We start from the raw sequence: 144,179 nt of genomic DNA, 5'->3' as shown, positions 1-144,179 counted from the left end.
ACTTACTTAAAAAAGGTGAATGAATTAAAATTACAATAATTTTAAAGTAATGTGACAGGTACAAGAATGTAGAAAAAATCATAAAGGTTGCATGCAAATTACTGAAGTTTAAGAAACATTGTACTTATTACATCTTGTTGCATCTCTCCAAGATAAAGGACTTTGACAAATTAAGCTGCTGTTTAGTCTGAAAATGCCGATGAATAGTTGGAGATATGTACATTTAGCAGAAACAGGTAAAAAGCCGTTAGGAGAGCTGATTTTATACACTCTTGGATTAGCAAAGGATCAGGTAGAAATCCTGTAACCTAGTTTCCTGTAATTGAATGTGAGTATTTATTAGAAGAGCTAGGTTCAAATCCTGCTCCTGCCATTTCCCAGCTTGTGCTCTGCCAAGTTCATTAACCTCTTTGAATTTATATAAGAGCTGTGTTGTGGCCCTGGCCGGTTTGGCTCAGCAGTTAGAGCATTGGCCTGTGGATCAAAGAGTCACAGGTTTGATTTCGATTCCGGTCAAGGGCACATATCTCGGTTGCGGTTCAGTCCCTGGCCTGGGTCGGGGTCATGCAGGAGGCAGCCAGTCGATGTGTCTCTCTCACATCGAGGTTTCTCTGTCTCTCTCCCTCCTTCCCACTCTATCTGAAGATAAATGAAAAAAATATATCCTCGGGTGAGGATTAAGAAAATAAATAAAATAAATAAATAAAAGCTGAGTTGTGAAAAATAACTATGAGAATGTAAAAATGACTTGAGGGGGGAATGAGAAAAAGACTGAAAGAGAGAGGAAGAAAAAGAGAAGAATGATGAAAGAGAGGAAGCTAGTTTGGAGGGACTGTAGGAAGAATGGGAACTGGTGAAATTATCTCAGACTGCATGTGCTGAAATAGTCATCCTTGTCACAAGCTGCTAGATTTTCTTCTTATATAAACATTTCTAAGGTGGCAGATGAATATATTTTTAAAAGTTTTCCTGAAACATAACACTCCAATGGAATGTGTTAGAAAAATGCCAAGAAAAGAAGGCAGAAGGAGGTAATGCCCTTGGATGAAGAGAGAAATAAAGTGATTTATGGAAAAAGTCTTACTTCCTCCAGGAAGCCTTCCTGACCTCCTGAGTGAAACTGACTGTCTTGACTCCCCCTTTACTTACACACCTTTAATTAGGGTTGATGCAATGGTTTAGGAGCTTCTGTTTGTCAGTCTTTCCCATTAGATAATAAACCCCTTGAGTGTCGGGACTGTATCTTATTCACCTTCTGCATTCCTCGTTATTCCCACAGAACCTGGCACATATGACATGCTTGGTTACTGTTTGTTGAATAAATAAGCCTAGATCAAGGGATTTGAAGCCATGTCATTTGAGGGATTAATGGCAGTCCATAGGACATTTAGCCTGGAGAAGAGATAACTCTGGGAAGATATACTCACTATTTCCTAATATTTGAAGAACTATCTTGGGGAAGTGTATTTGAAATGGCCTCTATGGTCCCCATGGCACAGCTAAGGCTAAGAAAGCAAGACTTGATTCACTATAAGGAATTCTAACTATCGGAACTGGCCAACATAGTGGCCTATCTCAAGCGGGGCAAGGGCTCATTTCAGCAGAGACCAGATACCACTTTTCAGTGTTTCACATACTGGATTAAATGATCTCTGTAGCCTGCCTGTCTTCTAGTCTTCATATGAGTCTCTTCTCCTTTGCTTGTTAGATTTCTGGCTGATTTTAAAACATCTCCCCACTGGGCACCTCTAACCATTCTTGGAACCACAGACCTCAGAGTTGAAAGGAACCTCAGAATTCATTTGGTCCAATCTCTTCTTTGTACCACTCTACAAATAAGAAATCCAAAACCCGCCCTGGCCAGTTTTGCTCAGCGGTTAGAGCATCAGCCTGCGGTCCAGAGAGACCCGAGTTTGGTTCCTGCTAAGGGCGCGTACCTTGGTTGCAGTTTGTCCCTGGCCCTGGTTGGGTTGTGCGGTTGGCAGCCACTCAATGTGTCCCTTTCACGTCGATGTTTCTCTCTCTCTATCTCTCTTCCTCCCACTCTATCTGAACAGCAACAACAAAAAAGAAATCCAAAACCCAAGTCAAGTAGCTAGGTTATGATGAAAGATAGCCTTAGAACTCAGATTTCCAAGGTTCTCTTCATTGCTGACCAAGATATGGTGTCACTGTGTCTGAGCAGCAGGACTCTCTTCTCTTTTCTTGTTTCTGAGTCTTTTTTTTTTTTTTATCCTCACCCGAGGACATTTTTTGATATTTTGTTCAGATAGAGTGGGAGGGAGGGAGAGAGAGAGAGGGAGAAACATCGACATGAAAGGGACACATCGAGTGGTTGCCACCCACACGACCCAACCAAGGCTGGGGACAAACTGCAACCAAGGTACATGCCCTTAGCGGGAACTGAACCCCGGTCCCTCTGGACCGCAGGCCGACGCTCTAACCATTGAACTAAAGTGGCCAGGCCTTGTTTCTGAGTCTTACAGTATCTCAGCAGGTACTGAATCTCTATTCCCCACTCTTTCTCTTCGGAATAAAAATTGAAAAAGAATTTGCAGAATTACTACATACTCATCATAATGGCAATAACATCATATTTTTGATAAGCCATATTGCACATTGGTTAAGGGCCATGAGCTTGGACAGAATGCACAACCAATGAACAGCAGAATGGACCCCCACGTCCATGAGTCCAGGTGCAGGACTTCATGTGCCCAGAGGCAGAGGCACCTGTTTTTGTTGTTGTTTTTTAAAAGATTTTTTCTTTATTGATTTTTGAGAGAGAGGAAGGGAGAGGGAGAGGGAGAGATAGAAACATCAATAAGAGAGAACATCGATTGGCTGCCTCCTTCATGCCTCCCACTGGGGATTGGGCCCACAACCTGGGCATGTGCCCTGACCAGGAACTGAAATGGCGACCTCTAGGTGCATGGGTCAATGCTCAACCACTGAGCCACACTGGCCAGGCGAGGCACCTGTTTTTAATTTATATAGGTGACATACGGGATTAACACTTGAGGATCAGAGAGACCTGGTTCTAGGTATTCCACTTTTCTAGCTATGTAACATTGGGCAAGTTAATTAGCCCTCTGACCCCAAGTTTCCCCATTTCTAATATTAGAATAACCATACCTCCCTCCCAGGGGGTGGTAAGGCTTATGTAAAAAAGCAAATAAAAACTCTGAGCACAGTACCATAATAAGCCCTCAATATTTTTATTTTAAAAGCCAGCCCTAGTCTTTTTGTTTTTCTTCCCTGTCTCTTCTCAGATATAAAAAAAAGATAATTGAATAAATCTTCTCCTCAACATTCCAGCCTCTTTTCTTTCTATGGGAAACAATCCTGCTCAATCCCAGCATCTGTCTCCATGAAAACTTCCCCTGCATTCTAACTAGATGACATTGTATAGTCACTTCCCTCTGTGAGTGTGTTTCTCCATCTGTAAATGAAGGCAGGAGAGGAAGGAATGTCTACTTTCTATTTATAGAACTCCGTTACCACAAGTATGTCTTAATTTTGTAATGTAAAGAAATACAGGATTTTTAAAAAATGGACAAGAATGCTAAGGTCTCTCCCTGCTCTGACATTATTTGAGCCTAAGTATATAGACCCCTCCTTTCTCCCCCCACTCCCATTCTCTTCCTTCATCCCTACCCTCTCTCTGGCCTTAGAACACAGCACTCAGCCCTGGCCGGTTTGGCTCAGCGGTTAGAGCGTCGGCCTGCGGTCCAGAGAGACCCGGGTTCGGTTCCCGCTAAGGGCATGTACCTCGGTTGCTGTTTGTCCCCGGCCCTGGTTGGTCATGCGGGTGGCAGCCACTCGATGTGTCCCTTCACATCGATGTTTCTCTCTCTCTCTCTCCCTTCCTTTCTCTCCCTCCCACTCTATCTGTACAAAAAATGGAAAAATATCCTCGGGTGAGGATAAAAATAAAAAAAAATAAAAATAAAAAAAAAAAAAAGAACACAGCACTCAGCAAGAGTGTGCCATGCAGGTGGAAGGATTGTAAGAAATGGACTTCTCCTCTGGACCCCCCACAGGGACCAGCCTCAGAAATCACTACAGCCGGAAATGTAGAGAAGCCCAGAACAGATCTGGATGTCTCACTTGGCTGGAGCATAGCCTGTCTTTTAAATTAGAGCACCTTTCTTTATGATTTCACTGTGTCATTCCATCCAATACCCACTTTAGGGAAATACAGCAGTTGAGTTAGACAAATATAGATCTCAAAGTGTACAACTAATAAAGAAACCAAGATTCTACAAAAATCCTGCAAAAACCCTGTCCTCATTCTAGTCTCTCCCCCCCTCCCCCTCATGAACCAAGTGACTTAAGCTTTTTTGACCAAATGACATTAATTTTATCTTTTTCTTTGGCCTATTTCAGTGGAGAGAGAGGCCACAAGCTAGTGACCTTAAAGATTTATACTTAACACTTTTCAAAGAGAACATGAAATTTAAAAATTAGATATCTATGGAAAGGCATTTCTGACTTCTCTGGGAAAAATTACAGAAGGTCCAGTAACAATGAGGACACATTTCCTTAGGGTAAAAATTGGCCAGGACTAAGTAGCAGCTGTCTTCTTGGGGCATGGACTCTCCAGCTGACCAGTTTCTATTCCTCCCATATATCACCTGACCCCCATGGTCAGTATCAACTTGATACTGTTAATTACATTCTCTTCATCAGAGCCTGATCCCTACAGTAAAATGAGTTTATAATTTCAGGAATAGATTTTAAATACAATTGTCTATGAATCAACACTCATATGAAATTATGTGCAATCAGAAAAAATTTTAAAGCAATGAATGAGTTTATAAAAATAGTCTGGACTTAGCATGTTATAGGGACTCAGTAAAGAGTAGTTGCTATTAGTAGTAGTAGTGGTGGTGATAAAATTATTACCTAACTGGAATGTATCTTGTCACTTTGAGGACAAAACTAGTTCAAAGGTGCATCTAAGAAAAACACAAATGGAACCCTAAAAAACCATTGAAAAGCAGTATACATCTTTACTGAATGCCCTTGAAAACAGAGGGGAATTATATCACAAAACATACACTTATTTCATGAAAATGCTCATTACCAAGCTCTGGGGAACTCTGTCCCCAGAGTTCTACTTTTCAGATGACAGCATACTTGATTGCCTGCCTCTCTTCCCATCTCAAGCCTCCACTGATTTCTCTCCTCCTCCTTCATGCTCCCTTCTTTCTCCTGGAAAGTGGGCTGGCCTACACTCAGCTTCTGTTATTCTCCCGGTGAGAGGGTAAAAAGAGCAAGCAGAAGTATTTGTAAATACTTACACTTATGTTCTCTTCTTTTATCCTTATCTCTAATATTTATAGGATAGTTCCTAAAAAAAACTACAGAAATTATTTGTTCATTGTCAAATATCCCAGAGAAGAGTTTATATAATTTAGACTAGAGTGGGTTAAAACCCATAATAGAGGCCTACATAAATTACATTAAGAATATAGAGTTTTGGGCACAAGTGGATGTAAACTGGTGAAATCAAGACAATGCCCTTCTCCTTTCCACCACTCTGCTCCCCCAGTACATCACTCCCCAACATTTGTAATGAGCTCAGCAAAAGTGAGTGGAAATTTCAGGCTTGGAGCACTCATCCCTACCTTAGCTTCTAAGAGGAGGGACAGGCCCAAATTACCTTCAGCAAAATTCTGAAATCCAGGAGCTTGCCTGGATGTGCAGCCACTGGGGTTTAAACGAATAAACATGATGGGTAAAGAGGATCCATATGTGTACTAGATGGAAGTGTATGTATTTAAGTCAAGTGTGTGCAACATATGAATGAGCAGAAACAGTAAACACAAACTTTAGGAAAAGATAACAGGCAAGTGCAAACAAAAAGAAAGTAAAATCTATTTAGATATTTACCAAAGGGAGAGTACTACACAACATGTTCATGGGAATGGGCCAAATCTCTACTTACAAGAAGATTAACAACCTTAAACTTCCTTATTATAGAAATCAGAATGAAAATGCCTGAACTGAGCAGTCAAATGAAGAAACATGACAAAGAGAAGGGAGCAAACAGAATAAGAAAGGTGTTTGGCTGCAGTCCGGGTCATGGGTACTGGACAGGATGAGGAAGAAGGGCCTCTCAATTGCACAAATCATGTGGCCAGAGAGGTTCAAAGACAACCAAAAGGGCTCCATCACAGAAGCAGGGGAAACAAAGTTTTAATGAAGTAATAAGTTGTAGAAAGGAGAGAATAATCAACAACATCAAATGCAAAACAGAGATCCAATACAAAAATTACTTGAATTTCTGCAGAATTTGGCAATCACCATTAAGAAGTCACTAGAATTTCTTCTGAGGTTTCTACAGAAAGAAAATACTTTTGCAGAATTAAAAGAACATTGAGGTGGTGGTTATTTCTTGTGCCTTCTAGCATCTCCTTAGCCTTCTTATTTTGCTATTAAGTGCACTCTAATTTTGCTATGAAAGAGACATCCCATCTTACTGTCAGTCATGTGGTTCAGCTCAAGCAGGCGCATTTCCATGCCCAGCGGTTGATGTGACAGGCTGTGGGTTGAATAACCTAACACCATTCCCAGCCCTCTTCTCCCTTTCCTGCCTCACTCACTTTCCCAATCACCTCAAAGCAAGCAGTGGCTTTGTGAGGTATGGCACAAAAGAGGCATAATGTCTAGACAGACATGATGATGGGAACTAGGGTATCTATTTGGTGAGAAAAAGTACAAATATCAGGAGAATTACAGATCTACAAGCCCCGAAACCTTGAACCACTGGATGGACACAAGTAGCTATGGACTCAAGACTTTCTGTGATGTAAGAAATATAAGCTTCACTCTTCGGTGGGAGGAATATCAGTCATATTGCAGAAGAGCATGTACAATGGGATACATATATTGATCCAAAGGCATCTTTGGAAAATACCATCTTCTACAGACTCTTTTGGTTTCATGTTACAGAAAACACAAGACTAACTGGCTTAAACAAAGAGGAAATTTATTGACTCACATATGTGAAAACTCCAGGGGTAGGGCTGAATTAATCTGTTGCTGAAGACTCATGATTTATGGTGATGTTGTCCCAGCTTCAAAGGTGGATATGTGACTCAAGCCTAAGTCAATTCACTTAGAACATTTCCTTGATGACAGCAAATTGTTTGAGAATGGGCACAAGAGCCAAGTAAGGACAATTAGAGCCAAAGAAACTCAATTTCCAGGATGTTTGTGTGAAATAGCAAAGAAACAAATTTCTCTTTTCCTGAAGTAATTGAGCAAGAAGATATGTAGATGAAGCTATTCTGCGAGGGGAGAATCTGAGACTCAAGCCATCACAGAAGCTGAGCTCAGAGATGAAGAAAGAGAAACTGCCATCTGGTGACATAGCTTAAGGTTTATTCAAGCCTTCTCTGAAGTTAGCCCTATCCCTGGAGTTTTCACGTGTGTGAGTCAATAAATTTCTTCTTTGTTTAAGCCAGCTAGTCTTGGTTTTTTTGTAACATGAAACCAAAAGAGTCTATGCAGAGTGTATTTTCCAAAGATGACTTTGGATCAATATACTTACTTATCCCATTGCACATGCTCTTCTGCAATGTGACTGAGGGGCAGAGTCTGTGTTCCCACCACTCGAGTCTGGGTGGGGCTTGTGACTGCCCTACTCAGTGGAGTATGCTATGGTGATGCTATGTGAAATCTGAGGCTAAGGTATAAAAAGAGATTCTCGCTCTATCCCTCCCTGCCTCCCTCTCTCCCACTCTCTCCTTGCCTTTGTAATCTACCACTACATTGTGAGGAAACATAATGCCACATGGGCATTCTAACCAGCAATCCCAGCTAAGGTCTCAGCTGACACCCAGAATTAATCACTAGATGTGGGTGAATGAGCATTCACATGATTCCAGCCTCCAGTCTTCAAGTCTTTCAGCTGACATCTAGGACATCAAAGAGCAGAAATACGCCATTCTGGTGGTGCCCTGTTTGATACCCTGACTACAAAAAAATATGAAAGCTAATAAGGCCCTGGCCGGATAGCTCAGTTAGTTAGAGCCTTGTCCCAATAAACCAAGGTTGTAGGTTTGATCTCCAGTCAGGGCACGTACAAGAAGCAAACAATGAATGCATAAATAAGAGGAACAACAAATTGATATTTCTCTGTCTTTCCTTGCCCCTCTTTCTCTGCCTCCCCCTTTCTTTTGCTCTAAAAATTAATCAATTAAAAAGATAATAAATGATTACCATTGTTTTAATGTAACTAAGTTTTGGGGTAACTTGTTCACAGTGGTGGATAAACTAACACAGAATCTTAATTAATAGAGTTGGAGTTCTATGTGAGAGTGTTTAAGAATAGTGGAATGGGAAATAACATTGCAGAGTGTGAGGAATGAATTGGAGGTGAGAAAAATAAAACCAGAAAGTGAGCTTCTCTGGAAATTTTGGATGGAAGAATCTCCCTGGTATTAGGAAGAGATAAAACAAGTTTGAATCCAAAGCAAACAGTAGCCTCCATGATTCTGCTCATCATCAGAGGACTAAGATTATGAATCTGACAGAATCCAGGAGGAGAAAATACAGCTAATAGTTTTCATTAATTCCTCTGAATTCTAAAAGGCATTAAGAAGGAATCGAAGGCGAATCAGTGAAACCCTCAAGAGGAAGACATATATCTGAGAAGCAGTCTCTGCTCACAACCTCCAGCAGATTCCGTTGCCTTTGGTAAGAATCAAGCCCTTGGGCCTGGCATGTAAGGGTTTCCTTGGTATTTCCATTTCCCAATCTACCCTTTACATACCCCATACTCCCGTAGAACTGCAGTGCTGAAGAACAGTACTATCTGATGTTTTCCCAAGTCTTCACTTTGTCAACTTTGGGGAGGAAGCTCTGGAACACCAGCTCTGGTCAGAGTGCTCTTCAGAGCCGGTATCCATTCTCACCTCAGCCAAGATCAAGAAGCCTCCTGGAGAGAGGGGTCAATGATGTGTGGTCTGAGAGCCTCCAGCCTTCTTCTTACATGATTTTTAAATTAAGGTATAACTAACATACAATAGAATGCATAGCTCTTAAGTGCACAGTTCTATTAATTTTGACAATTTTATTCAACTGGGTAACTACCAGTCTAATGATGCTTTAGAATATTTGTTCACTCCAAAAAATTTTGTCTTTCCCCTACCCCTTTCCAATCAATCCTTGTGTACCTTTCCTCCCCCATCTCCAGAAAACTGCTCTGATTTCTATACTATAGATTAGTTTTGCCTCTCTCTGAACCTCATATAAATGGAGACATTGAGTGGTTGCCTCCCGCAGGACCTCGACCAGGGCTGGGGACTGAACCTCAACTGAGGTACATGCTCTTGACTGGAATCAAACCTGTGACTCTTTGGTCCATGGGCTGACACTTTGACTCCTGAGCCAAACTGCCCAATGAACATTCTTAAACATTACTAGTGGACATTTGTTTTTATTTCCTAGGGGTGGAATTGCTGGGTTTGGATAAGTGAGTTTAACTTGATAAAAAAACACTCAACAGTTTATCTAAGTAGTGGTGCCATTTTATGCTCTCATCAGCACTGTATGTGTTGAGTTGCTGTCTCTTTGCCAATAGTTGGTATTGTTAATCTTTTGGTATTGTCAGTAGGTATGAAATTGTATCCCATTATGACTTTTATATACATTTCCCTGATGACTAAAGATGTTGAGAACCTTTTCATGTGCCTATTTACATATCTTCTGTGAAGTGTCTGTTCAAGTCTTTTGCTATTTTTTAAATTGATATGCACCTGCAGCATTCTTTGTTGCCAAGGTTACAAACATGGGATTCAAGAGCTCACCTGGATTTCACCTGGTCCTGACACATAGGTTCAAGGCACAAAGGAAGACCAGGTGTCTATTATCAAAGGATCTGAATCTACTTAAGAGTTCGGCTACAAGGGTTATGCAAGTGTTGCAAATTGTCTTTTGACATTAGACATGACACACTGCACGTGGACAAGGAGCAGACCGTCTGAATATTATACTACAGTAGTGGTTCTCAACCTTGGATATAAAGTAGAATTATCTAAGGACTTCTCATCCTCAGAGATTCTGATACCTGGTGGAGGTTTGGCCTAGACATTTGGAGTTGTAAAAGTTTTCCAAGTGATTCCAATATACAGCCAAGGTTGAGAATCATTTTTCCTTTCTTTTTTTATTCTCACCTGAGGACATATTTCCACTTTTTTTTCAGATAGAGTGGGAGGGAGAGAGAGGAAGAGAGAGAGACGGAGAAACATCGATGTGAAAGGGACACATCAAGTGGCTGCCACCCACACGACCAACCAGGGCCAGGGACAAACTGCAACCAAGGTATGTGCCCTTAGGGGGAACCAAACCCTGATCTCTCTGGACTGCAGGCCGACGTTCTAACTGCTGAGCCAAACCGACCAGGGCAAGAATCACTTTTCAAAAAGGAGAGACCTTCACTCATTACTGAGCATTTGCTATGCTAATTTACTAAAGCGTCAAGCTAATTTAAACAGAATATGAGGACCCGGCTGGTGTGGCTTGGTGGTTGAGTGTCGATCCATACACCAAGAGGTTGCAGGTTGGATTCCATGTCAGGTTGTGGGCCAAATCCTCAGTGGCGGGGGAATGCTGGACACGGCCAATTGATGTTCTCTCTCATTGATGTTTCTCTCTTTCTCTCCCTCTCCCTTCCTCTCTCTCTAAAAATCAATAAAGAAAAAAAAACAAACAGAATATTAGATGTCTTTTTCACATAGGTAAGTTGTTTAGAGAAGCTGGACATTTTTATTTATTCATCATTATCAAGTATCAAACTGCAGAATGTGGACCATGATCAGTTTTATTTCCTGGCTTCATAATTCCCTCAAGACCTCATATAATCTATAAAAATCATGTTTGAAATAAAGTGAGGCTTTAGCCCTCATAGTTCTAGACACAGTTATCCAGCATTTTAATGAGATGTAAGAGTCATCTTTATTTCTTGTCTTAGGCTGGTGTGGGGACATCCCATGAATTTGTAACTTACTTCCATCCCCCCGAAAAGCCAGATTTCAAATTTGAAAAAAAGTTGTGCAGAAGCTACGATCTAGGGCAAGGGTCAGCAACCTTTGGACAACAGGCAACATCCTTCCTGTGGGCTAAATCCAGTCCATTGCCTGATTTTTTTTTTTTCAGTTTTTATTAATTGATTTTTGTTACAGATGTTTCTCCTTTTTACTCCCCTAGACACCCTTCTCCCCATCCTGCAACCCCACTCTCCAGCACTGTCATCCATGTCCATTGGTTGCGCAAACATGGATATACAGTGATACCTCGGTTCTCGAACATAATTCGTTCCAGGAGGACGGTTGAGAACCGAATTGTTCGAGAACCGAAGCAATGAAACCAATAGGAAAGCGTGACTCCACAAAGCGTGACTCTCTCTCTGCACTCACACTGATGACGCAAGCAAGGCGCACTGGGCCGAATGAACGCCATTCGGCTCAACTCGGCTCATCTCGGAAGTTCAAGTTCCAAATATTTGTTCGGATTCCGAGACAAAAGTTTCTCGAATCTCCATTTGGTCGAAAACCGAGGCGTTCGAGAACCGAGGTATCACTGTAAGTTCTTTGGTTTATCTTATCCATCACCCCTGTCCCCCTCCTCGGAGGTCTGTCAGTCTGAACCGTACTTTTTGTAATGTCTCTGGGTCAATTTTGTTCATCAGCTTATTTTGTTCATTATATTCCACAAATAAGTGAGATCATGTGGTATTTGTCTTTCTCTGATTGGCTTATTTCGCTTAGCATAATACTCTCCAGGTCCCTCCATGTCATCTCAAAGGATAAGAGATCTTTCTTTGTTTTTTTTTTTTTTTTATCCTCACCCGAGGACATCCCTCCTTTTTTTTTGTTCAGGTAGAGTGGGAGGGAGAGACAGGAACAAAGAGAGAGAGAGAGAGAGAGAAACACCGATGCGAAAGGGACACATCAAGTGGCTGCCACCCGCACGACCAACCAGGGCCGGGGACAAACTGCAACTGAGGTACGCGCCCTTAGCGGGAACCGAACCCGGGCCTCTCGGGACCGCAGGTCGGCGCTCTAACCGCTGAGCCAAACTGGCCAGGGCTAGATCTTTCTTTCTTACAGCTGCATAGTATTCCATTGTGTATTCCAGCTTTTTTATTCACTCATCTACTGATGGACATTTGGGCTATTTCCAGATCTTAGCAATTGTAAATATGGCTGCTATCAACATAGGGGTACATATATTCTTTTTGATTGGTATTTCAGGCTTCTTAGTATATATTCTTAGAAGTGGGATCACTGGGTCAAATGGCATGTCGATTTTTAATTTTTTGAGGGAACACCATACTGTTTTCCACAGTGGCTGCAGCAGTCTGCATTCCCACCAGCAATGTACTAGAGTCCCCTTTTCTCCACACCCTTGCCAGCACTTGTTGGATGATTTGTTGATGGCAGCCATTCTGACACGTGTGAAGTGATACCTCATCGTTGTTTTAATTTGCATCTCTCTGATTATTAGTGACATTGAGCATTTTTTCATATGTCTCTTGGCCATTTGTATGTCCTTTTTGGAGAAGTGTCTATTTAGGTCCTCTGCCCATTTTTTAATTGGGTTCTTTGTCATTCTTTTGCTGAGTTGTATGAGTACTCAATATATTTTGGAAATTAACCCCTTATCTGATGTATTGTTGGCAGTTATGCTCTCCCATATAATGGGTTCCCTTTCCATTTTCTTTTTGTATCTTCACCCGAGGACATTTTCCCATTTTTTGTTCAGATAGAGTGAGAAGGAAAGAGAGGAAGAGAGAGAGAGAGAGAGAGAGAGAGAGAGAGAAACATCGACACGAAAGGGACATATTGAGGAGCTGCCACCTGCATGACCAACCAGGGCCGGGGACAAACTGCAACCAAGGTACGTGCCCTTAGCAGGAACTGAACCTGGGTCTCTCTGGACCGCAGACCGACAGTCTAACCACTGAGCCAAACCGGCCAGGGCTCCCTTTCCATTTTGATGGTTGGTTTTTTGTTTGTTTGTTTCGGTTTGTTTTTTTGCTGTGCAGACGATGTTTAGTTTGATGTAGTCCCATGTGTTCATTTTTTCCTTTGTTTCTCTTGCCTTAGGCGTTGTATCAGTAAAAATTCTGCTGCATATGATGTCTGAAATTTTGTTGCCTACATTTTCTTCTGGGACTTTTATGGATTCATGAGTCACATTTAAGTCTTTTATCCATTTTGAGTTTATTCTAGTGTATGGTATAAGTTGATGGTCCAGCTTCATTTGTTTGCATGTAGCTGTCCAATTTTCCCAACACCATTTATTGAAGACGCTGTCTTTACTCCATTGTATGCTCTTGCCACCTTTGTCAAATATTAATTGAGCATAATGTCTTGAGTCAATTTCTGGGTTCTCTGTTCTGTTCCATTGTTCTATATGCCTGTTCTTGTACCAGGCTGTTTTGATTACAGTGGATTTGTAGTATAACATGATATCTGGTATTGTGATCCCTCTTACTTTGTCCTTCTTTTTCAAGATTGCTGTGGCTATTTGGGGTCTTTTTGGTTCCATATGAACTTCTGAAGTATTTGTTCTAGTTCTGTGAAGTGTGTCATTGATATTTTGATGGGGATTGCATTGAATCTATAGATGGCTTTGGGTAGTATGGACCTTTTAATAATGTTAATTCTTCCAATCCATGAACAAAGCATGTACTTCCACTTTTTTATATCTTCCTCTATTTCTTTTTTCAATGTCCTGTAGTTTTCTGCAAATAGTTCCTTTACTTCTTTGGTTAAGTTTATTCCTAGGTATCTTAATTTATTTCCTACAATGGTAAATGGGATTGTTTTTTAATTTTCTCTTTCTGTGACTTCATTATTGGTGTATAAGAATGCTGTCGATTTCTTGATGTTAATATTGTATCCTGCTACCTTGCCAAATTTGTTTATTAAATCTAGTAGATTTTTGATGGAGTCTTTATGGTTTTCTATGTATAATATTATGTCATCTGCGAATAATGACAATTTCACTTCCTCCTTTCCAATTTGGATCCTTTTTATTTTTTCTTCATGTGTGATTGCTGTGGCTAAGACTTCCAATACTATGTTAAAAAAGAGTGGCAAGAGCCCTGGTCAGTTTGGCTCAGCGGTTAGAGTGTTGGCCTGCGGTCTGGAGAGACCTAGGTTTGGTTTCCGCTAAGGGCATGTACCTCAGTTGCAGTTTGTCCCCGGCCCTGGTTGGTCGTGCGGGTGGCAGCCACTCGATGTGTCCCTTTCACATCGATGTTTCTCTCTCTCTCTCTCTTCCTCTCTCTCCCTCCCACTCTATCTGTACAAAAAAAAAAAAAGGAAAAATGTCCTCGGGTGAGGATTAAAAAAAAAAAGAGTGGCAAGAGTGGGCATCCCTGTCTTGTTCCTGTTCTTAAGGGAAATGCTTTTAGTTTCTGCCCACTGAATATGATGTTGAATCTAGGTTTTTCATATATGGCCTTTAAAAAAATTTTTTTCTTTATTGATATATTAGAGAGACAGAGAAAGGGAGAGGGAGAGAGAGATGGAAATATGGATGAGAGAGAACATCAACTGGCCACCTCCTGCATGCCCCACACTGGAGATCAGGCCCACAACCTGGGCATGTGACCTGATTGGGAATCAAACCAGCAATCTCTTAGTGCATAGGTCGATGTACAACCACTGAACCACACCAGCCGGGCTCATATATGGCCTTTATTATGTTGAGATATGATCCCTCTATTTCCACATTGCTGAGCATTTTTATCAGAAATTAGTGCTGGATTTTGTCGAATGGTTTTTCAGCATCTATTGATATGATCATATGGTTTTTATCTTTCATTTTGTTTATGTAGTCTATCACATTTATTGATTTGCGAATATTGTACTAGCCTTGCATCCCAGGGATGAATCCCACTTGGTCATGGTGAATAATTTTTTAATGTATTGCTGGATCTGATTTGCTAGTGTTTGTTTAGGATTTTAGCATCTATGTTCATCAGGGATATTGGCCTGTAATTTTCTTTCTTTGTAGTGTCTTTTTCTGGTTTTGGAATTAGAACTATGCTGGCCTCATAAAATGAGTTTGGAATTCTTCCTTCTTCTTGAATTTTTTGGAATAGTTTGAGGAGAATGGGTGTTAGTTTTTCTTTGAATGTTTGGTAAGCCATCCAGGCCTGGGCTTTTGTTTGCTGGGAGTTTATTGATTACATCTTAAATTTCCTTAGTTGTTATTGGTCTGTTCAAGTTTTCTCTCTTCCTGGTTCAGTTTTGGGAAACTATGTGTTTCTAGAAATTTGTCAGTTTCACCTAGATTGTCCAATTTTTTGCCATATAATTGTTCATAGTATTTGTTAATGATCCTTTGTATTTCTGTGGTGTCAGTTGTTACTTCTCTTCCTTCATTTCTGATTTCGTGTATTTGGGTTCTCTCTATTTGTTTCTTGGTGAGTTTAGCTAAGGGTCCATCACTCTTGTTTATCTTTTCAAATAACCAGCTCTTTGTTTCATTGATCTTTTGAATTGGTTGTTTTTTTTTTTGTTTTTTTTTTTGTCTCAATGTCATTTACTTATGCTCTGATCTTTACTATTTTATTTCCTTTTACTTGCTCTGGTGTTTTCTTTTTGTTTGCTTTCTAATTCTTTAAGTTATGAGGTTAGATAGTCGATAGAAATTTTTCTTGTTTCTTGAGGTAGGCCTGTAGTGCTATCCCATAAATTTTCTGTTGTTGTGTGTTCATTTTTATTGGTTTCAAGGAAGTTTTTAGTTTCTTTCTTGATCTCCTTGGTAACTCATTCAATGTTTAATAACATGCTATTTAGCCTCCATGTGTTCAAATATCTTTGCATGTTTTTGTTGTAACTGATTTCTAGTTTCATGCCATTGTGATCTGAGAAGATGCTTGATATGATTTCAATCTTCTTGAACTTATAGAGACTTAGTTTGTGTTCTAACGTGTGGTCTATCTTTGAGAATGTCCTGTGTGCACTTGAGAAGAATGTGAATTCTCCAGTTTTGGGGTGTAATTCTCTGTAGATATCTATTAAATCCATTTGATGTAGTGCATCATTTAGAGTCTCTGTTTCCTTGTTAATTTTTTTTTTTTTTATCCTCACCCGAAGATATTTTCCATTTTTTGTACAGATAGAATGGGAGGGAGAGAGAGGAAGGGAGAGAGAGTGAGAAACATCGACGTGAAGGGACACATCGAGTGGCTGCCACCCGCACGACCAACCAGGGCCGGGGACAAACTGCAACCGAAGTACGTGCCCTTAGCGGGAACCAAACCCGGGTCTCTCCGGACCGCAGGCCGACGCTCTAACCTCTGAGCCAAACTGGCCAGGGCTCCTTGTTAATTTTTTGTCTAGAGCAGCGGTTCTCAACCTTCCTAATGCCGTGACCCTTTAATACAGTTCCTCATATTGTGGTGACCCCAACCATAAAATTATTTTTGTTGCTACTTCATAACTGTAATTTTGCTACTGTTATGTCTTAGGTGACCCCTGTGAAAGGGTCATTTGACCCCCAAAGGGGTCATGACCCACACCTTGAGAACCTCTGGTCTAGAGGATCTATTCAGTGATGTCAACGAGGTATTAAAGTCTCCTGCTATGATTGTATTGCTGTCTATTTCTTCTTTGAAATCCTCCAGAAAATTATTAATATATTTTGGTGCTCCTATATTGGGTGCATATATGTTTACCAAGGTTATTTTTTCCTGTTGGATAGATCCTTTCAATATTATGTAGTGGCCTTCTTTGTCTCTAGTTATGGCCTTCATTTTGAAATGTATTTTATCAGATATGAGTATTGCTACCCCAGATTTTTTTCCTTTGTGTTTGCTTGAAAGATTTTTTTCCCATTCCTTCACTTTCAACCTATATGAGTCTTTTGTTTTGAGGTGAGTCTCATGTAAACAACACATATATGAGTCATGCTTTCTTATCCAATCGGCTACTCTGTGTCTTTTGATGGGAGCATTCAATCCATTTACATTTAAGGTTGTTATTAATATATACTTATTTATTGCCATTTTTCTTTATTGTAATTATAGTTTTCTTCATATTTATTCTACTAGTTACAACAGTCCTTTTAACATTTCTTGCAGTGCTCGTTTGGTACTAATATATTCCCTTAGCCTTTTTTTTTTTTTGTCTTGGATTCAGATCCTTGTTTTTCATTACCTTGATTACTTCATGCCATTACCTTCTGGCCTGTAGTGTTTCTGTTGAGAAGTCAGCTGATAGCCTTATATGGGGGTTCCTTTGTAGGTAACCTGTTGCTTTTCTCTTGCTGCCTTTAGGATTGTCTCTTTGTCTTTAATTATTGGCATTTTAATTATTATGTGTCTTGGTGTGGGCCTATTGGATTCTTCTTACTTGGGGCTCTCTGTGCTTCTTGAACTTGAATGCTTTTTTCCTTCACCAAGTTAGGGACGTTTTCTGTCACTATTTCTTCAATATATTATCTAACCCTTGCTCATTTTCTTCTTCTTCTTCTGGAACTCCTATGAGGCAAATGTTGTTCCATTTCCAGTTGTCCCACAGTTCTCTTAAGCTGTATTCCTGTTTTTTAATTGTTTTTTTTTTTTTCTGATTGTGTAATTTTCCTACCCTGTCTTCTAATTCACTAATCTGGTCCTCAGCTTCTTCTACTCTGCTGGTTATTCCTTCCAATGTGTTCATTATTTCTGCTATGTCATTCTTCTCTTCCAATTGGTTGGTGTTCAATGTTTTTATATCTTTATTCATGGTGTTGTGCTCTTTACTCATGCTGTTGAGCTTCCTCATTATCATTGCTCTGAACTCTACCTCTGATAACTTGCTTAACTGTATTTCATTTATCTCATCTTCAGTTGAGTTCTCTTGTTCTTTCATTTGGGATTTGTTTCTTTGTTTCACCATTTTGGCTATCTCAGTGGGTTTTGGAGCCTGCCAAATTTTCCCTGTGGGTGTAGGTGATCCGCTCTTTGTGGCTCCCTCTACTGGGTTTGGATGAGTGTGGGAGGACCCATGTTTATTTAACACCACTGTCAAGTCTTACTTTCATGGGTAGATTTGCAAGTCCAGGAAATGTTCAGGTATCCTCTAGCTTTCTGCCTAGAGGCTATTAGTCTCAGTTACTTGATGAGCCTTGGGTTGTAGCCCTGAACTGAATAAAAAACTCCCTCAGTTGTTCAGGGTAAGAGGATTTCCAGAGGGTGGGACAGATGCCAAGTGGCAATGAGCCTCAATTTGCATTTCTCTGGTCCAGCTGGGTGCTGTTAAATTTCTGAGGGAGGGGCTGTTGATTCTCCCCAGGGCTCTGGGAAGGGGCTCTTTGAATAAGATGTCTACTGTCCTGTGAGGGAGTGATTCAGCAAAAAACTCCTAGTGCCCTCCAAATCCTGAGTCTCTCCATACAGTTCCAAACCAGTCTACCCTCCCTCTGCCAGAGCCCAAGGTGAGTGGCTGTAGCTAATTTAGTGCTCTGTCTCAGCCCTCTGTGCTGTGGAGCCAGCTTGGGATTTTATCCCCAAGGGAGCTACTCACAGCTAAAACAGTTGCTGTCTGTGGGCTCCCAGCCTCAGCAGATCCTACCAGGGTTGATTCAGTGTCCTTTTTTCCTGTCCCTGGTTATATGGGTCCTCTCCAGCTGCTTTTCTGTTGCATTTTCCCAACAGTTTGTTTTTATTTTAGTTGTAATTCCAGTTTGGTTCTGGGAGATGGTCTGTGTAGCTTCCATTCACTCTGCCACCATTTTGGAATCCAACTTTCAGTGTTTTTAACAACTAGTTCAAAGTTCTGGTAATTAAAAATGTAAACAAGGCTAAGATAATTAAAGAAAAATATGTAAAAGTAAATCTTTAAATGCTCCAGATTCTCCTCCTAGAGGGCCAGAGCTATAGTGTCTGTGCTCAAGCTGCAGAAGCTGCAATAAGGCCCCCCTCTCTGTAAAGGCAAGAATGGGACACTTTTTATCCAAGCAGCTGGAGGCCTGGGAACTACTGTGGTGGCAGGAATAGCCATTGCCTGATTTTTTTGAAACCTGTGAGCTAAGAATGGTGTTTACATTTTTAAATGGTCGGAAAAAAGTCAAAATGAGAATAATAATAAGACATATAAAAATCAAATTTCAAGGTCCATAAAGTTTTATTGAAACACAACCATTAATTTACATGTTGTTTATGGCTGCTTCTGCACTTCGATGCCATAATTGAGTAGTGGCACCAGAAACTATATAGCCCACAAAGTCTAAAATCCTACAGATGGAAAGAGATTAAGGTACATTGTAACCAATTGCAAAATATAGATCTTATTTGAATCCCGATTTGAACAAACTAGAAAAAAAAATGAGACAATTGAGGAAATGTGTGCTTTGGATATTTGATTATATTAAAGAGATTTTTCTAAAGTTTCTTTCTTTCTTTTTTTTTTTATCCTCACCCAAGGATATTTTTCCATTTTTTGTACAGATAGAGTGGGAGGGAGAGAGAGGAAGGGAGAGAGAGTGAGAAACATCGACGCGAAGGGACACATCGAGTGGCTGCCACCCGCACGACCAACCAGGGCTGGGGACAAACTGCAACCGAAGTAGGTGCCCTTAGCGGGAACCGAACCCAGGTCTCTCCGGACCGCAGGCCAATGCTCTAACCACTGAGCAAAACTGGCCAGGGCTAAAGTTTCTTTTTATATATTTTTTTCCTTTATTAATTTTAGAGATAGAAGAAGTGAGAGGAAGAAAGAGAGAGAAACATCGATGAGAGAGAACATCAATTGGCCGCTTCCTGCTTGCCCCGCACTGGGAAGTGGGCCCACGACCCGGGCATGTGCTGTGACCAGGAATTCAACTGGCAACCTCTTGGTGAATGGGTCTATGCTCAACCATTGAGCCATACTGACTGGGCATGATTATATTAAAGAGATTTTTTACATGTGAGAATGGCATTGTGGTTATGTTTTAAAAATAATTCTTATTTATTAGACATGCATTCTAAACTATTTATATGAAAAAATATAATATCCAGGGATTGCTTCCAAATAATATGAGCAGGAGGGTAGCAGGCAGGGGTATAGATAAAACCAGATGAACCATGAGTTGATAAGTGTTATAGCTTGGTGATGAGTCTGTGGTTCATTATACTATTTTGTCCACTGTTGTATATGTTTCGGGTTTTCCAATAAAAAAAGTCTTGTTTTTTTAAAAAGGCTTTTATTTTTATTTATTTATTTTTTGTTTTTGTTTTTTTTTAATCTTCACCCAAGGATATTTTTACATTTATCTTCAGATAGAGAGAGAGGGAGAGGGGGAGGAAGAGAGAGAGAGAGAAACATTGATGTGAGAGAGACACATCCATTGGTTGCCACCCACTCAACCCCAACCAGGGCCGGGGATAAACCGCAATTGAGGTATGAGCCCTCGGCCAGAATCAAACCTGGGACTCTTTGCCTCGCAGGCCGATGCTCTACTGCTAAGCCATAACAGCCAGGGCTAAAAAAGGCTTTTAAAAAGAGTAACAATATGTATTTGAAAGAAGTCAGTTATTTGTCTAATAAAATATTTAGAATCCTTATCAAAGCATGACAGTATTTGTGCAGGTGAGTAAAAAATTAAAGATATTTTTGATAATTGAAATTTTGCCTGCATGATATTTCCCAGTGTTTCATTATGGAGTGGCTGCTTTACTCATTATAGTCTCCCTTTTTTGGAATAGACAAATCCACATATTCACACCTATGTGTTCACTGGGTCATAATATCCTTTCTAGAGGTAATTGTTGTTATCATCACTATATGATGGAGAAGGTGAGTGGAGGTAAGGAAGATCTTCCTGGTAGGCAATAGCAAACCACCATGGCAAGCAAGGTAAAGACTATAAGGAATGTTAAAGACAGGATTTGCTCTGGAGGTTTCCTGGTTCACAGAGTTAATCCTGCATATCCATATAGTTCTCCAAGAATATTTCACTATGGGCATCTCTTAGTTATAGATGCCACTTTTCTCTCTGCAGGCGAAAGCCACTACAGAACAGTGAAAATGTAGGGGTTCCCTTTCAAGCTTGTGGTTCTAAATGGTACTGGTGATTTGCAAAGGACTCAGCGTTGCTTAGTTTTTAATGCTTTTGATGTGGCTGTGGCTTGCCTTCAGTCTCCAGGCAGGCTTGCAATGAGATGTGTGTATCCACATGGGTGGTCCAAAGTACATTCATGGGAGTGACCAAAAGAATTTCACAAGGCTGAACAAATAGGCTTGGCTGGACTTTCTCCTGAATTCCTCCTTTTGAACCCAGTTCCCCCAGCTGGAATGGGTGTGTTGATATGGAGTCCAATCTTGGCCTGGGAACCTGCTGAGGCTCATGGTCTTTTAAATTACAGTTTGCATGTACATCATGATAATTGAAAATGGCTGAGCTATTTAAGGCTGTCTTGTTATAAAGTCTACTCGGTCCTTACTTTGCAGTCTATTTGCCAGAGTTTTGGGGGTGATACAGTTATGTGGTTGTAATTTGACATTTAAGTTTTCATATACACGTTTGAAAACTTGTCCTGTAAAATGAAAACTTTGCTCTGAGTCTATATTAAGAGAAATTTCCCAGGGAGGAATTATAATCTTTTTAATAAAAAGTAATAGTATTTGCCTTGAACCATCCGGACAATAGTTGTCTCTTGCTGCCTAAAAAAACTACCCCATGCCCTGGCCGGTTTGGCTCAGCAGTTAGAGCGTCCGCCTGCGGTCCTGAGAGACCCGGGTTCGGTTCCCGCTAAGGGCATGTACCTCGGTTACGGTTTGTCCCCGGCCCTGGTTGTGTCGTGCGGGTGGCAGCCACTCGATGTGTCCTTTACATGTTGATGTTTCTCTCTCTCTCTCTCTCTCCCCCTCCCTCCCACTCTATTTGAACAAAAAATGAAAAAATGTCCTAGGGTGAGGATTAAAAAAAAAAAAAAAACTACCCCAAAACTCAGTGGCTTAAAACAACGATACCTTTTTCTCATGAATCTGTGGGTCAGGAATTAAGTCCAGACTCAGCTGGGTGGTGCTTTTGTTCCATGTGACAATGGCTGGGTCACTCAAGTGCATTCAGCTGGCAGCTGGGCAGCCTCAGGTGCCTCGGTGCTCCTCCACATGGTCTTTTTCTCCACAGGGCTACCCTAAGGCTTCCTCACAGTGGTCTCAGGTTAGTTTCACTGTTACATAGTGGCTGGCTTATAAAGGGGCATCCAACCAGTCTTTTAAAAGATAGGTAGGCCTAGTACTGACCCAGGGACACTTCTGGCATGTTCTTCTGGCCAAAACAAATCCCAAGGCTAGCCCAAATTCAAGGGATGGGGAAGTAGATTTTATCTCTTTTTAAAATCATCTTTCTTGCCCTGGCCGGTCTGGCTCAGCAGTTAGAGAGTCGGCCTGTGGTCCAGAGAGACCCAGGTTTGGTTCCTGCTAAGGGCACGTACCTCGGTTGCAGTTTGTCCCCGGCCCTGGTTGGATCGTGCGGGTGGCAGCCACTCGATGTGTCCCCTTCACGTCGATGTTTCTCTCCCTCTCTCGCTCCCTCCCACTCTATCTGAACAAAATATGGAAAAACGTCCTCAGGTGAAGATTAAATAAATAAATAAAAAAAATCATCTTTCTCATTATGATTTTTTTATTTTATTTTATTTATTTAATCCTCATCCAAGGATATTTTTCCCTCTATCTTCAGATAGAGCGGGAGGGAGAGAAGGAGGAAGAGAGAGAGAGAGAGAGAGAGAGAGAGAGAGAGAGAGAGACATCGATGTGAGAGACACATTGATTGGTTGCCACCCACATGACCCAACCAGGGCCAGGGATGAACCACAACTAAGGTATGTGCCCTTGGCCGAAATTGAACCCAGGACTCTTTGGTCCCTGGGCCAACGCTCTAACCACAGAGCCAAACCGGCCAGGGCTCATAATGACTTTTTAAAAAATATGTTTTTATTGATTTTAGAGAGAGAGGAAGGGAGAGAGAGAAAAAAACAGTGATTAGCTGCCTCCTGCATGCCCCCTACTGGGGATCAAGTCCCAAACCTGGGCAAGTGTCCTGACATTTTAGTGCATGGGATGGGGTTCAACTAACTGAGCCACACCAGTCAGAGATAGATTTTATCTCTTGATAGAGGAATGGCTTGGGTGTAGAGGGAGGGAAGAAACTGATGAAAGCCATGTTTGAAGACAATCTACCACAGTCATTCCCCTGGCCACAGTTCACATCTCTCCCACACGTAAAATACCCTCACACCCTTATCCAAAAATCTCATTCCATTAAGGCACTGGTTTGAGGTCTAGGATCTTATTATGTAAATTGGGTCTAGCTGTGAAGGAGGCTCCTCAGGTATAGCTCTTCAGGTGTAGAGGGCAGTGAACAAGAGGAACAAGTTATCTTTCCTCCACACATTTAACATACAGGGGTGAAGCAGGAATAAGAGAACAACATTAGACACTGTCCTTTGCAGAGCCAAGGGACAGCACACTGCAGTTACTGAGTCATGGAATCCTAAAATCCAGCTGGGCACATGTCTCTAGTTTCCCTTCTAATGTATAAAATATATATCTGTATATCTGTACATCTATACTTACATTTAGAGAAATATATATGTGTGTGTATATATATATCAAGAGAGAGAGAAAGAGGGAGAGGGGCAGCTGGACAGACAGAAAGAGATTTATTGTAAGAAACCGGCTCATGCATTTATGGTGGCTGAGAAGTCCCACAATCTGCGTTCTGCAAACTGGAGACAGGAAAGCCAGTGGTGTAATTCAGTCAGAATCCCCAAGCCTGAGGAAAAGGGGAGCTGATGGTGTAAATCCTAGTCCAGGGGCAGCAGATGAGAGAAGAGGTCCCAGCAGCACAAGAAGTGAGGCAGGGAAAAAGGGGTCAATCCTTCTTCCCTTGGCCTTTTGTTCTGTTCATGCCTCAGTGAATCGATTGGATGATGCTCACTCACACTGGGGAGGGTAATCTACTCTGAGCCCTCCAATTCAAATGTCAATCTCTTTCAGATACACCCAGATATAACATAATTTTCACACCTGTGGTTACTCAGGTTGACACATAAAATTAAGCATCAATGTGGTATAGATGTACCATAGTTTATTTAACCATTCATCTCTTTATAGACAGGTGGTATGTATACTTGAAACTAATATAATATTATATGTCAACTGAAATTGAAAAAAATTTTTTTAAGTAAAGTAAATTCAAGAAGTTAGAAAAGAAAAAGACATGTGGTAGTTTCCAGCTTTTGGCTATTGTGAATGAACATGTTTCTGTGTGAAAAATATATTGTTATTTCTCTGGGATAAGTGCCCAAAAGTGACTGCTGGGTCATATGTTAAGTCCATTTTTGGTTTTAAAAGGAACTGCCCAACTATTTTCAGAGCAGCTGAACCACTTTACATTCTCACTGGCAATGCATGAGTGATCCGGTTTCTCTGCATCCTTACCAGCACTAGGTGTTATTGCTATTTATTTTATTTTAGCCATTCTTAATATTTTGACAAACAACCCCCTACAAATGTCCAAAATGTTCCCTAGGTGGTAGCACTGTTTCCATTGAGAACTGCTAGATGTTTGGTTCTCAAACTAGACTGTACATTGGAATTGCCTGGGGAACCCATGCTTGGGTTCTTCCCTCATAGATTCTAGTTTAATTGGTCTGGGATATGACCTGACCATCAGGAATTTTTAGAGTACCCAAAGTGATTTCACCCTACAAACAAATTCATGAAACACTGATGCCTTTCTCATGACTCAATCATTTCAATCCTACAGTTTCAAGATCCTATGAATGAGATAAATTCAAGGGTTGAGATAATTTTCTCTTGAGTGATATAAGATTTAAAAGTCAGAGCTGCACTATTTTCCTATCAGAATGTCAGTAGAGCTCAAAGGAGGAAGTAAAAGTAACTATGGAAGAACAAGCTGTGTTTTGAGTAACATTTTGAATAGACACATAAAAGACTAAAACCCAATTCAAATTATATAAAAACAAACCACTGATGCCTGGGACACATTTCAATTCCTAGAATTATGCTGTGATGGTAGAAAGAGAATGGGTTCTGGAGTTGGAAGTTCCAGTTTAGAGTTCTGGTTTTTCCACTTAAAAGTTATGGAATCTTAGATGAGTCATTTGGCCTCTCTAAACTGTAGTTTACTCATTCCTGAAATCTGTAACAATGGTTACAACAGAGGCTTTTTGCAAAGATTAAATATGTTGACAGGGGCTGTATTTTAATCATAACACTGTAATCACGATTTAATTATTATTGATAAGAAAAATAGAAATATTTGCTATCTGGGCAACATCCAACTCACCCCAACCGATATATAATGAACTTTTAAAATGTAATATTTGCTATACATTATCAATTTTAATTTTATAATTTCTTAGTTTGTATACTTTTATGGTGGAAATTTCAAACATACACAAAAGTAGAAAGAATAACATAATTTGGTACTACTCAAGCTTTAGGGTTCTTATGATTCACCTGGGGAGCTTGCTAAACTGCAGATTCTGACTCAGTAGGTCCAGGGTGGGGCCTGAGACTCTAAATTTCTAATAAATTTCCCTGTGACACTTATGCTGCTGGTCTGCTGACCAAAAATACCACATACAGGAGTTGGCAAAAGTAGGTTTACAGTTGTGAGTACATGAAAGTTTATTTTTGTATTATTATTTATGAATGATTGTATTATTTTCCATATGAGCAATTGTAAACCTACTTTTGTCCACCCCTGTATTTGTGTTGCTATAACAAAATACCATAGACAGGGTGGCTTAAGCAACAGACATTTATTTCATTAACTCTCATAGTTCTGGAGGCTGGGAAGTCTGAGGTCAGGGTGCCAGCATGGATGTTTTGTTGACGGCCCTCTTCTTGGTTTGCAGATGGCTGTCTTATTTTTGTATTCTCAAATGGCAGAGAGCAACTCTGGTGTTTCTTCCTGTTCTAAGGGCACTAATCCCATCATGGGGACTCCCCCTTAGGATCTCATCTAAACCTAATTACCTCCCCAAAGTTCCACCTCCTAATACCATCACCCTGGGTTTAGGGTTTTAACATAAGAATGTTGGGGAGACACAAATATACAGTCCACAACAAAAGGGCATAATGAACGTACAAGTACTATTACTCAACTTCAACATCTATTAACTCATGGCCAATTTTGTTTCTACCTTCACCTCATCCATCTTCACCTAACCTCCCCAACCCTGATTATTTTGAAGTAAATCTCAGACATCCTATCATTACGCCTATATTTCTATATGTATTGCTTTTACACTTGATCTTTGCCGAAAGGCTGAGAATCAATCAATATGTATCTCTTTTAAAAGAAAATCAAGCCCTGGCCGATTTGGCTCAGCAGTTAGAGCATCAGCCTGTGGTCTGGAGAGACCCTGGTTCAGTTCCCGCTAAGGGCACGTACCTCTGTTGCAGTTTGTCCCCGGCCCTGGTTGGGTCGTGCAGGTGGCAACCACTTGATGTGTCCCCTTCATATCGATGTTTCTCTCTCTCTCTCCCTCCCACTCTATCTGAACAAAAAATATCGAAAAATGTCCTCAAGTGAGGATTAAAAAATAAATTAATTAATTAAAAAGGAAAATCAAGCCCTGGCCGGTTGCTCAGTGGTTACAGCGCCAGCCCGCGGTCCAGAGAGGCCCTGGTTCGGTTCCCGCTAAGGACACATACCTCAGTTGCAATTTGTCCCCGGCCCCGGTTGGGGTTATGCGGGAGGCAGCCACTTGATGTATCCCTTTCACGTCCATGTTTTTTTCTCTCTTTCTCTTCCTTTCTCTCCCTCCAAGTCTATCTGAATAAAAATGGAAAAATGTCCTCAGGTGAGGATAAAAAAAAAAGGAAAATCAAGCCCTGGCTGGTTTGGCTCAGCAGTTAGAGCATCATCCTGTGGACCAGAGAGTCTTGGGTTTGATTCTGGTCAAGGGCATGTACCTCAATTGTGGTTCCATTCCATTCCAGGCCCAGGTTGGGATCATGTAGGAGGCAATCAGTTGGTTTATCTCTCTCACATTGATGTTTCTCTCTCTCTCTCTGTCCCCTCTCTTTCCCTTCCTCGCACTCTATCTAAAAATCAATGGAAAAATATCCTTGGGGAGGATTAAAAAAAAAGAGAGCTTTGGTCGATTTGGCTCAGCAGTTGGAGTGTCGGCCTGTGGACCAGAGTCCCAGGTTCGGTTCCGCTAGGGGCTGTACCGAGAGAGAGAGAGAGAGAGAGAGAATCAAAGTACTTCTTCTGAAAAACTATAGTCACAAGACCAATATCAGCCCCCAACAATGTAACAGTGATTCCTTGATAGCATTCAATATTTAGTCAGCATTCACATTTCCCTGAATGCTTTTTTATTGTGGTATTAATCTTTCAGCTTTTTTCTCTTTTTATTTTTTTTAAAGAAACTAAAGTGTTTGTCCTATAGAGATTTCCATACTCTGATTATGTTGCTTATATCTTCACAAGGTTGTTTAACATGCCTCTTTTTTTCCTGTATTTCCTGTAAATTGGTAGTTGGGTCCAGAGCCTTAACTGGATTAAGGATGGATTTCTTTTTTGGCACGGCTACTTCAAAGGTGGTGCTATGCACTTCAGCAGGAGGTACATGAGGTCTGGTTGTCTTTCTGTTCATAACTTTTTTGTTAACTTTATTGTTGAAAGTATTACAGATGTTCCTCTTTTTTCTCCCATTGATCCCCTCCACCCTGCTCCCCACCCCTCCATACCTACGCTAAACTATTGTCTGTGTCCATGGGTTATACATATATGCTTATACATTCTTTGGTTAATCTCTTCCCATCCCTTCTCCCCCTTTCCCTCTAAGATTCATGAGTCTGTCTATAAACTTTTGAAGAGTCCCCTGCCAAACAATGAAACCCATGATTGGGGTATGCTGCCACCAGGTGGTGACAGCACACATAGCCACAAGTTCCAAGAGAAACTTTCCTGACATCCCAGAAAGTGGGATTTGTTTTCTTCATTGAACTTACATTAAATTATAATAATTCGTAAACATCAAGTCTACTTCTAAGAAAACTCATGCTGTTTTTGTAATATGTTTACAGTACATAATAATAGCTATAGAATTAAATGTCATCTCATTTAATTTTCAAAACACCCAGGAAATTAAATTGTGTCCATGGTAAAACAGTGGTGAGTCTGGGGTATGATGTCTATATGTTCTCTTAACCATTTCTGTGCCTCGCTACCTTCCCTTTGGTCTATGTGAGAGTTGTCTGTACTTACTGTCCTCTCCCTTCCCCAGCTTAAGGTTGTGCTGATTTTTTCCTGCTCCTCTCCATTCTCCGGTCCACTCTCCTCCCATCCCTCCCCTGGGAAGCTGGTTTCTGTGGATTCTAGCTCCAGGCTGCCTTACATGCTGGCTTCCAGCTGAATTTAGCCTAATTTATTTTTCATGCTTCTTCCCTACTTTGCTGTGATTCTGAGTGCTTCTTCCCTCAACTACAACTTCTGTTCCAGGTGGCTCCTTTCTGTGGTTTTTCACCCAACTTCAGTTAATTCAACTTCTCTTGCTCCTCAGACCTTAGGGTTTTAATAATTTTCTTCTGTTCTATTCCCAGGAAGTCTCAACTTTCCCTTTAATTTTCTACCCCACCGACCTCAGTGACTAGTATCTTCATTAAGATGGTTCTTATAAAATGCCAGCTGATGGTTTCTGACTGGGATTCTCTTGGATTCTTCACTCCTTCAGCTTTCATTTTCTCTACAGTCCACTTCCGTGAGGCATGCACCCTAGCACTTCAATGAAAGGTTCCCACGGTCTCCACCTTTCTTAGCCAATGGATCGTTCTCAGTTCTCATCCTACTTGCTTTTCATTTACCAGCAGCTTTTGATGCACTCCTTGAAGCACTTCCTACCAGGCTTCCCAGTCACCTGCGGTTGTCTTTGTACGTCTAACCCATTCCTTCTCTTCCTGACCATGTCATGGTGGCATGTCCCGGTGTTCAATTCACAAACCTCTTTTCCATCTCTACTCTTTTCCTATTCATCTCACCTGATCCTGGAGCTAAAATACCACTTCTACATGGATGGCTCCCCAGTCTGTCTCTAGTCTCAACCTATCTCTAGAATTCCAGAATCACACATCTATCTGCCTACTTGCCATTGCAAAATTAATAAGCTTTGAATAGAATATTTTATTCCAGACCTCTTCACACCTCCACTCCTATATACAACCATCTCAGTTATTGGCATAACCATTCACCCAGCTGCTCAGCTCAAAAACCTTGGCGTTATCCTCGACTTCTCTCTTTTCCTCACACCCCCCCAAGATCCAATCCATCAGCAAGTCTTGTGGGTTCTTCCTTCAAAATACATCTAGCACCCTGGCCACTTTGGCTCAGCAGTTGGAGCATCAACCTGCGGACTAGAGAGTCCTGGGTTCGGTTCCTGATAGAGGCATGTACCCCCCCCCCAAAAAAAACATCTAGCATCCCAACAACTATTCACCATCCACTACTATCACCCAAATCCAAATCACCGTCAGCCACAGCAATAGCTTTCCCGACTGGTCTTACTGCTTACACCCTTCCCTTTTCCAGTCAGTTTTCCACATAACTGCCTTCTGGTCTTTTAAAAATGTAAATCAGGTCATGTCATTCCCCAAGTGTGACTTTACATCACACCTACAATGAAATTTGCAGGAGCACTTACATGAGCGTCAGGCTCTGTACAAGTCCACGGCTCCCACCTCTCTGCCTAATGGCAGCTCACTGCTCTCGCTCCCTTCACTCCAGCCGCCACAGGCCTTTGAACATGCTGAGCTCGACTTTCTCAGAGTCTGACTCTTTTTTCCCGGGCTCTCTACTTTTCACCCTTCACTCCTCTGCTCTCTTGTTACCTCCTCAGACGGGGTCTTTCCAGACCACCTTATCTTAAATAGCAGCTCTCTCCCCATGTAACTTCCTACCCCCGTCCATGGCTTAGTTTTCTTAGTAAGTGTCAAGGTCTGAAATGAAATCCCTTATTTGTGTACGTGTTTGTTCTCTGTCTTGCCCACTAGAAGGTAAGCTTTGTGAGAACAGGAATTTGTTGGTGCCCAGTAAATATTTCTTGGTGTGTTAATGAGTGAGTGGTATCACTTTCATGTCGGTCTCTACACACAGACAACACTTGGTAAAAGTATGCTGAGTGGAGAGTCTTAGAATCCAAACCCTGATTCTGAAATTCCAGGCCTGCTACAGGCCCCTCCAGGCCTTGGGAGGTGGGAGTGGGGAAGGTGTGTGAACTCACTGGGATTCCTTGAGGGCTCTGCGTGCCTCTGTCAAGAGCATAGTGATACCATAGCTATGGGGTTGGAGCTTTAAAGGACTGTCAATAAGCCTTCTTACTGTTGCCATGGCCACCTCTTCAGACGAGCCCTCCTCTTTGTCCTCCAGCTCAGTTCTACACACATTCCAGAGTCCTCTGCCAGCTCTGCTATGCAGGAGGCAGAGTCAAGGAAGCTTTGCTGTGATGAACTCATGGCAAGAATGGGTCCACAACAGCTGTCACAGGAGGCAAGAGGACTGAGTACAAAATAGAGGCCAAGTACCCAGAGGTACCCGATCAGCAGCCCACCTGGTCCCAGTGTACTGGCCTGAAGTTTTCTGACCTTGCCTTAATCTAGAAATGTTCTTCAGAGTGAACAGGTTGGGCCTTCCATGTTCCAACCCAGCTTCAGGGATTCTGGGAATCTTGGCTGGCATGGATAGCTTCTGAACTAAGTTAAAGCTGTTTCAAGATTTGTTTGTACCCAAGGAGGGTGGACTGTGGGCTCTGGTCACTGTAGAAGATGACCCTACAGAGGACCTTTTCTTCTGATGGTCATGGCTCTCAGGCACACACTGTATTGCAGCTGAGTTGGAGCTGGGAGACAATGTAGGATCACTTTTTTCCTTGGCAAATGTGGATGGTCATTCACCTCACATGCTGTTAAAAATGCATTGAATTGTTATGTGTGATGGAATACAGTTTTTTCAAATGTTTAACAATATTCCTTTGTCCATGTAGTTTACCACTCTTCCTTCAACTCACCCTTTCACCCCCTTCTTCATTCAAGTTGCTGCCTTTTTTGTTGTCTATGTTTCCCAGGGAAGGGGTATGATAGAGATATAAGAAAAATCAAAGGAGGTTTTATAAGAAAAATCAAAGGAGGCTTTCTTGCCTTGGTATCCAAAATCTGTGCCCTTCCATAATTAGAGAAGACTCTAAGAATAGATAAAATCTCTATTAGAGAGAGAGACAGAGACAGAGACTGGGGCTTCCCAAATCTCACCCTCCACCCTCAAACAAAGAAGGTTTCCCTGCGGCTGGGAGAAAGAAAAGACAAAGGGGGAAATAATGAGAATAGAGCCCCAAGAGGCTAAGCTGAAGCTTGGGGATTTCTTTACTCCAAGGAAGGAGCAGCCTGATTTCCACACTTTTAGGTGTGGAACAGAGGGGAAGAGTGCTTCCAGGCTGGAAGGGTCCTGGCTGTCAGGAATGAGAGAAATAGTGGTGGCAACTGGCATGGGCTGATGACCAAAGGCCAGATGCCCACCTCCATCATCTTAATGGGCTGGGGGTGGAAATTGTGGGGTAGACTCCAAAAGACTGAGATCAAGTTTCTGCTCCTTTTGAAGAATGGGAATTCAAACTCAAAATTAAGCCGAGTTTTCACACACACACACACACGCATTATATTTCAAAAAGAAAGTTTTTGAGTTCCTACTGTGTACCAGGCTAGGATCGGCTACACAGGCACCATGGTCTCTGGCCAGGTCTGAGACACTCCTATGCTGAACAGAGTAGCTTTTTGGGCTTTCTCTGAAATACATCTGTTCATCTCCTTTTCCCAGTCGGCACCCCTCTTAACTCCAGCCTGGCATATAAGGCCCTTCACAATGGGTCAATGGATCCCCTGCTTACTTGCTTTTTTTTCTTGCCACACTGGAAGTCTTTTGTACTCCACCCCAAAATGCCTTTCTCCTAGGAGACTTGTGTTTTCTTGCCTCTGTGCTTCTGTCCACATAGCTTCCCCTGTCTGGGGAATTTTTTTTTTAAAGGCCTAACACCAGTACAAAATACTTCAATCCCCTGGGCAGAAATAATTGCTCCTCTCTTGGAGCTCTAACAGCATGGCTGCATGCACTTTTATTTAGTACTTCTGTTTGGTCCTTTATTAGAGATAGTTGTTTATGGATCTGCCTCCTCTTGTTGTGGAGCGACAGAGTCAAAGAAAGACCACTAGATAATTCAAGTCCAAATAAGAGCCGTTTATTAGCCGGCTGGCATCTGATTTCTGAAAACTCCTGTGACAGAGTCTTTAGAGATCAGCCTCGATATGCTTTATTACATGCCTTTTATACCTTACAGCAAAAGTTTAATGATTCAAAAAAATAAGACCTTCTTGATATAATGCCCAGGGCTACAACAATGCTGTAGAATTAGTTTGCCTTTGGGATAACAGGAACTCCCAGGCCCACCCAGTCTATTATCTCAGGTATTTCAAGGTACATTGGGTCACACTTAGCCCCAAGCTGCACAAACACAATGCAAGCCTAATTCCTTGAGATTGTGGGGGAAGTCCAGTCTCTGATTCAAACCTCCAGGCTCCGTGGACTCTGTCACACATGTAGCCAGTTCCCAACAATTTCTTGGTTCAGGGGGTCTTTACAAAACAGGTTCAGCTAGAGAGCACACAGTGACTTTCCCAATCATCAATTATGAAGCTATAAACAAGTCAGCACAATAATTTACCAATCATCAATTATGGGGTTATGAACATGTCAGCAAACTCTGTCTTTGAGTTACTTTGGGCAGAAGCCACATATCTTTTATTCCTTTCTCTGGCATTACCCTGAGGGTCTGGCATAGGGTAGACACTGATAAAAGGATGAATAGCACAAATTACCCTGTGTGAGAGGGGCACACATTTGGTTACAGAGATGATGCATGTAACTGCACATTAATCATACAAAAAAAGTGTAATGGCAGAACTTATATGCATGTATGCATGACCAATGGACATGGACAACTAAGCCGGGGACAGGGTGGAGGGGGTGGGGTGGGGGGTGCCAATGGGGTAAAAAGGTAAAATATCTGTAACCAAAAAATAAATAAAAATTCATAAAAAAAAAAAAAAAAAAGTGTAATGGATCTTCTTATTGCTGCTAATGGTATTATTATTGGTACAGATGTTATATCCCAAATGGCCTGCCCCACCCACGTAGTGACTCATGAAATAGGGAGTAGCAGAATTATAATCTAACCTCCCTATTGTCCATATGAGGAAATAGGCCCACAGAACCCTGCCTCCTTGCTCTGGACTGTTTTATCTTGCAGCATAATTACTCTACTTAATTCAGTAATATTTAAACTCTTTTGAATGTGTACACTCAAAATAATTTTGAAAAACTTTATAAATAGACATCTAAATTTTCTCATCATAATTTTGAGTGGTCACAAGGGATGTAATTTATGGATTATTGTAAATATAGAGGTGGAAAAAAGTAGGTTTATAGTTGTAATACAAATAAGTAATACAATTAATAAATAATACAATAATATACTTCATGTACTCACAACTGTAAACCTACTTTTGCCCAGCCCTGCATACTTTTTTAAAGCTGGATTGTTGTAAATATCGCAAAGTAAAACTGACATCACTCATTTAAAAATATCCAGTGGAAGGAAAATACTGAAGAGATTTGATACCTACCATCATCCATTAAAAAATATATAAATAGGGCCCTGGCCAGTTTGGCTCAGCGGTTAGAGCGTCGGCCTGCGGTCCGGAGAGACCCGGGTTCGGTTCCCGCTAAGGGCACGTACCTTGGTTGCAGTTTGTCCCCGGCCCTGGTTGGTCATGTGGGTGGCAGCCACTCGATGTGTCCCTTTCACGGCGATGTTTCTCTCTCTCTCTCTTTCTTCCTCTCTCTCCCTCCCGCTCTATCTGAACAAAAAAATGGAAAAAAATGTCCTCGGGTGAGGATAAAAATAAATAAATAAATAAATAATAATTTACACAGATTCAATAGTAGAGTAGGTAAAGCCAAGAAGCAAACCATCGATTTGGAATATAAGGAAGCAAAAAACGCCCAATCAGAACAGCAAAAAGAATTTAAAAAAATGAAAATAGTGTAAGGAGCCTCTGGGACAACTTCAAGTGTGCCAACATTCGCATCTTGGGAGTGCCAGAAGGAGAAGAGAGAGAACAAGAAATCGAAAACCTATTTGAAACAATAATGGCAGAAAACTTCCCTAACTTGGTGAAGGAAACAGACATACAAGTCCAGGAAGCACAGAGAGTCCCAAACAAGATGAACCCCAAGAGGCCCACACCAAGACACATCATCATCAAAATGCAAAAGGTTCAAGACAAAGAGAGAATCTTAAAAGCAACAAGAAAAAAGCAGTTAGTCACCTACAAGGGAGTTCCCATAAGACTGTCAGCTGATTTCTCAAAAGAAACTTTTAAGCCAGAAGGGAGTGGCAAGAAATATATAGAGTGATGAAACGCAAGAACCTAAAACCAAGATTACTCTATCCTGCAAAGCTGTCATTTAGAATCGATGGCCATATAAAGAGTTTCCCAGACAAGGAAAAGCTAGAGGAGCTCATCACCACCAAACTACTATTTATTTATTTTTTATCCTCACTCGAGGACATTTTTTTGTTTTTTGTTCAGATAGAGTGGGAGGGAGAGAGAGGAAGAGAGAGAGAGAGAGAGAGAGAGAGAGAGAGAGAGAGAGAGAAACATTGTCGTGAAAGGGACACATTGAGTGGTTGCCACCCACATGACCCAACCAGGGTCGGGGACAAACTGCAACTGAGGTACATTCCCTTAGCGGGAACCAAACCCGGGTCTCTCTGGACCACAGGCCGACACTCTAACCGCTGAGCCAAACCAGCCAGGGCACCAAACTATTATTATATGAAATGTTGAAAGGTCTTCTTGAAGAAAAAGATAAAAAATATGAACAAACAAAATAGCAATGAATACGTATCAACAACTGAATCTACAAACAAAATGAACAAATAGAACAGAAACATTCTCATAGATACAGAGAACATTTTGTTGGTTGCCAGATGGGAGAGGGGTTGGGGGAATGGGTGAAAAAGGTGAAGGGATTAAGAAGAACAAATTGGTTGCTAGACTGACAAACTTCAAAGAGAAGGGGGTTGGGGGTGGGAAGAAATAAACCAAGAACTTATATGCATATATGCATAAACAATGGACACAGAAAACAGTGTGGGGAAAGGCAGGAGGGGAGCAGGAGTGGGGAGGAGGGAGTCAATGGGGTAAAAAGGAGTAACATTTGTAATACTTTCAACAATAAAGATAAGTTACAAAAATACATAAACAGCCTGGCTGTGTCGCTCAGTGGATTGAGCTTCGCCCCATTGACTGAGAGGTCCTGGTTTGATTCTGGATCAGGGCACATGCCCAGGTTGCAGGCTGTATCTCCAGTAGGGAGTGTGGGGGAGGCAACCAATGCCCCCCCCCCCCTCCACTATCTGGTGAATATCAATGGAAAAATATTCTCAGGTGAGGATGAAAAAAAAAATACACACAAAAAAAGTGATTTTTAAACACTTGCTTATTTTCCATCTTTTTCCTCCTTACTTTTCCATTCCACAGAATATTTTCTTAATGCAATTTTTTTTACTTAAATATCTTTTATTCAGCACCCTATTGTACTTCATTGCAATACAAATACATATACACACTATACAGCTGCACAGATAAGCAGAGCAGAGAATTTTTAGGGCAGTGAAACTACTCTGTATGATACTCTAAGGGTGGAAACATGTCATCATACATTTGTCTTAACTCATCAAATGTACAACACCAAGAGGGAACCCTAATGTAAACTCTGGTGTTTGGGTGATGATATGTCAATGTAGGTTCATTAGTTGTCACATATGTACCACTCTGGTGGGGGATATTAATACTGGGGAGGCTATGCATGTGTGGAGGCAGGGTGTTTAGGGGAAATTTCTGTACTTTCCTCTCAAATTTGCTGTGAACTTACAACTGTCCTTAAAAAAAGAGTCTATTTAAAAGATACATATAAAAATACACATATATATTTATACTTAATATTTTTATTTCCTGAGGCTATACTTTTTTTTTTCTCCTGGATCAAGTTATTATTACAATTGTAATTTATACAGCGATGAAAATCACATAGTGACCGAAGGGTACAATGTATTAGAAAGACTTCAATTATAATGCTGCCTTGGTATTTGTGGTACCTTCAGTTATCTCATGGAGAATTTGGCCTCTGGGAAGCGGTGGGGCCGCGTTTATCCCTCGTGGCAACACCTGTTAGTAAGATTTGCAGGGAAGGACTAAGATGAGACCCGTGACTAACAGCGACTTCTCTGCAGATCAATTTTAGGAAACAACGTAAGAGAGTTGAACTACGTGGAAACTTTGCATGTCCACGCCACCTAGAGAATCTCAACACGCCCTCTGGGAGAGGCGTACCTGAGTTTGAAGAAGGCCTTAAACCTCTCAGCCGTCCCGGAGGGCACTTGACAGTCCTACTCCCAGGCCAGCACATCCCGCTTCCGGTGGAGGACGACGCGCGCCCCCGCCGCACTGAGACCTGGCGCGGCGCGCGCCCCCGCCGCGCCCCGCCCCTTCCGGCCCGGGAGGTTTGATTTCCTTGGCGGGCGGAAGCAGCGTGAACCTCGAAACGCTCGGAGGAACTCTTCGCACTCGCAGCTTCGCCTGGGACCTAGACGGCGCCTCTGTCCCCGAGCCCGGCTGCGCCCTGCTCAGCCCTCCGCCTCTCAGGTAAGTGTGTCCCCCGGAGTCCCGCTGTGCGCAGCACGGGGCCCGGCGGCGCGAGCCCAGATTGCTCGCGGTTGAGAATTTCACCGGAGCCCCGTCTTACCGGTCCAGTTCCCTGGATGGGATATTTAGCCTACCCGAGCCCCCGGTTTTCTCCTCTGTAAGTGGGGATGACCGTACCTACCGCAGGGTTATCGATGAGGTAGATGCAGCGTAGAGTTTGCCACCTTGAAGGCTGCAGCAGTTGTGAATTTCCATGCCGCGTTTCCTTGACCCTGATGGCCTCTGGGAAAGAAATTCAAAGACGGGTTTCGAGTTATTTTTGTTCGTGCAACTCTGTTTACTGGGGCAGTTCAGTAAAATAGGAAATGTGTTGTGTGTTGTCACCTCCTTTCCAGAGTCCAATTCCTTCCTCTCTCTTTACTTTCCCAAAGTAGTGGTTTAAGAGGCTCACGCTAAAAGGGGACTATGCACCGAAGGCTGTAGCAGTAAAAGGAGCGAGTCCCATCAAGAAACCTGTGGGGAAAAGGGACGCTCCCAAAGGAGGTCTTTCCAAGAGAATAATCAGGCCTCTAGCACCTAGGATGAGTCATTTTTCTTTCCTCTTCTTCTTCCTTTTTCTTTATTGATTCTGCAGAGAGAGGAAGGGCAAGGGAGAGATAGAAACATCCATGAGAGAGAACATCTATTGGCTGCCTCCTGTATACGCCCCAGTGGGGATTGGGCCCACAACCCAGGCATTTGTCCCGACCCTGAATAGAACTGGCAACCTCTTGGTGCATGGTCTTGGTGCCTGGGTCTACTCTCAACCACTGAGGCACACCAGTCAGACCACTCTACTCATTTTTCTTGAGTGTCACCTTTGGTATTTCCCTTTGGTTGTGGAAAGGGGGAGGTGGAAGGAGGGAGTGTATCAGAGGTGCCTGGAGTTTTGCTCAGAGGCCAGTGTTCCAAAATTTTTTGTTCATATTTTGGTTTCTGTTGACCATGTTGTGTGGGAGAAATCAGAAATTTCCTTACTGTACCTTCATGGGCTTGTTTCACCAGTGGATCTGTTCTTCCTCTGTATCTACTGTGGATCAATGAGATAAACAAGTCATTCCCTTAACACATTTAGAAATGAATGCCTCTGCCATTGTTCCCAGAAGCCTCTGCAAGGGAGCAGGACAGAATGGTAATTACATGTATTACAAGGCTGCCCTGCGGGTGTGGCTTAGTGGCTGAGCGTCACCCATATACCAAGAGGTTGATGGTTCAATTTCTGGTCAGGGTACATGCCCAGGTTGTGGGCCAAGTCCCCAGTGGGGAGCATGCAGGAGAAAGCCAAGTGATGTTCCCTCTCATTGATGTTTCTGTCTCTCTTTCCCTCTCCCTTCCTCTCTCTCTAAAATCAATAAAGAAAAAAAGAAATTTAAATGTATTACAAGGCACATTCTGTGTTCTACTTCTCCTTTGAAATATCCTCGGCATCATTGTCTTACAAAGTTCACTAGATAAGGTAAACGTATTACACAGCAATGAATAGCATAGCCTAAATAATGCCATGTTAATGAAATGTCCCCAATTTGTTGCTATCCTATCAAATTTAATGATAAATTTCCTCCAGTTATCTAGGCAATTCTTTGTTTCCTCAGAGAAATTCAAGATCCCTATTATATATGCCCCCATTTCTTTTATTTAGTCACATTCAGAAGGACATTAGGTGTCTGAATGAGATCTAGTTTCCTTCATTATCTACAGTTGAGGAGCTTTCTTCCATATTGACTGATAATATACCTCCTTTAGCAGCTACACAGATGTATTACTCCAATCACAATCTTTTCTGTGTTCAATATTTCCAAACTCTAGAGGATAAACAAGGCACTTAAAAATATTTAGAATTAGCTCCACATCCACAAAATTTAAAAATCAAGTATAATCTATCATTTTAGCAGCTTGCAATGTAAACACCAGTTTTCTTATACAGTAGCAAAAATGATATTCCCTGGATTCAATAGATATAATTCAGGACAACATAGGTATTATGCAGAGACATAGTGTAATTTGAGGGAAGGGAGGAGGGTACATAAAGAAAATGGAAGGAAAGAAATGATTCAGTTTTACATTGGTGCAAGTTGGTCAGAGGCCATGACCTGAAGTTCAAAATTCATTTGGGAGAAATCTGTCAAGAAGTTAATTATGACACGGTTATATCCCTCATTAATGAAGTGAATTCCAACACCACACAAATTTCTTTCTCTCTGTGTGTGGCAAGTTGAAATAGCCCAGTCCTTGTGTGGACTTTAGACATGTGCAGTGATGGCAATTAGGATTCTTGTATTTATTTCCTAAGGCCTACTTCGTTCCCTTTGTCCATTGCCATCTTGTGGTTTTTAAACTTTGAAATGTTTCTTTGTGTTTCCTCTTTGGCCCCTATGTTCTGAATACCACAATACTGCATTAATTGGGGCTTTGCTCTCTAATGAACCTGATAGCCCACTTTTATAGTAGGCAACTATCCAAACAGATTTATAGCCTGATAGTCCCCCATTTCCAGTCTCCTGCTCTTTCTCTTCTCTGTCATCAGGATTCCAAACATTTCTTAGCCTTGTGTTGACCTCTGTACCTTTACTGCTATTGTTGCCTGTTTTGAGATTTCTTTTTCCTGTGATTTCTGCGTTTTGTGTTTTTTTGACGTGGAGGTGGTTCTACTTGATTTCCACATTTGCCACACTGACAAATGCCCTTTCAAAGATTTTCGAATTAGTACTACTGTTAAGGATATTTATAATCCTGTCCCTTAGGTGCCCAATGAGAATAGATTTGTCCTCTGTGGTGTCTGTCTCCTTGCCTCGAGTAACTTTTGCCACTCCCAGTGGAAGCAGAAATGTTTCATTTTATATCACCAACTTTCCATCAGCGCCGGGACCCAACTGTGCCTTTTCTGTTTTCCTACCCCATTCATGCAGGTTGAGCTGGATTAAAAATTCAACCTGTGTATTAAATTGGTCCAGTGCCATCTCTTTCTAGGAAATGGCTAATATTTATTGGATCATGATGTCTTTTGTCCATGATCTTTATCTTGCTTGGTATTTCAGCTTTGATATTGAGACTAAAACCTTTTTTTTTAAGCTGCTTTTTTTCTTGAGTTTTGACATTTTTTCCTTCCAAAGCTTCTGCTCTGGTGTTCTGTTCACTGACCAAATTTTTGAAGACTTTTTACTTGCTGATAATAATTTACCTTTTATCTCCAGGTTAAATGGTTCATAGAATCAGAGTGCTTTAGGCATTTTAAAAGGATATTTTATTTATTTTAAACAATTTTATTGAATTTATTGGGGTGACATTGGTTAATAAAATTATATAGGTTTCAAGTGTACAGTTTTATAGTACATCACCTGTATAGTGTATGTTTTCACCACCCAAAGTCAAGTCTCCTTCTGTCACCATGTATTTCCCTTTACCCTCTTCTACCTCCTCCCACGCTCTTAAAAGGATATATATATATATATATATTTTTTTTATCCTCACCCTAGGACTTTTTCCATTTTTTTGTTCAGGTAGAGTGGGAGGGAGAGAGAGGAATATATATAGAGAGAAACATCGACGTGAAAGGGACACATCGAGTGGCTGCCACCCACACGACCAACCAGGGCCGGGAACAAACTGCAACCGAGGTACATGCCCCTAGCGGGAACCGATCTGGGTCTCTCTGGACCGCAGGCCGACGCTCAACCACTGAGCCAAACTGCCAGAGCTTAAAAGGATATTTAAAAAATATCAGACCGCAGACCAGAGAGACCCGGGTTCGGTTTCCGTTAAGGGTATGTGCCTTGGTTGCAGTTTGTCCCTGGCCCCGGTTGGGGTCGTGTGGGTGGCAACCAGTCAATGTGTCTCTCTCACATTGATGTTTCTCTCTCTTTCTTCATCTCTCTCTCCCTCCCACTCTATCTGAAGATAAATGCAAAAATATCCTCAGGTGAGGATAAAAAAAATATATTTATGTCTTTTGTGCCCTGGCTAGTTTGGCTCAGCAGTTAGAGTGTTGGCCCGCAGACCAGAGAGCCCTGGGTTCAGTTCCCGCTAGGGGCATGTACCTTGGTTGCAGTTTGTCCTTGGCCCCAGTTGGAGTTGTGTGGGTGGCATCCAGTCGATATGCCTCTCTCACATCGATGTTTCTCTCTCCCCCACCCTTCTTCCCATTCTATCTGAAGATGAATGCAAAAAAAAAAATTTTTTTTTTAAATATCTTTTGTTGTTGTTGTTTGTTTTTTTAATCCTCACCCGAGGACATTTTTCCATTTTTTTGTTCAGATAGAGAGGAAGAGAGAGAGAGAGAGAAACATCGATGTGAAAGGGACACATCGAGTGGCTGCCACCCACACGACCAACCAGGGCCGGGGACAAACTGCAACCGAGGTACGTGCCCTTAGCGGGAACCGAACTCGGGTCTCTCTGTACCGCAGGCCGACGCTCCAACCTCTGAGCCAAACCGGCCAGGGCTCTTTTGTGGTTCTTGAGCTTTTAATCATTTCATTTCATTTTTTTTCTCTACCTCAATTTATGAAGATGACCCATCCTACCTGTAGTAAGGACTTTGCTTATTACTCTGTCTTTTCCTTTATAAACTCACTATACTCCTGAGGCTGAACTCACACTCTAGGTCTTCCAAAGTCAGGACTGTTACTAAAGCTTAGTAACATGCTGGTCACTCAGCTCTGCATGAGACAGGATGAAGAACAGAGAACTTGAAGGTAGTGAACATGGTGCTGGCCACCCAGCAATCCCAGAGTCCTCAGCAGGCTTGTTAGAACTTTGCCTGTTGGTTAAGGGAGACTGTCTGGCTCTAGAAATGAGCACTAGCACCAATTTAACTACCGAGAGATGATGATCAAGGTGTATGAGCTCTGCTCTTTCAAGGTAGAACTTTGCTTCCCAAGTCCCAGTTGGCTATGCATGTACTCAACCTTTCAAATTGTTAGAGAGAATGGGATCCTGAACCCTATGCTGCCATAGCTAGTCCGCTGCTAGGTCACCAAGGGAGATTTATATACAGGGGACAGGCTAGGCAAAGGAGATTTCATTGCTAGCTGGGTCTTGGCCTCAAACCCCTTTGTGAACTCTGGTGCCCTAGTGTGCTGTGCTGGACTATATGGAAGATTCTTTGTGCCTGACTCAGTGACCTCTATTTCCCTCGGTCCCTTTGTTTCCTGCTTGGTTATGTAAGGGGTGTGGAGGCATCTCTTCCCAAGGTTGAAATCTTAAGTTTTGTCCTTCCACATTAGTCTCTAGGAAGAAGAGCCCCTTAGAGAAACCATTTCTGTATAGTTTCACCTTTCATCCCATGTCTACCTATAAAGAAAGCTCCAATTTGTAGCACCCTCTCAAGTCCTAGGACTTGACCTGTGTATGGGTACTTTGAGAAAATTTATTTAGAAATCTGCTTCTAAGAAATTTGCTTTTAATCCTCACCTAAGGATATTTTTCCATTTATTTTCAGATAGAAGGAGGGAGAGAGGGAGAGAGAAAGAGAAACATCAATGTGAAAGAGACAAATCAGTTGGTTGCCTCACGTTGCCTCAGGACCCCAACCAGGGCCGGGGATGCAACCAAGGTACATGCCCTTGACCGGAATTGAACCTCAGACCCTTCTGTTCGTGGACTGACGCTTTAACAGCTGAGCCAAACCGGCCAGGGCTAGAAACTTTCTTTTAATAGTTTTACTTTTTTCTTCCTTCTTAGCTTCCACGAAACTGTATTCTTCTAATTATTACTTTTCTAACTGTTCTTTCTCTCCTAGCTGGTATAAATAATGCTTAGCTGTCCACATTGTAAATTAAATAAAGATTTGTCTTTTTTTTTTTATCCTCACTCGAGTACATTTTTTCATTTTTGTTCAGATAGAGCGGGAGGGAGGGAGAGGAAGAGAGGGAGAGAGAGAGAAACATCGGCATGAAAGGGACACATCGAGTGGTTGCCACCCACACAACCTAACCAGGGCCGGGGACAAACTGCAACCGAGGTACGTGCCCTTAGTGGGAACTGAACCCGGGTCTCTCCAGACCGCAGACCAACGCTCTAACCACTGAGCCAAACCGACCAGGGCAAGATTTGTCTTTTTTAAGCCTTTACACTAACTATAATTTATTTTGTGTGTGGTGTGAAATGGAGGAGATCCGATGTTTTGTTGTTGTTGTTTCCCCTATGGCTAACCAATTGCCCCAGCTCTAAATCTACATTTCCATTTGCTGGGACTGCTAAAAGCAGTTTTAGTTCAGTACTTGTCAACTTTTTTTTTTCCCTCTGGAATCATTACACCTAAATTTCTTCTTTCTGGAATGCTCTTCCTCTTATTGTTTTTGGGCCAACAACTTCTGTTAAGGTTTACCAGCCAAAGACCACCAAGAACACATCTGTAGCAAAAAACATTAGACAAAGCTGGTATGAGTGTGACATTATGTATTAATGCACATAGTAGGGCCTTACTCAATGCTATGGTTTTTTTTTTTTTTTTTTTATCCTCACCCGAGGATATTTTTCCATTTTTTTTTTGTACAGATAGAATGGGAGGGAGAGAGAGGAAGGGAGAGAGAGAGAGAAGCATCGACGTGAAAGGGACACATCGAGTGGTTGCCACCCGCAGGACCGACCAGGGCCGGGGACAAACTGCAACCGAGGTACGTGCCCTTAGCGGGAACCGAACCCGGGTCTCTTCGGACCGCAGGCCGACGCTCTAACCGCTGAGCCAAACTGGCCAGGGCAATGCTATGGTTTTTTGTAATTATACTTAATTTTAAAACTCAGGAAGACAGAATAAATAAAGTAAGATCTACTTTAGACTTTTGCAACAAATTTTTATATGTATTATTTGATAATACTTAAGAGGATATGATATATTCTTCAGAGTATATGTAACATGAGAAGCATAATAATATGTATCATGTATCTGAAAACTGTATGTTATTGGAGTCTTAATTTGTATTTCCCTGATGACTAATGACCTTGAGCATTCTTTTTAATATTTTTATTGATTATTTATGTTTCTTTGTGAAATACTTTTGTACTTCATTTGCTTATTTTTTGTTGCATTGTCTTTTTCTGTATTGTTTGCTTAGAGTCTATATTCTGGATAAAAATCCATTGTTTAAAATTTTGCAAATATTTTCTCATATTTATGATTTAAAAAAAAAAAGATTTCTTTGCCTAGCCAGTGTACTCAGTGGATTGAGCATCATCCTATGAACTGAGAGGTCCTGGTTTGATTCCCAGTCAGGGCACAAGCCCCGGTTGCGGGCTCAGTCGCCAGTGGGGAACATGCAGGAGGCAGCTGATCAATGTTTCTCACATGGGTGTTTCTATTTCTCTCCCTTTCTCTCTCAAAAAAAAAAAAAAAAATCAATAAAAACATTAAGAACAAAATGATGTCTTTGAATGTACAGAAGTTTTTTTTTTTGTTAATCCTTACCCAAGGATATTTTTCCATTAATTTTTAGATGGAGTGGAAGAGAAGGAAGGAGGGAGAGAGAAAGAGAAACATCGATGTGAGAAAGACAAATCAATTGCCTCCCACACAACCCCCACTGGGGCCAGGGATCAAACCTGCAACTGGAGTACATGCCCTTGACTGAGAATTGACACCTGGACCCTTCAGTCCATGGGCCGATGCTCTAATTGCTGAGCCAAACTGGCTAGAGCAGATGTTCAATTTTAACATTGTTTAATTTGTTATAATTAGTACTTTAAAGGATCCTTTTCTAGCCCTGGCCGGTTTGGCTCAATGGTTAGAGCGTTGGCCCACAGACCAGAGAGGCCTGGGTTTGGTTCCCGCTAGGGCATGTACCTCGGTTGCTGTTTGTCCCGGCCCCAGTTGGGGTCATGTGGATGGCAGCCACTCGGTGTGTCTCTTTCACATCGATGTTTCTCTCTCTCTCTCTCTCTCTCTCTCTCTCTCTCTCTCTCTCTCTCTTCCTCCCTTTCTCCCTCCTGCTCTATCTGAAGATAAATGCAAAAATGTCCTTGGGTAAGGATAAAAAAAAATAAAAAAATAAAAGATCCTCTTCTATCTTGAAATCATGACAGTATTCTATTAAAAGTTTTAAAGGTTTACCTCTCATATTTAAGTCTCTACTTGATCTGAAATTGATTTTTATGTATGGTATGAGATAGGAATCCAATGTTTTTTTTATCTGGCTAATCAGTTTTTTCAGTATCTTTATGTGCCCAAGACTTAGGATGTAATCTCATAATCATTTTTGTACTATTTCTTGATCTTGTACTATTTCTGTCTTACAGGTTCTTTTTGTAATTTTGAGTAAATTTCCAGAAAGGCTATGAAAGATTATGATGAACTTCTCAAATACTATGAAATATATGAAACTATCGGGACAGGTAATTGTTGTTGTTTTTTCCCCTTGGGGAGAGAGGATAGATCAACTATTTGAGAGAATAGTGTATTTGGGCAGTCATGAGTCATGAGCTTTCTAAACTACAAAGTTTTAAAATTCTTCAACCTACTTAAAATTTTTTTTTTCTTTATTGAGAGGAAGTGAGAGGGAGAGAGAGAGAGAAACATTGATGAGAAAGAACATTTATTGGTCGCCTCCAGCATGCTCCCCAATTGGGGATTTGGCCCACAACCTGGGCATGTGCCCTGACTGGGAATCGAATTGGTGACCTCCTAGTGCATGGGTTGATGCGCAGCCACTGAGCCACACTGGCCAGGCTTCAACATACTTTAGTAAGAAAAAGTGGAGCAAGAGAGAAGAGAGTAGTAGGAGAGGCCTTGTAATTTTTTTTTTTTTAGAATAAAAGTCATTGGAGAGTTTTGACCCTAGTAGTGATTTGATCTTTGTTTTTAAGGGTCACTCTCTCTGCTTGGTTGTGAAAAGATTGGGGAGGGGAGGGAAAGGGCAGAAGCAGAGAGATGCTAGGAGGTTATTGCAATAATTCAGTGCACAATGACAGAGATGATGGTGACTTGGACGAGGGTGGTAATAGTGAATGAAGATAGTGAAAGGGGTGGAATTCTTTACACAGACATACACACACATACATATACATGTGTGTGTGTATTTTGATTTACTGAGGTATAACACAGTCAAAGATGCAAAGTGCACTAATCTTGATGGAGTTTTACATATATACCCATATGCTTCCTGCTCACATCAAAACAGAGTATTTCCAGTCAGTACCTTTTTACCTCAAGGTAACTAACCATTAATGTATTTTGAAGATAGAACCAATGGGATTTGTTGATGGGTTGGATATGGGGTATGAGACAAAAGAAAAGGGCTAAGGATGGCCCCTTGTTTTTTGTCCTGAGCACCTGGGAAAATGGAGTTGTTATTTACTAAGATGGGGAAGACAATGGGAGGGACTACCAACAGCCTCTTTTTAGAAATGTTAAGTCGGCACTTTCTTTTAGATACTTATGTATGGACATTTTCCAGCTTGTGATACAGTTTTGAAACATAATTGCTTATCTTCACAGTTTTAAAACTGAATGGAAGTTTCATATTACTTGACTTTTGTCTCAGCTATTTTATATTGTGTTGTAGCAATATTAATTATAAAGCAAATTTAATTCTAATGTTAATTATAAAAAAATTTCTAAACAGTGAATTGTGTTTTTTTGTTCATTAAAAAATTAAAAATATACTATCATAGTAAAAAATCTGCTAGATGTTGGATCCTTGAGGAGAGGTTAGAGTCATGGCTAACACCTTGGAAGCAACAGGAAGCAAGAGCCATAAACTTATAGGAAAATATGGATCGATAGAGCCTTTTAAAAGCATATGGAACAGTGTTTGTGCCTGAGTCCTCAGTTTGTTCTTATTTTGATATTTGGGTTAGTCTTGCTTATCTCTTCATAATTTTCCTACACTTAGGTGGCTTTGCAAAGGTCAAACTTGCCTGCCATATCCTTACTGGAGAAATGGTAGCTATAAAAATCATGGATAAAAATTCACTTGGGGTAAGTTTAAAATTATTTAAAAAATATTTATAGATCAGTTTTGTGAATGAAAACCCAAATTTACTCTAATGTTCTAGTTACTATTTTAGTAGAATAATATTTCTTTAGCATTTTAAGTTGCCAGTTATGTGTAATTGGCAGGTTTTAAAAAGTAATCTGAGGGAAGAGGTTACTTTGTTCTTAATTTTAATGCAAGACAATGGTATATGTTTGAAGTCTATAGGATCTATTTTTCTGTAGTTGTTTTATGGTCTTGTAGGTGTTTCTGGGTATTAATATTTTCCTTCTTTATCTTCTCATGATACTCTTACTCAGTGTTCCCTATTTTATAGTATAGGAAGATCTTAAGTCCCAGAATTTTATTCAAAGTGATCTTAGTAGTTATCTAATAAAATCCTGCTTTTGAACAGCCTTTTTTCTTAGGATTGAGCTGCTTATTACCTCCTAATGCAGACCATTCAGTTTGTGGCCTTGGCTCTAATGTATATAAAGTTTTTTGTTTGTACATTAAGGGAAAAATCTATCTCTGTTGATGATCTTTATGGGTCTTTTTTACCCTTTCCAGTGTTTGTACTCACCCTGAGTGATCTTTTTATTCTAATTTTATTTATCATCCCTATATGGTTTAGTTTCAACCAATAATTCAGGTCTTCTTCAATATTTTTGTTTATTTGTGCTCAATATTATAATTATTAAGCAAATAAAAAGGCATTAAAACCATTTTTTTCTTGAGCATTTAAACATTGATTCCAAATCTGAATAATTTAATTTTCTTAAGCAGTGTAAACTTCAATTGCAACTTTAGTATGACTTACTTCAACAGTACAAGCATGTAAATAGCAAACAAAATGTGTATTGTTATTAGTAAATGTATTACCACACTGATACTCAAAACTTATTCTAAAGCATCAGTGTGATGACGTTAATTCATTAATTTATTGTTTCTAAACTTGTTTTTATATTTTCTGTTGTTATACTTATTTTCTTTATTTCCTAGGACTTTAATAATGTTTTTATTATTTCCAGGGTTTTAGTTATCAGACTCCCACTGCCCCCAAAAAAGAAAGAAGAAAAAAGGTTACATATTATAATAGTCAAAGTTACAATTGGTACTTAGTCATGAGCTGACATCTAGTTGCATGGTCCTCAATAACTGGATCTTAAACTACTGAACATTATTTAGTCCCTTTTTATAATCAAGTTTTATGTCTTCATGGATATCTAGATTTCTGTCTTTAATATAGACTTTGAAAATTCTTCAGCTTGACTTATCCTTCTCCTTCCCAACTAGCTTTTTATTTTGAAAAATGTCAAGCCCCGAGAAAAACTGGAAGGTGAATACCCTCATACCTTTCACCTACACTCATCGATATTTGGTTCGGCATGCCTCTTATGGAACATTGCTAAGAATAAAAGTGATTACTCTGGCATGCACATTAAGTAGTGTTTCTGCCATTTTCCATGTTTGGAATGCTAACCTAAAGGAGTTGGAGATATAAAAAATTTTCAGGACTTTGTACTATTGACCTACATTGAGCTTGTTTTTCATAAAACCCTCAAGGTCTTTTTAATGTACATACAAATAAGTTTTGTTATATTTTTCTGTATTGTTGAACAGTTTGTTTTGATGTTGATTGCTTTTTCTACTCAGTATTAAATCTGTTGATACTGATGCTTGGAACAGTTCCCAAAATTGGCTTACTGCACGTTTAATACAATGTTTTGTCACAGAGTGATTTGCCCCGGATCAAAACTGAGATTGATGCCTTGAAGAACCTGAGACATCAGCATATATGTCAACTCTACCATGTGTTAGAGACAGCCAACAAAATATTCATGGTTCTTGAGGTTTGTAGTATGTTACAGAGACCTGAAGGTATTTGTTCACTATCTTAGTCTGTTTGAGCTGCTACAACAAATACCACAGACTGGAAAGTTTATGAACAACAGAAATTTATTTCTCACAGTTCCAGAGGCTGGGAATTCCAAGGTCCAGGCACCAGTGCAGTTGGGAGAAGGCTCTCTTGGTTCAAAGCATCAGTATAGTTCAGAGCTGGTACCTTCTCTCTGTGTCCTTGCATGATGGAAGGGGCAAGGGATATCTCTGGAGCCTCTTTTTTAAAATTGAATTTATTGGGATGACATTGGTTAATGAAATTATATAGGTTTAAGTATACAATTCTATAATATATCATTTGTATTTTGTATTGTATGTTCACCATCCCAAGTCATGTCTCCTTCTATCACCATTTATCCCCTTTTACCTTCTATCTCCCCCACTCTCTAGAGCCTCTTAAAAGAGCACTAATTTCCTTCACCCCAAGGCCACCTCCTAGTACCATCTTTGCGGGTTAGGATTTCAACATACGATTTTGTGTGGGAACAAACATTCATACCATTTCCATTCACTTTATTAATAGTTAAGAGAAAAGTACATTTTACTTGAAAGATTAAAATAAGTATTAAGTGGCTTACCTTTTTGAGTTTTGTTTGTAACAGTTTAGATCAAGTAGACATATATAATAAATTGGAGATTCATTATAAATGTACCCTTTCTAATATACTCTTCATGGGGAGGTGTGGTTTAGTGGACAGAATATGTTATACTTTGTTCCTGGGGGAAGGATTCATTTTAGTTTATATGGTATATTAATCTACGGCTGCTGTAACAAATTACCACAAACTTGGTGGTTTAAAACAACAGAAATTTATTGTCTCAGTTCTGGAGGCTAGAAGTCTGAATCAAAATGTGGGAAAGGTTCATTATGGCGAATCTGTTCTTTGCCTCTTTCCTAGTTTCTGATGGTTGCTGGTAATCCTTGGCATTCCTTGGCTTATAGCTGCATCACTTCATTCTCTGCCTCTCTTCAAACGGTCCACCCTAATCCAGTATGACCTCATTTGATTTGATTATATCTACAAACACCTTATTTACAAATAAGGTCACATTTACTGGTACCAGGTTGTTGGGACTTGAACATATCTTTTTTTTTTTAATCCTCACCCGAGGATATTTTTCCATTTTTTGTAAAGATAGAGTGGGAAGGAGAGAGAGAGAGAGAAACATCGACGTGAAGGGACACATCGAGTGGCTGCCACCCGCACAACCAACCAGGGCCGGGGACAAACTGCAACCGAAGTACATGCCCTTAGCGGGAACCGAACCCGGGTCTCTCCGGACCGCAGGCCGACGCTCCAACCGCTGAGCCAAACTGGCCAGGGCTTGAACATATCTTTTTGAGAAACACAGATCAACTCACAGCCTATAGGTAGCCTTCAATGTATGTTATATGAACCAAACTGTTAAGTTTTAACCTGCCCTTTTTGGCTTGAAACATAAAGTTTTTAGAACTGGCATCAGTTATCTCTCGTTTCATTTTCCTTAGTCTCCGCCAAATAATTTGTAACTGTACATAATTTTCACAGATTAGCTTTGTTCTAAAAGCACATTTTAAAATTCATAAAGCTGAAAGTTTTGGACCTAGAACCATTTTCTCTTTATTACATTATAGATCCACCCACATGGTCAGCAGTGGTGATTTTACAGTCTTTTTAAAAAGCTGATTTCTTTGTCCAAATGAAATACTTAAAAAAAAACCAAAACCAACAAAAAAATTTCCATGAAACCAGAACAAAATTTAAAAAGTATAAGAGAGTATATATTAAAAAGTAAAATTCTCTCTCTTCTGTATCCCAATCATCCAGTTCCTTTTCTGCCTGAGTGAATCACTTACGTTTCTTGTTTTTCCTATAGATTTTTCATGTACTTACAGATGCCTGTGTATATTTTAGACATATTAATGTGTGTGTAGCATATGATTTCTGCCACACAAATGGTCACACACTATATTATTCTGTACCTTGTATTTTTTTCCTCCTACTTAACATTTTAGCCTGGAGATCATCTATGGTTTGTTTCACTTTATTTTGTATTTCTTTATTTGGAAATATAAAGTAGGCTTTTTTTTTTCCCTCACCCAAGGACATTTTTCCATTTTTTGTTCAGATAGAGTGGGAGGGAGGGAGAGGAAGAGAGAGAGAGAGAGAGACATCAATGTGGAAGGGACACATCGAGTGGCTGCCACCCACACAACCAACCAGGGCCGGGGACAAACTGCAACCGAGGTTCGTGTCCTTAGTGGGAACCGAACCCGGGTCTCTCAGGCCGACACTCTAACTGCTGAGCCAAACTGGCCAGGGCTAAAGTAGACTTTTTGATGTAAATCTTTTTGGATCTGATTTTACAAAAAATTATTGAGGTATAATTTATATATGATAAAATGCACACATTAGGTGTACAATTTGAAAAAGGTACACACCCATGTACTTCCCATCTCGGAAAAGATATAAAACATTTTCATCACACAGGAAAGTTTTCATCTGACCCTTTGATGTTAATCCCTGTATCTCCATCCGGCCCACTGTTCTCAGCAACCACCGATCTGATTTCTGTCACCATATATTAGTTTTACCTATTCTAGAACTTGATATAAATAGAATCGTACAGCTCGTACTCTTGTGTTTGGCTTCTTTTGTTCAGCAGAATGCTTTTTGCAAGTCACCATATCATTATATACTCTTTGGCACCTTGCTTTTTTCACTTGATACTGGAGATCGTTTCATATCAGTTTGTTAAGAGCCACCTCTTTTTTATGGTTGCATAGAATTCCATTTTATACCTGTGCCTTAATTTATGTAGTGTGAACATATTTGAGTTGTTTCTAGTCTTTTGTTGTTACAAACAGTGCCACTGCAGTGAATGATCCTGAACGTGTATTGTTTTGTTGTGAGAGTATATCTGTAGGGACAGCTACTAAATGTGGAATTCTGAGGTCATAGTATCATATACTATGATACTGTCATTTTAATTGATACTGCTAAAATGAAATGGAGTCTTAGATGGAAACCCAGTTTACAGAAACAAGGAGCTGCTCTGGAGAAGAAGGGATGGAAAGCCTAAAGCTTTTTATGTGCTCTGGTATCTATTCTCCACAACCCCGGAGGAGCCTCTGTAGAACTGGGCTCCTGGTACATACAGACTTAAAATCAGCCTGGCCGGTTTGGCTCAGCGGTTAAAGCATCAACCCGTGGACCAGACAGACATAAAATCACTGGTCTTTGGGATGGAGAAGCAATTTTTGCTGCTGGGTTTTTTTGTTCCAGGTAACTACACTAAACGTGAGTGTAGATGGGAATGGGTTTTCGTACCATGCCATAAAAATATAAAACCCTGAATGAACGTAAAAATCACAGTGGTAGTTGATTCTACTTCCACTTACTGGTAATAAAACTGCTGGAGACCAAGAGCTGTTCTTTCCTTGGATAATTGTTGACTTGTTTGAGCCTGAGAGTATTTTTAAATATGCCTCGCTCAGTTCCCTTGCCTATAAGTTTAATTAATATCTCTGAGTGGAGTATGATTTTTTAATGCAATTCCTCTGACGTGAGTTTTATAAGTAGTAACGATATCTATGTGACTCTGTTGCTGTTGAAGTATTGCCCTGGAGGAGAGCTGTTTGACTACATAATTTCCCAGGACCGCCTCTCAGAGGAGGAGACCCGAGTTGTCTTCCGTCAGATCGTGTCTGCAGTTGCTTATGTGCACAGCCAGGGCTACGCTCACAGGGACCTCAAACCAGTAAGTGACTGAGTCAGTTAGACAGTCTCCAGAGAGTTCATCATTTACTTGCTATTACTAGGTTTTTTCTCTTTAGAATCTATCTCTGCCCTCCCCCCCCACTATAATGTATCACCTTTCGCTCCTCTGCTTTTGACTTCCGGTAGGCTTTTTTTCTGATGGACTTCTTACTGACATTCAATTTATCTGCCAGTTGGGTGTGACATTATATATGTCTTTGTAATCAGCCATGGAATATAGATTTTAGGATTTTATCTCTAAGAAAGAAAAGCTTTAAGTATTTTCTTTGAGTATATTGTCATCAATATTTTCCACTCAGTACTCTTCTTAACCCCATGTTCCTTTAATTTTAATTTCATTATGCTGCAGAAAGGAACAGTTCAGTGCATGGACAGACTGTACTCTTCAAGGACAGGAAAAAATGTGAATAGTCTTAAGTTTGCAGGTGTTGACTAATATGGATGGTGGTGAACATAGATTTTAATGTTGCTTGGTACCAGGGTCAGGGACCTAGAAATGGTCCAACAAGATATGGCAGTGTTACTGTCCTATTCCCTCTGTTTATACCCAACCCTTTGATTTGAGTTCACTCTTTTGGTTTAAATTTGCTTTTAGCACACAGTGTTTGCTTATAGTTGAACCTCAGAGCACCAAGGAGAAAATGGTTTATGCTAATGTGTCTTGAGGAGAAGCAGGGTATAGTTATAAACATTTCTTCTCTACCTTTTTATACATCTCATTTCATTCTTTTTGTAAAAAGTGATTTTCACTCTACTGTAGCCAGGCTTTTAGATATAAAAACCTTGCCCTGGCTGCTTTTGCTCAGTGGTTAGAGCGTTGGCCCGCGGACCAAAGAGTCTCGGGTTTGATTGTGGCCAAGGGTACGTACCTCAGTTTCTGTTTTATCTCCAGCCTGGTTGGTGTCGTGCAGGAAGGAACCAATTGATGTGTCTCTTTCACATCAACGTTTCTCTCTCTCTTCCTCCCTCCCTCCCACTCTATCTGAAAATCAATGGAAAAATATACTTGGGTGACCCTGGCCGGTTTGACTCAGCAGTTAGAGCGTCGGCCCAGTCATCGACCTGCAGACCAATGAGTCTCAGATTTGATTCCAGTCAAGGGCATGCCCTTGGTTGTGGTTTGTCCCTGGCCCTGATTGGTGTCGTGTGGGTTTCATGTCACTGTTTCTCTTTCTCTCTCCCTCTCTCTCCCTTCCACTGTATCTGAACAAAAATGGAAAAATATCCTCGGGTGAGGATTGAAAAAAAAATGTATATGCATATATATTTTTTAGAAATGGCTAGAGGTGGAATGTGTTATAAGGAAGTCATTATGTAGTTATGAAAATATCTTTGTTTTTCCAGGAAAATTTGTTGTTTGATGAATATCACAAATTAAAGCTGATTGACTTTGGTCTCTGTGCGAAACCCAAGGTAAGTATAGAAATAAAAATGTAAGTGCACACTAAGGTGTGTTAATCTTGCACTGACTTCCACTAAGTGTTTTTTGAGCTTGATTGCATTTATTCAGAAGAATGTTAAATTTCATCCCTTTTATAAGTTCTCTAAATGACTCTAATATGTAGCCAAGATAGAAAACCACAGGGTGGTCCTGCTGATGACCCCATGCTGTGAGAGAATTTGTAGGCTGAGGTGACATGAGGCCATTACAGCATGAATGCTGAATTGATCATGTTTGTAGTTTAAGTATGTTGCCACTAGATGATGCCTTTGTTCCTGTGAGTTTCGGTAATTTAGTGTAAATCTGTTCTTTGTTATCCAGATGGTTATATGAGACTATCCCCTTTCCTTATAAAAGAAGGAAAAAGTCCATATATGGTTTTAAATGTATATATATATATGTATTTTTTATCCTTACCTGAGGACATTTTTCCATTTTTTTATTCAGACAGAGCAGGAAGGAGAGAGAGGAAGAGAGAGAGAGAGAGAGAGAGAGAGAAACATTGACACGAAAGGGACACATCGAGTGGCTGCCACCTGCATGACCCAACCAGGGCCGGGGACAAACTGCAACTGAAGTACATGCCCTTAGCGGAAATCAAACCCGGGTCTCTCTGGACCGCAGGCTGACGCTCTTACCGCTGAGCCAAACCGGCCAGGGCTAAATGTATACTCTTATGTATTTTCTTAATTTGCGCTCCATAGTTGAGACTGGCATTTTCCAGCGTACCTTCTCTTTGAGGTGACTTTGAACAACAGAGCTCCTGTATGGCTGCCTGTAGGAGGCTTCCTCCTGAGTTCTCTAATGATGATACAGTCTCTAAAATGAGCTGTGTGCACTCATTAAGAATGTTGAAATTGCAGACCTATCGGAGCCCTTTGTAGTCCCATGGTTATTTCTTGCCCCAATCAGAATTAGCTAGGTGCACAGGGAATCAGATTTTGCCCCTTCGCTGAATGCCTGATTCTTTCTGATTTTTTTCTCCTTCCCTCGCCAGTGGAGCCTTGTATCTGAGCACCAAATGATAGAAGGTGTTTCTTTTTTTTATTGGCAGGTGTATAAAGATGAAACATACTTAGAGCAGATAAACTGGTTTAAATCATGTTCTCTGCAGGAGGCAGTGGAGAATGTTTGTAACAGACTCCATTAGCCTTTGCTTATAGCTGCCACTGATTTGACACACAGACACCATCTAGAAAAGCAGGGCTTGGCTGGGAGAGGATTGCCTCAGCTTTCTGCTGAGAAGCTCGCTTCTGGACATGTTGCAGTTGTAAATGAAGTCTTACATTTCACAAGTCACCTGCCTGTTGTAGACCTCTGTGCTCAAGGGTGGGGCAGTAGTATCGTTTTTACTCTGTCTTCTTATTTCTGTTGGAGGGCAGAGGAGGTTGAGCAGATTCCTCATCTTGCTGGACCTGGAAGCTCAGGTTGTGATTAGAGTTGTAACTGAGACTAGAAACCAAACACCCAAGGCACTGTTCTATGTACATATTGTTCTCTTCCTTTAAGGAAAAAGAAAGCTCTTCTATATTTACAGTGAAGATTTGATATTAGAGTTAGGATCCAGTAAAGAAATAATCTTTTCTCCTTGAGTACTTGGGGTGGGAAGACATGGATGCTTAGATGTATGCTAAGCTGATTATTATGCAAATGGATGTCTTGACTTGACTGAGCTGAGGGGAAAGTGATTTTGTTTGTGCCAGGTCGTAGTGGTGTTGGAAATCCAGAGAAGAAGAAACCACATGTGTATGCATGCATGTAGGCAGAGAGTATTGGGTTGGCCCCAGAGACCTTTATTATTTGGGGCAATTCTTCATCTAGCTTCTCTTTGCTTGTGCTGAAAGAATGTTTATCAAGGTTTTAATTCTCTTGAGGGCTGTAATTAATAAGTGTTTCATTTTTATCTTATTGGTTAGGGTAACAAGGATTACCATCTACAGACATGCTGTGGGAGTCTTGCTTATGCAGCACCCGAATTAATACAAGGCAAATCATATCTGGGATCAGAGGTAATTATTCATTGGTTAACTCACTATATGATCAATATGCATTTATTGGTGACCTGTAGTGAGTCAGGCATTGTGGAGATATAATGATGAGGTAAAAAATATCTTTTTTTTCTAATCCACACCTTAGAATATTTTTCCATTGATTTTTTTTTTTTTTTTTTTGACAGAGTGGGAAGAAAGGGGGGGGGAGAGAGAGACTCTTTAATATGTTCTTGTATAGTATGATCCTTTGGGAGGGGACCATCACAGATAGCAACTGGTTTTAATTTTACTTGCCTACAGAATTGACTTTTTATGTGGAGTATTTTTTGGAACTAGTGTTTTGGGGCAGAAAATTGGAGGTATGCCAGTTTACTTAATTTGTGACACTAAGATGGGAACTAACTTGTTTTTGGTAACTTTTTATTTGGATATAATCTCAAACTAAAGAATAGTTGCAAATATGGAATGAGACACTTCTGTATATATTTAGTCAAATTCACAGTTGTGTACATCTTTCCCTATTTGCTTTATCATCTTTATGTTTATGTATATGCATACTGTTTCTTGAACCAATTGAGAGTGATTTGGAGACATACTCCTTTATCATTAAATACTCTGTATATGTTTCCCAAAAGCAAGAACTTTCTCTTTTATAACTGTACAGTAAAACCTGGAAATAACGAACTAATTCGGGTGACGAGGTGTCTATTAAAGCCGAAAGTCTGTTATATAATAAAGTAGGTTTTCTGGCCCTGGCCGGTTTGGCTCAGCGGTTAGAGCGTCGGCCTTCGGTCCAGAGAGACCCGGGTTCGGTTCCTGCTAAGGGCATGTACCTCGGTTGCAGCTTGCCCCCGCCCCTGGTTGGTCATGTGGGTGGCAGCCACTCGATGTGTCCCTTTCACTTCGATGTTTCTCTTTCTCTCTCTCTCTTCCTCTCCCTCCCTCCCACTCTATCTGTACAAAAAATGGAAAAATGTCCTCGGGTGAGGATAAAAAATAAAAATAAAAAAAAGTAGGTTTTCTGAATGTGTATGTTAAAAAATTGACAATTTAGTTTATATATTTTTACTTATGTAGACATGTTTGTGTAATTACAATTAAGTATGTATGAAAAGTTTAATGTTATAGAAAAGTTTTTTATATGCATTACTGTCATTTTAAATTTATACTGAATAGGTCTAGTAAATGCATGCATTCACCAGTCACCATGAGTTAAACAAATTTACAGGGCTGGGCCGTGGCTTAGTTCACACATTAAAACTGCTGCAGAAAGTCATGGCTATGCAACAGAACCAATTATTGTGCTCCATGCAATGTGATCACGTGCTAATCGCTGAACGTTATTTTATATTGATTTTTCTTTTTTCTTTTTTTCTTTTATTTTTCCTTATCCAAGGACATTTTTCCATTTTTTGTTCAGGTAGAGTGGGAGGGAGGGGAACAGAGGGAGAGAGAAACATCGATGTGAAAGGGACACATTGAGTGGCTGCCACCCGCACCACCAACCAGGGCTGGGGTCAAACTGCAACCGAGGCACATGCCCCTAACGGAACCGAACCCGGGTCTCTCTGGACCGCAGGCCAACGCTCTATAACCGCTGAATCAAACTGGCTTGGGCGATTTTTCTATTTTAGATAGAGAGGAAGGGAGAGGGGGAGAGAGACAGAAACATTGATGACAGAGAACTATCGATTGGCTGCCTCCTGCACACTTCATACTGGGGATCAAACCTGCAACACGGGCATGTACCCTGACTGGGAATCGAACCAGCAACCTCTTGGTGTGTGGGACAACTCTCAATCCACTGAGCCACAGCAGCTGGACTTGCTGAACATTATTTACAATTGTTGACACTTGGATTTAAATATGTAGACTATAGTTGTGGATATGTAATATTTATTCATATCAGTGAAATTACTAGTGTTTTTTTTCCCCAACACATGGCCTATTCACTAAAATTTGTTAAAAATAACAGTGAATTAATAACAAAAAATAACCTATTAATTTAAGTATAAGCAAATCTTGGTTAAAAGCATTTTAAAATTAACAGGTTGGCCCTGGCCGGTTTGGCTCAGCGGTTAGAGTGTCGCCCTGCGGTCCTGAGAGACCCGGGTTCGGTTCCCGCGCGTACCTCGGTTGCAGTTTGTCCCCGGCCCTGGTCGGTTGTGCGGGTGGCAGCCACTTGATGTGTTCCTTTCACATCGATGTTTCTCTCTCTCTCTCTCTCTGTTCCTCTGTTCCTCTTTCCCTCCCACTCTACCTGAACAAAAAATGGAAAAATGTCCTCGGGTGAGGATAAAAAAAAAAAAAATTAAAATTAACAGGTTGTTAATTTTCACATTTGACATGCAGAGCAGAAATTTTGTCTGTTAAATCCAAGATCTGTTAAATCAAGGGCTGCAAAATCAAGGGTTTACTATACTTGAGTTATCAAAATCAGGGAGTTTAACATTGAAAAAAAATAATTTAATCCACAATTCGTATTCAAATGGTGTCAGTTGCACCAATAATGTTCTTTAGAGCTATATTTTCCTTCCAGTCCAAGATACAGTTCAGACTCATGCATTGCATTTATGTATGTATGTATGTATGTATGTATGTATCACCTGAGGATATGTTTTTATTGATTTTAGAGGGGTGGGGGAGAACCATCGATGTGAGGGAGATACCATCAACTGGTTGCCACCCACATGACCCCAACCGGGGCAGGGACAAACTGCAACCGAGGTACGTGCCTTTAGTGGCAACCAAACCCAGGACTCTCTGGTCCGCAGGCTGATGCTCTAACTGCTGAGCCAAACCAGCCAGGGCTTAAACAGTTTTTTTTTAAAAAAACATCTTAACCATTTTTAAGTGTGTACAGTTCATTAATGTTAGGTATGTTCACATTCTTGTGCAACCAATCCCCAGAGCTTTCATTTTGAAAAAGTTTTCGTCTTTCAAAACTGAAACTATATAAATTAAATAGTTACTCTTCATTCTCCCCTTTTCCCTACCCCTGGCAACCATCCTACTTTCTGTCTCTATGAATTTGAGTAATCTATGTACTTTATATAGTGACATCATACAACAGTTGTCTTTTAGTGACTGGCTTATTTGACTTAGCATGGTATCCTCAAGGTTCATCCATGTTGTAGCATGTGACAGGATTTCCTTCCTTAAAAGGTAAAATAGTATGACATTATGTGTATATACCACACTTTGTTTATCCATTCATCCATAGATGGACACTGGGATTACTTCCTCTCTTTGGTTATTGTGAATAGTACTAACAGGAACAGATCTCTTTTTGAGACCTTGCTTTCAATTAGATTGGGTACATACCCCAAAGCGAAATGGCTAGATTATATGGTAATGCTATAATTTAATTTTTTGAGGAACTGCCATATTGTTTTTCATAGTAGCAGCAACATTTTATATTCCCTCAACTGCACAAGGATTCCACATGCTAGATACTTAAAAAAAAGAAGTTTTTATTGATTTTTTTTTCAGAGAGAGAGGAAAAGAGAGAGAGAGAGAGAGAAACATCGATACGAGAAACATGGATCAGCTGCCTCCTGCACACCCCTACAGAGATTGAGTCCACAACCTGGGCATGTGCCCTGGCGGGGAATTGAACTGGGATCTTTCAGTCCATGGGATGAGCCATATCAGCTGGGCCATACTAGATACTTTATTATAATTTTTATTTAAGCCCCACAAAAATCCTTTGAGTGGATACTATTACTCCATTTCATCAGATAAAGAGGATGAAGAAATTGAGACATAGAAATTAAATTCCTTCGCAGGGTCACAGAGCTGGTAGCTATGGGTCAAGCTTTGAGCTGAGTGAGGCTTACTGCATACCTCTACTCTTTGTATTTTTCCATCCAGTCTTCTGGAAGGAGTGATAATCACGTGCCGAATGCTCACAAGATTCCCAGAGGACTGTGATGAGGCTCTCCTGGTTTGAATGCCTCTGAGATTTTGCTGTTGTATCTTTAAATTGTTTTCTTGTCCATTTTAGTTTGACTTTCTATCCTTTTTTGTAAAAAAAAAATAGAAAAGATCCTGCCCGCCCTGGCTGGTTTGGCTCAACAGTTAGAGCCATGGACTGAAGTGTCTTGGGTTCAATTCCTAGTCAAGGGCATGTACCTGGGGTGCAGGTTCCATCCCCGACTTCTGCAGGAGCTAACCAATTGATGTGTGTCTCTCACATTGATGTTTCTTTCTCTCTCTCTCTCTGCCTCTCTCCCTCCCTTCCTTCCACTCTTTCTAAAAAAAAATCAATGGAAAAATACCTCGGGTGAGGATTAACAAAAAAGAAAAAAGAAAAAAAAGATGCTGCCCTTCTTACATCTTAAAATTTTCCTAAGGCTCAAATGAGGGCGGGAGCTGTGACTGCTCAGCCAGCAGTAGCATCATTATCGACAAAGGCCAAATGCTGCTTGTATAAGTAGTTGGCGCTTAGGACTCACAGGACACCTGGGTATCTTATATAAAGGTTAAGCTCCTTCCTGGGATTTTGAGGTTTGTAGGGCTGTTTGTGCTGGCAGGCTCATTTCTAGCCTCTCTATTTGAAAAGTCAACGTTGAACTTTATTAAGGTTTCTCTACACAGAGAGGACTTTATGGTGCAGTTTACAACATTTGCAAATTATCAGTAGTAAATTTTGACTTGTTTTGACATCCTCATGCATGTTTACATACCGTCATATGTAGTAAACCCTCAGTAGCCCTATAGAATTATCCTTCAGAATCAGAGACCTGGCCTCATCTTTCTTATTGTGCCCAGTCCAGCTCAGTCAACTGGAAATTATTTTCTATAAAGCGTAGAATCCAGTGTTAATGGAGAGGGCTTTGAATTGGATGTCAGGTGACTATCTGGGTGGCCTAGGTGACTTTGGATAAGTCTTCCTTTCTGGGCATTAGGTCCCCTGTCTGCAGAATGAGCAGGTTTAACTGGATGATCTCAGAGCTCTTTCCTAGCTCTGAAGATTCTGTGATTCTATTACGTATATTGCCTTTCTCAGGTGTATTCTCAAGCTTTTTTGGAATTATTATTCTTTCTCCCTCAGGCAGATGTTTGGAGCATGGGCATACTCTTATATGTGCTTATGTGTGGCTTTCTACCATTTGATGATGATAATGTCATGGTTTTGTACAAGAAGATTATGGTGAGTACTCAAGACATAAATTTCATTGTAAAAGTTTTCTATACTGCGTACTAAATGCTTCTATTTATAAAAGTACAAAAACAGGCAAAAATAATGTATGCTGTTAGAAGTCAAGATAGTGGTTACACTTCGGAGGTGGGAAGTGACCAGAAGAGGGGCATGGGGGTTTTTGGTTTTTGATCTGGGAGCTGGTTATACTTGTGTACTCAGTTTTTGAAAACTTCTCAAAGTGTACCCTTATGAGACGTATATTTTCCTATATGTATATTTCTTCAATAAAACGCTTAACAAATGGGAAAGTAAATATGTAAGATGATTTTCCCAGTAAGAGTTTTTGTTTTATTGTCCTGAAATGATACTTACTTAGTTGTGTTAAATCACATTTTCCTATAGTAAAATAAGAGTTACTATTTATTTTTTAAGGTAAAATTTGGGTTTAGGTTATAATAAAACCACTGTAAGCTTTGTTAAAATCATACATATCAGAAATAGAAAGTGGATTTATGGTTGTGGGGTCAGGGTAGAGGATGGAGTGGCAGTGGGGAGTGACTGCTGATGGGTATGGGATTTCTCTTTGGGGTGATGAAAATATTCTGGAATTAGCCCTGGCCGGTTTGGCTCAGCAGCTGGAGCATTGGCCTGAGGACCAGAAAGTCCCGGGTTCAGTTACCACTAGGGGCACGTACCAAAAAAAAGAAAATATTCTGGAATTAGATAGTGGTGATGATTACACAACTTTGTGAAAGTGTTAAAAACCACTGACTTGCCCTGGCCGGTGTGGCTCAGCAGTTTGAGTGTTGGCCTGCGGTCCAGAGAGACCCAGGTTTGGTTCCCACTAAGGGTGTGTACCTCGGTTGCAGTTTGTCCCTGGCCCTGGTTGGTTGTGCGGGTGGCAGCCACTCGATGTGTCCCTTTCACGTCGATGTTTCTCTCTCTCTCTCTTCCTCTCTCTCCCTCCCACTCTACCTGAACAAAAAATGGAAACATGTTCTTGGGTGAGGATTAAAAAAACAAAAACACTGACTTGTACACTTTGAAAGGGTGAATTTTATGTTGTGTAAATTAGACCATTCAATTAAAAAACACCAAAATCATATATGGCAAGGAAAATAGTAAAATTGTTTTTAAAGAGTTACTATTTAAAGCAAGCTAGCAAAAGGAGATATGCAAAGATGAAGAGCCCTGGCCGGTCTGGAGTGTGGGCCCGTGGACCAAAGAGTCCCAAGTTCGATTCCGGCCAAGGGCACGGACCTTGGTTGTGGTTTGGCCCTGGCCCTGGTTGGGGTTGTGTGGGAGGCAACCAATTGATGTGTCTCTCTCACATCAATGTTTCTCTCTTCTCTCTCTCTCTCTCTCTCTCTCTCTTTCTCTTCCTCCCTTTTTTCCTCCTGCTTTATCTGAAGATAAATGTGAAAATATCCTCGGGTGAGGATTAAAAAAAGATGAAGGAGCACCATATTGTATCTGTAGCAAATCAGGGTCAGACCATCAGAGCAGCTTCTTGGAGTGTGGCTTGAATTCAGTTCTGTTGAACAAATATTTCCTGAAGGTCTTCTTTTTTTTTTTATCCTCACCCGAGGGCATTCCTCCATTTTTTTGTTCAGACAGAGTGGGAAGGACAGAGGAAGAGTGAGAGAGAGAGAGAGAAATATCGACGTGAAAGGGACACATCGAGTGGCCGCAACCCACACAACCCAACCAGGACCAGGGACAACTGCAGCCGAGGCAAGTGCCCTTAGTGGGAACTGAACCCAGGTCTCTCTGGACTGCAGGCCAACACTCTAACTGCTGAGCAAAACCGGCCAGGGCTGAAGGTGGTCTTTGTATGAGATACTGAAAGGCATGAACAAGATCTATGAAATTTGATCATTGTCCCCCAGGGACTGCATTCTTGTTGGGGACAGATCCAAGCCTGTCTATTTCAAAAGGGCAAGGGGTCAGGGATGCCATATTATAACAGAGGTATAAGTGAAGTTAATGCAGGAGTGTGCATAGGATTTGGGAGGAAGTGAGGTTTGATCAGGACATTAAAAGAAAGGTAAAAGTTCTTAAGAAAGGGATGTGGGAGGGAGCATTTCTGCTAGAGTAGACCGTGTGAGCAGAGGCATAGGATGGGAGAAGCATGCGGAGAAATGGTAAGTTTCATGTGGTTGGACCGTTGGGTCTGTAACATCCGTGAGGTAGGGAGAATAGCTAAATCAGCTCTCAGTTCCGAAGCTGCATAGTTGGAAGTGGTAGTCCCAGGTGGCCCATTGCCTCTCTCACAGAAGTCTAAGGGCACTATTCAGTCTTCAATTTAAAAAATTATTTCACTTAATAGTTTTTTCTATATCTACCCTGGGAATTGCAGTAAGAAATTTTGCCTAATATTCATGTAACCACCATCTTAGTCAGGAATGGTAAGCTAAAAATAAAAAGCTAAAGTGAAAGGTAACAAGCATTTATTTGTGATAAAAAAAAAAAAAAAGAATAGCTATTTGGGAAGCACCGATTCAGGCACAAACCCAAATAGTATTCTGATTAGGAGACACAGGCAAGGGGATTTATGAGAAAGGTAAGGGAACAATTACATCAATAGAAGGAAGGCATTTCTATTGGTGCAGATAAGCTAACATAGTGACACTAATGCTAAACAGTGTATTTAAGTCTGGTAGTCATCAGTCCAGTAGTCATAATATCTGCTTTTTGTTATACTTACAAATATAACAAATATGATTTGCTGATGGATGGGATGAGGGGAGTAACCTAAGCAAATAGAATGTTGGAGCTGCTATCAACTGAGTTGGAAAAGACTCCCAGTAAAGCAGGGATGATCAGGATTTCAGTTTTAGGAAAAAAGAGTATGTTCATCTTGTCTAATTTTTCAAAGTTATTGGCATGAGGTTATTTATTTACCAATGACAAAGTATGTATCAGATTTTCGTGTTTCTTTTCAGATTTGTGTGTGTGTGTGTGTGTGGAATCATATATTTTATCTCTTTATGCCATCCCTTCCCAGTTTTTTCACACAGATGATCACATACCACAAACACTGTTCTTTATCTTGTTTTCTTCCCTTCACAGTAGGTCTTAGAGGTCATGCTATTTCATATTAAGCTCAGAACCTCTTCACTTTATTTTTTATTCAAAAAATTTTTTTCTTAATTGAATTTAGAGAGAAAGGAAGGGAGAGGGAGAGATAGAACCATCGATGAGAGAGAACATCAGTTGTCCGTTTCCTGCACGCCCGTCACTGGGGATCAGGCCCACATCCTGGGCGTGTGCCGTGACTGGGAATCAAACCAGTGACCTCCTAGTGCATGGATCAACGACACTCAACTGAGCCACGCTGGTTGGGCCCTCTTCATTCTTTTTATTTATTTATTTCCTCACCTGAGGACATTTTTTTTTCCATTTTTTGTTCAGATAGAGAGAGAGGGAGAGAGAGAGAGAAACATCGATGTGAGAGAGACACCTCGAGTGGCTGGCACCCTCATGACCCAACCAGGGCCAGGATAAACTGCAACCGAGGTACGTGCCCTTAGCAGGAACCGAACCTGGGTCTCTCTGGACTGCAGGCTGACGCTCTAACCGCTGAGCCAAACTGGCCAGGGCCCTCTTCAGTGTTTTTTTTCTTATCCTCACCCGAGGACATTTTCCCATTTTTTTGTTCAGGTAGAGTGGGAGGGAGAGAGAGAGAGAGAGAGGGAGAGAGAGAGAAACATCGATGTGAAAGGAACACATCGAGTGGCTGCCACCCACACGACCGACCAGGGCCGGGGACAAACTGCAACCGAGGTACGCGCCCTTAGCGGGAACCGAACCCGGGTCTCTCAGGACCGCAGGTCGACGCTCTAACCGCTGAGCCAAACCGGCCAGGGCCTCTTCAGTGTTTTTAATTACTGTATAGAATTTCAGGTATAGAGGTACTTTAATGTATTTAACCAGTCCTAGGTTAATGGACATTTAAGTAATTTTCAGATTGGCATTTTGTACATTGTGAATATATCTATAAGAAAATTCCTAGAGCCCAGCTGGTGTGGCTCATTGGTTGAGTGTCAACCCATGAACCAAGTGGTTGCTGGTTGGATTCTGGGTCAGGGCTCATGCCCAGGTTGTGGGCCCATTCCCCAGTGGGGGCATGTAGGAGGCAGCCAATCGATGTTCTCTCTCATTGATGTTTCTGTCTCTCTCACTCTCCCTTCCTCCTAAAAAATGAATACAGAAAAAAAAATTTTAAAAGAATATTCCTAGAGAAGAGTAACTGGGTCAAAGGGTGTGTGAGTTAGTAATTTTGATATTGCCAGATTGCTTCCCAATGAAATTCTATCAGTTTATACAACTACCAGCAATAGCATATGTATAACTGTTTCTTTATACCCCCAGCAATACGTGTATCACCTTTTTTGATCTTTATGTTTAAGATTTTTTTTTTTTGTTATGCAGGAATTTTTTATTTAGTCAAATTTATCAATCTTTTATTGTCATATTGGGGAAGGCTTTCCTACTGAGATTATTTTAGAAAGTCCCCATATTTTATTCTAGTATTTGTGTGTGTGTGTGTGTGTGTGTGTGTTTTAATGTTTAAATATTCACATCACCTGGAATTTGCTTTGGTGTGGTTTCTAGACTTTAAACATCATTAAAAAATGTTGTAGAGATTTTTTTACATATTCCGGATTCTTGTTTTTAAAAATCTTGTAATTGTGATGGCAATGTACCCATATATACTTAGATTTAAGGTTCATTGTAAACAATAATGTGCATAAATCTGTATTTAAAATAAACTTGATAATTTCAAGTTTTGAGACAACTTATTAGATCTGATATTAGTTGGTTTTTGTTTTTTTTCTTTAAAGAATTTTAAAAATTGATTATTTAGAGAGAGAAGAATGGAGAGGGAGAGAGAGAAACATTATTGTGAGGGTAAAACATTTATTGACTGCCTCCCACACATCCCCCACCAGGGACTGATCCTGCAACCCAGGCATATGCCTCTACCGCAGTTGAACCTGGCTATCTTTTGGTGCATAGGATGACGCCCAACCAACTGAGCCACACTGGCCAGGGCAGGTCTTTTTTTTTTCTCTGTACTTCATTCGTTCTACTTTCTTTTTTTTTTATTCAGGTCTTTTTTTTTTTATATCCACACCCGAGGACATTCTTTTTTTTTTTTTCCATTTTTTTGCACAGATAGAGTGGGAGGGAGAGAGAGGAAGAGAGAGAGAGAGAGAAACATCGATGTGAAAGGGACACATCAAGTGGCTGCCACCCGCACGACCAACCAGGGCCGGGGACAAACTGCAACCGAGGTACATGCCCTTAGCGGGAACCGAACCTGGGTCTCTCCGGACCGCAGGCCGATGCTCCAACCGCTGAGCCAAACCGGCCAGGGCTATTCAGGTCTTTTTTTAACCTGGTATTTTGGCTGATGGGCTCACACTAAAAGGAGAGGTGTCAGCTCTTTTTTGATGTTTGTTGTGCTTGTATTCATAGTCTTATCTTTAAGCTGTAGTTTCTTAAGCCACTTAGCTATTTTGTGAGGTTTTAGTTGAGTTAAATCAGATATTCTAATCTGTAACTGGGCTCAGGTAAAGTACAGCATTTCATAGTATACAGAGTGGTGCAAGATGGAGCCACTGTCATCAGTCATGTGTCACTGTCCCAGTCAAGGAAGAATTACCTTATATAGGTTATATGGGGACTCGCAAGGGTGCCAGTGCCATTCCATATACTAAATATTGATAAAGCTTAATTTCTGTCTGATTTTTTAGATAGAAAATGAATATAAATACAAGTCCTAATATTTTCTTCCTACACCCGAGTATATCTTCTTACATACCTGCTGGGATGCACCACATGCACTACTACAGAAGACCACCCACCAATCAGGAAGAATGAGTGACCAACTCTACATGTTCTTTAGGTAGCCCCTCAATTAATGTAATCTCTCTCAGCCCAGTTATTGAGTGTCAGTAAGTCAGGGATTCTTTTTTTCTGGAAATTTTATGAAGTTATGTCTGTGCTGAATAAGGACAGAAGTGACTGTCAGTATAACTGGGTCTAGGATTGACATCCTTCTGTGAATATGGAGCCTTCTAAGAATGCCTGACTTCTTGGTTATGAGTATTTGGCAATTGCAATAAGACCTTATTCCATAAAGGATGACTTTAATAATTGTATCCAGGAAAAGTTTTGAATACTTGCCTTGACCATACAAACTTCTCAATAAAGATGTCTGACTTCGAGCAATCTAAGTTTCATATACTCTGTGGATATACACCCAATTTAAGAAAAAATGAGGTACTGTGTGATTTCACTAACTATAAACTTTAATTTTAAAATAATTATATCTCGGCTACTCTCTCCTTAGAGGTAGCCCGGCAGGCTAATTCCCAATAAACCTGCACTTCTGGAGACCCTGAAGAAGAAAAAAAATTATATCTCCTTTTTTTAATCCTCACATGAGGACATGCATTGATTTGAGGGAGAGAGAGGGGAAGGGGAGGAGAGAGAGAGAGAGAAAGAGAGAGAGTGAGCACGTGACACATCAATGTGAAAGAGAAAGCATCAATCAGTTACCTCCTGTATGGGCCCCAGTCTGGAGTCGAACCTGCAACTTAGGTATGTGCTCTGACCGGGAATTGAAACCGCCACCTTTCGGTGTACAGAACCGCGCTCCAACCAACTGAGCCACACTGTCCAGGTCTATATCTCTTCTTTATAGCAATGATTGTATAGGGTTGTAATATTTGATTTGTGATGTTAAAATGATGTAATCCACATGTAAGTAGAATACTTAGCAAGTGGGCATGCATTCAGTTCTCAAATAATATCTAGGCATTGGGGCATGTTAAACAGAGGTGGGCAGAAGATGAAGGGAGCACATATCTTTGTTTTATCCTGTTGGAAAGTACTAGTTGATCTGTCAGATTATTTCTACCAACTCTGACTCTTGAATAATGAGCATAATGCACAGTTCTATAGATTTGTAAATAGCTAGGCATCTGCATTACAATTTAACTTACTCCTTTCTGGAGTGCTTAAGGCAAGGAAAGGTTAGTTAAAGCCTCAGTCAGTCTTCTTGGGTAGGTGATAGAAAGCAGAGGTTGGCACCCTATGGCCTGCTGGCCAAATGTGGTTCCACACCTGTTTATTTAAATAAAATGTTGTTGGGACACAACCATACCTATTTGTTTATGTATTGTCTATGGCTGCTTTTGCACCACAGTGATGGAGTTGAGTAGTGACAGAGATTGTATGGCCCACAGAACCAAAAATATTTACTATATGTCCCTTTATAAAAAATGTTTGCTGACTCCCTGATATAGAGTTAGTGCTCTGTAGTGGAATGATCGTCCGCAGGGCCTGCCTGCTTCTTTCCTAGAACATCGACCAGGAATGTCCAGGCTTGTAGTTGATCAAGAAACTGACATTCAGTTAATTGTGCTTATAATGAAAAACAAAGTGTGTATATGGGGAAAAGTTAAAACACTACTAAGGAGTATAAAATTAGAAAAAAACTTTCTGCCCATTGAGCCCTCTGGTTTTTTCCACAGAAGCAACTATTTAGAAATGTATTATATATATTTACAGGAATTATCTATGTTTATATAAACCTGTATGTGTATATGTCCTTTGGACTTACATAATGCACACAGTTAATGGACCTTGATCCCTCCTTCTAAAACACAGTGCTTTACTTTGAAGATTGTTTCGAATGGTACATAGCAGTGTATACAGATTATTCTCTCTCTTTTTTTATGGCTATATGTTATTTATTGTGAAATCTCTTTTATTCTAAGTTTATGTATATCATTTTTAAAAAATTAATTTTAATTACACAACTAATGCATAAAAACATTCTCTGTATAAGAATTAAAACATTAGCCCTGGCTGGTTTGGCTCAGCAGTTAGAGCGTTGGCCTGCGGTCCAGAGAGACCCGGGTTCAGTTCCCGCTAAGGGCGCGTACTTCGGTTGCAGTTTGTCCCCGGCCCTGGTTGGTCGTGCTGGTGGCAGCCACTCGAGGTATCCCTTTCACATTGATGTTTCTCTCTCCCTCTCTGTTCCTCTTCGTCCCACTCTACCTGAACAGAAAATGGAAAAATGTCCTCGGGTGAGGATTAAAAAAAAGAAAAGAATTAAAACATTACAGGTACCTAAACTTCTCTTTACCCCTCTCCTACAATATCTGTTTCCCACCCTGCAGCCTTCATATTGGTAACTACTGTTATCACTTTGGTTTTTTCAGATCTTTGGTTTGTATTTGAGCTATTTTATATTTTTTTCTTAACATAAATGGTGTCATACTAACATTATTTAGTATCTTTCTTTACTCAACAATATTTGCCATGATACATGTAACATTAACTCAGTTTTATAAATAGTATATCTAGCTATTCTCTTGTTGAACATTTCAGCCGTTTTCTAGGTTTTTTTTTTTTTTTCCTGATATTGATGATGCTCAGTGAGCTACATGCCTCCTTGGACATATGTACCAAGTACTAGACTTGCTGGATCATAGGGTATGACGTTTGAAAAATTAACAGATATTGTCAAATTATGCTTCAGCATTTTTTCCCCAAATTATACTTTTACCAGCAGTATATAAGAGTGCCTGGCCCTGGCCGGTTTGGCTCAGCGGTAGGGCATCGGCCCATGGACCGATGAGTCATAGGTTCGATTGCAGCCAAGGGCATGTACTTCAGCTGTGGTTGTCCCCGGCCCTGGTTGGGGTTGTGCGGGAGGCCAGTTGATATATCTCTCTCGCATCGATGTTTCTCTCTCTCTCTCTCTCTCCTTCTCTGTTCCTCCCATTCTGCAGATAAATGGAGAAATATCCTCTGGTGAGGATTAAAAAAAAAGAGTGCCTGTTTCCCTGTACTCCTTCCAATATTGTTATTCATCAAAATTTTGGATCTTGGTCAATTGAATGGGTGAAAATGGTGTCTGATATTTTATTAATATGTCTTTAATAGAGAGTTTGAAATCATTCTAAATGTATTTTTTTCCCTGTGAACTGCCTGTTCATGGCATTTGCTCTTTTTCTTATTAAATTATAAGAATCCTTCTACAGTAAGGAAAATAATCATTGCTTTCATTTATTGAATGTTTACTATTTGCCAGGTATTGCTGTGTGCATTCTATATCGATTAGCTCATTTAATCCTCAATTAGGTAGATACTATTGTACCTTTTTTTTTCTTTTTTTTTTTTATCCTTACCCGGGGACATTTTTCCATTTTTTGTTCAGGTAGAGTGGGAGGGAGAGAGAGGAACACAGAGAGAGAGAGAAACATCGATGTGAAAGGAACACATCGAGTGGCTGCCACCCGCACGACCAACCAGGGCCGGGGACAAACTGCAACCGAGGTACGTGCCCTTAGCGGGAACCGAACCCCGGTCTCTCAGGACCGCAGGCCGACGCTCTAACCGCTGAGCCAAACCGGCCAGGGCTGTTGTACCTTTTTTTAAAGATAGACTTATTAATGCTTTCTTTTTCTTTTGGAAAACATTGTTGTTAAATTGTAGTACATCTTGCTCTTGCCAGGTGGCGCAGTTGGTTAGAGTGTCGTCGCACGCACCAAAAGGTTACAGGTTTGATCTCCTGTTGGAGCATGCGTGGAAGGCAACAGATCAGTGTTTCTTTCTCACGTTAATGTTTTTTCTCTCTCTCTCTCCTCACTCCTCTTAAAAAAAAAATCAATAAAAACATTCTTAGGTGAGGATTAATAAATTTAGAAATAAAGACATTGTAGTATAATTTTATAATTTTTACAGCCATAAATGAATGAGGAAGCTCCTTAAATACTGATATGAAATGATATTCAAGATGTAGTGTTAAGGCAAAAAACAAGGAATGGAACAGTATAGTGTACTAACCTTTTTTAAAAAAAAAGTGAAGTAGGAGGAGGTATATTTATATTAGTTGCTGTTTCTTCTGGAAAGGAATATTGGGAAAGAGGGATAGAAGGGTGACTTTTCATTCTATGCTCTTTTATACCTCTTAAATTTTGAATCACGTAATGGTTATATTCCTCACCTAATTGCTCTGGCCAAGACTTCCATTACTATGTTGAATAGAAGTGGTGAAAGTGGGCATCCTTGTCTTGTCCTTCACCTTACAGGAAAAGCTTTCAGTCTCTCACCATTAAGTATGATGTTAGCTATAGATTTTTCATATTATTTTTATTACGTTGAGGTAGTTTCCTCCTATTTATAGTTTGTTAAGGGTTTTTTGTTTGTTTGTTTGTTGGTTGGTTTTTTTAATCATGAAAAGGTGTTGAATTTTGTCAGATGCTTTTTCTGCATCAATTGACATTGCAGTTTATTCTTCATTCTCTTAATTTGGTGTATCACATATATTGATTTGTGTATGTTGAACCATCCTTGCATTCCAGGAGTGAATTGCAGTTGGTCATGGTATATAATCTTTTTTATTTTTATCCTCATCTGAGGATATGTTTACTGATTTTTAGAAGGGGGGGGAGCATTGATGTGAGAGAGAAACATCAATCGGTTGTGCCCCAACAGAGGATCAAACTTGCAACCTAGATATGTTTGACCAGGAATCAAACCTTCAACCTTTTGGTGAATGGGATGATGCTCCAACCAACTGAGACACTAGGCCAGGGTGGCATATAATCCTTTTAATAGGTTTAATATGCTGTTGAAGATTTGCTAATAATGGCTTTCTTTTAAAAAGTAGAACAATAAAATTTTATTTATTTTTTCTAAAGTAGAATGATAAAATTTTTATGGAGTTTTTTTGAACTCCAAAACTGATGTGGGAAGTGGGGAAGGTGCCTTCTGCAGGCTATGTCTGAGTCTCTATCTGTAGGTTTATAGAAATAGATTATATTTTTGAGTTGTGCTGAATTTTCTTCTGACTAGAGCAACTAAAGCAGTCTTCTTGTTGTTGATTTTTTTTTTTTTTTTGCTTTTCCCTCCACTCCCCCTCCCCCCCCCCATTAGGAGATAGAGATTCTGAGGTATATGTTTCATATTTTTATGACCCTTGCACATGGTTGGTCAGAAAAAGTAAAATGTTTGTTGTCAAGCTTATTCTTTATTGTAACAAAAGTAATACTTAACAATTCATAAGATTTTCTTATTTGCCAGACTCTGCTCTAGTGAGGTAGTTACTATTATTGTTCCCCTCTTATAGATGAGGAAACTAAGAGGAGACCTTAAATAACTTACTCAGGATCTAATAACTAGTAAGTGGCAGAGCTGGGATTTGACCCCAGCTAGTCACGCTCAGAGCCCATTCTCATAAGCACTATGAAATATTATTTCTTAACTCTGGTGGTTCTAGTCTCAAGAGCATCATAGACTCCTAGATGGGAGAGTGATCCCCATTCTAGTTTTCTTTTTGTGTCCTTTAACTTGGGGATGATCCCAGATATCCCAGTTTTTTAGATTTACCAAGACTACCAGTTTGTTCTTCCAGTTCATATCAGGTATTGTGCATTGGCTTTCCACTCACTTTAGGCGTCATCTCTGGTAGGGCAACTTATTGGTTCTCATTTTCTTCATCAGTAGTATTAGAGCATTGTAGTAATCAGTTATTTCCAAGGTCCATTCAAGCTCTGAGTAGCAATAAGTTCTTTGATTTCTATTTATTCACATTGAGTTTTTCTTCTTTGTTTTGGCCTTACAGTTTCCTCTTGAAATTTTGAATCTTGATTCTAATCTCATGTAAAATCAGCTGTCCTTGTCAGAATTGTGCCATTTTGCACATTTCTTTTTACTCCTCACCCGAGGATATTTTTCCATTTATCCTCAGATAAAGTGGGAAAGAGGGAGAGAGAGAAACATCGACATGAGAGAAACACGTTGACTGATTGCCATCCGCACGACCCTGACCAGGGTCAGGGATGAACCGCAATCGAAGCACGTGCCCTTAACCAGAATTGAACCTGAGACTTATTGGTTCCAGGGCCAACGCTCTAACCACTGAGCAAAACCGGCCAAGGCATTTTGCACATTTCTTAAATATCTCTAATCCGAGTTAATTAAAAAACCGAACAGAACAGGACCACTCCTAAGTGTTCTGGGTATTGGTTTTTAGTCTGCATCATATACACTTAGCTAAGATTTTGTGGTCTTATCCACACAGAAAAATAAGTGACCGTTAATACTGTACTGAAATTGAACTACATTATATCTATTGTTTTCCTCATTTACTGACTTAACTCCAAACTTTGCTGTTTTTTGAAACCTATCCAAACCTAAACTTCTGTGGTATTTATTTGCCTTCGTTTGTAGTTACTGCAAGTTCACATTCATATGGCAGCCATGGAATTAATGCTCTTAATTATTAATGTATTGTTTCACCAGTACAAGGTGAATGTATCAACATGCAAACGTCAGTATTCTCTACTTCTATTATTTATTTGAGTGCACTAGTGGATTCCATATTAATCCTTTGGGGGAGGAGAATTACCTTAAGATAGTATAAAAGTGTTACATCCTACTAGTAGATATTTGATATTTTTTGGTAAATCAAATATTTCTGCAGTGGGATGAATATGGTACAAAATGTCTAATTCTACTTCTTGTTCAGTAGAGATTTAGCCCTGCTAATTAATATTATTTACTAATGCTGTCTATTCTTTGTTTCTCCTCTGAATTTCATTTTTTAGTTTTTCATGTGTTTGCAAGTTGAAAATTGATTCAAATTAGGACTTTTATGCATTATTGTGGAATTTAATTTCACACATTATAGATTTTGGAATTTATTGTAATCTTGGCTCAGAACTATTGTTCCGAGTCGCAGTGTAATAGTCTGCTGGTTGAATCTAATTAAGGTGTCGTATCACTTGCATGCAGTATGTATTTTTGCCTAGAATGTTTTAAAATTCCTCACTTGGGAATAACACTTCCCTCAGTTCTTGGTTTGATTGAAAAACCCAGCAATATTTGACATATTGTATGTAACTCTTGTTTAAGAGGCAGACTTTGTTTATTCTTTGCATTTGTTGACTGTTTTAACCAAAATGCTCAACTGCAATTTCCAGCATGATTACTGATAGATTGAGTATTAATCTTATTAATGTCACCTATATTCATTTGCCATCACTGCATTCAAAGACAAGCATGACTGTACTCCAGTTCTGGGTACACAAATATTAGGGAAATATAAATAATTTAGTAAATGAAAGTTGAATAGCTTGAAAGTAAAATAGCTTTCTAACAAGTATAATTTATAATTTTAAAGAAAATGAGCAAATTATCTCTTAATGAGATTATATGTTATAATTACAGAGCTGAGTACAGTACTGTGATTATATGTTGGAGCAATCGCCTGCTTTTTCTAGCACCATGTGAAAAATGAACAATTTCAAGCCCATTAGGATTCCCAGGATTATTTTATTAGCCCATAGATCTTTTTTCTCTCCCACTTGGTTTCTCTCTTCATTACATGTTTCTTGCTCTCTTTTGCAAGGTGAGCGTCCCTTAAATAAACCAGAATTCTCCAAAGGCTGAGCTTAGACCAGGGTGAAGGGGCACAGCCGTGGTAGTCACAGGGTCTTTTATAGAGCTGCTCTTCCTAGGCAGAATAGTTCCTCTCAAGGTCTTTTCTGTCTGATCCTTAGATATATACTTTCAATATTTAAATAAGGAGCCTTTCTCCCTGTCTACTACTGGGCTTCCTTAGACCTTCCAGCGCAGTACAATAGAAAAAGTACTGTATCTATCTTTCTTCTAGTCCTATCTTTACCCTTTTTATTGCTCTGTGACAATGTTTCTCAACTTTGGCACTATTGATATTGTTTTTGTCATTAATCCTCACCCAAGGATATGTTTTTATGGATTTTTAGCGAGAGAAAGGGGGTTGGAGGAGAGAGAGAGACAAACATAGAAATATGCACCCCAACCAGGGTTTGAACCCACAACCTAGGTATGTGTCCTGATGGAAATTGAACCCGCAGCCTTTTGGTGTACGAGATGACACTCCAACCAACTAAACCACTCGACCAGGGCGCTATTGACATTTTGGACTAGATAATTCTTTGTTATGGGAGCTGTCCTGTACATTGTAGGATGTTTAGCAGCATCCCTGGCCTCTATCCATTGTGCCCATAGTAGCCCCCAAGTCATGACAATCAAAAATGTCTCCAGACATTGCCTGATGTCCCTTGGAGGACAAAACCACCTCCAGTTGAGAACCATTGTATTATAATATTGAACAAGCATTTGATTTCCCTGACTAAGATGTAGTTTCCTCATCTGTGTAATGTGGTTAATAACCCCTGCCTACTGCACAAGGTAAAAATATTTGTACAAATGTCCTGTGGGTTTTAAAGTACTGTGTACAAATAAGACATTGAATTAAGCCTGGCAGCAGACCTCAGCACTGGGCTTTGTTTCTGCCAGTATTTCAGTGCAGAGAAGGAAGCTGAGAATGTCCAGTCATGGTGATGGGTTACAGGCCTTATGACTTGTGGAAGGTACTCTGCAGAGTTGTTCTGTCCTAACCAGAAAAGTGGTGGGTACATTTCAGGAGGTGACATGAACAGGACATGACTAGTTGATGTGTTTCTTGCCAGGAAATCCTGAGATCCTGAGGCAGCTGCAGCTCCATTAGGAGTGCCTTTGGCATTTCTCAAAATGACTAGCCTTTTAAAAGAAACTGCACTGATTATTTAGTGTTCTTGCATGCATGGATTTTGGTCAAAATGCCACTTTGCTCTACCACTTCTTTGAGTATCCCGATCTCCCTCGTATTTATTTCAGATTGAACAAACATTTACTGTCTCTTATGTGCAAGGCATTGTGCTGACCGCTTTCACACACGTTCTCTTTTATTTATTTTGTAAATCTATGCATGAAATTACTTGTTTACAGAAACTATGGTGGCAGTAGTAGTAATAATAGGTGCAGCAGAAGTAGAAACTAACATGTATCAAGTTCTTACTGTGTGCCCAGCATTGTGCTTAGTGCTTTATATGTAGTAAATCATTGAATCCTATCAAGAATTTATGGAGTAGATACTACTATAATACTTCCTTTTATAGATGAGGAAACTGAGGCACAGCAAGATTAAATAGCTTATCCACACAGCTAATAAGTGGCAGATTCTGGATTTGAATCTAAACAGTTTGTCTCCAGAGCCTATTCCCTTAGAAAATAGGGCCAGGGAGATGAAATAACTTACAAGCTCAAAGAACTAATAAGAGGCAGAACTGGGATTCAAACATAATGTATGATTTCAATCCATTTCTGTTTCCATTGTGCTGAACACCCCACGTCTCACTCATTCTCTCTGCCTCTTTCTGGATAGGATGCTTCTGTGGTACTAGCTTGCAGCACAGCATAGGATATCTATTAAAAGATTCTTCAGGAATTCAAGATGGGATGATATAAGGGGTGATAAAAAGAGGCAAAGAAAAATTTGGAGTCAGTCTGGTGGAGCACCCTTATTCAGTACTTTGGTCTGGATATTTTTATTATTATCATTATTATTATTTTTAATCCTCATCCAAGGATATTTTTCCATTTATCTTCAGATAGAGTGGGAGGAAAGGAGGGAGGAAGTTGTGGGGGCATTGATGAGAGAGACACACCTATTGGTTGCCTCCTGCACTACCCCAACCAGGGCTGGGGACCGAATATTAATTGAAGTATGAGCCCTTGACCAGAATCAAACCTGAGACTCTTTGGTCCATGGGCCGATGCTCTAACCACTGAACCAAACTGGCCAGGGCTGGATATTTATTTTTAAATCTGCTTTTCGGTAGAATTCTGCTACGTTTAGTTATGAGTACTTTTTTTTAGGATGCTAATTTTTGAATTTAAAGGCATAACGTTTCTCTTATTATCCTGGTTTGGTTATGGATCTGTTAGCTGTGTGTTAGAGCAAACCAGAAAGCGCTAGAACCTGGCAACAGACTTATCCTTGGGGTGGGTAGGTGCTGATAAGAGAGAGTTAATGTGAGGAAGTTAAACCCTTATAGATGGTATATTAGTTTCTCCTAGGGTTGTTGTCACAAAGTACCACAAGGTGGTGGCTTAAAACAACAGGTATTTATTCTCTCACAGTTCTGGAGGCTAAAAGTCCAAAATCAAAGTGTCATCAGGGACGTGTTCTCTCTGAAGGATCTAAAGGAGAACCCTTCTTTGCCTTTTTCTGGCTTCTGGTGTTTGCCAGCAGTCCTTGGCATTCCTTGTCTTGTAGATGCATCCCTCCAGTCTCTGCCTGTCTTTGCGTGGCCTTCTCCCCTGTGTGTTTGTGTCTCTGTGTCTAAATTTCCCTCTTCTAATAAGAACACAAGTCATATTGAATTTAGGGTTCACCCTAACCCAGTGTGATCTCACCTTAACTTGATTACATCTGAAAAAGATCCCATTTCCAAATAAGGGCGCATGTACGAGATCTGGGTGGACATGAATTTTGGGGTGGGGCTGGGATGGAGCACTGTTCAACCCAGTGTATATGGCGTCCAGAGTAATTAGCAAATGGCTCTGCATACAGTCAACCTTAGGGAAGACCTAGTGGAGTATGTGGGGGTTCTGACCAGTGAGTAGGGCGTTACAGGACACTTCGGGCAGCAGGTTGTGATTGGAGATTGAGGTAGATGATCACTATCTGATCACTGCAAGTAGGTAGGAGAGTCCTTACCCTGGGCTGGTCTCTACTTTCTATTGGACCCTGGCAAGAGCGAGGTAAAATCTTTGAGGTACCAGGCAAATGGTCAGTTTACCAAGAAAGAGATCAAGTCAGGTACTCAGGATTTGAATCATGAGAAGCCTTGATCTCAGGAATAAGGAAAAGCTCAGATAGGAGAATGGTGCCAATTAGGTGAGGACCAGGGCAACTGTGACTTACTGCCGAGTCCTAGAGAGTTGGTTGAAGCATCTAGAAATTCCCCCTTCCTGGGGATAGGCCTGGAGCCCCGGCAGCACTGAACCTTCAGCTTGGGGTTAGGTTAGCCATGGATGAGGGACAGTAAAGAGAAATGGAACAGGGTTTTCATTATTATAATTCAGAAACAAACTTTGTCAGTTTCTGACACTGGCAAGTATTAAGCCCTTGGCTAGGTATAAATAAGAGTGGGTTTTCTGGGTAATAGCAGGTGCTTTAGATAAAGGAAAAGGAAAAATTTTAATAATAAATGTCATTTGTAGAGTGAAAGCTTTGTGCTTCCTAGGAAACACTTTGTGGGTCAGCCGGTCTGCTGTCATCGGAGAGGCTGAGTCAGAGTTTGAGTTGTTCTGATGTCAACACCTTTTCTTTTTAAATTCATTGCTTGATAAGGCTTCGTTGAAACTTTATTTCTTTAACATAATCAAAATCATTACCTGTTTGTTTCTCCCTTCACCTTTGAGCTGGACTGATTCTTGGTCAGAATTACGTCCTAGACAGTACATGAGAGCAGAGAACTCCAATGCCTGTGCTAGTCAGCGGCTCCTTCACCCACCTACTCCCACCCTTCTAGCCTCATCCAGTTACGGCAGACGTGGCCACAAGCATGCGTGCCTGCCTTGTCTCCCTGGCCTGTGTTATATGTTTCGAACCCAGAGTCTTTATTCACTTAGTTTTGTCTTTCATTAATTTTGGACACCCTCTGAAGTTTGCCACATCAGGATATGTTCCTTAGCTTCCAAAGGTACCATAAACAATTCTTTGCTGAATGTGATGATTCATAAAATTTTACATACCAAATCATTTGTTACGGATAAATTGCTAGAAGTGAAATTGCTGGATCAAGGATATGTAATTTTGAATGCTTTTTATACATATATATTTCCAAATTACTCTTCATAAAAGTTTATACTCTCTCATTGTCCCTGAACTCTTACTAATACTTAGTGATTTTTTTTAAGTTTGTCAATTTGACAGACAACAAATGGCATCATATTTTTGCTTAAATGTATTACTTTTTTTTTTTTTTAATACTCACCCAAGGATATTTTTCCATTTATCTTCAGATAGAGTGGGAGGGAGGGAGAGAGAGAGAGGAACATTGATGTGAGAGGGACACATCAACTGGCTGCCTCCCACACAATCCTGGTCAGGGCTGGGGACAAACTGCAACCAAGGTACATGCCCTTGACTGGAATTGAACCTGTGACTCATTGGTCCATAAGCTTACACTCTAACCGCTGAGCTAAACTGGCCAGGGCTAAATTAATTACTTTTTAATTACTAGATTAGTTGAACAGTTTCATATTTATTGGCTACTTATAAATTCTTATTTGGGGCATTACTGTGACTATTTTTTGCCCATTTTCTTTTGAAATGTATGCTTTTTTATCCCATTCCTTCATTTATTAAACAGGTATTAAATGAACACCTTTTATATGCTAGGGCCAGACAGTCTAGGTGAACAGCACAGATGAAATCCCTGTGATTGGTTGGTCCGAGTGCAGTGGGGTCTTACAAAATCCCTGTGATTAAGGAGCTTATATTCTAATGTAGTGAGACAGAAAATTAACAAATAGCCCTGGCTGGTTTGGCTCAGCAGTTAGAGCGTCGGCCTGTGGTCCGGAGAGACCTGGGTTCGGTTCCCGTTAAGGGCACGTACTTTGGTTGCAGTTTGTCCCCGGCCCTGGTTGGTCGTGCGGGTGGCAGCCACTCGATGTGTCCCTTCACGTCGATGTTTCTCTCTCTCTCTCCTTTCCTCTCTCTCCCTCCCACTCTATCTGTACAAAAAATGGAAAAATATCCTCAGGTGAGGATAAAAAAAATAAAAAATAAATATGTCATTGGACAAGTGGGGAGGGGACTATAAGGAAAAGTAGGCATGAAAGGGAGGTAGATAATGATGGGATAGAGGAGGGGCAATGCTATTAATAAAGGTGGTCAGGGGAGGCACTGATATTTAAGTAGAGATCTGAAGAGGATTAAGGCACCAGCACTGTTGATATTTGGGGAAAGCATTAAGGCAGAGGGAGTAAAGGGCAAAGGCCCTAAGGCAGGACTGTGTTTGACATGTTTGATGAGTGAGAGGAAGAGTTAGAAGGTGAATTTGAGAGGTAGCAAGGAGTGGGCTGGATGTGGGGATACAGACCAGGCAGGGCCTTACAGTCAGAGTCAGGAATTTGAATTTCATTCTGAGCAAGATGAGTAGACATTGGAGAGTTTCGAGTAGTAAAGTGACATGGTCAGATCCTCTTTTTTTTTTAGAGATCTAATTTGCTTTATTAAGTAATTCATGGATTGGGCAGCATCTCATCTATCGACTAGAAATTTGCTCCCAGGCCAGATGATGCAGGTGAGTGGAGACTGGACTGTGGGGGACAGTGGTGGAATCTGGAAGACCAGTCAGGAGCTTCTTGCAGTATGCCAGATGAGAGAGTTTAGTGATGTGCAGGCAGTGACGAGTGATTCTGGATGTATTTTGAACATGGAACCAATAGATTTTGCTGTTGGGATTGGATGTGAAGTGGGAGAGGAGTGAAAGATGATGCTAAGGTGTTTGACCTGAGCACCTGGTAATGCAGTTGCCACTTGCTGAGTTAGAAGTGGGGGTGTTGTGGGAAGAATGGGTTTGGTGGAGAGCTTTTGATGTGATGAAATGCATTAATCTTTTGTCATTTAGGTAGAAATGGTTTTTTTCCCCCTCAATTTGCTGTTAATTAACCTTGTAATGGTGTTTTGCTGTACAGAGATGCCAGCTTTTTATTTTGTTATCTGTTAGACTTTATAATTTTTGTTTTTCCTGTCATGTTTAGAAAGATTCTAAAAATAATCACCCGTGCTTTCTTTGAGTACTTGTATGGTTTTGTATTTGCATTTAACTCTTTAATCTCTGTGGAATTAATTTTGGTGTAGACTGTGAATTACAGTTCAATCTTAATTTTCTCAAATAATTAACCTGTTATCCTGGCATCATTAAACAATTTGTTCTCTGCTAAGAGAAATGATTATATCATTTTCTGTGAATTGGGAAACGGGTATATGGCAGGTTGTATAGAGGTATTCTATCACGTGTTAGTGTTTAGCAAGCTCCTGGTCTTAATTTTAGTTGATGACTTGGTGATTGTACTTTCTGAGTATACAAGATTAGAAACATTTGTCTTCTGAGTGAATCTCTTCCATTCCCAAAAGAGGTGCTTGCCTTAGAAGGTGGCTTTCATCAGTTTCCCTTAATGACCATGAATTCTGCCTTGTGGATGATATGTGACCTGATTTTAACCACAGCTATGTCCTGCCACCAAATATGCTTTTCTAAAGCTATCTCATTTTGTCAACTGATAATTGTTCCAAGATTATAAACTAAAATTTGCTTTAGCAATACAAAATTGATTACAATGCATAATGCAGATTCCAAAGCCCTATAACCTTTGTTTTCCACTTTTGCAGTCTCTGTACTCTAGTCCTTCTCTGATATGTAGATAATTTAGAGGTTTATAGTAGTGTTTAATTTACTGTATTTTTTTTCTTGAAGACAAGAAATGGATTTTTTATGTTATTAATAATGTTTACCAAATTTTATAGTTGGGTGAAGCCTTCAAGCTTGGAAGTAAACCTCCAGCATGTTGGTTGTTACTGTAGAAATTTGTGTCAAGGCTGATTGAACCTAAATCTCTTTAATGTTTTTTTTTGTTTTTTTTTTTTTTATGCAGAGAGGGAAATATGAGGTTCCTAAGTGGCTTTCTCCCAGTAGCATTCTGCTTCTTCAACAAATGCTACAGGTAAACTTTGTTACTTAGTATTTTTAAATAATAGAAGTCTATTGGAATTGTTTGACCCAATTTTAACACGTCTTTGGTGCTACTATATTTGGAGGACAGCACCATTTATTTATTAGTTTAAGAAATTGCATTTATTATGTCTACTGTGCTAATATCCTCTACTAGATGCTTTCTTAATTCTGTTGCAAATGCATTTTTGTTTAGACCTCTATTGCATGTTTTTGCTGATGTGGTTTTTTTCTCCTTTTTCGTGAGCATTGTCGGTTGCTTCCCTGTCTTCTGTTTTCTTGCTCCCACTCTTACACATTAGATATGTAGTAGATTCTTAACAAATGCTTAAATGAGCTGATGTACAATTGAGTGGACTTCATGATCTAGTGTAGTGGTTCTCAGACGTTAGCAGATGCCACAATTGCCAGATGGGCTTGTTAAAACACAGATCCACTGGGTGCCACCCTGGGGTGTCTAATTCAATAGATGTGGGGCAAGACTAAGGATTTGCACCTGTAACAAGCTCCCAGATGACTCTGATGCTGCTGGGACACACTCTGAGAACCACTGATTTAATGGAATGGCCTCAGAGTGAAAGACGGGGATGCTGAGGTCTAGGTATCTACCCTGCTGGTCAGTGTGCACATCGCCCACCCTAGTTCTAATCTATAAAGTGGAGATTCTGGGCCTGGCCTCACTGTTCTGTATTGTTATGAGGATAAAATGAGATTAATAGGAAACACTTTAAAAATATGAGTACCCTATTAGTGCAAATTTTTTTTATTATTATGTATTCAGAATATTTCCTGTTTTCTCCATCTATTAAATGCCATCTCTACTTTTTATTCAAAATTTACTTCAGGTTCACTCACCTTGATTAAGTAGGGCCAGACTACCAAATCTCTGTAATGAGATTAAAGCACCTCATCCTTTCTTCTAAAAGCCAAAAAACTTAATCTTTGTTGATTAATTTTTCTCTCCTCACATTTGAAAATTACAAATGGAAAAGAAAGGTGTGCTTTTCAACATGTTCTATGTGATTGTAAGCTCATCGGGAGGTAGAGATTGCATATTCAGTGTGAATGCCCTGCATTGTGGCTGCTTGAATATTAAATTGGTGAATATTTCCTGTGAATAGGTGTTCCAGCAAAAGACTATTACATCATACAATAGATTGACTGAACTTCATGAATAATGTCCATACCAATGAAGTTCGTGTTTGTTAAACATTTATCTTCTAAGCCTATGTTGGTTGCTATAGTTTTCTTGCTTCTATTGCTTTTTAAAAAGAATTTATTCCAAGGCCATTTTAAGGTCTTTGACAGCATTTTTGTGATGATAAAGTTTACATCTGTTCTGATGAATTTTGAGTTCTCAGGAGGAAAAGAGTTGTTCTATGTTCATTTGGAAATGCTAATTTCTGGCTACTACTCAATGGCCACTAGGTGGACCCAAAGAAACGGATTTCTATGAAAAATCTATTGAGCCATCCCTGGATCATGCAAGATTACAACTGTCCTGTTGAATGGCAAAGCAAGAATCCTGTAAGTAAAATGAAATGTAGTAGAAAATTTTTGTTTAAATTTGTATGATCTTTGTGTGGATTTGTCTAAATATAAAAGAAAATGTATTTCATGGACATTCGTCAGATTGGTGTTTGGGAGACTTGCAATCTAATTAGTATATATTTGCCTGTTTATATCTAGGAGAGTGGTTATTAATCTGGACTGCACATGAGAATCACCTTTAAAAAGATGCCTGCACTCCATCTCAGAACAATCAATAGGTATTTTCAAGGCTCTAGGTGTTTCTCATGTGCAGTCAAGATTGTGACCAGTGCTCTAGGAATCATGGGCAAGTTACTTAACTTTACCAAAGCTATTTATTCAGCTGTAAAAAGTAGGTTAAACCAGTTTTATCTACTTCCCAGAGTAGTTATGAGCTTATAGTTAGGTTTTCAAACTTTTAAATCTGGGGACTCCTTTATGCTCTTAAAATTTGTTTATTGATTCATTTAAAAGTAACAGTAGCAAACCTATTATTACATTTTATTGCAAATACATGTTTTTATGAAAAATAACAAATAAATTTAGTAAGAAGAGTAGCATTGCTTTACATTTTTAGAAATTTCTTTAAAGTCTAGCTTAATAGAAGACACTGGGATTTGATTTTAACTTTATTGTTGATGCTATTACAGGTTTCCCCATTTCCCCTCGCCTTTACCCTCCTCCACCCAGCTCCCACCCCCTTCCCTCTGGCCATCACCACACTGTTGTCTGTGTCTATGGGTTATGCATATATGTTCTTTGGCTAATCCCTTGACCTTCTTTCATCTAGTCCTCCCTACCCTGCCTCTGACAGCTGTCAATCTGTTCCATGTATCCATGCCTCTGTTTCTAATTTGTTTGTCAGTTTATTATGTTCAGTAGAGTCCACATATAATCCACAAATATCACATGAGATCATATGGTATTTGTCTTTCATTCAGTTTTGATCGAATCATATGAAGAAAATGCAGCCTCACCAGATATGTAGTAGGAAAATGAATAAGTATTTTAATAGCTTTTACAGACAATTAGGGATAGTCTTTGATATTTCATTAAAACTTGACAAGTAGTAGTTTCTTTTTGTTTTTTTAATTCTCACCCGAGGACATCTTTTCATATTTTGTTCAGATAGAGCGGGAGGGAGAGAGAGGAAGAGAAAGAGAGAGAGAAACATCGACATGAAAGGTACACATCGAGTGGCTGCCACCCCCACCACCCAACCAGGGCCAGGGACAAAATTCAACCGAGATACAGGCCCTTAGCAGGAACCGAACCCTGGTCTCTCTGGACCGCAGGCCGACACTCTAACCATTGAGCCAAACCGGCCGTGATGACAAGTGGTAGTTTTTTTCTTTCTTTTTTTAAATCTTTATTGTTGAATGTAAAATGTATTACAGATGTTCCACATTTTTCCCTCATTGACCCCCTCCTCCCCACTCTCACCCCCCTCCCGCCTTTTCCTACACTATTGTCTGTGTCCATTGGTTATGCATATAAATTCTTTGGTTTATTTCTTCCCACCCCACCCCCCCAACCCCTTTCCCTTTGAGGTTTGTCAGTCTAGCAATGAATTTGTACTTATTAATCTCTTCACCTTTTTCACCCATTCCCCCAGCAGCCCTCTTGAGACTCCCAACTGGCAACCAACAAAATGTTCTCTGTATCTATGAGAATGTTTCTGTTCTGCCTGTTCATTTTGTTTGTAGATTCCATTGTTTTTTTTTTGTTTGTTTGTTTTTTAATCCTCACCCGAGGATATTTTTCCATTTTTTGTACAGATAGAGTGGGAGGGAGGGAGAGGAAGGGAGAGACAGACAGAAACATCGACGTGAAGGGACACATCGAGTGGCTGCCACCCGCACAACCAATCAGGGCCGGGGACAAACTGCAACTGAAGTACGTGCCCTTAGCGGGAACCGAACCCGGGTCTCTCCAGACCGCAGGCCGACGCTCTAACCGCTGAGCCAAACTGGCCAGGGCTGTAGATTCCATTGTTGATAGATATGTATTCATTGCCATTTTGTTTGTTCATATATTTTATCTTTTTCTTCAAAAAGACCCTTCAACATTTCATATAATAACGGTTTGGTGGTGATGAACTCCTTTAACTTTTTCTTGTCTGGGAAAGTCATTATATGGCCATCGATTCTAAATGACAGCTTTGCAGGATAGAGTGATCTTGGTTGTAGGTTCTTGCTTTTCATCACTCTGAATATTTCTTGCCACTCCCTTCTGGCCTGCAAAGTTTCTTTTGAGAAATCAGCTGACAGCCTAATGGGAACTCCGTTGTAGGTAACTAGCTGCCTTTCTCTTGCTGCTTTTAAGATTCTCTCTTTGTCTTGAACCTTTTAAATTTTGATGATGATGTGTCTTGGTGTGGGCCTCTTACGGTTCATCTTGTTTGGGACTGTCTGTGCTTCCTAGACTTCTATGTCTGTTTCCTTCACCAAGTTAGGGACGTTTTCTGCCATTATTGTTTCAAACAGGTTTTCGATTTCTTGTTCTCGCCCTTCTCCTTCTGGCACCCCCAAGATGCGAATGTTGGCACGCTTGAAGTTGTCCCAGAGGCTCCTTACACTATCCTCATTTTTTTGGATTCTTTTTTCTTTTTGCTGTTCTGATTGGGCATTTTTTACTTCCTTATATTCCAAATCGATGGTTTGCTCCTTGGATTTACATACTCTATTATTGAAGCTGTGTAAATTATTCTTTATTTCGGTTAATGCCTCCTTCAATTCTAACTGTGCATCCATGATTTCTGACTGGTCCTTTTTTATGCTCTTGAGGCCCTCACTAAGTTCACTGAGGTTCTCACTAAGTTCATTGAGCATCCTTATAAGCAGTATTTTGAACTCAGTATCTGTTAGGTTGCTTATCTCCATTTCGCTTAGTTCTTTTCTTGGGGTTTTGTTCTGTTCTTTCATTTGGGACCTGTTTCTTTGTCTCCTCATTTTGGCTGCCTCCCTGTGTTTGTTTCAGTGTATTACTTAATGAGAGGTATGGGGCTAGATGAGACCAGATGCTGCTCGTTTGAAAGATTTTAGGAAAACCTGAAGCAGGATCCAAGACCAGCCAATCCTATGGTTAAGCAAGTGGCAACAGCTTGGGTGGGCCTGAAAGTTGGGTGGGGCAGGGCGTCAGGGAATCACCAGGGCGGGGCTACCAGTGTGAGCCAGGTTGCTGGAGTCCCAGATATGGCTTCTGTCTGCCGCTCCAGGGAAGGGCTCACCAAAGGAACAAAGGCCTCTGACAGCACGTTTGTTCCGAGAAAGCCCCCTCTCCAGCCCTCGCTCCAGTGCCAAACAGCTCAGTTCTTCCCTGTATGTCTCTGGTGCCCCTCGAGCTGCCTCCCCTCCAAGCTTAGAGGGAGAGAGTCCGATAAGTCCGAGCGCGGGCCCTTTAAGGAGCTGCCTGGGACTCCAGCCGCATCAGCTTCCCTGAGCCTCAGTTCCCGCTGGTTTTTCCAGCCAGAAGTTATGGGGACTTCTCTTCCTGGCACTGGAACCCTGAGTGGGGCGCGTGGTGTGGGACGGGGACCCCTCAGTCCTCAGGAAGGGCCTTCCCAGCCGAGGTATCCTCCTGATTTTTATCCGCCACACTTGGGTGTGGGATCAGCCTGTTGCAGCCCCTCTCGCCTCCGTCCCTCCTACCAGTCTGGATGTGGCTGCTGCTTTAATTCCGTAGTTGTAGGACTTCCATTCAGCTTGATTTCAGGCGGTTTTGAATGATGGTTGTTCTGTAGCTTAGTTGTAACTTTGATGTGCTTGTGGGAGGTCGCGATACCGCGTTTACCTACGCCGCCATCTTTGACCAGTTTTCACAAGTGGTAGTTTCTTAAAGGTTAGTTGCATGTGGAATCTGACACCACATCAGTGAATTTTTTGTACTCTATTACATTAAAATTCGCTGGTCTGTCCATTGGATCTTTTTCCCATGTGACATTGTGCATTGGTCAAATGGAATATATCAGTTTACTTAGTTATGCAGTCTTCCAAATGTTAACACCTTTCATTATACAGCTTTTAAAAAAACACTTTTTGTTTGTTTTTTTATTCTCACTGGGATATTTTTGCATTTATCTTTAGATAGAGCAGGAGGGAGAAAAGGAGGAAAAGAGAGAGAAAAACAATGATGTGAGAGAGACACATTGAGTGGTTGCCACCCACACGACCCCAACTGGGGCTGGGGACAAACTGCAACTGAGGTACATGCCCTTAGTGCAAGCTGAACCCAGGACTCTCCGATCTGTGGGCTGATGTTCTAACCACTGGCCAGGGCAAAAACCACATTTCTTAAAGTCACTCTTGATTTCATCAGGGAAGTCTTTAATTATTGGAAAGCTGCCAAACTCATGGTGGCAGATGTAAATTTTCCATAATTCGAAGTTTTGCCTAAAAACTCAAATTGTTGGCAACAGGAACTGTCAGTTGTTTTCCTTGAAATGACAAGTTCACTTTCTTCATTTTAAGAAAACCTCTGCCAGATATCCAACTCTTAATAAAATTAATACTTTTTACTGCTTCATCAATGATATTCTTAACTGAAACTAGCTTTTTAAAAAAGTGTGAGAACACTACAAAGAAGACAGTGTGTTAGCACAGTTTGGTGCCATTGCATTGATTTTTACTAAGGTACGAGCAATTTCTCATCATTGCTTTCGTACCATTAGTGCAAATGTTAACTGTGAAAAATGAAAAACATTATTTAAAATAGTTTTGAGTCCTGGCTTGTTTGGCACAGCAGTTAGTGCATTGGCCCCGGACCAAAGAGTCGCGGGCCCTGGCTGGTTTGGCTCAGCGGTTGGAGCGTCGGCCTGCGGTACAGAGGCTCAGTAGAGCTGTGAGATGTTTGTTTTCTGGAATAATCACACCAATAAGTATAAATACACTTCCCTATGACCAACTGGTCTTGGAAAAATAGACTGTGCATGTTTAAGCCCCTTCTCATTAGTCTGCCCTCTGTTATGTCCATGCAGCCTGAGCTGAAATCCCTCCTGATTCTCTTATGACTGTCAACTCCTAACGTTTCTTTTCTTCATATTCCCTTTGGCCCTCCATGACATCGTTAGTATCTATTGAATAAATACAATTAGCTCTGCAACTGAATTCTAACAGCTATCAACACTGAGAGCCTAAGAGCAGCAGAGTGTGCAGGTGTCTGAGCAGAGCTGCAGGGAAGTGCCCCCTGTGAGGTGGAGAGTCGGTGGTGCAGATGCCTGTGTTCTGCCATTGGGGGTCATCATTTCTCCACGTGTGGGAGGGCTTTGCCTGTCTTCTCAGCCATGGTTCTAATAGGATAGGATGCACCACTGTTTGCAATAGAGCAAATGCCAAAATGAAGAAAGTTTCTGATTTCACAAACAAAAATTATCTTAAATTGAAGCGCAACATAAAGTAAAATACATAGCTTTGAGTGCTCCGAGAGTATGTAAATTTCCTACATCTTAGTATAATAATTGCTAATATATATTGAATACTCACTATAATGCAATAGTGTGCTATTATAGCAAGAACTTTCTGTGTATTATACAGTATAATATAGATATAGTCCCTAGGATAATACCTTTAAGAGTTAGGTGTTATTCTATGGGCTTTATGTTTTTAACTCTTTTTAAAAAAATTTTTTTTTCTTTATTGATTTTTAGAGAGAGAGAAAGGGAAAGGGAGAGATAGAAACATCGATGAGAGAGAATATCAATTGGCCGATTTCTGCATGGCCCTCATTGGGGATTTGGCCCACAACCTGGGCATGTGCCCTGACCAGAAATCAAACCAGTGACTTCTTGGTGCATGGGTTGATGCTCAACCACTGAGCCACACCAGCCAGGCTGTTCTTAACTCCTGTACTCATTTAATCCTCATACCAACTTTCTGAAGTAGATACTGTTATTGTCCCCATTGAACAGATGAAGCAACTGAGACACAGAATCATAAAGTAATTTGCCCAAGGTCAAACAACTAATGAGTGTAGAACCAAGATTTGAACCCAGACAGAAGGGCTCCAGAATGTAATGAATCTGATAGGTCAACTAGTGCAACTTCAGGGCCTGTATCCTATGTAGCTGTAGCCTTTGTGATAAGCATTGCTTGTCTGGTGTCTGTTGGAATAGCTATGGAACGGAGTCATGGAGAGGTGGCATTGTGGTGGGGTAGGAAAAACCCTGGGCTAGGAATGAAAAATGCCAGTCTTGCCCTGGCTGGTTTGGCTCATCAGTTAGAGGGTCGCCCATGGACCGAAGAGTTGTGGGTTCGATTCCATTGTAGGGCACGTATCTCAATTGTGATTTGAATCCCCGGCTCTGGTTGGGGTCCTGTGGGAGGCGCCCAATTGATGTGTCTTTCTCACGTTGATGTTTCTCTCTCTCTTTTTTCCCCTTTCTTTCTTTCTCTCTCCCTTTCTATCTGAAAATCAATGGAAAAATTGATTTAAAAATCAATTGCGTGAGGATTAAAAAACAAATGTCAAAAAAAGAAAAATGCCAGTCTTGGGCAGAGTGTATGAATATTCTGAGTCACCATTTTCTCATCTCTAATATGGGTATTCTAATATCTCTTACATGTTTGGGTTATGTCTGGCATTGATAGAGTACCTTTACATGTTATGTCATTCATCTGTCTTGCCTGCCTTACAGAGCTGTTGCAGGGTTCAAATGACTTATACACAGAGGAGGTATAAGGATTGTTCTTGCTTTTCAAAGTTTTTGCTTATTTCTCTCAGTATTGTGTTTCATCAAGAGTGAACTATAGCCCTGGCCGGTTTGGCTCAGCGGTTGGAGCATCGGCCTGTGGTACAGAGAGACCCGGGTTCGGTTCCCGCTAAGGGCATGTATCTCGGATGCAGTTTGTCCCCGGCCCTGGTTGGTCGTGCGGATGGCAGCCACTCACATCGATGTTTCTCTCTCTCTCTCTCTCCCTCCCGCTCTATCTGAACAAAAAATGGAAAAATGTCCTCGGGTGAGGATAAAAAATAAATAAAAAAAAGAGTGAACTATAAAAATAATTCAAATTTACTTGGATATTTAGAATATAGATTCTCTTCTATAAGTCTATGCATGATCTATCATTTTCACACATAGCTCTAGTACCTAAGAATCGTATCAGATAGAAGCTCTATTCAGTCTTATTCTCTGCCCTACTGAACAGGGATTGTAGTAGACGCAGATAATCCAAAATAATTGGCTAACTTTTGGTATGTGTTTTTGTACTTCATTTCACTTGAATATGTGAGGCTGAGAATTCAGGTACTTAAAGTATTGAGCCATAATTTTCAGACTTTGATGTCTTATCTCACCCCATTCTTTTCATTCTTTTTTATTTAGAGGCCCAGGAAAGAAGATAGTACCTCCTTCCTACCCTTCCCCCCTTTCCCACATGCACCTTGTGGTAAAGGCACAGAGCAGAAGGCTGTTGGAAAGAGAGAAGGGACTTTGTTTTGTTTTTATGTGTTTGTTTGTTTTAAGGAGAGTAACTTAAGGTCTTGGAGGGAACCCCAGAAATTGTTCCCTTCTTGTTTGAGCAGTGATGACATTAATAAGAAGATACGTACTTAGCTAGGTGGTAAAGTGTCTGGGCTTCTGAGGACGAGCCCTTCCTGAAGGGGGAATTCATAGTTTGGGGAGCTGCCAAGGTCAAAGCAACACAATGAAAACTTATTCTTAGCACTTTAGACTTCTGTAGTACCATGAGTGCGCACTTTCTGGTCTCCACATTCTCTGTGGTCCGCGAGGATGTGCTCCTACCAGCCAGTCACGCAGGTCGCTGTTTCTACTGCTCTTCTGTTTTCCTGATGGCAGCATGACTTTCTCTTGAGCCTTTTGTACAAGTGTGATGTCTGGAACAAGAGAAGGTCACGATATTGTTGGTATATTATATTTGATTCTGAACACTTCACTTTGAGGGACACTGACAGCCTGGATTTTGTGACAGACAGAAAGAAAGGGCCTGAATGGTAAGGGGAGCTAGTCATTAAAATGGTGGTTAAAGGAACTAGAAAGAAGAAAACTAGAGGAAAGGTTATCTATAATAGGAATATTCAAATTTCATAAAGGCTCTTATACCAAAGAAGAAGTAGAATTATGACTGATAATAAAAATAATCAACCATTTTTTGAGGGCCTATTCTATTCAGTTATTGGAGTAGGCACTCCACCTATGTTACATATATTACAAGACAGATGTCATCTCTTTTTGTACAGATGATGAAACTGAGGCTCAGAGAAGCACAGTAACATGCTCAAAGTTACACAGTTATTTAATGATTTCATAATTAAAACCAAGGTCTAATTCCAAAGCCTGTTATCTGTCAGATTGTATTGACTCATAGCGGATAGGGGTCACAGGGAGATAGACTTTAGGGAACAGGAGGGAGAAGCTGACCATTCCAACTGTTCTAGAGAAAGGAGGTCTTTAAGCAGAAAGTGAAACATCACTTATTGGGGCTGTTGTGAAGAGACTTCTTCCATTGGAAAGATGACTTTAAAATTACATCTCTTATGATTCTCTTCCCATATGATTTATGAACCCCAGTGGGCAGCCCCTTCCTGCCTTTTCATTCTTACGATCCTTGTTTGGTTCTGAGAATTCATTTTTGGCCCCATCTTTAGTGAGGTCCCATCATTCAGGGATCAGAATACTTGGATGATTTCTATTCTTAAGCGAAATAAAGCTTGTGTTGAGGCTGTTTTACTTCTTTTTTTTTTTAATCCTCACCCAAGGACATTTTTCCTTTTTTTTGTTCAGAGTGGGAGGGAGAGAGAGAGGAAGAGAGAGAGAGAGAACATCAACACGAAAGAGACACAATGAATGGCTGCCTCCTGCATGACCCAATAAGGGCCGGGGACAGACTGCAACCAAGGTACGTGCCCTTAGCGGGAACTGAACCACGGTCTCTCTGGACCGCAGGCCTATGCTCTAACCTCTGAGCCAAACTGGCCAGGGCTGTCTTACTTCTTTTTAAAAATTGTGCTTTGGCCCTGGCCGGTTTGGCTCAGCGGTTGGAGCGTTGGCCTGCGGTACAGAGAGACCTGGGTTCGGTTCCCGCTAAGGGCACGTACCTCGGTTGCAATTTGTCCCCGGCCCTGGTTGGTCGTGCGGGTGGCAGCCACTCGATGTGTCCCTTCACATCGATGTTTCTCTCTCTCTCTCTCTTCCTCTCTCTCCCTCCCGCTCTATCTGAACAAAAAATGGAAAAATGTCCTCGGGTGAGGATAAAAAAAAAAAAAATTGTGCTTTGCTGGTACCTTCAGCATAATGATGATTGTATGGCTTCCATGGCACCATTGTAAGGGCTCCTTAGACTGTGCTAAACCCAGACATACCCGGAGGGACAATATGTTGCAAGTCTGAGCCACTCTTTTACCAATCTATTGTCCAATCACTGATTTTAGATGCCTAGGTGCCTGGAAGCAGTGAATAGTTCCCGCACAACAGGATTTTAGCAAACCATCAGATGATGGTGGGCTGGGAAAGAGCTCATCTTCTTGAATTATCGTCACCTGCCTGTATCTTTAAACATTATGGAGAATGTTTATTCTTACCCAAGAGTTTTACAAACTCATGTTGCTTTTACATATTGGTGTTTGATTTTACAAGATAATTATGGTAATTTTAAAATTTCAAAACAAATACAGGGTGGGGCAAATGTAGGTTTGCAGTTGTTTGTATGGAAAATAACACAGTAATTAATAAGTAATAATACAAGAATAAGCTCTGTGTTTCGTGTACTCACAATTGTAAACTTACTTTTACCCCACCCTGTATTTTGTAATTGTTTTGTTAATAAAGTTTATAATTTTTTTTTTTGTAGCTTATTCGCCTTGATGAAGATTGTATAACGGAACTTTCTGTACATCACAGAAACAACAGGCAAACAATGGAGGATTTAGTTTCATTGGTAAGAAATACAGCATGCATTTCAAAGTAATACCTTTTATTTTATTCTTGATTTTTATCAGTACATTAAAAATCAGGTAGCATTGTCAGGCCTATGATTTTATCATGGGTGTAACTATTGCACTTGTTATTTTTAAAAACTTGAATTTTAGAAAGAGATAGGGAGAGATGGAGATGGAGACGTGAGAGAGAAACACTGATCAGTTGCCTCCCGTACACGCCCCAGCTGGGGACTGAGCCTGAAACATGTACTGGACTATGCTCTAACCAACCGGGCTACCCAGCCAGGCCTATTGCACTTACTTTGTATTCATGTGTGATTTCTACTAAACTCTATTTTAATGTCTGCAGGATAGACTTTTTCATTATTGATTTTTAGAGAGAGTGGAAGGGAGAGGGAGAGAGAGATAGAAACATTGATGAGAGAGAACATCAATTGGCTGTCTCCTGCATGCCCCCCACTGGGGATTGGGCCCACAACCTGGGCATATGCCCTGACCCGGAATCTTAACTGACGACCTCTTGGTGCATGGGTCGATGCTCAACCACTGAGCCACACAGGCCAGGCCGCAGGATAGCCTTTTTAAAAATGACATTGATTAAAGAGAATTGTAGTGGAAAAAAATGAAGAAACAGGACAGACTAGTTCTGGAAATTGACAGAGTTCTGATTTTGACTACTTTAAATTCTCTAACATGGAATTATGATTCTGCTGTAGAAATTAAGGTAAACACAAAACAGTTTCTTTCTTACCTAAAAGCAACCCTGTGTGTAGCATCACATCACCCCTAAGCTTATGGACCAAACACCATGAAATCATTAGCATGATTTCTGGTGTTGGATCATTTTAGGTCCTTCAGATGCTTAATCTCTAGATTACATATTTCCTAGAGACAGAGGCACGATGTAAATGCTAGACTGGGATCGTACCCAAATTATTTCTTGGTTCATTTCTGTGTCTTTTCATCACCTATGATTTGTATTTTTTTCCTTGTTTTTTAACTTGCAAGGTAAAAGCCTTAAGCACTTTTTTTTTTTTTAATGAAACAAAACTTTGCTAAGCCATAGTTTTTTCAGTGAGGAGGAGATAGAAAGGAGTTCTTTTGAATGACATAATAAGTAAAAGCTCTGGAGTATGTCTGGAAAACAGAATGACAATTTACTTTTTCGTGGAATGAAAAGGAATGGCAAGAACTGGAAATTGCTGCAAGATATGTAGGTTCTTAGTCTTTTACAATGAAAATGTGAAGTGTTCATATAAACAACTTTTACAAAATTGTAAGGCTTCTTCTTTGGGATGATCTTTAATAAAATTCTGTTTTTCAGATACATAAAAATTTTAAAAAATGTTTATTATAGAAATTTTCAAACACCTACAAAAGTGTAGAGAATGGTAGAACAACAGCAATCTTCCATGTACTCGTTATCCAGGTTTTTTTTTTTTATCCTCACCCGAGAACACTTTTCCAGATTTTGTTCAGATAGAATGGGAGGGAGAGAGAGAAAGAGAAACATCGACGTGAAAAGGACATATCGAGTAGTTGCCACCCACATGACCCAATAGGGCTGGGGACAAACTGCAACCGAGGTATGTGCCCTTAGCGGGAACCGAACCTGGGTCTCTCTGGACCACAGGCCAACGCTCTAACCGCTGAGCCAAACCAGCCAAACCAGCCAGGGCTCATCATCCAGTTTTTTTTATTTTTGGTACGTGCCCTCAGTGGGAACCGAACCCGGGTCTCTCTGGTTCACAGGCCGACGCTCCAACCGCTAAGCCAAACTGGCCAGGGCTCATCATCCAGTTTTAACAGCTGTTAACATTTTGCCAATTTTATCTATATACCAACACCCTCCCACATCTGCACTTTCCAGCTGGGTATTTCAAAGCAAATCCCATACATCAAATGATTTTATCTAGAAAAAAATTTGGTATGAGATTCACAAATTTTTAAAGTGTGAATCTTAAAAGTAACATACTCAGAATTTCAAGAATCTTTGAAAAAAAAAAGTCTTTAAAATAGTATTCTTTATGTGGTCTTTAAATACAAGTTTGAAACTTAGAAGTGAAATGGAACTAGGAATTGTCTTCTTCTGACACAAAACAAAATAGATAATGAGGCATGATAGAGATTGTTTTCTGGTGTTACATCTCTCTAAATTTCTTAAGTTATTCTGAGAGCTAGTCATGACCAAGATCAGGAATGCTGTGAGGACGGCCAGTGTGGCTCCTTGGTTGAGCATTGACCCCTGCACCAAAATGTTACCGGTTCGATTCCCAGTCAGGGCACATGCCCAGGTTGTGGGCCCGATCCCCAGCGGGGGGCATGCAGGAGGTGGCCAATCAGTGTTCTCACTCATCGATGTTTGTACTTCTCTCTCCCTCTCCCTTTCTCTCTCTCTCTCTCTAAAATCAATAAATAAAGAAAAAAAATTAAAAAAAAAAAGAATGCTGTGAGGAAAATAATAGTTTCTCCTTTTGTACTCTTTCTTCATTCTATTTTTCTTCTTTATTTTACTCTTTTATTTTTCCCATCACCATTTTCCTTTCTATGCCATCTTCCCCCTAAACCTCCTGCCCCGCAGTCACCACACTGTTGTCCATGTCCATGAGTTCTCTCTCTTCCCTCATCTTTGTCTATATGATGCCTTTCTATATCTGTACTTAATTTCCAGTCATAGGGATTAACAGAATACATCTTTTTAACATTGGCTGAACATTGGAATCCCCTGGGAACTTGAAACTAATCCTGATGCCTTGGTCCCACCCTCAGAGATTATGATCTCATTGGTCTGGAGTATCACCTAGGCATTAGAATTTTCTGAAGCTTCCCAAATGATTGCAGTAGGCAGCCAGGAGTTGAGAGGTACTACTCTCTCTAAATTCTTGCTATTCAAAGGGTGCTCTAGGACCAACAGCATCAGCCTCACTTTGTGTTTATTAAAAATGCAGGATCTCGGGCCCCACCTCAGACCTACTGGATCAGAATCTGCACCTTAATAAAATTTCTAAGTGATTCATATGTACATTAAAGCTTGAGAAGCATGGTCTATGTCATTGTTTCTCAACTGGAGTGATTTTGCCCCTTGGGACATTTTTCATGGGCATAACTCGGGTTTGTATATGTGCGAATGGCATCCCTGGTACAGGGCAGGGATACTGCTCTATATCCTATCATGCCAGAATAGCCCCTCACAATAAAGAATTATCCAGGTCAAATGTCAATAGGGTTGAGGTTGAGAAATCATGGTTTAGGTTGTCACAGAAATTCACATTGGTCCTAAGTACTTTCTAGTTCAAAGAGCCTCAGGAAAATCAGGTTTGAGATCAGCTGTGGTCTTATTGTTCTGGTATCTTGGGAGCTCTACTTTTACTCCTGGGACAGTTAGAACAGAGAGAAATCAGTTGAGTGTGATCCATGTGATATGGTGCTGCTGATCTTTGTGCGAGGAGAGAGAAACAATGTTATTCCCAAACATTCAACTGATAGAACTCTCACTTTTATATTGTATTGACACTCTTAAACTGCTTTTAATATACTTTTATTGATTTTTTTAGAGAGAGAGGAAGGGAGATAGAAACATTGATCAGCTGCCTCCTGCACGCCCCCTACTGGGGATTGAGGCTGCAATTGGGGAGGAATGTGCCCTGACCAGGAATCAAACTGGGACCTCTCAGTCCATGGGACTGTGCTCTCCACTGAGCCACACCGGCTGGGCTTAAACTGCGTTTATATGCATAAGTCAAGAGTTCCATAAGTCTCATGATTTTGAGCCATCTCACTGCAGCCCTCTTGAGATTCCCAACAGTGGTGCTAGAGCTCCCACCTCATTGCTTTCCTTACTTTCTCCTATTCTTCCAGCTGTGAGTGGCTCTGGATCGTGGGGGCTGCCAGTCATCTGGTCGGGGAACTTCACTGAGGGTCACGTGTGCATGTGCGAACTGATTTAGATCAAGGTGTCCCTTTACCCAGCTCCTGCAATGCACATACCCATGTATTCTGGTGGTGGGGATTTAAAGATTGAAGGCCTTGGGAGCAAGGTCAGAGGAGGGATAGTGGGCTACTCCTCAATTTTTCAAATCCTTTGTACCAATAGCTTCCTTTCCTCAGCCCAGGTGCCTGGGCAGTTCTTTAATATTTGGTCTCTCGGAATAATGATGGGGATTTAAAAATGTTTTTAGTTTTCTAGAAATGGTACTTTTTTTTTTTTATAACAAGTAACAACCTATTGCTTTACTTTTAGACATTTGACTTTCAAAAGAGGGAACTGTAAAAGATAAGGGAGACATTTGTTGTGTTAGACGAGGATTGACATCACCTGAAAGCATAACTAATGTGTTGATTTATCTGTTATTCAACACAGAACTCCCCTGTGCACCTTATCATAATGAGGAGTATGCAGTGGCTATGGCAAAAAAGTTATAAAAAGGATGCTTTTTATGCCTAGGGGGAAAGAGGGCTTAGAGGATGGTTGTAAAACTCCTAGGCTGCTTAGAAAACTGCATTTAAAACTCTCAGCACTGTCCAGGTGCTTGCAATGCCTGGGTTATGCCATTGTCGATAAGCACGTGGCAACTTGTTTCTTAGCCATTGTCTCTAATTAGTTTATGGCATCTTTTTCAAAAAGGTGGCTATCATAGATGAGACCGTAGATGTGGAAGGTGGGAAAAAATTTTTTTAATGTAGTTTTTGGAAAGTGGAGAGTGATTCTAACTACATAGTTTTCACCCAGTTTTCAAGTACTTTCTTCATGAATCCTTTACTGACCTTCCTTCCCCCTGCCCTCTCTGGATTAAAGGAAATATTCTGTGATCATTTATCACAGTAGTTTGTACTTCTCCCACCAGATGGATAGATCCATTACATAAATTTCAAAGAATTTATTATGATCATGACCATCTAAAATATCAACTGATAAAATTTATTAAAAAATTTTTTTTTTATCCTCACCTGAGGACATTTTTCTATTTTTTGTTCAGGTAGAGTGGGAGGGGGAGAGAGGAAGAGAGAGAAACATCGATGTGAAAGGGACACATCGAGTGGCTGCCACCCGCACGACCAACCAGGGCCGGGGACAAACTGCAACCGAGGTACGTGCCCTTAGCGGGAACTGAACCCGGGTCTCTCGGGACCGCAGGCCAACGCTCTAACCGCTGAGCCAAACCGGCCAGGGCTAAAAATTTTTTTTATCGCCTGGGACCGGTTTGGCTCAGCGGTTAGAGCGTCGGCCTGCGGTCCGGAGAGACTTGGGTTCGGTTCCCGCTAAGGGCACGTACCTCGGTTGCAGTTTGTCCCCGGCCCTGGTTGGGTCATGTGGGTGGCAACCACTCGATGTGTCCCTTTCACATCGATGTTTCTCTCTCTCTCTCTCTCCCCCTCCCTCCCACTCTATCTGAACAAAAATATCGAAAAAAAAATGTCATCGGGTGAGGATAAAAAAAAAAAAAATTTTTTTATTCATGATTATAGAGAGAGAGGAAGGGAGAGAGAGATAGAAACATCGATGAGAGAGAACATGGACTGACCATCTCCTGCATGTCCCCACTGGGGGTTTGGCCCACAATCGGCATTTGCCCTGACCAGGACTTGAACCAATGATTTCTTGGTGCATGGGTCGATGCTCAACCACTGAATAACACCGGCTGGGCTTAACTGATAGAATTTATTAATAAAAGCAGAACTGGTATTAGAACTCTTTGGATCATGGACTTTGTGAGATACATAGCATTTGAATATTATTCAGTGTTATTAAAATTTAACACTTTTGCAGGGCAGAGAGTCTCATAGTCTTACGGGTACATTGTTTAGAAAATTTCAGTTAAACACGGTAGATTGAACAAATATGTTTTCATCTAACACTCCCTAAAACCTCACTACAGTAACAAAGGGATAAAGGGGCAAACAAATCACAATGAAGAGACTAGAAGAGGTGACAAAGGTAAGGTCACTAAAATCTGGAAGTTAGAAAGTAGGGAAGTGGTGCTGGCCAGCCCTCTGGAGAAAGCTGAAAGCCTAGGTGCCTGCGGTGGGGAAGGCAGGAGCAAATTGGTTAGAGCACCAGGGCTCCAGAAAGGCCCAGGGATCAGCGGTGCTGGGACCCTCTGAAATCAGGGAAGCGAGCGGAAACCAGGAAGATTGGTTGAAAGTCTGTACTGGAAGTAATTAGACTCCGGGTCCCTTTTTCTATCCCGTGCCGCATGACAGCTACCTCTTCCCCACCCCAGCAGAAGATTGGAGACATTGAACAAGAGGCCCTCTTGTACCAGACACGGCTAAGGCCAGGGCGATGAGCCACTTTGAAAAGGATGCCTGGACACTCGCAGTCCTCATATTGAATGGTGAACCATTGCCTCTAATTCCCTTCACTGTTCAACTCAGAATGTTGGAACTAGGATTTACCCTGTTTGCAGTGTGGGTGGGGGAAATATTAGAAGATTCATCTCCAGGGAAAAGCCAAGAGAAAAAAACCTACCATAGCAGTGGTTGAGAGTTCAGGTTTTCTGTCTGTTTACCTGAGGCAGTGATTGTCAGCCTTTTTCATCTCATGGCACACGTAAACTAATTACTGTGGCACACCAAAAATATATATTTTGCTGATCTGACAGAAAAACATAGGTATAATTTTGATTCATTCACACTGGATGGTTATTGTTGTGTTGGCTGTTGTCATTTTTTGACAGTCTAAGTGAAAAGAGGTCGGTGCCCCCACTAAATAGTCAGGTATTACATGTTTAAAAAAATTTTGCAGCACACTGGTTGAAATCGCTGCCTTAGAGAAAAGTCACCAAAGTGATAAGCAGCCCCAGACTATACATAGAGCCTTTAATTAGCCGTGTTATAATTCTTCACTTTTAAATAGAGACAGACAGCCAAAGATCACCAGATATTTGAGGAAAGTCTCTAACAGGAAAGCCAGAGGTCAAAACAAATGGCGTGGGGTTAGCGGGGAGAAGGAAGAAAAACTAAAGATACTTAGGAAAAAACATAACAGGAAGTGTGAAAAAATGGCTAGAAATAATAACTAATATTCTCAGAGGTAAGAGAAGCTATTTCTTTCTTAAAATAGGAATAAGATGACTAAAAAGGAATACTTCAAGAAATAGCTCTTGAAAATTTAATATATGACCACAGAAATGAAAAGCTCAGTAGAAATGTTTGAAAATGAGTTAATGTTAAATCTTTTGAAATAGAATCTAGAGACAGAGATGCACAAATAGAAGAGAAGGGGTAAGAAAAGTCCTACATACAAATAATATAAGTTGCAGGAAGATAAAGCAGAAGAAAGAGGGGAAGAAACCGTTGAAGAAATATTCCAGAACGGAGTTTCTAAGAACAAAGGGGCTTAACCAGGACTTAGCAAAACAATGAAAATAGATCCACAAAAGGGCCTGCTGCAGTGAAATTTCATAAAACTGGGGAGAAGGAGATTCAAAATGTTTCAGGGACAGAAAACAAAAAAGATCATACACCAAGTCTTGGGAATCAGAAAGACTTTAGATTTTTCCATAGCTGTACTAGAAGTGAGAAGACCATGGAACTATGCTTTCAAAACTGAAAATTATTATCAACCTAGAATTTTATACTCAGCCAAACTAGAATCAAGTGTGTGAATAGAATGCAGTCACTTATCAGACATTCAAGTTCTCAAAAAATGTATGTTCCATTCATCCACCCTCAGGAAGTTACTGGAGGATGTGTTCCACCAGACCAAGAAACAGGAATACTTAGGCCCTGGCTAGGGTGACTCGGTTGGAGCATTGTCCTGTACACCAGAATGTGATGGGTTCGATTCCCTGTCAGGGCACATATCCAGGTTGTGGGTTCACTCCCTGGTTGGGGTGCATGTGGAAGGCAACCGATCTATATTTCTGTCTCATATCAGTGTTTCTCTTGATCTCTCTCTCCCTTCCTTCCTTCCTTTTCCCCTCCCCCTGTCCTTTTCTCTCTCTAAGGTCAATTTAAAAAAAAGAAAGAGGAATACTTAGGATATAGGGAATTGGGGATACATTGTAGGATAGAGGCAAATGGAATCCCAAGACTAACAGTTGTATTGCAGGCTGTGAAAGAAGCCAGTCCAGAGTGGACCATGGAATGGAGACATCAGGAAGAATGTCTCCAAAAGGGAGAGAGAGAAGGAGACAGATTAGTTGATATGTGTGAGCATGTTGAGAGGAGGTGAAGAGTGTCAGAGAATGTGGAGTTGAATTGGTAAGATGAATAACTGCCTTTAAAAGATTTAACTTCAGGAAAAACCAAGTTATAAAAGAAGAAAATGCAAGGATAGCACCATGTGTGGTTTAGCTGCAGGGCTGATACTCACCCATTGAGGCCAGATTGGTTGTTAAGATACTAACATTTATATACTGATTGGTAAAAAAACTACTACCCAGAGTGCCCTTCCTGTTGCCCTGTTACCTCCCTTAGGTCCTAGGCACCTCCCTCTAGTCCCATCTAAAACCCATCATTAAAAGAAGAATAAGCATGACAGGGGTCCCTAGGACCCTACTCACTTCTTGGCCTCTGTTCTGATTCACTGGTATACTAATTAAATATTTGAAAATTACCTTTACTTAGTTGTGAATACTGTGCATTTATATAATATAAGTATTGATTTACTAAAGGTATGATAAAATTATAACAGGAGGATGCAGGAGGAGATGTGTGGGGAAGGAAGGAAGGAAGGAATTGCAGTGGAGCTAAATTCTACACAGTAGGAAATCTATAGATACTATCTGAAGCTGAAGAAAAATATTAAGGCTGTATAAACAATCAATTTAGAAACAAAAAATAGCTAAAAGTGTTTAAAAGTGCTTCTTTGTGGGGAGTAGAAATGGGGGTGTGGTGTCAGGGAATGCTGTTTTTCATTATATGCCTTGTAAAAAGCTAAAAGAAATTTAAATTCTGAATGTCTATTCCATCAGGGAAAAATTTAATTTGAAATAAAACATTATTTCAAAAAACTTATTCTTAACAACTTGATTTTCTTTTCCTCCAGTGGCAATATGATGATCTCACAGCTACCTATCTTCTGCTTCTAGCCAAGAAGGCTCGGGGAAAACCAGTTCGTTTAAGGCTTCCTTCTTTTTCCTGGGGACAAGCCAGTGGTACCCCAATCACAAATGTCAAGGTAAATGTTAGAACCTTTTATGTGAACACCTGCTGCTCTTGCCATGTGCCGTCCCTGTTCACGAGTGGATACACCACTTTGCTAGTGTCAAAGGGTCAGAGGCAAGACATTTTATGATTTAACTATTTTTGATGTGAAAAATGGGAAATTCTGAATTTGAATTCTGTCAAATTTTGAATGTTAACATGGTGTTTTAAAAAAAATCCTCCCTTGCCCTGGCCAGTTTGGCTCAGAGGTTAGAGCATTGGCCTGCGGACCAGAGAGTCCCAAATTCGGTTTCCGCTAAGGGCACATACCTTGGTTGCAGTTCGTCCCCAGCCCCGGTTGGGGTCTTGTGGGTGGCAACCATTCAATGTGTCTCTCTCTCTTCCTTCCTCTCGCCCTCCTGCTCTGTCTGAAGATAAATGCAACAATGTCCTCAGGTGAGGATTTAAAAAAAAAAAAATTCCCCCTCCCAATATATTTTACAAAAGTAATTCCTGATTGTTGTAGAAAAATTTTAAGCGACAGATAAATTAAAGAAAAATAGCTTGCCTATAAGTATAAGCCCACTACCTATAGATAATATAGTTTATATTTTATTGTGTTCTTAGGGTCTATATTTAGTATGTTTATTTATATAATTTATGTACATGTAAGTGCTTTTAAAAAACACAGTATTACTGAATTGTAGATAATTTTTAAAATTGTTGGGAGTAAGACCTATGAATATAGGACATATACTTTATAGGACATGAAATATTTAATGACTTTTGATACTCATTTATATTAAGGGTTTAGGTTTTTGTTTGTTGAGCAGTAGCAGTAGCTTATGCCACTCAAATTCTTCATATGAGTTAGTTGTGACCACATTTTTTTTCTATTTTGTTGTCTTTGTCTCCTCCTTTGTCACGAACATTTAGAATGGCAGAGAAGCTTTGTATATCCGGAAGCACCATGCCATTCCTAAGTGCTCACATTAGACTCTGTTTTCTGTGTGATTCTTTGTATCTCCCATGGCTTAAAATTCTGCCTTCCAAATACTCTGCCTGGTTTTCAACCTTTTTCATCTCATGGCACACAGAAACTAATTACTAAAATTCTGTGGCACACTAAAAATACGTTTTTTTGCTGACCTGACAAAAGACTAGGCATAGTTTTGATTCATTCATACCAGATGGCTATTGTCGTGTTGGCTGTTGTCATTTTTTAAATTTTTATTTGACAGTCTAAGGGAAAAGAGGTCAGTACCTCTGACTAAATAGTCAGGTATTGCATGTTTTAAAAATTCTTGTGGCACACCAGTTGAAAGTCACTGTAGTAGATGATTAGGGCCAGATAAGGAGCTGGAGGTGTGCTCCAGGGGCTTTAGAGGATGGGTATGCTCGCCATGGGTGATCCTAACTGGACCCACAGTCAAGTTTACAAAAATGGAAAAGATCACAGTATTAAGGGCAAGATGAATGTAAATAGCAAAAGCCCAGGCACATGGATGTGCTTGATATATTCTGTTGACAGTGACTAGACCTGTTGAGCAAAATGAAGAGTTCAAGTAGGGGGAAAGTGAGAGAGTAAGGGATCTAGAAGCACGTGAGCTGGGAGGGTAGGTGAGAGATTATAGAGAACCTTGAATTCCCGTGTCAGAGGGGTTAGACTTGACTCTCTGGGTAATGGGAACCAAGGATTTTTTTTTTTTTTTTTATCCTCACCTGAGGATATTTTTCCATTTTTTGTTCGGATAGAGTGGGAGAGAGAGAGAGAGAGAGAAACATCGACCTGGAAGGGACACATTGAGTGGCTGCCACCCACAACCAACTAGGGCCGGGGACAAACTGCAACCGAGGTACATGCCCTTAGCGGGAACCAAACCCAGGTCTCTCTGGACCGCAGGCTGATGCTCTAACCACTGAGCAAAAACGGCCAGGGCGGAACCATGGATTTTTGAGCAAGACATGTCATGTCACTGATATGACTAATTTTAACCAGTTCATCTAACGGTACGTATTTAGAATTGTTCATTCAGATATGTGTGTGCTGTTACTCTCTACTGTAATACCCATGACAACCATCATTTACACAACACTACTTTTCCCCATTGAGCCTAGACTTAGCTTTAGTTTTTTGTTTTTTTTTTAATCCTCACCCGAGGACATTTTCCCACTTTTTTGTTCAGGTAGAGTGGGAGGGAGAGAGAGGAACAGAGAGAGAGAGAGAAACATCGATGTGAAAGGAACACATCGAGTGGCTGCCACCCGCACGACTGACCAGGGCAGGGGATAAACTGCAACTGAGGTACGCGCCCTTAGCGGGAACCGAACCCGGGTCTCTCAGGACCGCAAGTCAACGGTCTAACCGCTGAGCCAAACCGGCCAGGGCTAGTATTTTTTTTATTAATTTTTTTTCTTTATTGTTTTTTTAGAGAGAGAGGAAGGGAAAGGGAGATAGAAAGCTCCATGAGAGAGAACATCGATTGACTGCCTTTTGCATGTCCCCCCACTGGGGATCGGGCCCTTAACCTGGACATGTGCCCTGACCGGAAATTGAACCAGTGACCTCTTGGTGCATGGGTCGACACTCAGCCACTGAGCCACACGGGCTGGGCTACTTTAGTATTTTTCTCAGCCTAGTTACTCCATGCAGCTAGTCTAGTTGATGGTAATTGGCAATCCTGGAGAACTCTCATTACTAATTGAGAGGGTGGAAAGATTGGTGGCGGAGACCATATTGTCTGTTCGAATAGTTCAGGTCTGAGAAGATTTGTTATTGAATTAGAACAGTGGCTGTGGGACTGGAAAGGAAAGGACGAGGTGTAAGAAATTCAAGTAAAATTGCCTGGCCAGGTTAACTAGATGCTGAGGGAAAGGGAAGGAGGGAGAAATAATAACCCCAATTACACTCCATTGTCTTAGAATTTGGGGAGTATTTGGTATAACCTTAGTTTATAGAGAGGAAGAATGAAGGAAAACAAATGTCTCTGGGGGTATTAGTAACACAGGACCTCTCCCTGGCCTGTTTGGCTCAGTGGTTAGAGTGTCAGTCTGTGATCCAGAGAGACCGGGGTTCGGTTCCCACGAAGGGCGCGTACCTCGGTTGCAGTTTGTCCCCGGCCCTAGTTGGTCGTGTGGGTGGCAGCCACTCGATGTGTCTTTTACACATCGATGTTTCTCTCTCTTTCTTTCTCTCTCTCACTCCCACTCTACTGTATCTGAACAAAAAATGGAAAAATGTCCTCGGGTGAGGATTTAAAAAACAACAACAAAACACACAGGACCTCAAATATCCTGTCCCCGGGGCATCTTTCATAAGGCTCATTTATTTCTGGTATAAATTGTTAACTACTGTGTATGTTCTTAAAACTGAGAAACCTGCATTTCAGAGTTGTTTCCCTTCCATCTCTACTTTGTCAGAGCTTTTTGTTTGTAGATTTGCAAAGGAGTTATTTGTCTGGCATTGGTGATTATCTGATAAAGACAAGCTCTGAACAAAGAATATTCCAAGATGTTGTTTGAGAGTCAGATTCTCCCATTTAATAACCTGAATTAAAATTTTTTGACTTCCTGTTTTCTGTACTGAATGATAAGCTTCTTCAGTATACTCTCTCACTCTCATTTGTTTCTACTTCCAGGGCCTTGCCCTGTGCTGGGAATTATTTTAAAAATTGAATCATGATGTTTATATTTTTGAATAGTCAAAGAACCTGAGTCTAGAAGATATGACCACAAGTGATGAAAATTATGTGGCTGGATTAATAGACTCTGAATGGTATGAAGACAGTTCATCAACAGGTGTGGCTACTCCCCAAACACCACAGGTTGGTTACTTTTATTACTATTTAAGGCAGAATATATTGTCTCAATTATAAAAAACATCTAGGCTCAAACATGCAATCTAGTGTGTGATTGCAAACTTAATAGATTCCTAAACCATTGAAAACATTGAGAGCCCTGGCTGGGTAGCTCAGTTGGTTACAGTGTTGTCCCGATACACCAAGGTTGCAGGTTCAATCCTGGTCAGGGCACATACGAGAATCAACCAATGAATGCATAAATAAATTTCTCTCCCACTCCCCCTCTCAAATCAGTAAAAAGAAAGAAAGAAAGAAAACATTAATAAAAGATTGTTGGAATATGAATGAAAGGGATGCCAATTATTTCCAAGTTGAAGAAAGCCAAGATTACATTTTGGAACACTTTACTACTTCTCTACCCCCCCCCCCCCCCCCTCTCAGGTATAATTTACGTAATTAAATAGTTATACTATATGCCCTGGCCGGTTTGGCTTAGCGGTTAGAGCGTCAGCCTGAGGACCAATGAGTCGGATTCGATTTTGGTCAAGGGCACGTACCTCGGTTGTGGTTTGTCCCCGGCCCTGGTCGGGTCGTGCAGGAGGCAAACAGTAGATGTGGCTCTATCAAGTCGGTGTTTCTCTCTGTGTCTCTCTCTCTCTCCCTCTCTATCTGATGATAAATAGAAAAGTATCCTCGGGTAAGGAATAAAAAAAAATAGTTATGCTATATTAGCATACAATTCTGTATTTTGACAAATGCATACATTCTTGTAACCACCGCCAAAATCAAGAACAGTTCTGTTGCCCCCCAAATTCCCTTATGCCCCTTTGTAGTCAACTCCCTCTCCCCGCCACTCAGAGCAGCAACTGATCTGTTTTCCTCTCCTTTCGAAAGTCTTTCGATTCTACTTGGAGTTTGTTGAGCTTCTTGGATGTGCAGTTCTATCTTCCTCCTGTCTCTGAGGGGGCCACACTGTCTCCTTCAGCAGTGAAACAGCAGCGGGTGTGCATGTCTGTGCTCAGGGGAGCTCACCAGAGACGTGGGTGCTGGTTACTCAGGCACTCTTTGCCTGTGTGATCAGTCACAGTCCTAGGAATTCTAGCCTTCCAGAAGGAAAGCAGGTATGCAGCTTACATAACACTTTTTGTATAGTCTAGACACTCTGGTACAGAAGGGTTCAGTGCCCCAACCATACAAACAGACTTAGTGTCGGGAACTTTTTAAAAGCTGAGTTTTGAAACTCCAGCCAGAACTTGCTATGTTAATTTTTGTATACAGCAAGTGTTACATATATACAGGAGTTGTACAGGGTATATATACACTTAGAAGTGGAGTGAGTACCTTCAGCCTTACCAGATAACGCCAGTTCCCCCCGTACCCCAGTGTGGTTATATTATTACACTTCAGCCACTGGTACAAGAGTATTCCCATTGCTCCACATATTTATCAGTTCTTGATATTTTTAGCTATTTAACCTTTTCTAATCTGGGAGTGTAAAGTGATATCTCACTATGGTTTTAATTTGTACTTTTCTGATTACTTAGGCATCTTTTCATATATTAATTGGCCAATGAAATGGTTTTTCACATTTTGCCTATTTTTTCTGTTGGGTTGTTTTTTTTCTTGTATCAAAGTTCTTAATTTAATCTTAATTCTCATTCTTTGTTGATTATGTGTTACAGATATATTGTCTGAGTTTGTCTCTTGTCCTTTTACTTTGATGAAAGATGTCGTTAATTTTAATGAGTTTGAAGTTGTCAGTTAATTCCTTTAGGGTTTATAACTTTGCATTTTTTGCTTCTAAAAGTTTTAACCTTTTCTTTTCACATTTAAGTCTTCAATTATCTGGTATTCTCCTGTATGGTATGAGGTAAGGAATCAATTTGTCCCTTGTATGATCAGTTGTACCAGCACCATTCAAAGTCCACTCTTTTCCCTCCAATCTACAAAGGTATTTCTATGATATATTAAGTTGTCATATGAGTGTGTCTGTTTCTGCTCTATATTTTATTTTATTGGTTTATTTGCACCAATACCTCACATCTTAATTACTTTAATTTTATAATTGTTCTTCTAGCTGGTTGATCATTTCCTCTTATTCTTCCTTAGGCCAGTTTCCTCTTATTCTTGCCTCTTTGCATTCCAATATACATTTTAGAATCAACTTGACAAATTTCACATACTCGCTCCAAAATTGAAATTACATTGAATTTAAGATTCAAATTGGGAAAAATTGCAATCTAGACCCTTAAATCCCCTATCCATGAACAATGAACACAGTACACCTCTCCATTGATTAGGTTTTAGTTAATTGCTTTTAATAAAGTTTTCTGAATTTCTCCAAAAATGTCTTACATATATTTTATTAGGTTTATTTCTAGGTACTTTTATATTTTATTACTATTGGAAATGGTAGGTTTTAAAAAATCACATTTTTCTAACTCTCTGGTACTGATGTGTAGATATGAAGTTGATTTTTGTGCATTGATCTTATTCAACAACTTTCCTAAACTCTTTCTAATTCTTATAATTTGTCTGTATATTCTTTTTTTTTTTTTTTTAACCCTCACCCAACTATATGTTTTTATTGCCTTGAGAGAGATAGGAAGGGGAAGAGAGAGAGAGAGGGGGCAGGCAGACATCCATGGGAAAGAAACATCAGTAGTTGCTTCCCATATGTGCCCCAACTGGGGATCAAATCTGCAGCCTTGGGTATGTGCCTTGACTGGGGATCAAACCCACAACCTTTTGGTGTATGGGACAGTGCTCCAACCTACTGAGCCACCCGGCCAGAGATGTCTGTATATTCTTTTGACTGCTCTACATAGAGAATTATATCATCTATGGATGAGTTTTGTTTTTTTTCCCAATTCTTACGCATTTAACACCTTTTTCTTTTATTACATTTAGTAGTCCTAGCAGGATAGCAGACATTCTGTATTCTTCCCAATTATATAACAAAGGCTCTGTGGTAATACTTTGAGGCTTAGACTAAGGGTTGAAAGTTTGAGTTGTGTTGGATCAAAGCTTTTCTTTTAAATATGAATTGTGTTTGCTTTTACCATGCTCCTGGAACACAACCAATTAGGACTACTTTATTTATTTATTTATTTATTTATTTATTTATTTATTTATTTATGTTGATTCTTTAGAGAGAGGAAGGGATAGAGACATCCATGTGAGAAACATCAATCGGCTGCCTCCTGCACGCCCCCTTCTGGTGATCGAGACCAAAACCTTGGGCATGTGCCCTGTCCAGGAATCAAACCTGGATCTCTCAGTCTATGGGGTGATGCTCAATCCGTTGAGCCACAATGGCCAGGCAGGGCCACTTTAAATTAAATTCAAGGCTTTCAGTTTTGGTGATCATGCATATAGTATGAATTTGGGCCCCCAGCCTATGTGAAGACTGTCCTGTGGTTACTTAGAAATTATTAAAGGAGACATTTTTTTCCTCCTCCAAAGCTAAGGCCAAGATAAATACATTTTCTTGCCAACTCCTTTGCAGGGCATATTTATATGTGATTTACTTTTTAAATTGAGTTATAGACTCTCCTGATTTTTCATGGGAGCTTTGGATCTAACTTACCGCCTTGCATAGGTCTAAGGCTTCCATGGTGTTAAAACCTGTGCCAAAGGGTATCCAAGATAGTAGGTAGATGCTTGTAGGGCATTGGGCAGTCTCATCCTTGGTTGTATTTCTGGATTCAAGCTCCTCTTTTTAGTTTGACCTCTGAGGACTTTCCTTACTATTTTGCAAGTTCAACCATAAATTCAAAAGGATTAAAAAATATTTTCTATCCAACATTTCTGTTATAGTATTTTAACATGATTTTTCTGCACTAATTGTCAACTAAACTTATTTTTGGTACACATTAAGAGACAAACCATGGCCCTGGCCTGTTTGCTCAGTGGTTAGAGCATCGGCCCGTGGACCAATGACTCACAGGTTCAGTTTCGGTCAAGGGCATACCTTGGTTGCAGTTTCTCCCCGGCCCTGGTTGGGGTCACGCAGGAGGCAACCCGTCAATGTGTCCCTCTCATGTCGATGTTTCTCTCTTTCTCCCTTTCTCTCCCTCTCTCTCCCTTCCTCTCACTCTATCTGAAGATAAATAGAAAAATATCCTCGGATTTAAAAAAGAGAGAGAGACAAACCATGGCAATCTAGGTATAGGAAGCAATTTTTAGGGATTTATTTGTGGCCATTCTCAATATTGCCTAGGACCTGGGTATGTTTGAATAAAAACTTGGCCTGAAGCATGTTAAAAATTACTTGTCAATAAAACAGACTAAAGTGATCTACATGTACTAAAGATAATGGAATATACATTTTCAAATTTCTTGGTATTGCCAATAATATTCTTTTGATAGTATTTTATTTTAGTAAAAATGGTACAAGGTAATCTGCAAATGATTAAAGCATGTTGTAAAGAAATTGACTTTCTTTTTCCAGTTTGCCAAGCATTGGACAGAATCAAATGGTTTGGAATCTAAATCATTAACTCCAGCTTTGTGCAAAGCATCTGCCAATAAATTAAAGAACAAAGAGAATATATATACTCCTAAGTCTGCTGTAAAGAATGAAGAGTGCTTTGTACTTCCAGAGCCAAAGACTCCAGTTAATAAGAACCAGCATAAAAGAGAAATACTCACTACACCAAATCATTACACTACACCCTCAAAAGGTATTTGCTTGAAGCACCTTCAAAGTCCATTCTTCTAACCATGCTAAATAAATGTATATATAGCAGGTCAGAAAGGACTAGCATTGGTCTCAGGAATTTCTAGGAGAAGCCAGCCTGCTTTTTTATTATATGTTATTTGTATTAGCTGAAATGAAAGCATATTAGTCAACTTCTGATTTTCCTCAAATGATAAGTTTTTCTCTTTTTTATTTATATAAAGTTGAGTCATAGCATCATAGAATATCAAAGCAGAAAGGCAAGATAGAGCTCATTTAATTCACCTGCCTTTTTTACAGCTGAGGAACCTGAGGTCCAAATGAGTGAAGGATTTGCCCAGGTCATCCAGAGTTAGATTTTGCTTGCCTCTTTGCTCCCACTTTTAATGACTAAACCGAAGTCTCTGCTGAATCCTTCTTACTCATCTGGATCTCCAGTTCCGGTATCTGATCCTGTTCAGCCTTGAACTACCTCCCACACTCCAGTAGGCAGTATATAGCTGTGATGCCCTTCCAGATATCTGTGTCCACATATCAAAACTCTCATTTCCCTGGTTTTCTCTCTTCGGCTTAATCATCACCAATTATTGAAAGTTTCCTTTGTGACACCTCAGTGTTTTTATTGCTGGCCTCATCTAAACATATTCTATTTTGTCAGGGTGCCTCTTAAAATGGTATCGAAAATTGAACCTGGTCTTCTGGAACTGGGTCTCACCAGGGTAAGATAGTAAGTGCCATGAGAGCAGAGACGCTTCTGTCTTTATTGCAGCATGGCATAGTATATAGGAAGGGCTCTGTTTGTTGTCTGATACATAGTAGGTGCCCAATGCCTGGTTTATAATGGGGGTCATATCTGTTGAATGAAGGTGTGAATAAATTAAAGCCTGAAGGGATTTTATTTACTATGATCTAGCCTACGTCACTTTTAATTTTTATTAAAAATTTTTTTTTTTCATTGATTTTTTTTTTTTTTTTTTAGAGAGAGAGGGAGGGAGAGAGAGAGAGATACAGACATCGATGTGAGAGAGAAACATTGATCAGCTACCTCCTGCACTCCCCCTACAGAGGATCAAGTCCACAACCCAGACATGTGCCATGACCGGGAATCGAACTGGGGCCTCTCAGCCTATGGGATGACACTCAGTCCACTGAGCCACACTGTCCAGGCTAGTCAATGCCACTTTTTAAAATGACACCTAAGCCCTGGCCGGTTTGGTTCAGCGGTTAGAGCGTCGGCCTGCGGTCCTGAGAGACCCGGGTTCGGTTCCCGCAAAGGGCGCGTACCTCGGTTGCAGTTTGTCCCCGGCCCTGGTTGGTTGTGCGGGTGGCAGCCACTCGATGTGTTCCTTTCACATCGATGTTTCTCTCTCTCTCTCTCTGTTCCTCTCTCTCCCTCCCACTCTACCTGAACAAAAAATGGAAAAATGTCCTCGGGTGAGGATAAAAAAATAAAATAAATAAATAAATAAATAAATAAATAAATAAATAAATAAAATGACACCTAAATTGTTTTTTTTTTTTTAAATCCTCACCCAGGGACATTTTTCCATTTTTTGTTCAGCTAGAGTGGGAGGAAGGGAGGGAGAGGAAGAGAGAGAGAGAGAGAGAAACATCTACGTGAAAGGGACACATCGAGTGGCTGCCACCCACATGACCCAACCAGGGCTGGGGACAAACTGCAACCGAGATCCGTGCCCTTAGCAGGAACCAAACCCGGGTCTCTCTGGACCGCAGGCCGACGCTGTAACCGCTGAGCCAAACTGGCCAGGGCGACACCTAAATTTTACTAGCTTTTTCCCAGCGATTGTGACCTAGTCTTGTTGTGTTAAGATCCTGATGAACCCAAACTCTGAAACATTGGCAAATGTTTCTAAACCACAACTGCTGCTAAACCACGTCCTGTCATTGTGCTTCCAGTTTGCTAATGGGGCCGGTAGCCAGTTCCAGAGGTCTACTTCTTACATGTGAAGATATGAAAAACTTTGTTTGAATATTTACTGAAGTGCTATTAATCACATTCTCTAGTTCATCAACTCAAACAGCACTTTTCCTCAAATTTTGAAGCTAGTTTGGTGTGATGATGATGATGATGAGTGTGTGACTGCCTTGGTTGTTATGGGGTTTCATTGAGATAACATTTTCACATAGTAGGACCTCAGTAGTATTTGTAATTGCATCTCTTCTGTTTATTTCTCTTACTAGAGGTACATACAGCATGCTTTGTGAGTGGCATTGGGCAGGGAGATCAGATGGACCTTCAGCTCATTCAGGGCTTTAATTTTTTTTTTCTTTATTGATTTTTAGAAAGAGAAGAAGGGAGAGGGAGAGAGAGATAGAAATATTGATAAGAGAGAACATCGATTGGCCCCCTCCTGCATGCCCCCCCCCACTGGGGATTTGGCCCACAACCTGGGCATGTGCCCTGACCGGGAATCGAACTGGCGACCACTGGTGCATGGGTTGACGCCGGCTGGGCGTCATTCATAGCTTTTTAAAAAGGAGCCTTTGATGCTTATAGTCCTTTCTATTACTGATATTTTCTGCTTTTTATTTTTTATTTTTATTTTTTTATTTTTTATCCTCACCCAAGGACATTATTATTTTTTTTTCCATTTTTTGTTCATATAGAGGGGAGCGGGGGAGAGAAACATCAATGTGAAAGGGACACATCGAGTGGCTGCCACCCACACGACCCAACCAGGGCCGGGGATAAACTGCAACCAAGGAACATGCCCTTAGCGGGAGCCGAACCCGGGTCTCTCTGGACCACAGGCTGATGCTCTAACCGCTGAGCCAAACTGGCCAGGGCATTTTCTGCTTTTTATATGTTTCTGAAGGTTTTAAAGTATGAATAGTTGAGAATTTATAATCTTAAAAATGTCATCAGTTTACATGACTTGTCCCATGAGAAAGATTATGTTGGTCAAAAACTGTTATTGGCTGTTTTTCTCTAAACATAAGAGCTGCCTATGGGAGTGTCTGAAGCCCCGACTGATAGCTTCCATTAGTGCTTTGCATTTTACTTTTGCTCTGAGTCATTTTTGACATAAACATTAATTTCATTTCTCTGAATCCTGTATAATCCAGTCAGTGACAACTTGTTGAAGGATAGCTATGTATGGTAGTATATACTTGCGATGTACAAAGATGAAAACTGTTTTCGTAGATGTTGATGGATCTTATTTTATTGTTCTTGTAGGACCAGTGAGAAGAGTGCTGAATAGCCATAAGCAAAACAAAACCTCTTATCTCTTTAAGAACTCGACATTGTATAAAGTGAATATTATTATCTATAAAGGGTTATCACTGGTAACCAGATTTGTTAATGCAAATTTGTCACAAACTATCTGGGATGCAAATACCCCACTAGAAGAAAACACAAATTTCTGGAATAGGGAATATAAAAATAACCAAAACTCACTGCTCTTTAATAACTTTTGTCATGCTTTCACAGGGGACTGTTCTCTTTGCCTAACACAGTCATTTTCAACTGGTGTGCTGCAAGAATTTTGAAAACATGCAATACCTGACTATTCAGTCAGGGGCACTGACATCTTTTCCCTTAGACTGTCAAATTAAAAAAATGGCAGCAGCCAACACAACAGTAGCCATCCGGTGTGAGTGCCCTGTCTTGAGCCATGAATATGTAGATCATATAATAGAATTGCATCTTATTGGTCACATCACATAATAAGGTTGCATCAGATTGGTTAATTCTTGGTATCAGAAACTTACATACAAGTATAGGAACATGATTTTTTAAAAAGTCACTTTAGAGCAGAAAGGGTAGGTAATTACTATTATTGTTATTTTTTTAAATCATTCAAAATTATACCTATTTTTTTGTCATATAGGCAAAAAGTATATTTTTTGTTATGTCAGAGAATTTTAGTAGTTCATGTGTGCCATGAGAGGAAAAAGGCTGAAAATCGCTGGCCTAACGAAGTGAATTGAGCTGTGAATTGAATTAACACCTCTCAGTACTATATCAATTAAAGGCATACATTGGGTCCTTGTATAACTACAGATTGTCTTTCATTTATTTCATTAGAAAAGGAGAATCATTAATCACAAAATCTGTATTTATGTGATCTATTTAGATCTGTCATGATATTTATAAATCATAAGCATGGTCTTAATTTTGGATTGAAGAAAAAAGAGCCACACATGCAAAGCAAAATGATATTGTTTTATAAATCACATGGAAACATTTATTTAAAGAATTATAATCTTAGCATCACTGGCGAAGTGATTACAATATTTCTGAGTCAGTGAATGGGGTGATGTATGCATTATTGATAGAAAGTTTGAAACTACAGTATGTCAACTACATATGGTTTGTGTTTGTTGTTTTTCTAATAGTTAGAAACCAGTGCCTAAAGGAAACCCCAATTAAAATGTCAGTAAATTCACCAGGAACAGAGAAGTTAATGACAGGTGTCATTAGCCCTGAGAGGCGGTAAGTGTTTTGTTTTTTAGACTCCTTGATGTTTAGTATGTGTAACCAGATTTCCTGTTTTCATATATGATAAATCTGATTAAGGCAAACCATCATGAAATTCTATCAGACTGCAGGGACATCTGTATGAGGATGGTCTTTGGCCATTACTGGAGCTGTCCCCCTGCCTTCCTCGTGGGGTAGAATTGTGAAACTCATCAGTGGGAGGACTGGCACCTTAACCTAAAGTACAGCAGGCTGGGAAGGCAGCAGCCTTGGCCCCAGCCACGTGGTTTTTTCTCTGAGGCTCATCTGTGTCTATACTTTGGCCAGTAGAGCATAGACATCCAGTAACAGATAGCAGTTGCTCAAAATAGTAAGGATACTAGAGGTGTTTCACAGAAAACCCATTCTTATATGAATGATTCTGCAGCATAAGTGACCTTTCATTGTCTCTTAGAGTTATTTTTTTAAACGGGATCCATTTTGAGGATAATTGAGAGAATTAGAATGTGAACTAGATATTAGATGATATTATGACATTATTAATAATTTTCTTGATGTAATGGTATTGTAGTGATGTAGGAAATTTTTTTAAATGTGTTTTTATTGATATTTTTGGAGAGAGAGAGAGAGAAATATCGATGTGAGAGAGAAACATCCATCTGCTGCCTCCTGCACACCCCCTACTGGGGATTGAGCCTGCAACCTGGGCATGTGCCCTGGCTGGGAATTTAACTGGGTATCCATGGGACAACACTCAGTCCACTGAGCCACACTGGCCAGACGGAAAGTGTCCTTATTTATTGGCAATGTTTGCCGAAGGTTTCAAAGTGAAGTATCATATCTTCAGATGGCTCAGCAAAGTTATACATCTATTTAATGTATTTATTATCTATCTATATGCATAGAGAAAGCAAATGTGGCAAACATTTATTCATTATACTATTTGTTCACCTTTTCTGTATATTTGACATTTTATTTTATTTATTTTTTTATCCTCACCCGAGGATATTTTTACATTTTTCTTCAGACAGAGTGGGAGGGAGAGAGAGAGGGAGAAACATCAATGTGAGAGAGACTCATCGAGTGGTTGCCACCCAAGCAATCCCAACCGGGGCCGGGGGGCGAACCGCAACCGAGGTACCTGCCCTTGGCTGGAATCGAACCCGGGACTCTTTGGTCCGCGGGCTAACGCTCTAACTGCTGAGCCAAACCGTCCAGGGCTGCATATTTGCCATTTTTTTTAAAAGGTAGGGGAAAAATAGTTTTGCCAGGTGGTGTTTGGCTGGGGGAACAGTGGGGACTGCATTCTAATGGGAGATGACTTTTGTGCTCCCTGAGGCTGGCCCTGGGACCCCCGAATGAGGCACACCTAGCAAATGGTACGAGAGCGTAGCCTGTGAGGGCCCCAGGGGCAGGAGGCCTAGCCCTACTCATGGGGTGTTTTTTTTTAAGGTGTCGCTCAGTGGAACTGGATCTCAACCAAGCACATGTAGAGGATACTCCAAAAAGAAAAGGAACCAAAGTGTTTGGCAGCCTTGAAAGGGGGTTGGATAAGGTTATCACTGTGCTTACCAGGAGCAAGAGGAAGGGCTGTGCCAGAGATGGGCCCAGAAGGCTCAAGGTAAGTGGACTAAGTCTTTCATGTGACTGCTAACTGGACTACTTTTTCTTTTTAAAGAAAAGTACTGAATGAATGGATTAGTTTTTTTTTTTTTTAGTTAGATAATATTTTGAGCACCTACAATATGTGTGTTACTATGCATTGGGCTTTGAGAATGAAGAGATAAATTAAATACGGCCACCCCTTCAAGGAGCAAATAACTGTAATTCACATATTCAAGTTTGGGTAGAGGGATTATTTACGGAGGCAACATAGAGGTGTGGAAGCATGGGGCATATGTGAGGAACTGCCTTAAGGATGCGTTAAGGATGGGGGCTTGAGCTCAGTTGTCATATCTCTGGCACGCAGAAGAGTCCCTGACGTCTGGATACCCTTGTAGGCCCTCACAGAATATTTGAGTGCACAGGAAGGAAGTTCATTTGAACTTTGAGTATGGTGTGTGTGAAGAAAGTAGTGAGCAGCAGGCTGGGAGGGTAGGCTGGCTAAGAGATTTGGACCTCATTTGAGGGCCTTATTATGCTTTAAAAGGTTGAATGTGTCAGTGGTGTGGACACTGTATTTGGTTGAAAAGGAAAAGAAAAAGAAGTTATTAGTAGGTATTCACTGTTTCTTACTCTCTTGGATTCTTTCTGAACTTTCATTCAAACATCCAGTGAATGCTATTTTTGTTTGGGGAGGCAAGTGACAGGTAAGGGATGCACAGACACAGCCCATGTCCTTGAGGAACTCGAAGGGTAGCCGTGGAAACAGGCAGAGATGTCGTTGCTCTGACACAACTCTGCTGTAATGAAAACATGCTCAGGGAGGGTGGGCCCACAGAAGGGAGGAGAAGGTAGTGGTGTTCCCTGTGGTTTGGGGACTGGGTCTGCATTTAGTTTTTGCACTGAGAGTCTCACGTCAAGCAAATCTGGGTAGGTTTGGGGGAAGGAAAATGCTGAGCTGTTGGTAGAAGGGTGCTTCGGGGAGAATGTTCTGAGGTCCCATATATGTACTGTTTTAAAGTGGAAGAATAGAGGACTTGTCCATTAGTACTTGTTGCCTTACATATGGCTGTTTATTAGTCGTATTTTATCCTATTATTCTGAGATTTCTCTGGTTGGAGAGTGTTGTAAAGTATTCCAAACCCTGACATGGGGATTCAGAAAACCATAGCGCCATTTCCCTAAAACACATTAAATAAAGAAAATTAAGGAAACTGACCAATTAGATATATGTTATGAGAAGCTAAGCAGTTATCAAATACTAATGGATAAAGTAGGATTAATTATTATATGGAAGGAACCACTTAAATTGTGATTTGAAAGTGTTCGGTTTATTATTACCTTGACAAAGCCAGTTTAGTTTGGTGGATTGAGACCCAGGAGGCAGAGGGTCCCATTATAGCTGTGCCACTTGTTCCTTTTATAACTTAGAGCTGGGGTTCCCAAACTCCAGTTGTGTAGTACCCACCTTTATATCAGTATCTCAGCACATCATCTGCTCTGTTATTTATCTGGTATTTTTTTTATATTGACTCTTTTCTTTAAAAAAAGATTTATAGTCTGGCCAGTGTGGCTCAGTGGATTGAACATCATCCCATGGACTGAGAGGTCCCTGTTCAGTTCCCGGTCAGGGCACATACCTGGGTTGTGGGCTCGACCCCCCAGTGGGGGGCGTGCAGCAGGCAGCTGATCGATGTGTCTCTCTCACACTGATGTTTCTATCTCTCTCTCCCTCCCTCTCTTCCTAAAGTATCAATTTAAAAAATATATAAAAAATAAAATAAAATAAAAAATGATTTATAGTCCTGGCAGGTTTGGTTCAGTGGTTACAGTGCCAGCCCACAAACCAGAGTCGTGGGTTCAATTCCGGTCAAGGGCACGTACCTCAGTTGCGGTTTCGTCCCTGGTTCTGGTTGAGGTCTTGCAGGAGGCAACCAATCAATGTGTCTTTCTCACGTCGATATTTCTCTTTCTCCCTCTCCCCACGCCTTTCCCGCTTCCCTCCCTCCTACTCTATCTGAAGATAAATGGAAAAATATCCTTGGGTGAGATTTAAAAAAAAAAGAAAAGATTTATAGCCCTGGCCTGTGTGGCTCAGTTGGTGGGGTGTTGTCCTGTACACTGAAAGGTCACTGGTTCGATTCCTGGTTGTGGGCCTAATCCCCAGTGGGGGGCATGCAGGAGGCATTGATGTTCTCTCTCATTGATGTTTCTGTCTCTGAAATCAGTAACAAAAAATAAGAAAATAAGATAAAATAAAAGGAAACTATATTTATCAGTTTTTGCTAATTATATTTTTCTAAATCAAATTGGAAAACATACACAAATATTAAAATAAAAATATTTCTCTGTGTATCACCCAGAGCTAATGTTGTGTCTTCAGTGATAGTTTATGCTACATTTTGGGAAACCCCACCTGAAGAAATGTGTATTCTTCTTTGGGCCACAGGTTCTTAATTTGACAAGTAAGGTAGTTGGGTCTTTTCCAAGTTCAGCATTTTGTTATTTATAAAAACTCAAATCTAAAAGACATAGAAAGTGTGATTTTATTTGAGTGAAGGTACTACTAAGAATGTAGGGATTTCTGTTTCCAGGACCTATTAAAACAGTGCCTGGCACATAGTAAGCCTTCGGTAAATGGTTGTTGGATGAATGGATGGATGACTTGGTTCCAATTAGGAATGAATTATCTGAGAACTATGCTCTCAGTGAATGAGAAAAAAAATAACTTGACATTAGTTTTTAAAAAGGAATACTTGTTGTATTCTCACATTCTCATACAAAGCTGTCATAGAATTAGCTCCTGGGATTCTGTTTTTAAAGTAATCCAGAGAGAGTTAAGGACACATACCCAACCATGTACAAATGAACATTTCCAGGGATTTGTTTCATCTTCCCGCAGTTTATGTCTCAGGACTGTCGTGTCTCTGTTGCCCATAGAATGGAAGGGACAGGTGAAGTTCTAACAGATAGACATTGTTTAATATTTGTTTCTTAGAAAAAGTTGGTAGGAGAGGAAGATGAAAATGTTAAAAGGATGATATGGACAGAGTTACTAATAAACATGATTTCTCCAGGTTTTCCCAGTGTCATCTTAGTCCAGTTTACCAGGAGTGGGTTGTAAATTGTTTCATGAAATATTTTCATTTGAAATGGTACTATTTTGAGGAGTTTTGTGTCTCTAAATCAGGTAGGATGGTCTTTGTGTTGATGTAAAGATCTACTTCTCACCCCTTCTTTTTCTTTTTTAAGCCTCACTATAATGTGACTACAACCAGATTAGTGAATCCAGATCAACTCTTGAATGAAATAATGTCTGTTCTCCCAAAGAAGCACGTTGACTTCGTACGAAAGGGGTAAGAAGCACACTGACAGGCTGTTGGGTGTATTTATTACTTGTTATCTTTTGAGCTTTGAGAAAACACAGGCTATTCTTTTCTCCCCTTAAAAAAATTTCTCCCACCTTGTTCCAAAAAGCGTTTGTGGTAGTGTCATTGTTCATAATTTATTCTCTTTTGTTTCACATGAGCTATAGCCACTTTTTAAGTGCCCACACTGCCACCACTTTGAAAGCTAGACTTCTCAAAATAGGAAGATCTGTACTTCTTCCAGCTTTCTTTTACAAACTTTTTTTTTTTAATGTTCTACTTTACAATAATATAAATTGTAACCTAAATTTATGAGGCACTTTAAACCAAGGTTTATAGAGACTCCATTCTCTTTGTGACCTGCAACCTTACAGGTTTGGGATTTCGGTACTTAGGAAGTCGTTCCACCTCAGCCGAGGGCACTGCCGAGGGCCCTGCCGGCAGAGCCTCCTGGTAGGGCCCGTGGTCCGCGCAGCATGACCTCTTCTGGTCACCTACGGTGTTCGTATTTCCAAGCCTTTCCACTCGGTTAGGTCTCTTTACAATTGTATTATTAATGTAGCTAAGAAGAGTCACTAATGTTTAACAAAAGCATATAAATAGAATAGTCCTTCTAGAGTTAAGATTTTAAGAAACAATCTTTTACAAAAGTGATTTTACTTTTCACTCTCTGTCTGCGTTGATGAACATTCCTTACATGAACTTTGGCTTTTCTCCCCTACATGTCATTAGAACACGTCTGACTCACGCCGACCTAGTCTTCACGCTTGGGGCTTAGCCATGGTTTCGGAGCCTCTAGCCAAATTCGTATCTGAAAACCTGCAGTTATCTTTCCTTCATCATCGGGTGTCTATTAGATCACTAACTGGCTGTTTACCAATAATTTGTTCTTCGAACTTCCTGATCAAACATATGGTCTTTGCCTTGATCCTCTTCTTTTTACCTTCTTTGTTTTCCAGTGGTACTATATATTATTATCTATCTAATTTTCATAGATATTGCCAATCTCAGCTGCAGTCCCTATTTTTTTCCAGTCAGGAAAAATTACTTTTTCTCTTTCATATGACTAAATCGCTCTGGCTTCGTCTTCCGATCAGGGACCATAACTGCAGGTGCCCCGTTAGGCATTTCTGATATTGGCTGCTTGTTCTTGAGAGAAAGCCTCAAAACCACAACAAAGTTAGTAGGAAAAATAATGATATTCTGTGGGACCTCCTAATACATAACAGATACAAGTAATAAACCTATCCACACTTTTGCGAAACAGCGCCTAAGCATGTGCCCCTAAGTGTTTGGGGAACTGAAATTTAAAATTAATCCTATTGGATATTGTTTGTGTTTATTGAAGATCTAAGATAAATAAAATTATATATGATATAAACTAATGAAAAACTGATTTACATGAATTGAATTTATGCAGCTTTTCAGGAACATACCTGTTTCTTAAGATGTGTTTAAAGCTTTATTTAGTCTGGATCTTTTCATTCTCAGTAGTTAACATGGCAGTTCTGATTATATACTGAATGTTTCAACCATGGAGATGTACTGTCTCCTTGGGCTTTCTTTTATAACTCTGCCACAAAGTGTTGGCAACGATCATAACTTCTTATTACTATTGGAGAAACCTCAAAAACATGTGTCCCTCTGACAGGTTGGTGGCTTCAGCCTCATATGAAAGACAGAAGCTTCCGATGAGGTGCATGCAAAAAAATTCTTAATCTTCCCTGAGCTTCCCTTGGTTGTGAACATTGTGGAACTGGCCTAATGTTCACGGATTACAGTGTTGAAAGAGTTACATAAACGGATACCAGGAGATTTCTTGAGCATGAATGGCATGTCTAGCTATGAAAGAAGGGCTTTTCTTTGGAGCAAGGGAGAATTCTGGTAAAGCCTTTTTATCTTTATTCTTTTTTAAGATCCCAGTTCAGCTTCTGGGAAAACACTAGTCATACTGCATCACAAACGCATAGCTAGGTCATTTGGAAACTGTAAGCAGTAATATATTGCTTAATAGGAAATAATGGTGCATTTTCTCCACCAGCCTCCAAGAGGCTTAGAAATCTCTTGTATTATACAGAATATTCATGGTTCTCCTACTAACTGGCTTCTTATCTTGTTTTCCACAGCTATACACTGAAGTGTCAAACACAGTCAGATTTTGGCAAAGTGACAATGCAGTTTGAACTAGAAGTATGCCAGCTTCAAAAACCCGATGTGGTGGGTATCAGGAGGCAGCGGCTTAAGGGTGATGCCTGGGTTTACAAGAGATTAGTGGAAGACATCCTGTCTAGCTGCAAGGTGTAATTGATGGATTCCGTGCTTCTGGATGAGTATGGGGGTGATGCAGAGACTGGTGTGATGGGTTTGATTTTCAAAGTCCTTCAGACTGGTTTCTAAAGAGCCATCTTAAAGACCAATACATTTTTGTTTATAAACAAAAGATATTATTTGGTGGATGAATCTAAGGTCAGCCCATCTGTCATGATCTGTTCTGTCTTTTTTAATCATATGGTGTTGTATATTAATAACTGTTGACTTTCCTAGATTCACTTCCATATGTGAATGTAAGCCCTTAACTATGTCTCCTTTTAGTGTATAATTTCTTTCCGAAATAAAACCAATTGTGACTATAGCAGGCTTCTCCTCTTCTTTGTATTTGATTTTGATTCAAATAAAACCTCAAATGGCTTTCTGACTATTAAGTAGAAACTATTTGGAGTATGTTTTATCTGTTATCAAATATGCCTTGGGCAGAAAAACAGATAAGAATTCATTTGCATAATTTTTTCCTGTCTCTGATTTAAGTAGGATTTATTGAGATCGTTAACTAAGTCACAGCTGTGGTTACCAGAGTTAAACAACACATTTAATATGTTGAATAAAAGAGTATTGACTTCAGTAAGTGTGTTCGGTCAACAATGATAAGTATCTGAACTAGGAACCTCCATGAAATGTTACTTTATGGTAATTTTTCTTAAGTCTCAGTGTTGGCCTCAAATTTGTATATTTATTTCATTTTATTGGTCTCTAAAGGCCAGCACTCAAGTTATATTTGTATGGATTTTACCAATTAAACTAGTTGGAGAAAAAATAGCACTGTTTCTAGTCAGTAGTCAGGGAGTTTTGTCATTCATTTGTTCAATAAACATTTACTGAGTGCTTGCAGGCCTTAGGTCCTGGGGCGGAAGACGATACTGTGTAGTGAACGGGAGTTCAGAGTGTGTCAGCAGGGCAGACGCACACCCCGGTGTCTGTTTACAGCACAGAGGACACAACCAACTTTGCCTGGTGGAGAAAGGGATGATTTCTTGGAGGAAACAGTATTTGGTCTAAAGGATATATGAGTTCAAGAGGAAGGGAAGGGGGAGACATTCTCGACAGCAAGAAGAGTACGAGCGAAGGCATGCATGATGTGGTTCGGGTAGAGGCAGCAGGTGTACAGGGGGGCGTAGCAGGAGGAAAGGATGGGAAGTTTACCTGGAAATAAGTGATCAAGAACTTGAGTGTTCCGTGGGACTGTTGGCAAAGGAGAGCTGTCAAGTGTTTTTAATTTTTTTATAACAATTTTATTGAAATATAATTCACATAACATAAAATTCACCCCTTTAAGTATACAGTTCCGTGGTTCTTAGTGTATTCACAATTGTGCGACCATCACCACAATCTAATTTTAGAACAGTTTCACCACTTTGAAGAAAAACCCTGCACCCATTAGTGGTCACTCCCGATTCCCCACCTTACAGCCCAAGGCAACAATGTACTTTCCATCTCTGTGGATTTGACTGTCCTGGGCATTTCAGATAAATGGAATCATACACTATATGGCCTTTTGGGTCTGGCTTCTTTCATTTAGCATAATGTTTTCAAGATTCATTATGTTGTAGCATGTATCAGCCCTTCATTTTATAGCTGAAAAATATTCCATTATATGGATATATTATACTTTATCCATTTATCAGTTGATCATTTGGGTTGTTTCTACTCTTGTCTATTAAGAATAATGCTGCTTTGAACATTTGTTTATATGTTTTCATGTGGATCTCTGTTCTCAGTTCTTTTGTGTATATACCTAGGAGTGGAATTGCTAATTCATTTTAACTTTTTTTAATTCTCACTCAGGGATATGCTTAGAGAGAGAGAAACATCGATGTGAGAGAAACATCGGTTGGTTGCCTTATGACCGGGAATTCAACCTGCAACCTTTTGATGTACAGGACAACACTCCAACCAACTGAACCACCCTGTGAACGCTCATATAACATAATCTTTTGATAAACTGCTAAACTCCTTATCATTTTATGATACTGCCAGCAATGAGGGTTCTTTCTAATTTTTCCACATTCTTAACATTTATTATTATCTCTCTTTTTTAATTTAACCATCCTAGTGGGTGTGAAGTGGTATCATTGTGATTTTGATTTGCTTTTCCCTAAAGACTAATGATGTTGAACATTTTGTTATGTGCTTATTGGCCATATATAATCTTTTTTTTTTTTTTTTTTTTGGAGAAATATCTATTCAGATCCTTTGTCCCTTTTCAATTGGGTTGTTTGTCTTTTTATTATTGAGTTGTAAGAATTCTATAGTTCTAGATACAAGTTTCTTATCAAATACATGATTTGCAGATACTTCATTCTGTGGGTTGTCTTTTTATTTTTTTGATGGTGTCTTTTGAAGAACGAAAGTTTTCTCAAGTCCAATTTATTTTTATAGCACATAAGAGAAGAATCACTCTTCTATCCCTGTGGCGAATGGCATGGTCTGGAACAGTGATTCTCCAAGACTTTTGAGCATGAACCACAGTGAGGAGTTGAACCATTAGAACTTAAGCTAACAATAAAGAGCTTTCAGAAAAACTTCAAGCTACCTGACAAGAGGAAGGTCACTTAGAAATATAGGGGTTTTCTTGTCACTGCAGGTGTTCAGATGTGTTGGACAACCATTCATGGGATAGGTCATAGAGGGAATTTAAGTATCGACTGAACCAATAGTCCTAGAGCTCCTGTCTAGCTCAATATTTGTGGTCCAATAACAATGTGGACAATAATGAATCAGTTGGATGAATATTGGGAGTAGAGTGACCCCAGAAGATTTGGCAGCATTTTAGGTAATTTTGAAGTTGGGAATGATAGGATGGTGAATGAGTTACAGGACCAATAGAAGATTGTGTTTGTTGGCTGTGATAGAAATAAAGTAATGATCGTAGTAGCTGTCAGGTATTCAGCACCCACTGTGTGCCAGACACTATACTGGATGATTTATATCAGGGGTCAGCAAAGTGGCCTGTGGGCCAGCCTGTAGCCTTTCTGGTGACGTTTTTTTGTTTTGTTTTGTTTTTAATTCTCACCCGAGGACATTTTTTCATTTTTTGTTCAGGTAGAGTGGGAGGGAGAGAGAGGAACAGAGAGAGAGAGAGAGAAACATCGACATGAAAGGGACACATTGAGTGGTTGCCACCCTCACGACCAACCAGGGCCGGGGACAAACTGCAACCGAGGTACACGCCCTTAGCGGGAACCGAACCCAGGTCTCTCTGGACCGCCTGGCGATGCTCTAACCACTGAGAAAACTGGCCAGGGCTTTCTGGTGAAGTTTTATCACCCCTGCTAATCTGGTCTATGACTGCTTTTGTGCTGCAGGGACAGAACTGAGTCATTTTGACAGACAATGGCGTGCAAAGTATGAAGTATTTACTGTCAAACTATTTACAGAAAACATTGGATGACCCCTAATTTAGATATTTCCAAATCACAACATGTATTATACATATTAACTCATTTACTTTTTCCACTAACTCTGCAAGGTAAGTGATATCTTTTTTTAAGGAGAAGCCAAGGCTCAAAGTAATAACTCTCAAGGTCATCAAACTTTAAGTGAATTGGATTTGAACCAAGCGTCATAGGCTCCAAAGTCCATGTTCTTTCCTATACTATAAATAGAGGTTATACCTCTCTCCTGAGATTGCACCATGTAGGAAGGCATGACTACGTATGATACTTAACGATTGCTTTTTTATGGCAGCAATCTTACACAAACTGGTTAAGATATAGGAAAACTTCATTAATTTCGACCTCATTACAGTATACTTTACTACAAATGAGTGTGTTATGTGATTCTTCTTTTTATTTTTTTAAATCCTCACCAGAGGATATTTTTTCTATTTTATCTCCAGACAGAGTAGGAGGGAGGGAAAGAGAAACATTGACATGAGAGAAACACATCGACTGGTCGCCTCCCACATGACCCCGGCCAGGGCTGGGGACAAACTGCAACTGAGGTACGTGCCCTTGATTGGAATAGAACCAATGACTCTTCAGTCCGCGGGCCAACACTTTAACCGCTGAGCCACACCGACCAGGGCTGATTCTTAGTAAAAGTAACAAGTTCAAAGTGTTTTCCTCTGAATAGTTTACTAAGGAAATAAGAATTGAAAGACTCTGAGCTTCTGGGCTCCACAGTGATTCAATGTATTTTAAAGACCTTATTTTTATGATGATTGTGTAATTTAGGCCTACAGAATTATACATTTAACAACCTTTCTGTAGGCTCTGGGGCAGGATCCATTTCCTTGCCTTTTCCAATAGAGGCTCCTGCACTTCTCAGCTCCTGGCCCTCGTCCCCATCTTCAAGCAAGGGCAAATTGAGTCCTTCTCACCTCTCATCACTCTGATTTCCTCCAGTCACATTTCCCTCTGACTTAACGCTTCTCTATCCCCCTTCAACATTTTTTGACCCTCATGATTACATTGGGCCCACCCACACAATGCAGGCTTATTTTCCTATCTTAAGATCAGCTGCTTAGCAACCTTAATTCTATATGCAATCTTAAGTTTTCTCTTTTTATCCTCACCCGAGGACATTTTTCATTTTTTGTTCAGATAGAGTGGGAGGGAGAGAGAGAAACATCGACGTGAAAGGGACACATTGAGTGGCAGCCACCCACACAACGAACCAGGGCCAGGGACAAACTGCAACTGAGGTACATGCCCTTAGCGGGAACCGAACCCGGGTCTCTCGACCATAGGCCGATGCTCTAACCGCTGAGCCAAACCTGCCAGAGCTTAATTTTTCTTTGACATAACATCATATTCATAGATCCCAGGAATTAGGATGTGATGTCTTTGGGGAGGAACATTCTTTGCCTATCACAATGGTCAACTGATTTTTGACAAAGATTGCTTAACATCACTTGTTATGAGAAAATTTCAAGTTAAAATGAGATAACATTACACACCTACTAGTATGGCTAAAATCCAAGAAACTGACAATCCCGAGTACTGACAAAGATGTGGAGCAACAAGCACTCTATTCAGCTGCTGGTAGAAATAAAAAATGGCACATGCACTTTGGAATGCAGTTTGATAATTTCTTACAAAGCTAAACATAATATCACTATGTAATCCAGTAGTTGCACCCTAGGTCTTTGCCCATTTGATTTGAAAAACTTAGGTGCACATAAAAATTTGCGTGTGAATGTCTACAGCATCTCTATTTATAATTGCCAAAAATTGAAAGCAACAAAAATGTCATTCAGTATGTGAATGGGTAAACAAACTCTGCTACATCCACACTAAAATGAAATGAGCTATTAAGTCATGAAAAGACATGGAGGAACATTAATGAGTATTGCTAAGTGGGAAAATAGCCAGTCTGAAGAGACTACCTACTATATGATTACAATTATATGACCTGGAAAAGGCAAAACTATAGAGACATCAAAAAGATTAGTGGTTGTCAGTGGGATGGGAAAGAGTGTTGAATAATTGAAGCACAGGAAATTTTTAGGGTGGTAAAACTATTCTGTATGATTCTGTAATGGTAGGTACATAATATTCATTTGTCAAAACCTATAGAAACAGCACAAAGAGTAAACCTTAGTCGTCTTAATCTGTTCAGATTGCTGTAGCAAAGTACATAGACTGGGTAGCTTAAACATTTATTTCTCACAGTTCTGGAGGCTGGAAATTTCCAAGATCAAGGCATTGGCAGATGCCTACTTCCTGATTCAGAGATGGCCATCTTCTCGCTGCGACTTCACAGGGTGGAAGGAGCAAGGGATCTTCCTGGAGTCTCTTATTAGGGCACTAATCCCATTGATGAGGGGTCCATCCTCATGACCTAATCACCTCCCAAACATCCACCTCCGAATACAGTGGGGATTTGTTTCAACATATGAGTTGGGAGGAGGGGGACAGACACAAACATTCAGTCTATAGGATTATTGTATGTGAATAAAACAGCATTTAAGTTGTGATATCCCAGGAAGGTATGTGTACTGTGTGCCGATCTAAGTAACTGGAAATTTAAGGCAAAAGGAACCACACATAATGACTGTACTCCAGGTGATAAGATTGTTTCCCATGGGAGTACAGGTTAACATTTCTGATAATTTGTATACTGGAACTGAGGCAACTAAATGGCAGATGGTGGAAGTCAGATTTCTCACCATTGGAGTGGGATTTACAGATAAGGAAAAGAGTCTAGGATGATCCACGTGGTGTCAGATTAGATTAGATTAGGAGACATCAGCAAGATTGCACGTTTACCTAATACAGATACAGATGGTTACATATAGAAATATTGATAGATATGTCTATATATACACAAGTTAGTATTCACACATATATTTCTTTGCTCTATCAGCTGAAAAGTTCTAAAAGACACCCCAATAGCAATAAGCACACCTAGTACTGGATCTTGGTTTCTAATACCATCCTCCAATAAAAGGAACCAGGGCTCCTGGGACAAATGGCTGATTCTAGGACTGGGGCAGGGAATGTGCAAGATGAGCCTGGAACGTCTTCTAGCGTCAGAAAGAAAGTAAGGACGTGTTACCACCACCACCACCACCCACATTGGTGGGAGTATGTCATTAAATGGAAGAGAACTCAGGGTTGTTAGCAAGTTTTTTAAATTTTAAGATGTTTGCCCTGGCTGGTGTGACTCAGTTGGTTGAGCATTGTCCCCTGCACCAAGAGGTCGTAGTTTGATCCTTGGGGTTGCAGGCTTGATCCCCAGTATGCAAGAGGTAGCCAATCAATGTTTCTTTCATCAATGTTTCTCTCTCAAAATCAATAAAAACATATTTTAAAAAATGATTTAAAAAAGAAAAATTTAAGATGTTTGAAATGGCAGTTATTGGAAAAGCTCAGTTACATCCTACCAGGGAGACTGAGCAATTGCTTGGCCTCTAAAAGCTTCAGGTTTTCAACTATAAAACAAACAATAGTGCCCTCCTCAGAGAGTGGTTATAAGAATGGTCAGAACAGGTGTGCAGCTCACAGCGCAGGGTCTGCAGAGCAAGCCCCAGAAGATAAGCTTCACAGTATTTTCCTAACTGGTTTCCATGCAGAGTCATCTTGTCGGAACAAACGTACTATGTACACCCACTTCCAGTCCTTCTACTACCAAACTCAATGCCCCCAAACGATTATCCAGTTGACGCAATGCTATTTGTTGAATATTTATTCATTCTTGACTCACTTGTAACTTCATTGAGTTCAGTTACACAGTCAATATTTACTGAATTTGAATTTCATAGTTGGTTGTAGGTGAGATACACGGAAGAATACATGATCCTGCCATCAAGAAACACATTGGGCAGCACCAAGATGTTTAAGAGTTTATGCCTGGGTTTTTTGGGGGGGTGGGTATCTCTTTTTCACCCAATCCTCTATGCCAACTTTCCAAGAAGCACCTGTTTCTCGTAGCATCCGAGGAGAAGAGTCTGGGGTATGACCTCTTAATCCTACCTTGAGGCAGAGGAAAGATTTGTCTAAGACCAGCTGTGGTATTTTGTATCACTGTCTATGAGACTATGGATTCTGGGACTCAGGTATTTGGACTCCAGACCTGGTCCTGCTGTATGACCTTGGGCAAGTCATTGCCTGTCTCCAGGTTTGTTGCTGTAAACATGACTCACATGCAAACCTTTTTTAGGGTCCCTCCTAGCTGACACTACAAATGACATCAAGGTTTGATGCATAATTTGGTTTGATGGATTAAAGTTTCAGCCAAGATAAGTAGCTCCAACACACCTCACCATGTGACATAAGTACACACTCAAAATACAACACTCATTCCAAAGAACACCCTGGTCTGGACCACACACTTCCTCTATATTGAGGTGTCCATTCTGCTGACCTGCTTGGTGTTTTGAATTTCCACTGGTTTAAACACTGACAAGCCTCAGGTATTTGTTTAATGGAGAGAAATAACTTGCAGAGAAAAATATTTTGAATTACTAAGCACAGAGTGATAGAGTAGAAAGATGTAATTCTACAGGAGACTTTCAAAGAAGTTTGATGGCTAATGGGGAATTTCTTAAATTTGCCTAAGAGCCGTAAACTGTGCAGAAGGCCAGGGTGTACCCAGAAGCAAGGGTAGTGTACTTGGATGTGTTAGAAGCAGAGGAAGGAAAAAAAGGTCTTTGGGAAAGGGAGTGCCTCTCAATACTTTATATTTGTATTTTATTTTTACATCTTTAAATATGTTTTTATTGATTTTTAGAGAGAGAGGAAGGGAGAGAGAGAGAGAGAGAGAAACATCATGAGAGAAACATCGATCAGCTGCCTCCCACACGCCCCCTACTGGGGATCCAGCCTGAACCCTGGACATGTGCCCTCACTGGGAGTCAAACCAGGACCTCTCAGTCCATGGGACAACGCTCAATCCACTGAGCCACACCGGCTGGGATAATTTTACATTTTAATGTAATCAAACAAATTTGATTTTGTTTTGGGCTAGATATTAGAATTAACATTGATTGGTACAATTTCAGAGCCAAAAGGGGTCCTTGAGATAAAAGTCTACTGCCCTTCTCCCCACCCCCCACCCCTGTCCCTGCCTTGTCCTTAGCTGAGAGGAGGATCTTTTTGAGAGAGAGAGAGGGAGAGATGGAAAGAAATCATGGGGGACAAGTCTAGGGTGACAAGATCCACCATCCATCATGGCTCCTGACTACGAACAGTTGGAGCCTTTCTCTTTACTCTGTGGGGTTTTTTTTTAATTAACCTTTTTTCATTTTTCCTACTTTAGAATTTCACATTATAGTCCTTTGTTCATTCTCCTCTTTTCTCTTGATAATGAAAATGGATATAATATGAACTTAAACTCACTTGCCCTGGGTCATTGCCAGTGCTTAATAAAAGTGTATTAGTATTTGTAGTAATGATAATAACCCACAGATAATGATGTCGCTAAAGACCAAAGGGTCCCCTTGCATGAGAAGCCCCCACCCTCCCCCTCCCGTTGCCTAGCTTTGCCGGATTTAACGGAGACCTTGACTGCTTCAGATAGTCATTGTCCCTTTTAAATTATCAAGGTTTCATGGAGACAAGCATTCTTCACTTAAGGGTTTTCCAGACTGTCTGATGTGCTGGGCTCTGGGTAACCTTGTTCCTATGTCATCATCTGTCATGCTGCCTCTTGGAAATTGTTTCCTGATGTTTGCAAAAATGAAACTTAAAGGAAAACTATAAGAAATTCCCTTTGTTCATTTTACACACACACGCACACACACATACACAGTTCACTCTTGTAAATGGTTACACTCAAATAAGGTCAAGGTCATGAGGGGATTTGAAGCAGTGTGATGTGAGGAGTGGTGGAAGGCACGGAGGTGAGCAGGCTTTCCAGAGATGAGACTGAGGAGGAGACGTGACAGTCCTCTTTAAAAAATCTGGAGATGTGTGTAAGAGGGGTTTGACCTCTGGAGGACCCATTGGGCATAAGGAAGACCAAATACATGGGTATAAGAAGAAGCTAGGTTTGGTTCAGTCTGAGGTCAGACTTTCTTCTTAGCTGTCTGGTAAGGAAAGATGCTCACCAGGGAGTGGCCTGCTCTGTCCCTGGTGTGCTCCAGCAGAAGCAGGAGAGTCCCTCAGCAGGGATGGTTGGGGTGGTTGTGAGGATTAGGATGTTTGAATTGAATCACATGTGGTTCCCTTTGAATCCTGAGAGGCAATGATTCTCTGAGGTTCTTGACATGATCACCCAGTATCTGAATTTTACCTGGTGGAGTGGGAGCTCCAGGGGTTTCTTGATTGAAAATTCAAGTGTAGGGTCTGGCTTTAGAACACAGGAAATGGGCCCAACATCTCTCCTAGCCCCAGGTTGCACGACTAGACCCAAGTCCCAAGCAAGCTGCAGCTGGACCCAGCCACTGCTAACCGCATCTCTGGAGAACAGCTGCAGGAGCTGAAGAGAGTTGGGAGAGGAAACAGGAAGTCATTAAAGCCAAGAGAGGAGAACTCTGAGAAAGGGATAGATAGCAGCACTGATGCTGCAGAGGACAGGGAGGCCGAGGAAAGCGAAGAGAGCTCTGGGTCTGTCCAGACGGAACCAGGGGTAGCTCCAAGAGTTTGGTGGGGCAGAAGCTTGATCTCAGGAAGACAAGGGAATGCTGGGAAGTGGAGGCAGGAAGTCCAGATCACATCCTCATGGATTTGGCTGCAAGAATGATTGGAGGGAGGCTACGTAAGACCGATGAAGGTAAAGATTGAAGGCCGGGGGAAAGGGGGGAGATGAGGAGAAATTTCTGACCTGGGGGGCAGAAAGGATGTTGGTTAAGGGAGACAGAGAGAACTTCAGTATGATATTCATAGTTTGCAAAGTGCTTTTCACATCCATGATATTGTTTGATCCTTTAAATAGTACTCTGTAGTCTCTGGATAGCATCTCCATTTTTCAGATTCACAAATAGCTCCATGAAGTCGGGACTAGGTTTAAGGGGAAGGTGAGAAATCTTTTGGTCTAAAGGGGATATCAGAGGTAAGAGCACCATTGACTCGTTGCCACCTTCGATGACTACATTGTCATTTCCCGGCCCTGACGCTGCTGACCACTCCCTCCATTTGTAACTCTCTCTGATTTTGATTTTATTTTCTTCCAGCTTTCCTACCACTTCTGCTCACTCAGTCTCTCTCTCAGCCTCTTCCTCTGCCTGCGTCTTCAACGTCTTCTTCCCACTCTTCACATTTCTCTAGATGTCCTCATCTGCCCTCTGGCTCATGGTGGCTCCCGGATCTGAATCTCCGCAGCTCCAGCCCCCTGCGTCTACCTTTCCACCATTCAGCTCCGTTGGGATGTTCCAAAGGCACCTAAAAGGCAAGATTTCTAGACCCAAACTTATTATTCCCCCAAACTTAATTTTCTCCTGTAGTCCCCATCTTTACGGCGACGTACACACCCCACGTTGCCTGGAATAGTTTTAGTTTAAGCCTATTGTTTCAGCATAGTTGTCAGTAATCTCTCCTTTTACTCCAAAAGTGTCCTTGATACATTACATGGTCATTTTATCCATTTTGGACAGTAGTGTGACCAGTCACTTACGTGCCCATGGGAGAAAGTTCATGCTTCTCCTACCCGCTCTCCGCTTCACTCCCACAGCCTGTGTTGTTCATCTCACTCCAGTGGACTCCGAGCCCCCGGAGGCCAGGACCTTGTCCGATTCACCTGCTATTCCCAGTGCCAACCACACAGTCTGACCTATACAAGATGCTCAATAAATGTCAATTGAAGGACATGAAGATAGGGTTAAGGGATGGAATTAGAAGCTATAAAATATTAGGGCTGGGAGGATGGGCCCTGAGGACTATTTTCTCATTTTCTAGATAAGAAACTTGAGGTCTAGTGTGGTGAATGGACTTGATCAAAGTCACATGGACAGTTAGTTAGTGGCAGGGTCAGTACTGGACCCCCAGATTTACCAGGATCTGTTGGAGACTCTTTTCTAGCTGGTTTAAATCTTCATTAAGTAGAAGGATAGCTCAGCAGCGTGTGTGTGTGCGTGCGTGCGTGCGTGTGTGTGTGTTGGGGGTCTTGGCATGAAGGGGAAGAATATATATTCTTGCTTCCAACAATGTTCAAAGATGCTGAGCAGACTTTTCAAGGCTTATTTGAGAGCCATTACACCAATTTTCTATTGGACACAGTCTTGCCTTCTTAATATTGCCAGGTCAGGTTAAAATAAAACCTGACAGTGTTGTTTTTGTTTTTAACCTAAGCATCAGATGCTGTGAAAAACATCCTCAGCACTGCGGGAGGTGATGATATCTCTTACTGCTTCGTCTGACACTGTGTTGGTGGGCCTGGGGCATCTGGAAAAGAGGCTGTCTCTCTGCCTTTGGCAGAATCCTTCCCCTTCTGTTAGATCACTTCGGATTCTTCTCTTAGCCCAGTCCCAGCTAGTACATCATTGGATTTTGAAAAAATCATTCTCTTTTCTGAACTTTATGTTCCTCATTTGTAAATTGAGTAGGTTAGACGGGATCCTCCCAGAGCAGCCAACCTTGATTTCCATCATGTTGAAGTCTCCTCTGCCCATTGCTCAGGGCAGACAGGCAGTCATATCTACCGTATATCAAAATCCATGTCTCTGCTTTGTTTGTGGCCAGACTAAATATCTCTCTTATTCTTACACTTGATACTTAAATTCGTCATTCCTTAAATGTTAAATTCTCTTTTTTTCCTAAACACTCTAATAAGCTTATTATTTCAACCATTTATATTTAACATTAAAGTTTAATCATGAAGTTGTTAACCATAGAAAATTATTAAATAAGTGAGTTTGGAATGAGCATGGAACAGCTGAAAAACAATGAGTGACTATTTCAGAATGAGCACTTTGGAGAAGAAATTTATGCATAGAAAACAATGGAGAATTACAATTAAGAGCTCTGGGGATCTCAAACTGATTTGTCCAGCTATTACATAGTCATTTCAATTTAAATTAAAATTGTAACTATTTTCTAGTCTACTCAAAATATGAGGTGTCACATTAAGAGTTTTAATGGTGTGTTCGCTGGGGAATGCAAAAATGCAAGATTGTAGCACATAAATAACTATATAGCGAAGAGTGAATAAATTCTCTGCCAAAACTGAATATGATAAAAACAGAAATGACAGTGGATTATTTTATTCCCTCTAGTGAAGCGCAGCTCACATATTAGAGCAAAGAAACAGTTCACAGGGTGTCTAATTCCATATCACTTTGTCAGAGCTGATGAAAAGAACAACACAAAAAATTTTAACTGGCTGATGAACTCTGGCATCAATGAGGCCATATATCTTGTTCCCAAAGTAAAATATATATTTTTTTAGCCACAGAAAGTTGGTTGATGCTAAGATTTGATAGCCCCAATTCATAGAAAATTGGATTAGTCAAGGTTTTAACCACTGTAGAACATGATCAAAGCGATCAAACTTCTGGAAGGGGAGAAAAGATTAAGTCAAAAGCAGGAGGTGTGGCTTCCTGGAGTAGGCTAAACCCTGGTGTGTGTGTTTGGTCATGTACACATGACTAGAGTGGTTGGTCAGGGTGTGTGCAAGGTCTGATGACAGCGCACAAAGATGTGAAATTTTATTGTAATACAAGTGAATTAAGATTTTTAAAAAGCAGCATCTGGATATCTGAAGACATAAAAGAATTCATTGAAGTAAGAACCAGGAACAGGAGAGTTACTATAACTAACTTGGTTGAGCTTCCTGGTAGCCAAGAAGAAAAGGAAACTAGTAGTGGGTTTTATAATTCTTGGATGTATCAATGTTTTCCCTACTCTTAAGTCCTTGGCGGAATTTGTTGTTCAGAGAAGTGGTCTCAAACTTAAGTATACTTGAGTTCACTTAAGAATTATCTGGGGAGCTTAAAAATACGCATGCATGAACCCTGCCTCTGGAGAGTCTGTTTAATTGATCTGGGGTAGGACACACACACATCTCTATATTTTAAAACCTCAGGTGGTTTTGATGCACAGCCAGGCCTGTGGTTCAATGGTAAAGAACCTTGTGGGAACCAAATGAATAATCATTGTTCTCCAGAAGATGAAAAACTCTTAATGCAACCAATTATATCCATTCTTAGTACAAGAGTAATATTGATTTGTGGTTCAGTGAAGGCATTTCTAACACAATTCAAATTCAGTTTTCCTGCTACATAACTTTACAGGCATCTATACTTTCAGTAATTCATTCCTGACATTTTGCACACAAATACAGATCGGGAGCCAATTTTCCATCATTTTAAATAGAAAGAAATTCAGTGTGTTACATGTCAACCCAAAACACTCAACCAAATATTACCAAAACATAAGTAAAACGAAATGCCTTTATTTGAGTTACACGTGATCATAATAGGAATGTAGAAAGGCTCACAACATTCCCTCCTGTTATGAAACAATAAGTGGGGTTTGTAATAGTTATTTGTACACAGTGACAGCTTCTTTCAGTGTCAGCCCACCCGAGACACACCTCCCTCTGGTTGTTTCTTGGTGTGCCTTTCAAATGTTCCCATGTGATTCTGATGGTCTACCAATTGTCGTTGGAATATAACATTTACATTGTTGTGTAAATAATGTCATAATGAGTTTTGTGATAATTTGTTGTTGTTAATCCTCACCTGAGGATATTTTTCCATTGATTTTTAGAGAGAGTGAAAAGGAAGGAGGGAGGGAGAGAAAGAGAGAGAGAGAAACATCGATATGAAAGAGACACATCAATTGGTTGCCTCCTGCATGACCCTAACCAGGGGCCGGGGATTGAATCCGAAACCCAGGTAGGTGCCCTTGACTCGAATCAAACCTGCGACCCTTTGGTCCTAGGGTTGAGCCAAACCAGCCAGAAATGTATTCATTTTAAAAACTGAATTTAAAATGTTTTTCTTTATGAATATTGACTGAAATATTATATTGAAAGATACGTATCTTCTGTGATATCTGGGTATTCCTATTCCAAGAGGCATTTTACTGGGAAAATGTTACACACAAAGACATTCTGTATTTAAAAAGTCTAAGATGGGTGACCAGGATTGAGATTGAATTAGTAAGGATTTCTCTTATTTTTGGCTACAAGTAATGTAACATCCTCCCTCATTTAAGTGGTATTCATGGCAAGAAGTCCAGAGGTGAATAGTTACAGAGTTGGTTTAGCCATTTAACGATGTAATCAAGAGCTCTGGCTATTCTCACCTGCCTTATGTTTTACTGTGCTCGCGGTGTTGATAATGTCTCCCCTCATGGTCACAAGGTAGCTGCATGTCTTCTGTCAACAGAGCTCAAAAGCAGGAAGGGAATGCAGTAAGAGAACTCATTCTATTAAGTCTCTATACCAGGAGCAAAGTTTTTCTTACAAGCCTTCAAACAGAATCCCCTTGCCAGCAGAATGGATTACATGGCCATCCACAGCTATAAAGGAGGCTGGAAAAGTAGTTATCTTGCATCTACAACTTATCTTTCCATCTGCAAGGAAAACAGGGGAGGAAAAGGGGAGGTTGGTAGAGTCCAGGTTCTATCATTAATCAGTGTGTCCTTGGGCAGGTCTCTGACCCTCCATACATTAGAGTTTTTTGACAGAGCATGTGAAGATGTTATTTAAAAGGTTTGTCTTGGTGAAAAGGAGAATTTCTTTGGAGATTTTCAGGGCACTTTGGCTCATTAAAATCTCAACAAGTTCTGCAATAAAGAGAAGAGTAATGTAGAGAACAGCTAAACTTTGTCCAACCCAGCATTTCCAAACGTGTTTGACCACAAAACCTTTTTTACAAACCAGAACCATTAACATGCAGTGTATCCAGTGTTCTACAGAACTCTTCAGGAAACATTGAGCATTACACTGACATTTCTTGAAAACAGGATCTTCATCTTTAAATTTCCCAGAGTCCTCAGCTGAGTTTCCAGAGAACTGCTACTCATCCTTCAGTCATAGCTTCACTCTCACTTCCTCAAGGAAGACAGCTCATCCATGCAAAGTCAGAGAATACTCGTATATCCTGCCCTCCTCCTTTATAACATCCCAGCTGCAATAAATTTCAGGGTAAATTCTATATTGTCTATCTGGCCAGATAGTCTGTAAACTCCCTGAGAGCAGGGGTAGGTCTTGGCCACAGCTTTATTTCCAGGGCCCATCACAGTGGCCAGCACATGGTAGGTGCCCAGCACATATTTTTGAAGGAATGAATGCCTCACACACAGTGGAGTTAGAAGCATTTGCGTGATGGACACCTTGTGTTTAGTTTCCCAGCGCTAATCCTCCAACCATCTTCCAGAATTGTCTCTTCACTCCATTCTACTCGGTGGTTCCACCTGGTCCAGGAATGGGTACCTGGGCTAGTAAATCCTCTCTGAGGCTTTTAAAATTTGGGATAGAAGGAAGTTCAGATTTCTATTTTCTCAGTGGTTATAAACCTAAGAGGCAAAGGTCAGGAACTGTTTGGTACCATATTTCCTTCTCTTTGACCCAGAGAACTGGAGAACACTGGTCTGGGGTGGAGGGTGGGTGGGGAGAATGAGAATGAATCCTGGGAACCCAGCTAGAGGAGGCGAAGAGTGTGGTCGTCAAGACTGAGCTCCTAGGTTCTGCACCTGGGACCCAGCCACATTCCTGTTCTTGGGTTTCATGAGATTCTCTTTGATCCTCACAATAACTTCCTTTTTCTTGCTTAAGGTCATTTGAATTGGTTTTCTTCATCTTGTGACTCTTAACTAATATAACTTGCTAAATTAATTAATTATTGAGTATGAGTCAGATGGAAAAAGAAAGAGAACATAGGGCATTTGGGTTCATAATTGTATGTAAAACAGCGAGCAGAGGGACTGAGTTATATTCAGACACGGTGGATTAGGACACAAGCAGAGCATGCCAGGTTCAAGTAGAAGGAAACATTCAATCTGTTTATGTACAAAGTGGTTTTGAGGATCAAATGAGTTAAGAGGTGTAAATGTGCTTTAAGAACTGAAATAGATGGAACCTTTTTGGTAAACCCCAAATATGCATTCTGATCGGAAAAAAGAATACAAAAAGCCCAAACCACAGCATCATCATGAAATTTGCGGCCGTCCTTCATCCCCTCTAACACTCAGACCCCTCCTGCCTTCCCCACAAAGAGCACTCAGCCCCACGCTGCCACAGCACCTGGCTCATCTGCACGCTGTAGGTGTGTTCAAAGTCATTCCGCTTCTTGTTCCTTGTCTGCCCTACCTGGAGACAGTCTCAGACTGTGTGAAGGACACCATCAAGGCCACTGTAGGGTGACTCTAGTGACTGAATAATGCATGAAACCAGCAGTGGCCAAGGGGAAGACTCCTTAAGTGGGTGGTGGGTTGAGGACAGGTTCTGGTCTCCATCTGTGGGGACCTGACTTTCCCATCCGTGGGGTCTCTCAGATTGATGGCTCAGTCCATATGGATGAGGTGCCTTTGGTGGGATTCCTGAAATGTTTCTTAGCTGAGCTGGAAGCAGGTACAGATTGACAAATTAGATAACAGTGCCTAACAGTTTACAAAGGATGCTCACGTTCCATTCATCTCATTTGGGCCTCACAATAGCTCTAGGATGGAGAGGTGTCAGGAATTGATCTGTCATCTAATGACAAGGAAACTGAGACCACAAGAAAGCATGACTCCCAAAGAAGATTAATCTTCCGGGGTGACTTTAAAAAATACTCTAGATTAACTGAATTCATAAAATTTCTCTTCTTAAGGCAAATTGGAATATCAGAATGATTTCTCTAGAAGAAGTGTGGTATTCTGGTTCCCAAAGCTGTGTTTGGACCAGAATAAGCTAAGGAGAATTTTAAAAACAGAATGCCAGGCTCCACTTTCAGAGATTCTGATTTAATCAGGTTAGGGCAGGCTCTGGAAACTGTATTGCTAGAAATCTCCCGAAGTATTTCTGATGAGCAGCAAGGTGGGGGAACCCTGGTAGGTTGAAGGAAGGCAGGACGTATGGGCCAGGCCCCTATGTTCTAGTCTAGGCTTCACCGCTGCCTTGTTGGTGGCCTTGGCCCTCACCTCCCATGCGATAAAGGGATTGGCTTAGAATAGACGAACTCATTACATTCTACATGTCCTTTCAAAAACTTCCCACAATGGGCTGGGCTTGCCAGAGTTTGGGACCCCAGCAGCTGTAGAATGAAGAGAAACTTGTTAAAAATGTTGGATCAGGTGTCGGTTGCATTTCTGACATCTGGTCCTCTTCTTATCTAACAAACTGCCAATTTTATTCAGATAGCACTTCCTCCATCATATAGGCACGTGCTTGGGGGAAAATTGACTCACATAAATTATATAAGTTAATCAGAATAACTCCATTCCCCAGTCATGGTGTTTGATCATGGGCATGTGACCCATTCCTAGCCAATGAAACCAAGGGAAGTTTACTAGGGGCTCCTGGGAAAGGAGTGGACTTGCCATTCTTGGAGAGCTTCTGGAAATGACCCTCTCTTTCCCAATGGATGTAAAAAAGGAAGCAGACAGGCTTGATTCTCTTGACAGTCATCTTTCAGCCAGCCTTCGGGTGAAGCTCACTACTAACTGCAGAGCAGACTAACAATGCATCGATCAGGGTAATTATCATTAGCTGTTTAACAAACAACCCCTCACATCTCAGTGCCTCAACACAACAGAGGTTTATTTCTTGATCATGTAAACTTCTATCAGGCTTCTGGAAAAGATTTTTCATGGGCTTAACTGTCCCCCCACCTGCCACTCCAATTCATTCATTGAAACCTGAACCCCTAGTATGCCAGAATGTGAGTGTTATTTGGAGATAGGGCCTTTGAAGAGATGATTAAGTGAAAATGAGCCTGTTAGGATGAGCCCTATCCAATCTGACTAGTGTCCCTATAAGAAGAGGACATTTGGATACACAGAGACACCAGGGATCTGAGTGCACACGGGAAAGCCCATGTGAGAACACGGGGAGAAAGCGGTCATCTGCAAGACAAGGAGAGAAGCCTCAGGAGAAACCAAACTTGCTGGCAGCTTGATCTCGAACTTCCAGCCTCCAGACTGAGAAAATAATTTTCTGTTTAAACCCCTCATTTTGTGATATCTGGTGGTTCTGCCATGCCCTTGGACCTTCAGTCCTCCAGTCCTGGTTGGCAGACAGAAAAGACACAATAGAGGATCATGTGTAGGAGGTTTCTCTGCTCCAGGATTGGAGGTGGTACAAACTGGCACCCACATTCTATTGGCTAGAAGTCATTTACATGGCCACACCCAATTGCAAGGAAGGCTGGGAAATGTGGTCTTGCACACTCTTTGCTCTGGAAAAAGAGAAAATGGGTCAGTGAGCACCCAGTCTCTAATCTAGACAGAAAGGTCTTGGATATGTGTTGGCATGGACAATCCTCCAAGCCAACCAATCCAGGAGACTGTTCTACTTCTGGCTTTGTTGTGTGAGCTAATCCATTTCCTTCTTGTGTAGGCCAACTTGAGCCAGTCTTCCTGTTCATTGCAGCTGAAAGCATCCCAGCTGCTGCTGTGCCCATCTTCTCTTTCCCCTTCTTCCCTGCTGGCCAGAGTTGGTTTTCTGGCCACATTGAAGGACTGGGGGGTGGAGGAGCAGGGGTTGGGTACAGGTAGAGCTTTCGCTTGGAGTGAAAAGCAGAAGTTAGCATTCAAGATAAAGTGGTCCTGGGCCTTTCTTTCCCAATGGTGCTGTGGACAGAATGTGGTGTCTTATAAATGATTCTTAAATTTGATATTATAAAGCCAAGTACAGTAGAAATATTGAAAAATTAAATTTTTAAATCTTCTATACCTTTATCTCTCTTCCACAGATCCAAGTATCTAGCACATCATAATAATTAACACATATTTGTAGAATAAGTGAACAACAAACGAATGAAGGCTTTCCTTGACTATCCCCAACCTCATTTTCACCTCATCTCTATTACTTCTCTTCATGTGTCCTCCACTCCAGCTAAATGGGTAAGTATGTCTGTGTCTCTCCCTTTGTCTATATTCTTTCCTCTGCCTGGAGAACCTTTACTGCATGCCCTTCTGGCCAAATCTTGCCTGTCCTCTGCACCCCAATTCAAGGGTTTTTTCACAACCAGTGCTATAATCTCTCTATTGTGTGCCATCTCTCCTTCCTCAGAACATCAAGGACACCTTGCCCCTCTCCTACGCTGCTTCCCAAATTCTGCTGGGTCTTTGCAGGTCTGTGGGTTCTTTGTGCATGTGTCTGTTTTCTCCAGTGGAATGAAATCTCTCTGAGGGCAAGCACTAATTTGTGTATGTGCTACAGAGCATACAACTTTATTCTACACAGAGGGGGGCTCATGACTGTTTCTTGGAATTGAAAGAAATGGATGGGTTGGAAAAACCTTACCTTGCAGGAAATAATTGAACAGCTCCTACTTGCTGAATGAAGTGTGTGCCATTAGAGCAGATTCTGAGTATTTTGTCTGCTCTCTCTTTCCTAATTAAAATTTTGGTAAAAGATACATAACATAAAATTTACCATTTTAACCTTTTTTCCCCCTTGGTGCCAAAAGGGAAAAAGACCTTCTCTCTCTTTCTTCCTTTTCTTTTTTAAATTTATCTTTACTGTTGAAAGTATTATAGATGTCCTCCTCCCCTTTTCCCCCATTGACTCCCTCCTCTCTGCTCCCACCTCCCTCCTGCCTTCCCCACACTACTGTCTGTGTCCACTGGTTATGCATATATGTATATAAGTTCTTTGGTTTATCTCTTCCCACCTTCCACCCCACCCCCAACATTCCTCTGAGGCTTGTCAGTGTAACAACCAATTTGTAATTCTTTTTTTTTTTTATCCTCACCCGAGGACCTTTTTTTCGATATTTTGTTCAGATAGAGTGGGAGGAAGAAAGAGAGAGAGAGAAACATCGACGTGAAAGCGACACATCGAGTGGTTGCCACCCACACGACCCAACCAGGGCCGGGGACAAACTGCAACCGAGGTACGTGCCCTTAGCGGGAACCGAACCCGGGTCTCTCTGGACTGCAGGCTGACGCTCTAACCGCTGAGCCAAACCGGCCAGGGCCAATTTGTAATTCTTAATCCCTTCACCCATCCCCCCAACTCTCCTCCCATCTGGCAACCATCAAAAAGTTCTCTGTATCTATGAGTCTGTTTCTGTTCTGCATGTTCATTTGGTTTGTAGATTCAATTGTTGATAGATATGTACTTATTGTTCATATTTTTTATCTTCTTCTTCAAGAAGACCCTTCAACATTTTATATAATACTGGTTTGGTTATAATAAACTCTTTTAGCTTTTTCTTGTCTGGTAAGCTCTTTATATGTCCAATGATTCTAAATGATAGCTTTGCAGGATAGAGTAAGTTTGGTTGTAGGTGATTGTTTTTCATCACTTTGAATATTTCTTGCCACTCCTTCTGGCCTGCAAAGTTTCTTTTGAGAAATCAGTTGAACAGTCTTATGGCTCTCCTTTGTAGGTAACTAACTGCTTTTCTCTTGCTGCTTTTAAGATTCTCTTTGTCTTTACCTTTTGCATTTTGATGATGATGTGTCTTGGTGAGAACCTCTTTGGGTTCATCTTGTTTGGGGCTCTCTGTGCTTCCTGAACGTGTATGTTTGTTTCCTTCACCAAGTTAGAGAAGTTTTCTGTCATTATTTTAAATAGCTTTTCAATTTCTTGCTCTCTCTCTTCTCCATCTGGCATCTCATGATGCAAATGTTGGTATGCTTGAAGTTGTTCCAGAGACTCCTTACACTATCCTCATTTTTTGGATTCTTTTTCCTTTTTGCTGTTCTGATTTGGGTGTTTTTTGGTTCCTTATATTCCAAATCAATGGTTTGCTTCTTGGCTTCACCTTCTCTACTATTTTTTTATATATATATATTAATTAATTAATTATTATTTTTACAGATGTTTCTCCTTTTCTTCCCAGACACCCTCCTCCCTATCCTGCCCCCTCCCCCAAGCATTGTTGTCTATGTCCATTGGTTACACATACATGCATATAAGTCCTTTGGTTTATCTCATCCCTCCCCCCGACTCCCTTCCTCTGAAGTTTGTCACTCGCAACCATACTCTTTTCTATGTCTCTGAGTCTATTTTGTTCATCAGCTTTTTTTTGTTTATTATATTCCACAAATAAGTAAGATCATGTGATATTTGTCTTTCTCTGATTGGCTTATTTCGCTTAGCATAATACTCTCCAGGTCCCTCCATGTTGTCTCCAAGGATAAGAGATCTTTCTTTCTTACAGCTGCACACATACTCTACTATTAATTCCCTGTAAATTATTCTTTATTTCAGTTAGTGCATCCTTCAGTTCTGACTAGGCATTTTTTATACTCTTGAGGTCTTCACTAAGTTCATTGGGCATCCTTATAACCAGTGTCTTGAACTTTGCATTTGTTAGATTGCTGATCTCCATT

At 40.6% G+C, this 144,179-nt stretch overlaps 1 protein-coding gene across 4 annotated transcripts; it reads left to right on the top strand.

The window, feature by feature from the left end:
• The first annotated feature begins 45,059 nt into the window (after positions 1-45,059).
• On the top strand, positions 45,060-141,625 carry MELK (maternal embryonic leucine zipper kinase). 4 transcript variants are annotated; one of them, XM_036261334.1, is made up of 18 exons: positions 45,060-45,161; positions 46,661-46,746; positions 48,478-48,594; positions 52,241-52,384; positions 53,749-53,817; positions 55,762-55,854; positions 60,893-60,991; positions 81,548-81,616; positions 83,053-83,151; positions 92,958-93,044; positions 102,038-102,169; positions 105,837-105,959; positions 110,389-110,620; positions 114,979-115,075; positions 116,513-116,681; positions 119,915-120,018; positions 122,157-122,247; positions 141,587-141,625. In XM_036261334.1, exons 1-18 carry the CDS (start codon positions 45,104-45,106, stop codon positions 141,608-141,610), a joined length of 1,893 nt encoding a protein of 630 aa, XP_036117227.1. In that variant the 5' UTR covers positions 45,060-45,103; the 3' UTR covers positions 141,611-141,625. The 4 variants fall into 4 exon arrangements, 3 of the variants coding, with proteins under 3 accessions (XP_036117227.1, XP_036117226.1, XP_036117228.1); XM_036261333.1 differs by lacking the exon at positions 141,587-141,625 and having other exon boundaries at positions 122,157-122,662; XR_004959502.1 differs by lacking the exons at positions 119,915-120,018; positions 122,157-122,247; positions 141,587-141,625 and adding an exon at positions 113,816-113,892 and having other exon boundaries at positions 116,513-116,626.
• Positions 141,626-144,179: the final 2,554 nt, after the last annotated feature.

This window comes from Molossus molossus, unplaced genomic scaffold (assembly GCF_014108415.1).
Source record: "Molossus molossus isolate mMolMol1 unplaced genomic scaffold, mMolMol1.p scaffold_m16_p_14, whole genome shotgun sequence".
NCBI classification, from domain to species: domain Eukaryota; kingdom Metazoa; phylum Chordata; class Mammalia; order Chiroptera; family Molossidae; genus Molossus; species Molossus molossus.
The sequence above is the reverse complement of the archived record's forward strand: the minus strand, read 5'-3'. Positions and strand labels throughout refer to the sequence as shown.

Coding starts and splice junctions, on each gene's coding strand:
- MELK (XM_036261333.1), top strand. CDS start 45,104: ATGAAAGATTATGATGAACTTCTCAAATACTATGAAATATATGAAACT. Junction 83,152..92,957: donor AATGGCAAAGCAAGAATCCT/GTAAGTAAAATG, acceptor TTTTTTTTGTAG/CTTATTCGCCTTGATGAAGA. Junction 102,170..105,836: donor CCCCAATCACAAATGTCAAG/GTAAATGTTAGA, acceptor ATTTTTGAATAG/TCAAAGAACCTGAGTCTAGA.